We start from the raw sequence: 140,783 nt of genomic DNA, 5'->3' as shown, positions 1-140,783 counted from the left end.
CCCAGGGCTGTGAGAGCTGGGAGACGGCAGTTCCCAGGCTGCTGCCCACATGCCCAGCGGTTTCCTTCTGAGGCCAGCTCGCAGGGCTGAGCCTCCAGCCCCAAGGGCCACGGCCGACCCGCCTGCACCGAGCCTCGTCCTCCTCGGAGCCCACAGGCAGGGCAGCAGGGCCGGGATCTGGAGCCCCGGCTGCACAGCGGCTGGGCTGGGAGGACCATCCGGGGGAGGCCGGGAGGCCACGGGCTCCACACAGACCCCGGCAGCCCACATGGTAGCGCCTGCGGCAGGAGTGGGGGGACCCGTACAGACGGGGAGACAATCAGATACAGTGCCTTGTCACGCCACCAGCGGCTGGCCCCATCAAGTCTGGGAACAGGGAGCTGAGCAAGAAAGAAGCCGCAGACTGTTCCCGCGTCGGTGAGGCCATTCCTGTAAAAGTGAAAAATCCACAGGGGACTGTATGGACGAAAGCAAGTCTTTTGGACTGCGGTTTGCTACCACGGTTTTTAAAGCTTGGGAGAGTGTCGTGGCTGCAAAGCGTGGCAGGGCCCCGCTCCGCCACCAGGAGCCACAAGCCTCCATCACCCGCGTCTTCTCCCCTGACCTGTGGGCCAGAGTCCAACGTCCAAGTGCCGGCGGTGGGGGAGGACAAGGCCTCCCGCAGAGAGTAAATGACGGGGTGATTCCACGTGAATAAAGCATTCGCTCCGGGAGTCTGGACAGATTCAGACCCAGGAGCGGGGTCCCCATGCGGTCCACACTCCCTGGAGCTGCCTCGGAGGGGACACAGCCCAGCTGGCTGGAAGAGCCACAATGCAACGGGGACACTCAGCCGTCAGAACCAAGGAGCCGAGAAGCAACGGGGCGAGGGAGCCCAGGAGTGGGGCCACCTGAGAAGTTAGAGGGAAAGGAGACATCTGCGGGGCACCTGCTGGCCCTGCCGCCCTGACGCAGGAGCACAGCCCCCCACAGGAGCGGTGCGCTCTCCGCGAGTCCGAAGACCCCACGCTCACCTGCTTCCGTGTCGCCACGAGGCTCGTGCAAGACAAGGTCCTCATTGCCAATACGGTGACTGATTTTTGTACTTTGTGGAAGTATTTCTGTCCCTGGGATGCTGCGGATTTTGTGTTTCAGAATTGAGAATGTGGACGGCGGGGCCGGTGGGGAGGGGTGTTTGGAGGCCTTTAACAGACCAGGAAAAATTTCATGATGTCCTGTGTTGGAGCGTGTAATGTCGTTACCGATGCTTTCTTTCTCTCTTCCTTCTTTTCTTTCTTTCTTTCCTTTTTTTTTTTTTCTGTTTACAGTGACTATTTCAGAGTTTGAAACACACATTTTATTTTGAAGATTTTATAAAAATAAGATTGTCTAATTTAGAAGGTAGAATTTTCGGATGAAGTGAGAGTACATCATGCTCGAGGTCCTCGCTGAGGCAGTAAGTTGGGGCAGAGTTGGGGGGTCAGGAAGCAAGAACAACGAAGTGCTTATTGTCTTACACACAAAATTTTAAATGACCTACAGGGAACCGAGTGGAAGAAGCAGGGATTTGGGCGAGCAGATACGGATCCAGCAGATCATAACCGCTAGAAACAGTTAGAAAATGTCATGTAAAATTGTCCCAACAATAACTATGAAAAAACTTAAGAAATGAGATCAGTAAAGACAGCCCATCCTCAGCCTGGTGGAACTTGAAAAGTGAATCCTAAAATTCTTCTAAAAGAGAAAATAGATAAAATTCACCGAGACAATTCTGCAGGAGAGGAGCCTGACAGGACGCCGTCCTCACGTCCGCTTGCCGGTGAAGACAGTCAGTGTGGCCCTGGCCCCACTGGACACAACCTGACTGTGGGAATTCTGGTCCAGAAACGGAGGAAAGAATGGTTATTCTGTAAATGGTGTGAGACAGCTGTCTCCACGAGGAATGAGGATCCTCCTCAGGTCAACAATCCCATATTCTTTAAAATATTTTTTTATTGGGGCGCCTGGGTGGCTCAGTGGGTGAAGCCTCTGCCTCTGGCTCAGGTCATGATCTCGGGGTCCTGGGATCGAGCCCCACATTGGGCTCTCTGCTCAGCGGGGAGCCTGCTTCTCCCTCTCTCTCTGCCTACTGTGATCTCTGTCAAATAAATAAATAAAATCTAAATAAATAAATAAATAAAACAACTCAGTGTGTCTTGGGGTCACAAAGGATATTAGTGAATGGTTTCCATAATGAAAAATACAAACGGTTAATAAAAATGCCCCCCCCCTTAGTCGGGATCAGGGAAATCTAAATTAAACAGTGAGATAGCATGTAAGGAAATCACACGGGCATCGATACTGAAGATTAATAACATCCAGTGAATGGAAAGGAAGATTTTTTTTTTTAATATTTTACTTATTTGACAGAGAGAGAGACACAGCAAGAGAGGGAAACACAAGCAGGGGGAGTGGGAGAGGGAGAAGCAGGCTTCCCGCTGAGCAGGGATCCCGACGCGGGGCTCCATCCCATGACCCGGGGACCATGACCTGAGCCGAAGACAGACACTTAACAACTGAGCCCCCCAGGTGCCCCTGGGAAGACCTATTTTTTCTAATTTTTATTTTAGAGAGAGAGAGTACGAATGTGAGCAGGGGAGGGTCAGAGCGAGGAGGTGTGTCTCCAGTGGCGCCTGCACCTTCTTCACCCCGGGCTTCCTGCCCACACACCCCAATGGGACCGTGGTGGCCGGTGGGCCCCTGTGCTCCTGCTCAAAGTTCACTGGACAGACCCCTGGGGGGACATGACCTCTGTCCAAAATAACAGTGCAAAATTCACCTGCCGCAGAAAAAAGAGCCAGCAGTTTACAGGAGAAATACTTCTATAAGCGAAGGGCTGGACCGGGTGGGAGGGAATAATCCGGGGAACCACGTTCAAGTTAGAAAGTCTCTAACATACCTGGAGAGAGTAAGATTCTTCACCACGAAATACAACCTGGCGAAACAGGGAGCTGATGTTGAACAGGGACAGAGTTTTGGTTCTGCCAGAGGCAGGTGTTTCGTGGGTAGACGGTGGGGGTGTTGGGGCGTGTGATCGCACGTACTGCCCAGCACACGCGAAAATGGCTAGGACGCCGTTACATTACCACATTTTGCTAAAACTGGAAAAGTAAAACCAAGGCTCTTTGAGAAACGAAAAACCAAGGACAAAGAACAGCTCTGTCCCTCTGTCCTCATTCAGCACCAGCTCTCCGTTTCGCCAGGATGAGTTTTGTGGTGAAGGATCTTAACCCCTCCAAGGATGTTAGAAATTTTCTAACTTGTATGTGGTTCTCCAGGTTAACTAATCTGGGTATTTCCCACCAAATAACTACAAATTCACTATCACCTCGAAAAAAAAATCGAGGGGCCCTGGCTGGCTGATCTTGGAGTCAAGAGTCTGGGCCCCACGTCAGGTGTAGCGATTACTTAAAAATAAAATCTTTACAAAGAAAATCTAGGTGCTTCTCTCTGTTCAATTACAAATTCAACTGAGTAATATTTTTAAATATTTAATTTATTTATTTGACAGAGAGATCACAAGCAGGCAGAGGCCAGGACAGAGAGCCCAACGCGGGGCTCAATCCCAGGACCCTGGGATCATGACCTGCGCCGATGGCAGAGGCTTTAACCCACTGAGCCACCCAGGCACCCCCTCAACTGAGTAATATAAAAGAGCAAATTGGCTGTAATAAACAATTCATGAGTCGGACAGCAAGTGGGGGGAGCTCTGCGGGGCTGCAGAGGAGAAAAGAGCTTTGCAGGCAGAGAGGGCCTGTGAAGGGGGAAACCGTTAGCAAAGAGTGCGTTGTTGGAGGTGAGCCACCCTCCGGTCTGCCGACTTCAGGAGGCTCGCGCGGACAGGTCCCATTTCCAGGCTGAAAGTGCCTCCCGGTCAGATACTAAGTCCTGGCTTGCTGATGGGAGACCCTTGGCATAAAGGACTCCAATCTGAGCCTGCAGTTTTCTTAACAACTGTAGGGTTTGGTTTTGTTTTTTCGGCGGGGGCGGGGGGGGGTGGGGGGGGCATTTAACCAACCTGGTATTTGTAGTTCTGTTTCCCCAGTGAACAAAGGCTGTGGTTTTAAGGCCTCTCCTGCCTCCCCTGCTATGTCACCTTTCTCTCGGTTTTCCTTGACAGTTGGGCCCTGGCCTCTAAGCTCCAGGCCGAGAAGAAATCATACTCTATTAAGATGATCTAAAACATTAGTTTATGATTGTATAGTTTTCTACTCCAGCTTTTACAGAGAACTTTTAAATCCATAATGCACAGTGTGTTGGTGTCACCAGCTAGACCTCAGGACCTGACCTCTGCTGCTCCCCCAGCTTGTGCTATCTCTCTCTCTCTCTCAAATAAATAAGTAAAATATTTTTAAAAATGAATACATACGTACTCATCCTAATCCTAAGTCGAAGGGACCCATCCAGCCTTGCTCAGGGGTTGTGGCTTCGGAGGTGATTCCCCGGGACCCCTTATTTGCAGCAAACAGTGTCCTCTGCGCGACCGCTCACTTGCCGTAGTTTCCCTCCGGGACTCGGCAAGGAGTGGACTCATGTGGCATCGGTGACACGGGATTGTAGGAACGTGCGGATTCCCCTTTCCGATAAATTGTACTTGACATCCAGGAGCGTTTAGCTGTAGCGATCACGTGTTCCCTCCACGGGGACCCTCGAGCCTACCTTCGTGCTTTCCTTCAAAAGCAAAGCCAACCGGGTAGCGAGACCAGCAGCTCTTGTGGGGAGGGGTGAGTCAGAGTGGTGGGTGAGCAGGAGCCACGAATCTTTTGGGAAAATGACCCGCGGGCCCTTCCTGTTTTCCGGGCACGTTCAGGGGCTCTGCCCTGCACAGCCCATGTGCTGTCTCTGTACTTGTGGGGGAAAGCCAAGTTAGGTACCTGCTTCTCTATGGCCCACTGCCTGCCTGACTGACGTGTTTCCTTAATGGTGTGACGTTTCCGATGGCAAAGTGTACAAGTGATAGCTGATGTGGGAACAAAGGCAAAAAAAAAATAATTAAATGTTCTTACGACCTACAGCGCACTGGCAAGTCCTCAAAACAGGCAGAGTGATGTTCCTCCAGGGACGCAGCTTCATCAATGTTGACACTTTGCGAAGGGCAACAGGCAATCCTAGCCTGTCCCCCACCCCAGGATCCTCTAAGTGTACTTTAACATATAAAAATTTCCTTGGAAATTTCCTTTATCTCAAAATCCCCCAAGATACTTGATGGCAATCACCGCCGCCAAGCATACGGCCCACCAGTAGTCATCTGAAGGGTCTCATGACTAAGGTTTCCCTAGATGGTGATAAATGACCTTTTCCCCACAGCAGCCAGCCCCCTCAAGGTCCTGGAAACCTCCTTCCAAATTCCTTAGAGACTCCTGCTCTGCCTAACCCACTCCCAGCTTGAAAGTATAAAATGGCCCCTCCTCACAACCCCAGTGCTGCCCTTTCGGCCCACAGGTCCTGTCCTCCTATTTCAATAAAACCGCCTTTTCACACCAAACATGCCTCAAGAATTCTTTCTTGACCATTTGCCCAGAACCCCAACATTTCTATAGCAGTAGTGATGGATTTCTACCTGATTTGTGTGTGTTTGTGAATCAGTCTGGCTCCTATTTCCTTGTCTCTTTGCAGAAAATACTGTTAAATCTAACCAAGTAAGTAAAAGGGAAGCCGATGAGCATCCTAGGTCTTAACCAAGAAAGTAGGCCGTGCTGGAGGGAGGCCACGGGCGAGCTCCAGGAACATCCCCCCAACACCAAAGGCCAATGGAGGGCCCGGCAAGGCCACTCAGCTGGAGAAAGAAGCGAGGCCTTCCCGCTGACCACCGTTGGCCTCCGGAGGGCGGCCTGCCCCGCACTTCGGTCTCCTGTGCTCCTTGAGCAAAAAAAAGGAAGCAATCTGGGCGTACAGCCCCCACCTCCCACCAAACACAGAACCCAGCCGCTCTCCCCAGGGTCGTTCTGGTACAGTCTGGCCATCTCAGGAACAAAACAAGAAGAACCGCTGAGGCTCCTTCTCTTTCTCAAGCTGAAGGAAACCGGCAGTTACCACTCGGGGGAGGAGCTCTTTGTTCAAGGCCATCCTGCTGGAGACTTTGGGCCCAGCTGCGGGCAGCTGGGGCACTGGGGCGGGTAGTGACGCCAGGCGGGGGCCGGAGGATGGAGCCCCCCACACCGGGGGCGCAGTCCAGGTTTGGGCAGCAGGCCCGGAGGGCGGTCGGACGCGGCGGGAGGAGGAGTGCGATCCCCTGCGGGGCGGGGGATCTGGCCGCACCGACTCCGCAGGATTCTTGGCTACGAGGGTCACCGGGTCCGGGCGCCTGTCCTGTTCGGGCAAGCGGAGCCTTTGTGAAGCAGCGGGTTTGAACGCGGGCAGCCGGTGCGCGCGTGTCCACGCGCGTGCAAGTGCGAGAGGCCGGAGCCCGCCCCGCGCGCTCCGGCGGGCGCCCCGGTCTCTCCGTCCCCGCGTGCAGACGCGGCTCTTCGCAAGCGCTGCTCGCCCCGCTGCGGGCACAGGCCGGCCGGAGAGACCCGGAGCGAGACAGGAGTGGGGGCGGTGGCCGCACACCCTGGTCCCCCGGAGATGCCGGTGCCGCGCAGGGTCCGGGAAGTCTGCACGCTGAGCCCCTAGGGCGGCGCTCGGCCCTCGGCCCTCGAGCGCGTCCGGAGCCCCTGCTCGGGGCCGGGCCGCGGTCCCTGGGGGAGCGGGCAGCTGCGAGGGGCGAGGGGCCGAGGGGCCGAGGGGGCAGGGCAAAGGGAAAGCGGGGGGCGAGGGGGAGGAGGAAGCGTCGGAGATGCTCCGCGCCTCGCCGCCCTCCCTCCTTCCAGACCGCGGGACGAGTCCGCTCGTGTCTCCCGCGTAGCTCCCCACGCCTGGCCCCGCGTGGCCGCCGGCCGCCCAGTCCCGGGAGTTGGGTCGGTGACTGAGCAAGGGCTTCCTGCTGTCGGCCTGTGCACGGAGGCACCGCTGTGGCCCGCGAGCTTCCGGCCGCCTCCTTTCTGCGGCTGCTGTCCCGTCGTCACCCCGGGGTCCCAGGACACGGCTGCCGATGCCTCAGTGTAAGGTGTCAGCTCTGGGGGCAGGGGAGATGCTTCCCGGTACCCCCACCTCCGGGGGGCCCTCCCGCTGGGCCCGCAGGTCACCCCCACGGGAGCCAGACCCACGGGAGAAAAATCGCACAGGCCTCCGGGATCGCGCCTGCAGACGCGGACACTCCAGTGGGTGCCCACCGCAGGGCTGGGGTGGGGCGTGCGCCTCCTAACACCTTCCCCTGCTGGGAAGACAGGAGGCTCAGGAACAGGTGTCCTGGCCTCCCCCGGGTGCTGTTTGGGGCTTTTGTCATGTAGACTCTCTTCCTGCTGTCTCCGGAGACACCTTCACACAGGGGGATTTGCCTCCTGCTTTTAGGCGGACGGGGAGGGCAGAGAGCTTTGATTCTCAGTGGTCTTTAGCTCAAAAAATCCTGATAGCAGAGTGGCCTCTTTCAGGGTGGCTCTGATTCCCTACAACCCTTAACAGTCCGGAATTTTGAATTTTGAATGGTTGAATGGCAGGACCGTCGTGGTAAGGGGTCTGTGTGGCGAGGGGATGGCAGAGTTTCAGATCCCGGCTCTGTCGCTCCAGGCCGAGGAGCTGTGCACAAATTCGGAAATCTCTCCAATCACTCTCCAAGCAGAGCCAAGAATTATGCCGGAGTTAGCAGGGGTGAGATCCTCAGCACTGATGTGGGACACAGAGGCAGAAGAAGAATTATTAAATTTCCTTACCTACTGACAAGCCCTTAAAACAGGCAGAGCGACCTCCACCTTAAGGCTTTGCTAAGGGCAAAGGACAATCCTAGCCTGACCGACCCCCTACCCTGACAGGTCTGACCAGGATCCTTTAAGTCTACTTGAACAATTCCTTCAGGAAACTTTATCTCTAAACCTCCAAGATAGTGTTGAGAATCATTCCCAAGCACAGGACCTACTGATCTACATCTAAAGGGTCTCAGGAGAAGATTTTTATTACTGGTAATAAATCACCTTTCTCCCAACAATAGCTAGCCCCTCAAGCTTCCAAAGTTTATCTTAGAGACTTACGCCATCCCTAATGCCCTCCCTAACTTCCAAGTATGTAACAGACCACTCCCACCCCTACTCTGCCTTTAAAAACTCTGACTGTAATCCGGTTCAGGGTCCAAGTCCCTATTCCACTGTGTCGGGTATACTTGGGCCCGAGCCTGAGCTTGTCGAATAAACCCTCGTGTGATTGCCTCGGTGTTGGCTCCTGGGTGGTCTCTCAGACACGAAAACTAGGGCACAACAAGCACATCGCCACACACAGTAAGCACTCCATAAATGCCATGTCTGTCACTCAGCTACAATGGGACTTCAGCAATAATCCGCAGCCACAGGAACCCCGTGAACTTTGGGGTGAGTGTCTTTCTTTAGTGGACTCTATGTGGGTGAGGAAGCTTCAACCCCGCAGACAGAAGCAACCAACTTTGGTTCGTCCGGAACAGAAAGCCGAGGGCAGGGAAAGCGTCACACAAGTAGAAGTGGGAAGGAAGGGGAGAGAAAAGAACTTTGAAAAAATGATGATACAACTTGTTTCATTTGTCCAGTGCCGATTAGGTTGATGCTCTCCGGAGAGCACACGATGGCCTCTCTCAGGGGCGCCCCATAAATGTCCATCTGGCCATTGGGGTTCTGAGCACCTGGAGAACTAGAACCACGTGGAACACACAGCCCTGCGCTTTGGTGGCCCTGCCGCCCGCGGGGACGCCTGCCCTAGGGGCTCGCCCATCCCTCGAAGTGAGGGCTGGTGGGAGAGAGGTTTCAGAAGAAGCCAGTGTTCCAGAGAATGGAACGTTCCTCCGGGCTAAGACGACCGTCCAGTGGGGAAGCTGTGCTGGGCAGTTTGTGGACATCTCTGTGTCTAACTCTTAATTTTGTTGTGAATCTACAACTGCTCTGAAGCAAACCAAGTCTGCCCCTACAGGGTGCGCGGGACACGCAGAAGGACGCACGTGACAGCAGAGAGAGCGGCTCACGGTCCTCGCGCAACTGCTTCTTTCTCCAGCAGTGTTCAGTCAGGCGGCGTTTTGACAGACGCTGGTGCTGGCACCGAAAAGATGCGCTCAGGTTGGAACCTTCTTCTTTGAAAGGCCGGGAGGGACTGTGTCTCTATGGCAAGACGGGTCACCTGAACCTACGGTCATCGCCTCATAGAATATGTGAATCAGGCCATCCTACTGTGTGCCTTAAACGTGTGCAGCGAGGTATGTCAATGATTTCTCAATAAAACTAGAAAAACAGATAAGTGAAATAAAAGGAAGCGCCGTGGGGCACCTGGGTGGCTCAGTGGGTTAAGGCCTCTGCTTTCAGCTCAGGTCATGATCTCAGCGTCCTGGGATCGAGCCCCGCACTGGGCTCTCTGCTCGGCAGGGAGCCTGCTTCCTCCTCTCTCTCTGCCTGCCTCTCTGCCTACTTGTGATCTCTGTCTATCAAATGAATAAATAAAATCTTTAAAAAAAAAAAAAAAAAAAAAAGGAAGAGCCGTGAGTTGCAGGAGGGAGGAACAGCGGGCGCGGACGCTTTCTTATGCAGCTCCCCTGACAGAACAGGACGAGCAGAAGGCGGCGTTTCGGAGAAAATCCAACAAGAAGGGAAGACAAGGATGTGGCGAACCATGGCCCCCTGCGTGCCGGGTGCGTGACACCTGCGGGGCCACCCTCGCTCTCCATCACACGTCGGAGCTGCGGGTTTTATCGCCCTCCACGGGGCTGGGTGTCGGGCCGGGGTGGTGGGGAGCACGCGGGCACCCCCCGTGAGGACACGCAACTGTGGTCAGTGATGACCCAGACTCAGGGAGGGGGGGCAGAGAAGACAAGAACGCTGAATCCCTCCCGGGGGTTTCCCGCTCCCGTGGGTAGGTTGCTCCAGATTTCCCTGCGGCAGAGCACAGACCTGCTGTTAGGGCACGGCTGAAGGAGGTGGTGGTTCCACTTAGCTTGGGTGAAGAGACATTTCTTAAGGATGAGACCACTGTCCACGGCAGCACTAGGGGATTCTTTCTTTCTTTCTTTCTTTTTTTAAAGGTTTTATTTATCTATTTGTCAGAGAGACAGTGAAAGAGCAGCAGGCAGAGGGAGAGCAGGGAGCTGGTCGCAGGACTCGATCCCAGCACTCTGGGATCACCACCTGAGCCACAGGCAGACACTAAGGGACTGAGCCACCCAGGCGTCCCCAGGGGCTTCATTCTTACCAGTTCTTCCATTAGATACGGGAACATGGTATTTGCCCCGGTGAGAAGACCAAGAGCCTAACCACTGCCACTGACCATGACCTCCCTCCCCGCCTCCGAAGGACGATGCCAGCCTCTTTTTTTTTTTTTTTAAAGATTTTATTCATTTATTTGACAGAGAGAGAGAGATCACAAGTAGGCAGAGAGGCAGGCAGAGAGAGGAGGAAGCAGGCTCCCCGCTGAGCAGAGAGCCTGATGCGGGGCTCGATCCCAGGACCCTGAGATCATGACCTGAGCCGAAGGTAGAGGCTTAACACACTGAGCCACCCAGGCGCCCCTGATGCCAGCCTCTTGCTCAGACTGTCCACCACCGCCAAGAAAGGCCTCCGGACCACTGGGAGCCGTGGGAAACCTCCCCATCCACAGTGCCACCACGGCCGTGCTGACAGCGCTCTGGGTGACGTGCACAAATCCCGCGTTGGGAGTCCAGCCGCCGGAGCCTGCCGTCCTTTTCCACACGCTCTCACCGGGATGCCAGGCGGGCCAGGCAGGGTGCCGGCTGCCGGGAGCCCCCTCCTGTGCCGCCTGCCAAACCTTAGGATGGAGGCCAAGCTCTTCCCTCCGGGATGGCACGCGGTCCTCCCAGCCGGGCGTGGCTGCCCTGTGGGAGGTGCCCGCGTGGCGGCACCTGCAGGACGGCCGGGCCGGCCAGTGCACCAGCTCCGCTGCTCGGAGTCCCCCGGCTGGCGGGCGGGTACACACCCCACAGAAGAGGCTTCACGGTCCTGAGAAATACGGGAAGAGACAGCCTCCTTCCCCTTTTCTTTCAGAACGTCCCTGTCTATCCTTCTTAAATGTACAAAAGTCTTTCATGGCCAAAGGAGCCCTGAGAGGGGACGGGCTGGACAAGTCACCTGACTCCAGACGGCAAATCTACCCGAAGCGTGGCGTGTCTGCAGTTTCCTTCTGACTCTGCGGCTCTGTTCCTGGCCGCCTGATGGTCCTCACGTCTGGCTTTAATGCTTATCTGTGACAACATTGTAGCAACATTGCTTTCTTTCTCTTCTACTATCACAGAGCGATTTTCTGGGGCACAAGAGGATCTTGTTTGCAGCTGTGTCTCCCCACCCCTGGCCCCAGACAAACCCAGCCCGGATGCCTCGGAGCACCTGCAGACTCTGACCCCGCCCCCCTCCCTCCTCCCCAGGCACCACCCCAGGCTCCAGTGGGAGCCCAGGCCAGTCACCAGCAATCGGAATTTCTGGGGTAGGGCTGGGAAATCAACATGTTTTGTTTTGTTTTGTTTATAACTTCCCAGGAGGTTCCAGTGTGTAGGCACTGCTGAGATTTCCACCCTGGGAGACAAACAAACCCAACTCTAGCAGGAATTGGAGGCTGCAGCCCTAAAGGAGCCGGGTCTCTAGACTGCCTGTAGACTGTCTCTATTCCCTGTTGGGAATAATAAGTTTCCATTAATTTAATTTCACTTAGGTTAGCTCACCATGAAAACCCAATACAGCTCTTCTAGGGAAGCATGAGGGGTAAAGGAAGCTGCCTGGGACCTTCTCAGGGTGTCTGGCTGGGTGTGAAAAGTACGCGGGCAAAGACAGGTGACACAGATGGGCAGGGGACAAGCAGACAAATGGGTTTACGGTAAGTTTTACAGGACACGGGAGCCTGCATGAGAAAATGAAGACCCAGGGGAACAGCTAAGCACGAGTGTTTTTGTGCGAGGTTTGATGAAGAGTGTGGGCAGGTGTGGGCACCAGCCCAGGATGGCGGTGTGAGGGCAGGGCATAGACCACGGCAAAGTCAAGGGCTGTCCCTTCAGAGTCCTCTTAGCGTCCTTCCTCCGGGTGCAAGGAGAGCACCACTTGTGTGAGGGGCTTTGCCCGGCTTCAGGGGAGGGGGTCAGAGAACTCTTCCAGCACCTGCCATTTCTCAGACCCCTTCTGCTTAAAACATGGAGTATGCCAAGGTGCCGCGACGCGTCCAATGCCAGGAGAAGGAATCATTAGCCTGAGCTTTATAATGAAAAGTCTAACCGTGAGTTAGGTTTTCTCCTAACCTCTCACAGCTTAGAAAATCCAATCCAACCTGCTTAAGACCATGATCCTGTTAAAGAAAAAATTATTCTGACACTTGTTGAAACAGGGGATGTCCAGCCACCTTCATGGTCATGTTGGGCCAGTTTAGCCAGAATCCCCCTTGATCGGTTGGTTTTTTGTTTTTTTTTTTTTAAAGATTTTATTTATTTATTTGTCAGAGAGAGAGCGAGTGAGAGCGAGCACAGGCAGACAGAGTGGAAGGCAGAGTCAGAGGGAGAAGCAGGCTCCCTGCGGAGCAAGGAGCCCGATGTGGGACTCGATCCCAGGACGCTGGGATCATGACCTGAGCCGAAGGCAGCTGCTTAACCCACTGAGTCACCCAGACGTCCCGATCGGTTGGTTTTAATATCCCAAATGTTCGGGGTGCTGAGTGGCTCAGTTGTTAAGCATCTGCCCTTGGCTCAGGTCATGATTCCAGTGTCCTGGGATGGAGTCCCGCATCGGGTTCACTGCTCAGCGGGAAGCCTGCTTCTCCCTCTCCCACTCCCCCTGCTTGTGTTCCCTCTCTCGCTTTGTCTCTCTCTGTCAAATAAATAAATAAAATCTTAAGAAAAAAAAAAAGCACAAGATTTTAAAACATTATGTAACTGTTGCTATGATTAGATTGTCAACTCTTTGTGGGAAAGAGACCCTTGTATAGTGTCAACACCCCGCATGGTTCCTGGCCCCCAAGTAGTTCCTTAAATTTAATTTAACTAAACATGAAGACATACATTTCTTTGAAATAAAATAAAAGCCCCCCCCCCCCCCCCCAAAAAAGAGAGAGAAAAGCAAAAGAAAAGAGAATGAAGAAAATTTAGACTATAGCTGGTTGATTACAAGGCAAAACTAAACTCAGGGGACTCCCCACGGAGTCACCCCTCGGGTCCCAAGGCCCTCGACAGCCGGCCTTCTTCTCTGCAACTTTCAGAGTCTTGTCATGTCTGTTTCATGTTCAGCATCCAGTGGTCTGGGTTGTATTTAGCAGGAGAGACATGAATCCCATCGTGGAGTGGATCATTGGAATAGCCATGTAACTACTAAGAAATGGAGGCCATAATTTAAAACTCTCAAAAAAGAAATATTTAGGGCCAGATAGTTCCATTGGAGACTTCTACCAAATGTTCAGAGAATGAACTCCAATTGTGCATAATTATCCCAGAAACTAGCAGAGGTGGGAATACCTCTTAAATCATATTATGAAGTTAGTATTACCTTGTTACTAAAACCAGACAAAGAAAACACAAACGAACAAACAAACAAAAAAACCGCAGACTAATATCCCCCATGAGTAGAGTGCCAAAAATCCTTAAAATATTAGTAAATAAAAGTCTACAGTGTATTTAAAATTGCACACCACGACCTGTAGAGTTGGCTCTAGGAATGCAAGACTGGTTCGACATCTGGAAAGCAATCAGTGTAATCCACTAAACTAATGGCATAAAGAGGAAAACAATCATGTGATCATGTCAAACAATGCAGAAAAGGCTTCTGACCAAATTCAACGCCCGTTAGTGACAGATCTGCCCGAGGGAGTGTGGGATGGAGCATCTCTGCAGTTCCTCAGTGTTGCTCCGGGACCGGGCAGCTTCGTACACAAATGCTCTGTGCAGCATCTTTCATAATAGTCTCTCAAACAGAATAACCCAAATGTCCATCCACTGATGAGCGAGCAGACAGAATGTGATCTGCCCGCTGAACGGTTCTTCTGTCCGAAGGGAGGAAGCACCTGCTACCACATGGAGCCTTACAAACACATTGAGTGAAAGGAGCCAGATGCAGAACACCACACCCTGCAGGATTCTGTTAATGCACAATGTCCAGAACAGGTAAAAACACAGAGGAAGGAAGTCCATCAGTGGTTGCAACGCACTGGGGGAGGAGGGAGCAGGGAAACACCGCTAACGCTGTAAATATGTTAAAGTGATTGTAGTGTTGGTTGCACAACTCTGTGAATACAGCAGGACTATTTATTTATTTATTTATTTTTAAAAGTTTTATTTATTTATTTGACAGACAGAGATCACAAGTAGGCAGAGAGGCAGGCAGAGAGAGAGGAGGAAGCAGGCTCCCCACCGAGCAGAAAGCCCGATGCGGGCCTCGATCCCACCACCCTGGGATCATGACCTGAGCCGAAGGCAGAGGCTTTAACCCACTGAGCCACCCAGGCGCCCCAGCAGGACTATTTAATTGCACAGTTTAAATGGGTAAACTGGGGGCACCTGGGTGGCTTGGTAGGTTGGGGCACTGCCTTCAGCCCAGGTCATGATCCTAGGGTCCTGCATGGGGCTCCCTGCTTGGGGTGGGGGGGAGCCTGCTTCTCTCTCTGCCTCTGGCTGCCACTCTGCCTGCTTGTGCGCGTGCTCTCTCTCTGACAAATAAATAAATGGAATCCTTAAAATCATAAAACAAAATAAATGGGTAACTGTATGCTATGGGAATTATATATCAATACATTTTTTAAAAAAGATTTTATTTATTTATTTGACAGACAGAGATCACAAGTAGGCAGAGAGGCAGGCAGAGTGAGGTGGGGGGGAAGCAGGCTCCCTGCTGAGCAGAGAGCCCGACTTGGGGCTCGATCCCAGGACCCTGAGATCATGACATGAGCCAAAGGCAGAGGCTCAACCTACTGAGCCACCCAGGTGCCCCTCGATACAGTTTTTGAAATCCTGCCTTATTCCATGTTCAAAAGGCCAGACCTAAATTAAAAATATAGTGCGACCTTTTTAGAAAAGTTTTCACCCAAGTTTATTTAAACATAGCCAAGTTCTATGAAGACAAAGAAGAGGAGCGCCCCATCCAAACTGTTCCAGGCTTATCTGCATCACACGCGCTCACAGTTCTAGGGGACTCATGCTTGGGTAAATGTGGTTTCCTACCTCTGAGGCTCATCATGTCTCTCAACTCGGGAGACATTCAGGTGCCCAAGGATACCGACTGTCAACGTTTCATGCGTGCAAGCCAGCTTTGTGCCTTTTTTATTTTTAAGCTTTTTATTTATTTATTTGACAGACAGTGATCACAGGTAGGCAGAGAGGCAGGCAGAGAGAGAGGGGGAAGCAGGCTCCCTGCTGAGCAGAGAGCCCGATGCGGGGCTCCATCCCAGGACCCCAGGATCATGACCTGAGCCGAAGGCAGAGGCTTAACCTACTGAGCCACCCAGGCACCCCACATAGCTGCATTTCGTTGTTTTTAGGCATTATTCACGTCTTTTTAAGCACGATATCCTTGGCTGTAACAGTGCCCACACAGTCAGTAGGGTAGCCGGGAAGTATCTGTTGACCGAACAAGGGCAGAGGGCAGTGAGGGAAGTCTGATAGCAGTAAACTGCAGACTCTGGTATTTCTATTCCTTTGGCATAAAAGATTAGCAAAAAAAAAAAAAAAAGGCAGCCTCTTCTCAGGATTTCCGTGCCCGGGGGTAACACTGTTTGCAGCTTCTTTAGGACCACGACCACCGCACGTAGGACATGAATGGATGAATGATTAAAATGGATCCACAGCGGCTTCCCCAACTTCATGCACTCACCTTGTTTTGATATTATGTTGAACTTACCGATAAGATGCTTCGCAAGATCTTATCTGCATAAAAAACCCGCCTGCCGCTGGGACGCTGGGACGCGTTCTGGTGAATCTTCTACCCTACCTTATCTCTTTGTTTGCTTGACAACGGGGGATGAGAAGCCAGATGATTTTCCATTCTTTTTTCTTCTTTTTCTTTTTTTATAGTTTTATTTATTTGAGAGAGAGAGAGAGAGAACAAGGAGCGAAGCAGCAGTGGAGGGGGAGGGAGAAGCAGGCTTCTTGTGGAGCAGAGAACCCAATGAGGGGCCTGATCCTGGGACCCTGAGATTGTGACCTGAGCTGAAGGCAGATGCTCCACCAACTGAACTACCCAGGCTCCCCAGTTTTCAGTTTCTTACCACAAATGAGCTGCCCTCTCATTCAATTAAAATGCTATCTGAGTGACTAACACATTTTCTGCTCCCAAGTGGGAAGGCGGCTGTGTGGCGGCCGGCACTGTCCGCTGTGATGAAATGAAGACATGCCTGCAGCCCAGGAGGGGCTCACTCTAGGAGTCAACTGTGGAGGCCAAGAAGAACAAGGCTGTACCCACCTCGAGTCTAGCCCTGACAGAAGTACAGCCCTCTTGGCAAAGCAAAAGCTGGCGCCTGGCACCCCCTCTCCACCCGCGCGCCCTCCCCTCATTCCTCAGCCACCCCTGGCTGCCCTAAAAGAAAAACAAATGGTTAACTTGCAGAGCTCACAGTCCCGCAAGACAGGAGTCGCCCTTGGTTTACAAATGTCCTAGTGATTTACAACAAAGAAGCTATCTTTTCAATCAGAGACAAATGACTCAGTTCCTTAAACCCTACGGTCGCCCACCCCACCATAAAACTGAAGGAGGCTGAGGCAGAAGGAAATGTAAGTAAAGTTAAATTTCTTCTAAACCTAAATCTCACTAACAAGGACACTGGATAGGAGAAATGTGAAACTTTATCTCTAAACCTCCAAGAGAGTGTCAGCGATCATTCCCAAGCATATGACCCACTGATATACATCCAAAGGGTCTCACAAGAAGATTTTTATTATTGGTAAGGAATAACCTTTTCCCCAGACAACAGCTAGCCCCTCAGGGTCCTGGAGACCTCGCTTCCAACATTCCTTAGAGACTCACATCATCCATAACCCCCTTTGTCCTCACCCACTGCTGAGTCCACCCCTAATCTGCCTTTAAAAACTCTGACTGTAATCTGGCTCGGGGTCCAAGTCCCTACTCCGCTGCGTGGGTATACTTGGGCCCAAGCTTAAGCTTGTCAAATAAACCTCGCTGTGTGACTTGCATTATCGAGAGTGTTCTCTGTCTAATTGAGGGGTGGTCAACTCCGTACCCTAACAAAACAAGCTTTACTGGGGTGCCCGGCTGGCTCAGTCAGTGGAGCAGGTGACTCTTGATCTCAGGGTTGTGAGTTTGAGCCCCACACTGGGTGCAGAGATGACTTAAAATTTAAAAACCTTAAAAAAAAAAAAAGCTTTACTAGCAAGAATCGTTTTACATGAAACCAAAATAAGACCAACAAAGAGCAGGAACTTTTGCCAAAGGGGATAAAATAATACGGGATCAACATTAATGAGAATTTTGCAGAGATTGTTCTAGACCAAAAGCAAGCTAAACAGCACAGCATTTGTTCAGGCCATGGACAGGGCTGTTATTTAACTCAAATCCCACTGGCTTTTATTTAAACTCGACTATGGATTTTATGCTCTTAAGTTTGTTTCCTGGAGCAGCACACAGCTGGTGTATGAAGTACCAGGAGAGAGGTTTAAAGAAACAGATCACAGACAGCTCCAGGACTCTGTGTGCATAGACCTGACCAGGTTCTGCAAAGTGTGAGCACCTGCGGGGGTGAGGGCCAGAGAGAGATCGGCCGTGTGGCCCAATCTCCAGGGCTGACTCACTTTCCACCAGCTGGCCTGGAGAGAACCCCAGAAACCACATCTTGAGAAAGGTACTCAAAAGGGTTTTTTGTCTTGGTGGGAGTGAGTGGCTCCAGAGTAAACCAAGTCTCAAAAGGATTAAACCCTCTCCACCACCTTCAGGGTGTGCCCCAGAAAAGGCTAAGAATATCCAAAGGGATTTTATTTATTTATTTATTTATTTATTTTTTTTTAAAGATTTTATTTATTTATTTGACAGAGAGAGATCACAAGTAGGCAGAGAGGCAGGCAGACAGAGAGAGAGGAGGAAACAGGTTCCCTGCTGAGCAGAGAGCCCGATGCGGGACTTGATCCCAGGACCCTGAGATCATGACCTGAGCCGAAGGCAGCGGCTTAACCCACTGAGCCACCCAGGCGCCCCTCCAAAGGGATTTTAAAAAAATCCTGCACCCAAGGACATATTTACCACAACTGTCGAGCAATAAAATATCACATGTGCAGAGAGGCTGGAAACTGTAACTCACAAATAGTAGGAAAGTCCATCCGTAGAGACGGGTGCAGAAGGACCCCAGTTCCCCAGTTCCCCAGGGAACACAACGTTACAGCAGCCTTGACCACCACACTCCAGAGGTGCAGGAAGGCCCGCCAGAGATCTAGAAAAAGGGACCCAAACAGAAGGACCTTCAAGAAATGAAAACACGACATCTAGCATGAAAACGGCACTGGATGGGATTCACGGCACCGTAGACAACGTGGGAGAATGTCGAGGACAGAGCAAAACTGTCCAAACTGTGACCATAGCACCGAGCTGCGGGTCACGAAAGCTGCCCAGTAATGTGGCGATGTGAGCCCGGCATGACAGGGCGGGGTGGGGGTACTGGGCGAATCCTATAATCCAAAATCCTTGTTTTGTTCAAACAAGAACAAAAACCCAAACTCAACAACCCCCAGCAGAAGGAGCATGGAGAAAATGGCTCCCCGCCGTCTTGTAGTCACATTGCTTCAAGCGAGGGATGAGGGAAAATCTCCCAGCGTTGGGAAAACACCGATGCATGGGAGGCAGGCAGGTCAACATGGTGGGGTGCCCGGGGTAGGTGGGGAGGGGACCCTGGTCCTGGAGGGCCTGCGCGTTTTCCCCTGGGCCACCGAGGTGCATCTGAACCCCTGTGGCACCTTCTGGGCTCCCTGCACGGGCCTCTCTCCAGACTGGGAAGGTGCACCTGCTCGGAAGGTGGCAGGGAAGGGGGCGGGGGCCGGGGAGGCAAGACCTTCCCCTGCGCCAGGCTCCAGGCCCCGGTCTGTGAAACAGCCTGACGGCGGCTGGGACACAGAACAGAAGACATACTGATTTGTTAGATTTTAATATTGCGTGAACGGGTGTCGCGGGGCAAAAGTGAGTGTCCCAAAGGCAGTGGGATGCGAGAGCTTCTATTCATCCTGATAGGGGCAGGGGAGGGGGCTTCTTGGGGGAAGGAAGGATGACAGGACTCTCGGAAGAAAGGCTTAGAAACAAAACAAAACAAAACAACCACCGCCAGGACGGAGTCCCTAAACCGCGGCTTAACACCCGACCAGCTGCAGGTTCCAGCTCGCCTTGGAAACGCAGTCTTGACTAGCCAGGCAGGAACACTCTTCTGGGCAGCAGTGAGGAGACCCTCTCCCGGGGCACATGCCACCCCCGGGGGGGGGGGTTCTGCCCTGTAAGACCCCTGCCCTTCCCCTGCAGGGAAGGTACCTCCTCCGAACAGCCCTTTCTCCCTTTTGCTAATAGCTCTGCCCCCTTCCAGCTATAGAAAGCTGGCATTCCCAGAGCTCCTGGGAGACCCCCACCTGCTGTGTGGGCTTCCTCCCTGGTCAGCCCGGAGCTGGAGGGAAAGCCAAGTAGATCTACAAACTTACCAGGCTGCATTTTTGTTCTTCATAAACAGTTTGGGACAAAGTCTGGGTGTGGTTGATGGTGGCTTCTAGTCTCCTCTGCTCTGATAAGAGCCGGTCTTCCCCTGTGCACGGAGCCCTGGAGGCAGACTCCTGCTGAACTGCTCTGAGGCCTCATCACGATTCGAAGAGGGGACTTCAGAGAAAGCTTCTCCCTGCGTTCGCTCTTTTCAAGAGCCTTGACTCAAAACAATATACGAAAGAGGCATATTTCTGGGTGGCGTGTCCGGAACTCCTTCAAGAGACCGTAGAGGGGCACCTGGGTGGCTCAGTGGGTTAAGTCTCTGCCTTCGGCTCAGGTCAGATCTCAGGGTCCTGGGATCGAGCCCCGCATCGGGCTCTCTGCTCAGCGGAAAGCCTGCTTCCCTCTCTCTCTGTCTGCCTCTCTGACTACTTGTGGTCTCTGTCTGTCAAATAAATAAAGAAAACCTTGGGACACCCGGGTGGCTCAGTGGCTTAAGCTGTTGCCTTGAGCTTGGGTCATGATCTCAGGGTCCTGGTGATGAGGGAGCAGGAGGCTGGCTGAGGACAAAGCAAAAGCTGGCGCCTTGCACCCCCTCTTCACCCGCTCCCCTCCATAAGTGCAGCATCCCTCAGGCAGCCCTGACTGCCATGAACAATAAGCAAATAGTTAACTTGCAGAGCTCACAATCCTGCTAGACAGGAGTCTCCCTTGGCTTACAAATGTCCTAAATCTCACTAACAAAGACGATTGATAGCAGGATTGTGACACCCCACCAAAAAGTCTCCCAACGATCTTAATGTTAATGGCCGGTCTAAAGACAACACTGATCCAGCAGCAAGGGCAAGGCCTCCGGCAGGCCTGGGACATCCTGGCACCTTGTAGGCCCTCTTTAGCATATGAAAACTCCACTGAAAGCTCCCTTCCCCTCACCTTCCCCCAACCGCAGGGTACAGAACCTGCCACCCCTCACAACCCGGGGCAGCAGCTCTTCCTGCCCACGGGTCCTGTCCCCGTGCTTTAATAAACCACCATTTTGCACCAAAGATGTCTCAAGAATTCTTTCTTGGTCATCGGCTCCGGACCTCAACCCACCAAACCTCACCTAGGTTCTAGAACTTCATCACTGGGATCGAGTCCCGCATCGGGCTCTCTGCTCAGCGGGGAGCCTGCTTCCCTCTCTCTCTCTCTCTCTGCCTGCCTCTCCATCTACTTGTGATCTTTCTCTGTCAAATAAAGAAATTAAATCTTTAAAAAATAAATAAATAAATAAATAAATAAATAAATAAAACCTTAAAAAAAAAATTGACCGTAGAACTTGTGGGTGCAGAGTGAGGGCCTCAGGAAGTACAAAACCCAAGAAATGTCATTTAAATATCTTACAGGCACAAAAGGCAAAAATGCCAAATGCAGAAAAGTTCAGCCACTGTCTTCAGGGCAGGCTGGAGAGCAGTATTGATACCGCCTGACCTGAGTCCTGCGGACGTGGGCTGGGTGGCCCTTTGGCCAGAAACGTTTCCCCCATTTTGAGGAGGGCACAACGGGTTTCTGGAGCTGAGGATCAGCACCGCTCGGGAAGCGTGTTCTGGCCTCGCTCCGCGGTCTGCTGGGCAAGCGCGCTTTACTCCAGGGAGATTTCAACGTGGGTGCGCGCCCGAGGGCCCAACGTGAACCCAGTGTTACTATTCTTGTGCATACCTGGTATTTTAAGTATTTTTAAAAAGCTTAAGGACTTGGGGCGCCTGGGTGGCTCAGTGGGTTAAAGCCTCTGCCTTCGGCTCAGGTCATGATCCCAGTGTCCTGGAATCGAGCCCCGCATCGGGCTCTCTGCTCATCAGGGAGCCTGCTTCCCTCTCTCTCTGCCTGCCTCTCTCCCTACTTGTGATCTGTCAAATAAATAAATAAATAAATTAAAAAAAAAAAAAAGCTTAAGGACTTGGGGCACAACAGTCTCATGATTTCAATTAAAAACATGTAAGTAACTGAATGGACTTTTTTTTTTTTTTAATTTTAAAAGGAAATCTTTCTCTTCATAAACATTATCAGTCCACTTGGAAGCGCCTGCAGTGTATGAATCTGTGACAGTTGCTAACCACTCGGGAACGTTTTTGTTCCTTCATTACCCAACGGAAGCTCTTACAGAGGAAATCTAGTATTTTGCGAAATGCTTGAGGGAACTTGTCTCAAAGCCCCTCCTTAAAACGGAGGCAAATGTTTGTTAGACACAGGGAGTAGTAAGAATTATAAGTTTAAGTTGGAGAACTAGGTTTTGACTTTTTTTTTTTAGAGAATTTTTTTTTTTAAAAGATTTTATTTATTTATTTGACAGAGAGAGATCACAAGCAGGCAGAGAGGCAGGCAGAGAGAGAGAGGAGGAAGCAGGCTCCCTGCTGAGCAGAGAGCCTGATGCGGGACTCGATCCCAGGACCCTGAGATCATGACCCGAGCTGAAGGCAGCGGCTTAACCCACTGAGCCACCCAGGCGCCCCTGACTTTTTTTTTTTAAAGATTTTATTTATTTATTTGACAGAGATCACAAGTAGGCAGAGAGGCAGACAGAGAGAGAGGGGGGAAGCAGGCTCCCTGCTGAGCAGAGAGCCCGATGTGGGGCTCGATCCCAGGACCCTGGGATCATGACCTGAGCCAAAGGCAGACGCTTAACTGACTGAGCCTGCCAGGCGCCCCGTCTTTCACGTACTGATGTGCAGCAGTGTGTACAGACACTCCCGTGAAGCACGTTTGCACGTGGGCATGCGTGGGGCTTTTAGCGGCCCGATCACACGTTTGAAATTCACCTGTTCCGAGCATGCGAACGCCCTCTGCCTCAATGGAGGAGTGTCAGAAGAGCTGAAGAGAACAAAATTCTTGCCTTTTGGTGGGCAAAGTAGGCTTCGGAGGTCTCAGGATAGAGGGTGTAGTTTGAGACAGAAAAGGAAGCCTAAGAGCCAGGTTTGAGGCTCAAACTCCAGTTCCTAAGGACACTCAGATTTACCAATGTTGGGGCAGAAAATGAGGTCAGCCCTGCCCTCCCCAGATCAAGAAGCTCTCCTCCTCCCAGGCCCAGAGTCTGCTGATGCAGGAAAGGGCCCATGAGGACTTGGCACAGATTACGGCACAGGAGCCCTGTGGCCCCAGGCTGTCTAGGTCCGTCCTTGTTCTGGCCACGGGCTGCACGACTGGGGTGAACCTGGACCTGTGTCGTCCGCCGGAATGCAGGGCCTCACCTCCGCGTATGCCAGACTTCGCTCAGCCTGAGTCACCCTCACCGCAGGAAGAGGCGTGGCAAGGACCAGGATCACCCTTGGTGGGCACTAACCTCACACACCCAAACTGAAGTCGGTAGCTGGGCTGGCAGGCCATTGTGAAAGTCACCTGTCACTCAGGGCCATTGTTTGCAAGCACTGGGGCTTCACATAGTTACTCTCTCCCATTGTATGTTAATTATTCCCATTTTTCAAATCAAAGAAAGCTTTGGAGGAGAATAGGGCCTGGGGAAGAGGGTGCTGGGCTCTGTTTCTGAACACTCAAACACACACACACAAGCTGGTGACCCTCAGGAAAGCGTGTTTTGGATTTCTAGGGTAGTCATCTCAGAATGATACAGACTAATATTTAAACACCATAGAGGATGAATGTAAACGGTTTTGGGTATTTGATGATGAAAGCCACATTAAAAACATGGGGGAAATGTTTATAGACAAAGTCAAAATTAATCTTTTCTAGTGCTTAAAGTTATATCGTATCATTCTAACATCCTAAAGAACCCAAAAAAGAAAAGTTTCTGACTGTGAGAGGAAAAAAAACATTATTTCATTATAGGGAAGGTCTTTCCAAACATGGTAAAAAATATGAAGAGGCAACGTAACAGCACCAAATCCGCTTATATACAGTTTTTAAACCTTTGCAGGAAAAACAAAACAAAACGAAAAACAAAACCACCAGAAATGAAATAAGAAACCCAACGAAAAATCAGGTAAAACTTTTGCCAGCATGTGATTAAGGACTAATATTCTTCCATGTGCAAAGAGTTCCTATAAACAAAGGAGAAAAACAAAACAAAAACCCAAGTAGAAGGGTAGACCGAGGACACAGACAATTCACGAGACCACGGCCATCAGTGACGTTTTTCTGTCTTACTCCTTTATGTAGCAGCTTGTGTTGAGAGAGAATTCACAGGGCAGGCAGCTCACCTATTTAAAGTGTCCAGCTCGACGGCATTTGGTACGTTCACAAAGCTGTGTACCCGTCACCACAACCGTCCTGGAGCGCTTTCCCCGACCCCTGTCTCCAGTCCTGGGTAGCCGCTCATCCTTCTGTCTCCATGGATTTGCCTATTCTGGGCATTTGTTTAAATAGAAATATACCCTCTGTGGCCCTTTGGACAGCTGATGACATTTTTTTCCATGTCTTTTCCAGGGCTTACTGGCCACCTGCTTCTCATTTTGGGAGAACTAGCTATTCTGACCCATGGCCCCTTCTTAATTGTTTGTTGTTTTATTATCGTTCTTTTTTTTTTTTTTTTTTTTACGATTTTATTTATTTGTCAGAGAAAGAGAGGGAGAGAGAGCGAGCACAGGCAGACAGAATGGCAGGCAGAGGCAGAGGGAGAAGCAGGCTCCCTGCCGAGCAAGGAGCCCGATGTGGGACTCGATCCCAGGACCCTGGGATCATGACCTGAGCCGAAGGCAGCCGCTTAACCCACTGAGCCACCCAGGCGCCCCTTATTATTGTTCTTTATGTTGTTCGGTACACAAGTCCTTTTTCAAAAGGTGATTTTCAGATATTTTCTCCCATTGTGTGGGTTTTCTTTCTTTTTTTTTAAGATTTTTATTTATTTGACAGACAGAGATCACAAGTAGACAGAAAGGCAGGCAGGGAGAGAGAGGGAAGCAGGCTCCCTGCTTGAGCAGAGAGCCCGATGTGGGGCTCAATCCCAGGACCCTGAGATCATGACCTGAGCTGAAGGCAGAGGCTTAACCCACTGAGCCACCCAGGCGCCCAGCACTCTATAGTTCTTACATTTAGGTCTTTGACACGTTTGAGTCAATAGTTAACACACCGCGTGCAGTTGGGGAGGTGGTTCCCTCCTCATTTTTTTAGCATGTGAATATACACTCTCCCAGCACCATTTGTTGAGAAGACTGGCATCCCATCACACTGTCTTGGAAAATCAATTGATTTCCCCGTGGAAAATTGATTGATTGTAAATGTGAGTGTTTATTTCTGGGCTGTTTTCGTGCCTCCGCCTGTAGCTCTGATCCCATGGCGGTCCCACCTCTTCGTTATCTCGGGAGGTTCAGCAGTCGAGAAGTGGGATCCCTCATGCTCTACTCTTCTTTTTCAATATTGCTTTGGCTATCCTGGATCCCTTACATTTGTACACAAATTTGAGGATCAGCCTGTCAATTTTTGAAAAAAAAAAAAAAATCAGCTGGGATTTCGAGAGGAATTGCCCTGAACCCCAAGAGCCATCTGGAAGGTACTGTCACCTGTAAGCACGAAGTGTTTTAATCTGTGACTCAGTTCTTTCTTTTCAACACTGTTTGGAGATTTTCAGGGTATGAACTTTGCACTTCTTTTATTAATTAATTTTGTTCCTGTTTTATTCTTTTGAAAACTTTTTTTTTTTAAGATTTATTTATTTATTTGACAGATCACAAGTGGGCAGAGGGGCAGGCAGAGAGAGAGGAGGAAGCAGGCTCCCCGCTGAGCAGAGAGCCCAATGCGGGACTTGAACCCTGGACCCTGAGACCATGACCTGAAAAGGCAGAGGTCACCCACTGAGCCACCCAGGCGCCAGTTTTGTTTTTTAGATCCCACATATAAATGAAATCATACGGCATTTTTCTTTGACTTATTATAATACCCTCTAGGGCCATCCATATTGTAGGAATGGTTTCCTCAATCTCACTTTTAGTTTGTTTATTGCTACTATACTTTAAAACTGTTGTGCCCAAGTTTTTGCGTCCCAGAGACCACCAAGGAGCCAACACCAATGCAATCACACGCGGGTTTTTTTTTTTTTTTTAAGATTTTTTATTTATTTATTTGACAGACAGAGATCACAAGTAGGCAGAGAGGCAGGCAGAGAGAGGGGAGGAAGCAGGCTCCCTGCTGAACAGAGAGCCCGACGCGGGGCTCGATCCCAGGACCCTGGGATCATGACCTGAGCCGAAGGCAGCGGCTTAACTCACTGAGCCACCCAGGCGCCCCCACACGCGGGTTTATTTAACAAGCTTAAGCTTGGGCCTAAGTATACCTGACACAGCGGAGCAGGGACTTGGACCCCGAGGTGACATGTTTAGGCTTGGGCCCAAGTACACCCAACTCAGTGGAGTAGGGACTTGGACCCCGAGCTTAGTTAAGGCAGGGGTATTTATGAGTTCCTGTTATTAAAGCAGGGTGGGGCTTCCTGTTTACTAAAGCAGGGCGGGGGTTCTTAGAACTAAAGTAAAGTAGGGGAAAGTTCTGCCCTTGGGCACAGGGTTCGAGACGGCTGCCAGAGCGAGGATGGCTGTACTTATGCTAAGGCTAAACCTGAGACGGGGTGGCCTTAGTCTTTCTTGGCCTCCACAAAAAACGACAATTGGTTTTTGTATATTGATCTTATATTCTGCAACCTTGCTAGATTCGTTTATGACTTCTAATAGTTTATAGTGGATTCCCTAGGACCAAGTGACCTTTAAACGTATGTAAAGAGACCAGTTTATCTTATGATGAGAGAAATGCAAGTGTAAACTATCATGGGTATGGTTTTGTCACCTAATAAATTGACAGACATCTGAAACTCTATCACTGCATAGGTGTTTTATCTGGTAACACATATACTTCGTTCATAGATCCCACTTCTAGGGGTATAACCTATAGTAGCTGTCTTCCGGTTTGTGCACAGGGTCCCTGGGAGTATTGAAGGAGTATGGGATAGGCAGGCGTGTCATTGTTTCATTTCATTTATGTAAAGGTCAAACACAGGAAAAACTAATCTGTTGAGAGAAATAAACATAATTTTATTATCCTCATAACATTTAATCAAAATTCTTGTTTTTTTTTTTATGATGAGAATTTCCTCCCTCTCAACCTGACCATTGTGCCATCCAACAAAGCAGTAAACCCCCTACCATCAAGGGTCCAGTGTGCTTGGTGTTTGGAAGTTATATCATCCTTTCCATGAGCATTCCATTCAGCCCAAAGCTGTCCCCCAACATCATTACCATAGACTTCTTCATAGTCTCCTGTAGTTTATGATTCTCGAAATTCTCCTCCAGATAGCACCAGATTGATTCAACAGCCGCCCCACAAACTCCACTGAACATCTTTAGCTGTGTCTTCCTGGATGGTGAAACTCCCTTCTGCGTGTACAGGGCTGTCCAGAATTTATTTTGATTCTTGATATAATCTTGTAAGAGTAGGTAATGAGAATTTAAATTGCCCAGTGTCCTGGCAACTGAATCCCCACAAGCAGCACGTCCTGATAAATCCACATGATCCAGTATTCCTGAAACAAGTCATATGTTCATCTATATCCAACAGTTCATCTATATCCAACATCTATATCCTTACTTTCCTTCAGGAGGTATACTGGTAAGGACGGATCTTGCCCTGCCATCTGGATTTTGTAACGGGGTGGCAGACGGGCAACACACACATAAACAAATCAATATTTTATGGGAATGCAAAGGAGAATCAGTGCTCTGAAGAGACACACAGCACGTACGTTGCAGAGACCAGAGAACAATCGACACATGCAGGTGGTCATGGCAGGCTTCTCAGGAGACATTTGAGCACGTTTATTTGCCCGCTGTGCAGAGAATGACCGGGAGGGGCCCAGGAGTGAACCAGGGGAGGAAGCTGCCAGTTGACCAGAGAGCTGAACTCTGCTCCTGCCATTTCTCTTGGAGTCATTCTTTCTGCAAACACTTCCTTCACACCACGTGACAGTCCCTCCATGAAGTCGAAATGTTCTTGTGGCCGTGGATGTAGGCTAATATGGTGCCTGGGCTGTTCGACATTTGTTAAGCCAGGGCTTAACAAATAGAAAGGCTCTCCGGGCTCTCTTTTTTATTTGGCAGGGCGCTGACAGTTTCGATGGCCCAAGAGAAGCCTGGTAGGGGCAGGCGCTCAAATTTGTGATTTTGCTGAAGTTCCAGGAGCAAGTTTTTAAGCCAACAATGCCTGTGGAGAGACAGGATTCCTAAGGGGAATGGTCCTCTGGCCCTTCTTGTCCCTCTGCGAGACTTCCAGGGTGAGGGGATTATGACAGGCTGGCTCCCTCCCCCTTTAGAAGAAGCTTCTGTGTGGGATCTACCTGATGGTAGCCGGTAGCCAGGCCCCTCCCGTCAGAGCGGAAAGAGGGGATTTACACCCTCCAGTTGAGGTGGACCCTGGGGGACCCTGGGTGTGGGGAAAGGGGTCAGCGGCCAGGGTCTAGGCCTGGGACTGCGTGGCCCTCCAGAGCCTGCATTAGCATCTCTGGAGAACCTGCTTTTTTCCCTGAAGGATTACTTCCCCTAGAAGAGTAGCATCTGGACTGAAATTGTGCAGCAAACCTGGGAAGCCATCTGTAGTCCACAAATGGTGTGCAGGATCCTCAGTGAACCCCTTGCTCACTCTGCTCTAGTCCAGGCAGTGGACATACAACAGAGAATGGACAGAAAAGGTCTTGCCAGAGATCAAGTAAGTGACAGGAGGGTGAGAAGAGGCTTGGAGAATCCAGCCTCCAGGGGCCCTGAGCGGGGTATATACCTGGAGAAGTTCCAGGCAGAGGAGACCCCTCCCCCCAATTTCTGGCCCCACTGCCGACCATGCAAGCAAGCTCTGGACACCCTTGCACCAGATGACAGTGTTAGACCTCACGCATCCTTCTGCATAGTGTGTATCAAGATGGCTTTCAGCGGGAGATCTAACCCCAGTGCCCAACAGGACCAGCACAGAATTGATGCCCCTGTCCTGGTAAGGCTGCCGTTCGATCAGGATTCACGTGCTAGGGATGCCTCATTAGCACAGCCAGAAATCTGGAGCCACAGGTGGGAGTGGATGGGCCAGCCTGAGCTCCAATCGTAAGGATCAACATATTAGACAGGAAAGAAGCCCAAGTGTTCTCAGTTCAACGGCTTTTGCTCCCACTGCCCGGGGGGTCCAGGGGTACTGGGCCGACGGGAGGATGATGCAACTAGCCAATAGGGAGAGAGCCTCCCTTTCTACAAAAAGATGGAAAGCTCATCAAACTCATCCACCTAGAGGCTAAACTAATACAAATTATCCTTGTGCACAGTGTATATGATGCATATTGAATACTTTTTGCGGTGTTGAACAACTGGATTATTTTATAATAAATATAATTTGAGGGGCACCTTGGTGGCTCAGTGGGTTAATCCTCTACCTTCAGCTCAGGCCATGATCCCAGTCCTGGGATCAAGCCCTGCACTGGGCTCTCTGCTCAGGTGGAAGCTGGGAGCCTGCACCCCACTCTGCCCACCCCCCCGCGTGCCTCTCTGCCTACTCGTGATCACTGCCAAAGAATAATAAAAAAAAAAATCTTAAAAACCAATACACCAAGGTTTGCTCTTGGTCTAAGCTCACCTCACTCCTGTATCACAGATTTATTAATCTGGGGCAGAAATTTGCTCTCCCCAAATAGGAGCCCAGGGACCCAACATTAAGAGACATAGCCTTAGAGGGGCCTGGGTGGCTCAGTTGATCGAGCATCTGAGTCTTGGTTTTGGCTCAGGTCATTATCTCAGTGTTGTGGGATGGTGCCCTGTGTTGGGCTCTGTTATGTGATGGGTGTGGACCCTGCTTAAGATTCTCTCATTCCCTCTCCCTTTGCCAACACCCCACCCCCCCATGCTCTCTAGATCTTTCTTTCCCAAGTACATAAATAAAATCTTAAAAAGTGAGAGAGAGAGAAAGAGAGAGAGAGACAGACATAGGCCTAGCAGAGGCTGGACTATTAACAATTTATATTTACCAGCAACAAAGCTGCTGCAGGAGAAAAGATACATGTAGGGGTGCCTGTGGGTCAGTGGGTTAAAGCCTCTGCCTTCGGCTCAGGTCATGATCCCAGGGTTCTGGGATCAAGCCCCACATCTGGCTCTGCTTCATGGGGAGCCTGCTTCCTCCTCTCTCTATGCGCCTCTCTGCCTACTACTTGTGATCTCTGTCAAATAAATAAATAAAATCTTAAAAAAAAAGAAAAAGAAAGGATACATGTAGGCTCATCTGACCAGAAGTCAAGTGTGGTTGAGAAACTATAAAAAACAAAACAAACAAAACTGCAACCTTTAAGTTTCTGGAAATGCTTGGTTAGCAAGTTGGCAGGTGGCAGGGACTGCTCCCTGAGCCTCCCATCCTAGAGATTCTTGACCTAACTGTGGCTCCACTTTTCCAACTCATTGTTTTGAAAAATTTCAGTTTTCCAGAGAAGTTGAACTGGACAGTGAACACACATACACCCATTATTTAAATGCACCAATTGTTAATGTTTTGTTACATTTGCTTTATCTCTAGATAAAATACATCTGTTTCCGAACCATTTGAAAGTAAGTTGTAGCCACCAGGAATCTCCACTTGAAATAATTCAGAACATATCTCCTAAGAACAGGGCAATGCGACAGACGTCATCACACTAAAACATTTAATAATTCAGCAGCAGTCTGAAATACATTTCATACAAAAAAGTCCTCCAGCTGTCCCCCAAATCTCTTTACAGCTTCTTTCCTGCAAAGTGGTGTAGGATTGAGGGTCATGTGAAGAACTTGGTTGTGGTCTCTTACATCTGGCCCTGATCCCCTAGCTTTTCTGATTGGTTTGATACTGACTTTTTGAAAAGTCCAGTGGAGCTGTTTTGCACAATGTCTCCCAATGGATTTGTCTGATTTTTTCCCCTGTAAATAGATTCATTTAAAAAATCTACAGATTTACATGGCTGATGTACAAGCCTATTTTTGACCTTCAGCATGCTAAAGAGCAAGGCTTCTCTGGGGAGGGTGGGTCAGATACTTCTGGTTGAAGGACTTGGTGGTTGCCGGCTTGGGAGGGAGGCCTTTTCCGACATGGGGTTGGCTCACCTCCCTGCCCGTGCATTGTGGACCGCTCCCAGTGGTCATCAGCAGAGGCAAAATTTAAACCCGGGCTTCTCCAGGAGGACGGGGATGGGAAAACGCAATTGGCTTTCTCTGGAGACCATTTTGACCGTCATAATGTCGGAGAAGGTGCGTGCTACCGGCATCAAGTGGGTACAGGCCAAGGATGCTGCCAAACGCCCCCTCAACAAAGAATTACTCAGCCTCAAATATCCACAGTGGCAAGGTGAAGGCACGGAAGGGACAGCACTGACCCGCTGCCCCCTTGACACCGGCCTGCTCCCCCCGCTCCCGATCTGCTCCATTACCGTCCACGCCAAACCGAAGCAACGACTTCGCAGCGCTCAGTGCTTCTTCACTGCTGACCACAGGGCCACACTCCTCTGTGTGTCTAAACGGGCTCTCCAGGTGGCCTGTTGGGTCCCCGCGCACGCCTCGTGTGCCACCCGAGACGAGCTTTGATTGCCACAGCAGGCACGCACAGCCCTATCTGGGAGAATCGGAAAAGGTGCCAGGCAGATCCCGCGGAGCTTGCTAACCACCGGCTGTGCGCCAGGCCAGCGCCCAGAGCGCTCTCCAAGCCCCGCCATCCGACCTGACAACGCCGGGTGAGGCGCTTTCCCACGACACGGCCGCGCGACGGCCCTCGAGGAACCACAGCGGTCCCGCGCCCTGCGGGAGGACACCGGGCTGCTGGGGCCGGGAGGAAAGCTCCTGGCCCCGGGGTGCGGGCGGCGCGCGCAGCGCTCCCGGCTGCGGCGCGGGGCTTAGAGTCAACCTTAAGGTCCCGCACTGAACTCCGCGGGAGTCCAATGTCCTCGCCGCGTCCTCTCCCCCTTCCTCCCGCGCACAGCCCACGCGCACTCAAGGGGCATCTTGGGCGCAGCGAGTCCACGGGTTCACGAGTGGCCGTGGGAAGGCCTGGCTCCCCATCTCGAAGGAGAGCTGCTCCACCCTCCCCGCGGGCGGTGCGGGCCGCGCTCTCAAGGTCACACGTGGGTGGGTGGGCGAGGCCCGGGTCCGCGCGGACGGGGCGAGGGGCGGCGGCGGCGCAGGGCGGCGGCGGGAAGCGGGCCAGCGCGGGAGACCGGCGCGTGCGCTGCGGCGAGGCCCCCACGGCCGTCCCCGGCCTCAGCCGCCCCGGCGGCGCGCGCGGCAGGCCGTGTCGCGGCGTCGGTGCCAGGACCAGGGCCGCGCCGCCCGCGGAAGCCCTCCCGCCACGCGGAAACGAAACTTCCCAGGATGCGTGACTTCCGGCGCAGGCCGCGGCGCCCGACCCCGGGGCTCCGCGCCCCGAACATCGCCCCCTCCCGGAGCGCACCTGGGGCCCGGCCCCGCCCCGCCACCGCCCCGGGCCCCGCCGCCGCCCCGGGCCCCGCCCCGCCCCGCGGCCCCCGGCGCCGGCAGGTGAGACGCGCGCCCGGCCTCGCCCCTCGGCCCCGCCCCGGCCGCCCACGCCGCCACCTGGCCAGAGCGGCGCCAGGTCGGCCCAGCTCGGTCCCGCGCGCCCAGGCGCCAGGTGAGCGGCGCCAGGCCCCAGCGCCCCGCGGGCCCAGCCCTGCTCCCTTCCTCCGCGCCGCCAGGTGAGAGCGGCACTAAGCCCGCCCTGCTCTGTTCACCGCCAGCCCCGCCGCCAGGTGAGCAGCTCCAAGCCCGGCCCCGCCGCCAGGCCCCGTCCCGCGCCGTCCCCCCCATCCCCTCGGCCGCCAGGTGAGTGGCGCCATTGCCCGCTCTGCCGCCCACCGAGCCCCGCCCCGCCGCAGACCCCGGTCCGGCTCCCTCTCGCCCCGCCCTCCCTGCCGCCAGGTGCGCGGCTCCAGGCCCCGCCCGCCGCCCTCCAGGCCCCGCCCAGACGCCGGGGCCCGGCCGCGCCCCGCCCCGCCCCACCTGCCTCGTCGCCGGGTGAGTAGCGCCCAGCCCGGCTCCCGGGACTCCTCCCACTGCCACGCCAGGCCCCGCCCCGCTTCCAGGTGAGCGTCGCCGGATCCAGTCCGGGCTCCCGGCCGAGCCCCGCTGCCCCCCAGACCCCGCCCGGCCTCCAGGCCCCACCCGCTGCTATGGCGCCTGCGCAATGCGGCCCGTCAGGCCGGGGCCGGGCGGCGCGGCCGGCGCAGTCGGCAGGCGCAGTGCGCGTGCGCCGTGCGGCCGGGGGCGGGCGGCGGCGGCCGCGGAGCGGAGCGGGGGCGGGGCGGCGCCGTCTGGCTCGGTCGGGCCGGGGCGGGAGTGTGGCGCGGGACGGCGGGGCCCGCAGGCTGCGGACGGCGGCCCGGGCGGCCGGCAGGTAAGACCCGCGCGTGGCCGGGGAGCGGGCGCCGCTCGGGAGGAAGGGGGCGCGGGCGGGGCGCGCTGCGGGCGGCGGCGCCCGGGGAGTGGCGGGCGGGCCGCGGCGCATTGTCCGGGCGCGGGCGGCGCCTGCACAGCGCCCCCTGCCGGCCGGGCCGCGGGGCGGGGGGCCTCGGGCTCGGGCCGCGCGCCTTTGTTCGCCGCCCCCGCCAACATGGCGGCCGCCCGGCCCGCCCGGCCGCGGGCCCCGCGCGCTTTGTTCCGCAGGCCCGGGCGCCGGCGGGCGGGGGGCGGCGGGGGCGGGGCGCGGCGGCGTTGCATAACCCGCCGGGCGGGGCGGGGGACGGGACCCCCGGCGGGGCGGGGCGGGGGAGGCGCGGGGCGGGGCCGCGGGGCCGTCCTGCTCTCCTCCCTGCGGGCTCGGGTGGTCTCCCGCCCCGGCCGGGGTCTCCCCCTCGCGCCCCCTCGTCCCGGTGACCTTGAGCGCGCTGCGCCCCGGGCGCCGGGATGAGCCGCAGGGCGCGGAAGCTTGCGCAGTGCCCGGGCTGGGCTGGCGCGCCTGCCCGGCCCTGGTTTGGGGGCGCGCGGTGGAAAGGGCCGGGAGGGGGGCGCCCCGCGCGTCGGTGCGGCGGCTGGTCCTGGCGCGTGTGCCGGCGGGTTCGTCTCCGGACGGGGTTCCCGTGCCCGTCGGGGCTGTGTTGGCGAGTCCATCAGGAGGCCGGCAGGACAGCCTCAGCCGAGCGACGTGCGTGGACCGCGGACCGCAGGCCTGCCCAGATGCCAGCACCTGTAACTTTCTTGTGTTGGAATTTTCTGGAAGGAGCTCTGCAGTCTGGGAGGGCGATGGAGGGGGCAGTCCCGGCCTTCTGCGCCGCTTTTGTTAGGAAAGCCTGCCCTTGGGTGTTCCCCGGGCGGGCCGAGTGCGTGAAGGCCCTTCGGAGGTGGCGGCATTTCACAAGGGGTCGGGGAGGGTGCTTCCCTCAGCCCGGGTGGGTGGGCAGCACCCCCAAGTCACGGCCGCCGGGCATTTGCAGAACATTCATTCTTCGCCTTGATGACAGCAAGTGAAGGTCGCACAGTTTGGGTCAGAATTACAGAAAGTGGGTATTAGAAATAAAAGGATTTTATCTTCATCTTGAGTAGCGAAGCGATGTCGAGATGCTGCGAAATGGGCAAAGCAAGAAAAGGCCTTTCTTCTTATGCTTCATGTTTAGCATAGAAATTTTTTAAAAAGACTTCGGCGGGTCCCAGGAATTTTGCTAGCACTGCCCTGCCAGTACCTTCCGTTCCCAGGTCAGGATACAGTAGCGGTATTTACTTAGTTGCTTAAGGTGGTGTGTTATGTGTGTACGCCTTGGTGTGACGGGGCGGGAAGGAGAGCGCGAGCCGGGGAGCAGCAGGCTGGGGCAGAGGGAAACAGGTTCTCGGCTGAGCAAGGAGCCTGTGTTCGGGCTCCATGTCAGGACCCTGAGACCGAGCCGTGAGCTGAAGGCAGACGCCTAGCCATCTGAGCTGCCCAGTGCCCTCCAAGGTAGTGTCGGTGGTGCGCGTTCGGAGATGCTGCAGGAAGAACAAAGGGTTCCTTGGTCCCCTCAGTTTGGGAAACCGTGCTGCTTTCTGTCCTCCCTTAGGGTCAGAGTTAACAGCATCAAATACTGTAGTGCTGTTTCCATCGTTGGCTGCAGACCTCGTTTTGTTTTGTCTTCCTTCAGCACCCGTGGAATCCAGGTCACAATGAAACATTGGTGGTTGCTCTCCTCAGAGTGCATCCTAGGTAGTTTACATACCTGTACCTTCACTGGGGACCGGCAGGTTGGTGTGGTTTGTGAGTGCGTGTGCATCTCGTGGACAGTATCTCGGATCTGGCTCTTCGTCTTAAGATAGGAGAATCATTAATTTGACGTTGTAAGTGCGGAGATTTAATCACAGTGTTTCATTTCCCCCGACTTCACCTGATTGCGCACACACTCATAGCTTGACTTGCTGCACTTCTTAATTTTTAGCATTTTTTCCTGGTACATTAAAAATATGTGGCAAAGATACTATATCTGAAGGATTAATCATATGGGTTATTTATAGATTAAAAACAATGCTGTTGAGTATATCTTTTAGTTTAGTTAGCAGAGTCTTTATTGCTGAGAAAGAGCAGTCAATACATATCTACATAAATACTTACTTATATTTACTGATGCCTTAATTAAATGTTTTCTTTGCTGTTCCTTGAATGAGAAGAACTTGGAGGAGGGAATCAATTATTTTGCCCAAGTATTTTGTTCGATTTGGCAGACATGGTGTTGTGAAAAGGCTGTAGACTCTGGAGTTGGCCTTGGAGATACCATGGCCTTCAGCTCTGGAGAGTCTGGGTGGAAATCCAGCCCCACAGGTGACTGGTCTGAAGCCACACAGATGATCCCGCCTACCTCGTGAACTTGCCATTTCTTAGCTGTGAACTGGGAGGAGACGCGCCCCACAAGGCTGTTGCAAGAATTAAGTGGATTTGTAGGGTTCTCAGGGCAGTCCTGAAATGCAGTCACCACTGCCAGTCATTGTTGATTTCCTTCCCTTCCTGCTTTTGAACTTTGCTGTAGTTACTAGCATGGTGTCGTTAATGTTGAGGTGAACGGTTTACTTGGTTATGCGCCAGTATTCAATGTAATTTTAATTCTTTGTTGGGTGGTTATGGGCTTAAAATTGCCATAAGTTCTTACTAAAATGCATCATGTGTGGGCATAATACATAAAGATGTGCCTTTGTAGACCTACCGTCTGGTAGAGAAGATCAGCATGTACACCATGAGGGAGTTTGATGCTGAGGGCATCTGGAAGAGAAGGCAGTGCTCCAGCAGGGTCAAGAGTGTAGAGCAGGAGAGCAAAGAAGTCCAGGTGGAGGGACAGCAGCAGCAGAGGCACGTGGAGGGTATTTGAGACCATCCTGGATTTGAATCCCAACCAAAGATTGACCTGTGTTAGCATTTACTTGTGTGAGTGTGTTTGTCTGTTGAACAGGTCGAGAACATCTACTTCATCAAGTGTCAGCCTCTAGGGCTCTGTAGTGGGTGCACCTTGGGCACCGATGATGGTGATGATGACGTTACCACTGCTGACATCACCTGTAGTTCACATGGCCGGTGTTTGTGGCATGAAGTCAGGAGCAGCTTTTACATCATTCTGCATACCCCGTCAAGGCTGCTGGTGTGGGCAAAGCCTTTGGAAGGCATTACCAGCATGAAAGGTGGCCCTGGAGGAATGTACTGGCGCAGGATCTCTAGTCCAGCCTGTGGGAGGTGGTGGATGAAGCCATTTGGGATGAAGGAAATTGGTCTGGAGTCACTAGAATGTTAAATGTGTTGAGTTTTGGGGGCAGAAGGGGTGGAGGGAGAAGGGTCCATTCAACGTGGATGATGTTTTAGCCAGTATTGACAGTGTAATTAAAGAGACTAGTAAAGCATTTTTTATACCATTGTAGATATTTTTAGACTGTAGTACCCTCTTTTTTTAAAAAAAAGGCAGGGACTCTGGCTGGCTCAGTTGGAAGAGCATGTGACTCTTTATTTATTTATTAATTTATTATTTTTAAACATTTAATTTAATTTAAATTTTGTGTGTCTGTGTGTGTGTGTTCCAAAATTCATTTATGCACCACACCCAGTGCTCCATGCAATACGTGCCCTCCACAGTACCCACCACCAGGCTCACCTAGCCCCCTACCCCCTCCCTTCCAAAATCCTCAGTTTGTTTCTCAGAGTCCACAGTCTCTCATGGTTCGTCTCCCCCTCTGATTTCCCCCAACTCACTTCTCCTCTCCATCTCCCAATGTCCCCTGTGCTACTCCTTAGAACATGTGACTTTTGATCCTTAGGGTCATGAGTTCAAGCCCCATATTGGATTTAGAAATGACTTAAATAAAAATAAACAAGGTGGAACAACTTTTTTTTTTTTAACTTAGATTATATTTGTTTATAATAAGTTCAGTTTGTTTATAGTTACATCCTTATAGCGTAGGTGTAATTTTTGGACCTGTTTGTGTTTAAATGAGCTCTGTAGTCCTAGATACATGAATCTATGTTTATAGATTTATATGTGAATGTATGTTTATATATTAGCTAGTTATATATCTTAATCTTAATTAGCTAGTTATATATCAATATTAATTAAATATTAATTAATTGCTTAATATAATAATATTAATTAATCTTACTTGATATTAATAGGTCCTGACAAGTGATCAGAATGTCCTTTTTCTTGTGTACAGGGTTGGGTTGTTGTTAGTATCTTTTTGCTTTTATCTCTTTTGAAACCACTGTGGACCCATGGATTTTTGTGTATTCAGTGTGTTTTAATCAAGTAGTCCTCATTTTCCCCACTTGGGCGTGGTGCAGTTCCTTTAAGCCGAATCTCTGGGGGCACCTGGGTGGCTCAGTGGGTTAAGCCGAATCTCTGTCCTTGGATGCCACCCCATTCATCTTTGAACCGTTTGTTGCTTTCTGATACTAGATGTCTAAGACTTTGTGCTTTCCTGATCAGCTAGTTCTTTCTGCTCCTTCTATTGGGGTTGGAACTTAGATACCAAAATCTGGTGCAGTGGGTCTGTATTGCTACTGGGATGTCTCTACTCTCATTGGACAGGTTGGGAAATACATAAAATTTGATTTTATATTGATATTTTCTGTTTAAATGTAACATTTAACATTGCAGGGTTTTTTTTTGTTTTGTTTTGTTTTTTTTTAAAGATTTTATTTATTTAACAGACAGAGATCACAGGTAGGCAGAGAGGCAGGCAGAGAGAGAGGAGGAAGCAGGTCCCTGCGGAGCAGAGAGCCCGATGTAGGGCTCTATCCCAGGACCCTGGGATCACGACCTGAGCCGAAGGCAGAGGCTTTAACCCACTGAGCCACCCAGGCGCCCCCATTGCAGGGTTTTTACTTTATCATTTTTTCTGTAACGTCGAAGATTTGCATTCTTTGCAACTTTGCTTTCATTGTTCTGCTGTATATAAATGATGTTTGAAAACACCAATAACAAAGTGTTGTTTGTATTTCATTACAGTTCTTCTGTTCTTAAAAGTTCTTAAACTGCGTCCACGTATGGATGCACAGTTGATGTTCTGAATTATAAAATGACTTAAAAATACTTTTTTTCGGATTATGTTACCAGTTTAATTGCTAGTTTGGCTTATTTGTATGAAATCTTTATTTATTTTAAAAAAGATTTTATTTGTTTATTTGACACAGACAGAGACCCCAAGCAGGCAGAGAGGCAGGCAGAGAGAGAGGAGGAGGCAGGCTCCCTGCTGAGCAGAGAGCCCGATGCGGGACTCGATCCCAGCACCCTTGGATCATGACCTGAGCCGAAGGCAGACTCTTTAACCCACTGAGCCATCCAGGCATCCCAAAATCTTTAGGTTTTAAGTGTTTCATTAATTTTTGTTTAATGTACTTTAAAAAATGTTAGTATGTAAAATGTGTGTGTAGTTCAAAGGCAAAGCTGTGGTAGAAGGGTATGCTCCTAGTTCTCCCACTGCTGTCCCTGCACCGTTCCCGTCGTGCCCCCTTTCTTTTTTTTTTTTTTTAAAGATTTTATTTATTTATTTGACAGAGAGAAATCACAAGTAGATGGAGAGGCAGGTAGAGAGAGAGAGACAGGGAAGCAGGCTCCCTGCTGAGCAGAGAGCCCAATGTGGGACTCGATCCCAGGACCCTGAGATCATGACCTGAGCCGAAGGCAGTGGCTTAACCCACTGAGCCACCCAGGCGCCCCTCGTGCCCCCTTTCTATTTCTGGTTTATTCGCCCAGTGTTTAATTTTTGCAAATAGAATCCCGGACTCCTATTTTTATTTCCTTTCGTTTTTAAACAGACGGTAGAGCTCAACACTGTTCTTTATTTTTAATTAATATATTGTGGAGATTGCTTTGTATAAGCTCTTTTCTATTTTTTTGTGCTTGTAGTTTCCCGAATGATGAACGTGGATTGTTGATATTCTGTTGCTTTTATAAATGTTGCTGCAGGGAATAACCTTATGGATATGTTTTTGTATTTGTGCACATTTAGCTTTAAGATAGTGAGATTGTTGGGTAAAAGATAGATGTGTTTGAAATTTGTTTAGTGTCAAAAAATTAGAGTTTAAAAAGTTGGATCTGATTATGTCACCCTTTTACTTAAAGCTCTCAATGGCTTTAAGTACTGAACTTGGTGCCATGATCTCAGGGGTGCACCCGATGTTTATTCTTCGGCACCTCAGCCGCGTCTGACGGCACATCTCCCCTGGCTTTCCGTGCTCCAGCCGTGCGCGTCAGTCTTCTGTGCCTGGCATCTTCTCCACAGAAGGCACTGGTTCTTTTTCCTTTGCCTGGAATTTTTTTTTTTTTTTTTTTTTTGGTCCTGTTGTAGTTCTTCCTTGTCGTTTTTTAGAGTTTGTATCAAGCACCACCTTTTTCATGAGATTCTTCTTGCGTGAGCTTGCAGATTTTCATGAGAAAGGCAAAAAAGTCTAAAGAACTCTGTGTGTCTATCACACGTTACAACAGCCGTCAGTTTTCTGAAGTTCTGGAGTTGTGTTCCTGCCTCTCCTGTAGTCAGGCTCGCTTGTTAGAGACAGTGCTGTCCTTATCGCTACTTACAAAACTACAGTGTAAATTAATGTGACGTAGTGAGTTTTTATTTTCTCTAGGAAGTTGAGCTTTATGAAAGCAGAGACTATTCCTGGTTTTGCCTCTAATTACTTTTCTAGTTCTCAGCTCAGTGCCGTGGTAGTTGAGTGCTCAAACCTCCTGGGCAGTTGTCTAAGGAAAGATGTTGTGTAGTTCTGTCTGGTCTGCTAGATGAGACAAGATGGAAGTTTTGTCTGTTGTGATGCCTCTGACTTTGGTCTTGGACTGCACACATAGCCCAGGAGGTGGGACTCTCAGGGAACCTGGGTAAAAGATGTGCCACCATAGCAGCCTTGCCAGGCCAGCCCTATCTGGTCTCAGTGAGGGGAACCAGCAGGCGGGTGGAAGAAGGCTCCAGACGTGCTGTGGTGTGCGCTGCACCCTCCGCCCACTGTATCAGCAGCTCTCTTGGGGCCCAAACCAGAAACAGGAAAGGAAGTTCTGAGGAATGTGGCTCAGTCTAGCCAAGTTAAAACATAACGGAGCAAAATGATGATCTCAGGCTTTTAAATTCCATCTCAGGTTCCATGTAAGAGACCTTAAAGTTTCTGTGAAGGCCCTAAAAAATGCAAATTGAATTCCAAATTCCTAAACCAGAGCATTGATAAGAAGTGGAATCCTAAAAATTGGATTAAGAAATGTGGGGTCAGAGTCTGATTAAGCTGGAGACCTACTGAATTCTACTGTGCTACTTTTGGCAGTAGAAGCAGCTTTTCCAACCCTTGTGTGGGGAACTTCATCTCCCTTTGCCTGGCAAACCTGTAATTGCCTGCCCTCCCCCAAGGATCGACCCAGCAGGCCCCAAAGTGGGAGGTATAGAGTGTGACTCAGGAGGAGATCCAAAAGATTGTCTGGTTTGCCCTTATATAGGTAGGACCTGGGGAGGATTTGTGGGAACGGATCTTAAGGGTGGAAGGGACAAGGTGGGCAGGCGGAATCTGTTGCTCAGGGCTTACCAGCAGGCATTCTGGGATAGTTTTGTAGCTCGAGGGATTAGAGTGCTGGTTGATTGCCTGAAACAAATCAAAAGGCGGTCTGTCGGAGCCAAGCTGGAATGCCAGGACGGTGTCGGTATACCAGGAGGAAGAAGGCATCTAAAGGCTCAGGGAGATTGGTGTGTGGGAGCAGCCTTGTTGTGAAAGATCTACTGCACACCCACCCTGGGAGGATTGAGATGCCTTATACTGCGGTTTGCAAGGGGAGCCCCAGTACCCTACAGAGCTCCGGTCACTTTTCTCAGTGGGAACTGCAAGATTCATAAATGTGGTGGTGATAGTTGGATCCTGGAGGGGCATGTCTGTGGAATGGCCTTGTTTTATTGTATTTTATGTATTTTTATTTTACTTTATTTTATTTGAGAGAGCGTGTGAGTAGGGTGAGGGGCAGAGGGAGAAGCAGACTTCCCTGCTGAGCAGGATCATGACCTGAGCTGAAGGCAGATGTCTAACCACCCAGATGTCCCATATTTATTATTTTTTTAAAGATCTGTTTATTTTTATAGACAGAGCAAGTGAGCAAGCTGGAGGAGAGGGAGAGAGAATTTCCAGCAGACCCTCCTCCCCCTGGTTATGGGGCTCCATCCTGTGACTCTGAGACCATGACCTGAGTTGAAATCAAGAGTTGGAAGCTCAATCGACTGAGCCACCCCTGTGCCCTGGAATGGTTTTGGTTTAATTTAGAATTAATGTTTGGGTTGCACCTACCAGTAATTTCTTTGGCTTATTCTGGTATTTAATCTTAAGAAGTTTTTTTTAAATTGACTCAGTAAAAGACAGAAGTGATACTATGTGCTTCCACTTATAATTACTTTTCATAATTTTTAAAAGATTATTTGCTTATTTGTCACAGAGAGCACAAGCAGGGGGAGCAGCAGGCAGATCAGGCCTAGGGGGAAGCAGGCTCCCTGGTGAGCAAGGAGCCCCATGTGGGACTCGATGCCAGAACCCTGAGATCATGACCTGAGCTGAAGGCAGATGTTTAACTGACTGAGCCACCCAAGTGTCCCACTTTTCATAATTTCTAAGGTATTAGTCTAATACGATAGGATTAACCTAAGGTATACACAGTTTTTCAATAAATTATGTCATTGGTGGGACTGTAATTTGATAGAACCTTGTTGACACTTTTCAAAAAAAAAAGATTTTATTTTAGAGAGAGTGGGGGAGGGGCAGAGGGAGAAAATTTCAAGCAGACTGCCTGCTGAGTACAGAGCTTGATACAGGGGTTGATCCCAGGATCCTGAGATTATGATCTGAGCAGAAACCAAGAGATCAATGCTTAATTGACTGAGCCACTCAAGCGCCCCTATATTTAGATGTTTCTAAATGTCTATACTGTTGTGCTTTGCTGTTCCACTGATAGGAATTAGTTGTACAGGTGCATTTGCTGTGAGGACGCAAATCTGTATGTGTAAGATATTTCATGATTGTAATTGTGATATGACTAATTTGAAACACCTGTCCAATGTTGGGGCTAGGGCAAAATAAGTGAATTTTATATCCATACACTGGACTGTCCTGTTACTATTACAAATAAGAGGAAAATTTTACCTAGTAAGAAGGAAGTTACAGAACTGTGTTTGCATTGCTTGTATATGTGTGTTTTAAGATGTGTGTATGTCTTTGTGTCTGTGCTTTTAAGTATTTGCATAATAGTTTGTTCGATTCACAGCAATCTTATAATTGGTTAATTCTGGGGGTGGGCCGGTGGGGGAAGGCAAGAGGAGGGTTCTGGCTAACACAGTAACAGTTTGGCTCTAAATGGCATACTCTGAGTTACAGTAGCAGATTTACCTTCCCTTTGAGAACTGTTGACTTCACAGTCTTGCTTTTTCTTTCCAGTGTGTGTGTGTGTGTGTGTGTGTGAGATGCATAGAAGTAGTGGTACATTCACCGCGTGTGACACGCTAACTGGGACTAGTCAGGAATTTCATGTATGTGGTCACTAGAGTTGCAGTTTCATGCACGTGTTGTACTATTCATGGGGCTTCATTCTCAATAAACATTGGAATGTTTCCAGCTTAAGATTGTTAGTTCAGGGGCGCCTGGGTGGCTCAGTGGGTTGGGCCGCTGCCTTCGGCTCAGGTCATGATCTCAGGGTCCTGGGATCGAGGCCCTCGTCGGGCTCTCTGCTCAGCAGGGAGCCTGCTTCCTCCTCTCTCTCTCTGCCTGCCTCTCCATCTACTTGTGATTTCTCTCTGTCAAATAAATAAATAAAATCTTTAAAAAAAAAAAAGATTGTTAGTTCAGGTTTGTTTGTTTGCTTATTTATTTATTTGTTTATTTAAAAGATCTTATTTGAGGGAGGGAGAGCTAGAGCACAAGCAGAGGGGGAAGGGACAGAGGGAGAGGGAGAAGCAGACTCCCCACTGAGCACCCTGGTCACGGCTTGACTCCAGAACCCAGGGATCATGTCCTGAACTGATGGCAAATGCTGAACTGATTGAGCCACGCAGGTGTCCCAAGTTGGGATCAGATTTGGATGTAGCGGCGGGAATCCATGTGTGGGTGTTGCCGTCACCTTGGGGGTCTGCTGCGTGTGGAGGAGGAGGGATGAAGAGTGTTTGGGAGGCAGTCTGAGGACCGCAGTGCAGGTCTAAGAAAGTTAAGCAAGGCCAGTGAGGAGTCTTCAGCCAGAGTTGGGAGTCATAAGGGTCCCTTGTCCTTCAAGAGTAAGCCTGCTTTAGTATTCTGCTTGTGGCTGGTCATTGGCTAGAAGCAGCCTGTGGGAAGTGGGGTGCTGGTGTGGAGCGTGTTGGTGGGTTCAGAGTGGAGCAGCTCCCCATGGTAGGAGATCAAGAGGCTCATTTTCATGGCTGTCACAGGGCTCACCTGAGTGGACTTGCTGTGAACTTTTGGGTATGCGTTTCTTGCATACTTTTGTGTTCGGTACACTTAGGAGTAGAATTGCTGAGTCATGGAGTAGGTCTATGTTCAGTATTAGTAGATAATGCCAGACTTTTCCAAAGGGGATGTATCAGTTTCTTTTTTTTTTTAATTTTTATTTAAAATTTTTTTTTAATGATTTTATTTATTTATTTGAGAGAGAGAATGCGAGCGAGCATGAGAGGAGCGAGGTCAGCGGGGGAACAGACTCCCCGCCGAGCAGGGAGTCCGATGTGGGACTCGATCCCTGGACTCCAGGATCATGACCTGAGCCGAAGGCAGTCGCCCAACCAACTGAGCCACCCAGGCGCCCCAGATAGACCAGTTTCTATTCTTACACAGTGAATGAATGTATCCTGGTGGCTCTACATCCTCGCCAATATTTGGTATTGTTGGTCTTCGTAATTGTAGTCGTTAGTGGTTGTGTGGTTGTATCTGGTTCCTGCTTCCTCAGTTAGATGGGCCATGTATTTATCTTGGTCCGTGAAATGTGAGCAGAAGAGACTCTTGGAATCAACTTGAAGAGCAGTGGTGAGACGTGCCACATCCCCTTCCTCCTGCCAGTGATGTTTCCAGATGCAGCTTCCTGTAGTGCTGGTCGTTGTGTGTCCACAGTGAGCAGAAACCAGAGGCCGGTACAGGAGGGGTGCGGCGGAGAGAAGAGGAGGGTGGGGGGTGGGGGGTCGGAATTCTTTTGGGTTAAGTTTTCTTAATTTAACCAAAGGATACTTAACATAACCTGACAGATAAATCTTTTTTTTTTAAGACTTTATTTTTTTTTAAAGACTTTATTTATTTGACAGACCGAGATCACAAATAGGCGGGGGGTGGGTGGGGGGGGGTAGGGAGCAGGCTCCCCGCTGAGCAGAGAGCCTGACGCGGGGCTCCATCCCTGGACCCTGAGATCATGACCTGAGCCGAAGGCAGAGGCTTAACCCACTGAGCCACCCAGGTGCCCATTTTAAGAGCAGTTTTCACAGCAAAATTGAGCAGAAAATAGAGTTCGCCTGTATCTCCCTATTCCCTGACCACGTAGGCCTGCCCAGCCTCCCCCACTGTCAACATCCTGCACCAGATTGTACATTTGTTACAATCACTGAACCTTTGTTGACACATCATCACCATTCTAAGTCCGTAGTTTTATGTTAGTATTTACTGTTGATGGTGTATATTCTATGAGTTTTGATAAATATGTGGTATGTATCCACGGTTATAGTTGTCATACACAGTGGTCTCACTGTTCTTAGAATCCTTTCTGTTCTGCATATATATATAAAGATTTAATTTATTTATGGGGCGTAGAGCATGTGAGTGTGGTGAAGGGGAGAGGGAGAAACAGATGCCCTGCTGAGAAGGGAGCCTGATGTGAGGCTCGATCCTGGGACTCTGGGATCATGACATGAGCTGAAGGCAGACAGTTAACCCACTGAGCCACGCAAACCCACTGAGCCACGCAGGCGCTTCTCTTTGTATCTTAATTCTGTTGTGGTCAGAACACCATTTAAAAGCTTATGAAATTTTTGAAGCTTGCTTTATAGCCCAGCATGTGATCAATTGTTGTAAATACCCAGTGTGTGCTAGGAAAGAATGTGCTTCTTTTTCTTTTTTTATTTTTTTTTTTTTAAAGATTTTATTTATTTATTTGACAGAGAGAAATCACAAGTAGATGGAGAGGCAGGCAGAGAGAGAGAGGGAGGAGGAAGCAGGCTCCCCGCTGAGCAGAGAGCCTGATTCAGGACTTGATCCCAGGACCCTGAGATCATGACCTGAGCCGAAGGCAGCGGCCTAACCCACTGAGCCACCCAGGCGCCCAAGAATGTGCTTCTCAGTTTGTTGGATGCAGTGCCTATATGTTAGTTCAACTTGGTTAGTCATGTTGAATTTAACATACTCACTAGCTTTTCCTTTTAGTCTACTGGTTGTATGGCTTAGCAACAGAAATGTATTAATATTGCGATCTTGCATTTATCTGTTCCTCCTTAGTGTGGTAGTTTTTGCTTTATGTATTTTGAGGATATATTGTTAGGTGCATACATATTTAGAATTGTAGGTCTTCCTCATCAGTTGAGGTTTATTTTTTTATTTTTTAATTTTTTTTAAAAGATTTTATTTATTTATTTGACAGACAGAGATCACAAGTAGGCAGAGAGGCAGGCAGAGAGAGAGAGAGAGAGGGAAGCAGGCTTCCTGCGGAGCAGAGAGCCCGATGCGGGGCTCGATCCCAGGACCCTGAGATCATGACCCGAGCCGAAGGCAGCAGCCCAAACCACTGAGCCACCCAGGCGCCCCGAGGTTTTTTTTTTTTTTTAAAGATTTTATTTATTTATTTGAGAGAGAGAGAGAGAGAATGAGAGAGGTCAGCAGGAGAAGCAGACTCCCTGCGGAGCAGGAAGCCTGATGTGGGACTCAATCCCAGGACTCCAGGTCATGACCCGAGCCGAAGGCAGTTGCTTAACCAACTGAGCCACCCAGGCACCCATCACTTGAGTTTTTAAAACACTATTAAGTGTCCCTTTTTAAGGCAAAAATATTGTTAGGATAGAGTTTATTTAGCTGAATATTAGTGTAGTTGCACTATCTTTTCTCTGGTTAATATGTGTAAGGTATGCCTTTTTTTGCCCTTTATTTTCATACTTTCTGTGTACTTGTATTTTGAATGAGTCTGTTGTCAATAATGTATAGTTGGAATTTAAACAATCTAGCCTGACAATATTTCTTACATTTGGAACCTTTGGTCTGTTGACACTTAACCAAATCAATGACATAGTTGGGTTTAAATTTTATCTTAAGTATTTTCTCTTTATTATACTTGCTTAATGTACTTTTTTCTCTCCTTTTTTGTTTTTCTTTGGGTTCTCTCTTTTTTTTTTTGTTAACCTGGAAGGTTTTTATTTTTTAAAAAGATTTTATTTATTTATTTGACCGAGAGAGATCACAAGTAGGCAGAGAGAGAGAGGAGGAAGCAGACTCCCTGCTGAGCAGAGAGCCCAATGCAGGACTCTATCCCAGGACCCTGAGATCATGACCTGAGCCGAAGGCAGCGGCTTAACCCACTGAGCCACCCAGGCGCCCTAACCTGGAAGTTTTTAAAAACATCTGCTCTTTGATTTCTCAAAATGTAGTATTTTGTTATTTCCCTCTCTTCCTTAAACTCCATTTATCTCATTTTTACTTATATGCCACTGTTGGGTGCCTTTAATTCTGTATCTGTTTTATCTTAAGACATTATTAATTTGTATAATCCATAACCATTTAGATTTATCCTTTTCATTGTTTTTCATTCATTGCTATAATTCTAGTCCTCCATCTTTGAACATTGTCCTCCCTGGAGAACACTGTTTTATTTTTCTCATCCATTGTTACGACTGCTAAAAGTGAATTCTTTGATTATGTTAGCTAAAAATTTCACAAATTGATTTTTTTCCCAAGGCATAATTTTGATGTGTATTGAATTGTCTAACTTGTTGGTTTTCTTCTAAGGTGTGCAAAGAAGTTCCTGAATTACATGTTGGGTTTCTGTTCTCTTTATGAGAAGGAAGCTGTCACTCCTGTCTATTTTTTTTTTTTTTAAAGATGTTATTTTTGTATTTGATGGAGAGCAAGAGCACATGCAGGGGGAGCAGGCAGAGAGAGAGGGAGAGAAGCAGGCTCCCAGCTAAGCAAGGAGCCTGATGTGGGGCTCAAACTCCAGATCCTGGGATCATGACCTGAACTGAAGGCAGATATTTAACTGACTGAGCCACTCAGGCGCCTGGGTTTTCTTTTTTTTTAATTTAATTTTTATTTTTTATTATTCAGTTAGCCACTTAGTATATGATTAGTTTTGATGTAGTGTTTAGTGATTTGTTAGTTGTGTATAACACCCAGTACCCCTCACAACACGTGCCCTCCTTAATAGCCAGCACCCTGTTAGCCCATCCCCCACCCCTCCCTCTGAAGCCTTCAGTTTGTTTCCCGGGGTCCATAGTCTCTCATGGTTCATCTCCCCCTCTGATTTCTCCGCCTTTTATGGTCTTTCTTTTTTGTGTGTGTATGTCTTTGGTTTTCAGCAGTTTTACTATGATGTGTCTAGGTATATATTTTTATGTATATTTTGTTCTTGCAGGTGTAATAAAGTCTGTACTGAAGTTCTTTTCAGTCTTTTGAAAAGTTTGTAGGCACCATCTTTTATAGTGTAGGCACTACAAAAAAAGTTTGTAGGCACTTGCCTAATACCTCCTTTTCAGAGTCCATTTAAAGCATATTAGACTTCCCAGTTTCTTACCCTCTTCATGCTTTGTTCTGAGTATTTTCTTCTAATTTCTCTTTGTTCACTAATTTTTAACAAGGTTAGCCTACTGTTAATGTCATCCATTAAATTTATTGTGCCTTTTTTTTTTTTTTTTACTTCTGGAAAACCGTGTTCTTTGATATTGTGAAAGATTCAAAATAGCCAGAGTAAAATCAATGAATAATGGAAGTAATAATTAGTAAAAGTTTGTTGTGCACCCTCCAGACATATGTTTGCAAACCAGGAGCACTGAAATCAGAACATGGAATGAGGGTTAGGGGTATATTCTTATAAAGAAGCTTATATTATGGGCATCTGGGTGGCTTAGTGGGTTAAGGCCTCTGCCTTTGGCTCAGGTCATGATCTCAGGGTCCTGGGATTGAGTCCCGCATCGGGCTCTCTGTTCAGCAGGGAGCCTGCTTCCCTTCCTCTCTGCCTGCCTCTCTGCCTACTTGTGATCTCTGCCTGTCAAATAAATAAATAAAATCTTTAAAAAAAAAAAAAAAGTCTCTTTAGGCTAAAAAGCCTAGCCAAGGACTTGTCTAATTGTTTTCTGTTATAGGGAGAACCGTTTTTTCTTTTCTTTTTTTTAAAGATTTTATTTGAGAGAGAAGAGAGTGCACGAGCTGGGGGAAGAGGAGAGGGAGAAGCAGTGTCCCTGGTCCAGCATGGAGCCTGATACAGCACTGGATCCCAGGACCCTGAGATCCTGACCTGAGCTGAAGGCAGATGCTTAACCCACTGAGCCACCTGTGCAACCCGGAAGAATACATTCTTATTGAACTTATGCAAAAGTATATACATTGACAACTTTGTTATAAAAATGTTACTAAAATGCTGTTAGTCATAGATAGCTTAAAGGAGAGGAGAAAAAGGAGTCCTTTAAATCAGGAAAACGAAGCATTAAACAGCCAGCAATGTTTTAAATGAAGTCATAAAAATCATGATCATCTTTATCAGCTTATTCAGTCTTCTGTAATTAATTCTTTGTCTTTTGTTAGCAGTTTTATGAATTCACCAGTTTCTGCATCAGAGTTTTGGAAATTCTTACCCCAGTTCAGTTTTACAATTTTAAGAGTTTCAGAGATCTTTATTCTAGAGTACTTGTCTCCAGGACTTCTCCGGGAATGTCCTTGAAGATGAAGCATTTTTGCAGGCATAGTTTTGTAAAGGCATCAGAGTAAAACGATAATTGTGACAAAAGACTTAAAATTTGGTGATGTTTGGGCGCCTGGGTGACTCAGTGGGATAAGCCACTGCCTTCGGCTCAGGTCGTGATCTCGGGATCCTGGGATCAAGTCCTGCATTGGGCTCTCTGCTCAGCAGGAAGCCTGCTTGCCTCTCTCTCTCTGCCTGCCTCTTTGTCTACTTGTGATTTCTCTGTGTCAAATAAATAAATAAAATCTTTAAAAAAAAATTTGGTGATGGTTAAAGGTCAGATGAGACATTAGTATAATGTATTTGGCAGGAGGGTTTGGTTATTTTTGTATTACGCAGTATTGTAAGACAGTAGCTGGAATTACGACTTAAAGCATATGCCAGAACATTTCAGATTCTTAAGATTTTCATATAATTTCTGTCACACTTACAGTATTTTATGGAAGTACAGTGTAAAGAAAGGCTGGTATTCTTATTTGGTAAGGCTTACCACATCTGTTTTATTGCATTTCACTTTATTGTGCTTTATGGATTCGATATTGTTTTTGTTCTTTTTTTTTTTTTTTACAGATTGAAGGTTTGACAATCCTTTGTTGAGTCTGTTGGCGCCATTTTCTTTTTATTTGTTTAAAAGATTTTATTTTTAAAAATATTTTCTGGAGTCCCTGGGTGGCTCAGTGGGTTAGGCCGCTGCCTTCGGCTCAGGTCATGATCTCAGGGTCCTGGGATCCAGCCCCACATCGGGCTCTCTGCTCAGCGGGGAGCCTGCTTCCTCCTCTCTTTCTCTCTGCCTGCCTCTCTGCCTGCTTGGTCTCTCTCTGTCAAATAAATAAATAAAATCTTTAAAGGAAAAATAAAAAGTATTTTCTGTACCCATTGTGAGGCCCGAGCCCACAACCCCAGGTCTGGCGTTGCATGTTCTTATTGAGACAGCTCGGTGCCCTGGTGCCATTTTTTAAGCAGTATTTCCTTACTTTGTGTCTCTGTGTCACATTTTGATAATCCTCACAATAGTTCATACGTCTTCACTAATGTGGTACTTGCTGTGGTGATCTTTGACCATTGATCTTTGATTTTGCTCTTGTAATTGTTTTGGGGCACTACAGACCATGACCAAATAAGGCAGTCAGCTTCATCGATAAAATGTTTTGTATGTTCTGACTGTTCCACTGTCTGGCTATTCCCCCATCTCTTGCCATCCCCTGAGACACAACAATATTGAAAATAGGCTAACTAATCACCCTGTAGTAATCTCTGCATGTTCAGCTGGAAGGAAGAGCCACATGGCTCTCAGCTTTCAATCTGAAGCTAGAAATGATTGAGCTTAGTGAGGAAGGCGTGTTAAAAGCTGAAATGGGCTGAGATTGAGGCCTCTTGCACCAGTTAACCAAGCTGTGACTGCAGAGAAAGTTTCTCAAGGAAATTCCGAGTGCTGCTCCAGGGAGCACACGGCGATGGGGAAGTGAAGCAGCTTGACCGCTGATGTGGAGCAAGTTGGGTTTGGATAGATGGTCAGAGCCGCTGCAGCACTCCGTGCAGCCAGAGTGTCACCCAGAGACAGGCCCTGACTCTTCAGTTCTGAGAAGGCTGGACGGGGAAAGGAAGCTGCAGAAGAGAAGTTTGACGCTGGCAGAGGTGGGTTCATGCGGCTCAGGAAAGAAGCTGTTGCTCGGACATGGGAGGGCAAGGCAACGCAGGAGGAGGTAGCGACGCAGCTGCTGCAGCAGGTGACCCTGAAGGTCTGGCTGAGAGAACCAGTGCCGGCGCCTCCATTCAACAGCATTTTTAGTGTAACGAACCAGCCTGGAAGTAGGTGTTATCTAGGACTTCTCGCTTACAGGAGAGAAGTCTGGTGCATGGCTTCGAAGCTTCAGAGGACACTGACTGTCTTGCTAGGGGCTAGTGCGGCTGCTGAAGCTGGTGGTCATTCACCATTCTGAAAATCTTAGGGGTCTTACGTAGTATGCTAAATCTACTCTTTTTGTGCTCTAGAAATGGAACAACAAAGCTTGGAGATAGCACGTCTGTGTACAGCATGGTCTGTGGAGTATATTAAGTCTACTGTTAAGACCTACTGTCAGGGGAAAAAGTCTCCTTTCAAAAAACAAATGACTGCTTGTTGACTGCGCACCAGGTCACCCACAAGTTCTGATGGAGATGTGCAGTGAGATCACTGTCTTCATGCTGGTAACACAGCATCCGTCCTGCAGCCCATGGATTAAGGAGTCATTTTGACTTTGAAGTGTTACTGAAGAAATACCTTTTGTAAGGTTATAGCTGCCATAGGTAGTGATGCCCCTGATGGGTCTGGGCAAAGTCAGTTGAAAACTTCTGGAAAGGATTCATTCTTCTTGATGCCGTAAACTACATTTGTGATTCATGGCCACAATGTCGGCGTCAACAGGAATTTGGAAGAAGTTGATTCCAGCCCTCATGGGTGGCTTTGAGGGATTCAAGACTGCGGTGGAGGAAGTCACTGCAGATGTGGGGGAACAGCAGGAGAAGCGGGATCGGAAAGTGCGGCCTGAAGACGGGACTGAACTGTTAGAATCCCGTGATCAACCTTGAACAGACGAGGACTTGCTTCTTACTGATGAACAAAGAAAGGTGGTTTCTTGAGATGGAATCTACACCCGGTGAAGATGCCGTGAAGACTGTGGAAATGACAGCAGAGGATTTAGAATATCACATGAACGTAGCTGTAACGCAGCAGCAGGGTTGGAGAGGATGGACTCCAGTTTTGAAGTTCTGTGAGTAAAATGCTACTATACAGCATCACATGCTACAGAGAAATTTTTCCCGAAAGATGAATCAATCCATGTGACAGACTCGATGGTCATCTTATTTTCAGAAATGATGACAGTCACCCAGCCTTCAGCCACCAACACTCTGATGGATTAATAGCCATCAACACTGAGGCAAGATCCTCCACCAGCAAAAGATTACATTGTTAATGTCTTTTTTTTTTAAAGATTTTATTTATTTATTTGACAGAGAAATCACAAGTAGATGGAGAGGCAGGCAGAGAGAGAGAGAGGGAAGCAGGCTCCCTGCCGAGCAGAGAGCCCGATGCGGGACTCAATCCCAGGACCCTGAGATCATGACCTGAGCCGAAGGCAGCGGCCCAACCCACTGAGCCACCCAGGCACCCCTCTTTTTTTTTTTTAAAGAAAGGAAAAAAAAAAACGTCTGGGTGGCTCAGTCGGGTAAGCATCTGTGTTTGGCTCAGTCATGGTCCCAGGGTTCTCCCTCTACCTCTGCCTGCCATTGCCCCCTTTAAAAAAAGAAGTCAAAAGCTTTAGAACGTTTGATCAGATAGGACTGTAGTTTTTTTGTGAAGCGATACTTTGTTATCTGTTCAACCAAAGTGAAAAGATTTCTGTGGTAAGAACATGTAAAAAAAACCTGCACAAAATTTAGCTCTTTCAGTAGAGAAGACTGACTTTACTAAGAAGTCAAAGACCTGTTAAAGACAATGTGGGACACAGGAAATTATTCTTGTAAGTTACTATATTAAAGGTGTAGAAAAATCTTTGTTTATAATTTCTTATTAAGAACAGACAGGTAATTTGAAAAGAAGCTTATCCATTTAACAGAAAGCCAAATTCTAATCTTGTACCAGGGTACTTTTGAAATTAAAATTATTTTTTTTTCTTTTAACTTAAATAAGTTCATCCTGATCTTAGCTTGACCACACACAAAACATCTTTTTTTTTTTTTTTTTTTAAGATTTTATTTATTTATTTGACAGAGATCACAAGTAGTCGGAGAGGCAGGCAGAGAGAGAGGAAGGGAAGCAGGCTCCCTGCTGAGCAGAGAGCCCGATGCGGGGCTCGATCCCAGGACCCTGAGATCATGACCTGGCAGCGGCTTAACCCACTGAGCCATCCGGGCACCCACAAAATATCTTTTTTAAGATTCCTTTTTCCAGGGGCGCCCGGGTGGCTCAGTGGGTTAAAGCCTCTGCCTTTGGCTCAGGTCATGATCCCAGAGTCCTGGAATCGGGCCCCGCATCGGGCTCTCTGCTCAACGGGAGTCTGCTTCCTCCTCTCTCTCTCTGCCTGCCTCTCTGCCTGCTTGTGATCTTTGTCTGTCAAATAAATAAATAAAAGATTCCTTTTTCCACAAACCTTCTACAACTTTTTCTATACCTATTTAGTTCTTTTTTTCCTTTTTTCCTTATTTATTCTAGGATAATTATTTTACTTAAGGATGAAATTATTTCTTTCCTTCAACAGAAATGCATCTCCATTCCTCACATCTCTTTTTTAACAGAAACTGTACCTCCTGCTTCTTGTATATGTTTTCTTTCATCATTATTTCTAGTAGTACATATTTGTGTAAAACAAAATACTTTTTGTTGGTTTGCTGGCAGGATGGCAGAGTAGGAGGGCCTTAAGCTCCCTTGTCCCATGGATACAACTAGATAACACTAAAGCCTGAGTAACTGAGAAAATGGCCTGAAGACTGGCAGAACAAACTCCACAACTAAAGGTTGTGCAAATGCCCCCATCAGAGAGGCAGGAAGGGTGAAGATGTGGTCTGTGGCCGTTGGAGGTGGGGGGGAGCGTGGTAGGAGAAGGCAGTAAACAGACTTTCATACCAAGGACACTAGAAATACAGGGAGGATGAATCCTTGTAATGTTTGCCTTTGAAAGCAGGAGAGCCTGAATTTGTGAGTTTTTGTAATCAGCAGGACTTAAGGCCTGGAATCTTAAAAATCCGCAGGCTCAGCTTAGAACCCGGGAAAGGACATGAGTAACTTGCACCCCCGCCCTTAAAGAGCTGGCATGACCCGCGGCAGCTGATTGGATGCAGCAGAGAACCAGCAGTTTCAAGAACACTGGTGGCAGCTGGGAGAGTGAGTTGCTCATCTTGAAGTATGGCTCACTGAGACTGATCTTAGGGAGGGGAACCTACCCCCACCCCAGAACAAAGGAGCTGGCATCATTCCTCTGCTTCTGCCAGCATGATAAAAAGGCAACCTTTGGGAACCAGTGTGGCGCTGACACTCCTAGCTAACTTGCTTACACCTGCACTCCATACCCTCCTCTGGAACCTGCCCTCCCACCCCACTTTGGTGGCTCTGCCCTTCCCAGTCGTGCTCCCTTCAGTCAGACAGACCCTGCCGACACCATATCTCCTGACCCGCACATTGTGCAGGATGTCGGTTTGGGTGCAGATGTCACCACCACACTCATGTTAAAATGCACCCCACTCTGCTGGAGACCAAACACTGCAAAAAATAGGCAGAGAGTGCCACTGCAGATGACTGGACTGAGGGAATAAAGCTCCCGAGACCTAATAGCAGAGCACACACAACACACATAGGAGACACTCCTTGAAGTGCCAGGACCTGAGGAATGGGACACTGGACTGCAGGCCTCTATGGACTTCTTCACGAGGCTTTTATCAAAAAGAGAAGTAAGTGACTTTCTTAAGACACAGAAATAGACATAGAAGATCAGGCAAAATGAGATCGAGAAACTCCTCTCAGATGAAGGAACAGGATCGAACCACAGCAAGAGACCCAAGTGAAGTGGGTAGAAGTAATACACTTGGTAGGGAGTTTACAGGAATGATCATATAGTCGCCAGACTTGAGAAAAGAGTGGAGGACATCAGTGATACTTTTGACACATAGAAAAAGAATAGTCAGATCAAGAACGAAATAAATGAAATTAAAAATACATCTGGTGGGGACGCCTGGGTGGCTCAGTTGGTTAAGCAGCTGCCTTCGGCTCAGGTCATGATCCCAGCGTCCTGGGATCGAGTCCCACATCGGGCTCCTTGCTCCACGGGGAGCCTGCTTCTCCCTCTGACTCTGCCTTCCACTCTGTCTGCCTGTGCTCGCTTTCGCTCGTGCTCTATCTCTGACAAATAAATAAATAAAATCTTTAAAAAAAAAAAATACATCTGGTGGAATAAATAGGCTAGGTGAAGGGGAGGAAGAAATTAATGACCTGGAAGACCGAGTAAAGGAAACTAGCCACGCTGAGCAAAGGAGAGCAGAGGAAGTTACGCGGATTGAGGATAGTCTTTGGGAACTTTGTGACTGCATCAGGGTAATGACATTTGCATTTTGGGGTCACATAAGAAATAGGTAAGGGGGCAGAAAATATATTTGAAGAAATAATAGCCAATAACTTAGTGAATCTGGGGAAGGAAACTATCTAGATGCAGGAGGTACAGAGATCCCCTGGAGAACTGAAAGCGAGGAAGTGCACCCCAAGACGCATAGTGGCAAAACGTAGCAATAAAGAAAAACATTTAAAAGCGGTAGAAGGTGATAGCTATGTACAAGGAAACTGCATAAGGCATAAAGTAGATTTTTCAGCAGAAAATTTTTGCAAGTGGGACTCCCGGGTGGCTCAGTTGTTTAGCATCTGCCTTTGGCTCAGGTCATGATCCCGGGTTCCTGGGATCGAGTCCCGCATTGGGCTCTCTGGCAGGAAGCCTGCTTTTCCCTCTCCCATTCCCTCTGCTTGTGTTTTCTTTCTTGCTGTGTCTTTGTCAAATAAATAAATAAAATCTTAAAATAGTTTGCAAGCTAGAAGGGAACTGGCCTGTTATAGTCAAGTGCTGAAAGAGAAACATTTGCAGCCAGGATTGTTCTATCCAGCAAGACTGTCATCCAGAGTAGGAGAGGGAGTTTCTCAGACAAAAACTGAAGGAGTTCATGACCACTGAGCCAGCCCTGCAAGACATAACCAGAGGGGGGCGCCTGGGTGGCTCAGTGGGTTAAGCCGCTGCCTTCGGCTTAGGTCATGATCTCAGGGTCCTGGGATCGAGTCCCGCATCCGGCTCTCTGCTCGGCGGGGAGCCTGCTTCCTCCTCCCTCTCTGCCTGCCTCTCTGTCTACTGTGATCTCTCTCTGTCAAATAAATAAAATCTTAAAAAAAAAAAAAAAAGACATAACCAGAGGGGACTGAGTGGAAAGGAGAGATGAGGGAGACTATGAAAAGAAGAAAAAACCAAAAGCAGTAAAAATGAGTATTTTTATAAAAATAAAAAGATCTGTAAAATAAAAAGGATGTAAAATATGACACTGTATATTTAAAATGGTGGGACAGGAGTCAAGAATGGGTTTAAACTTACGTGACCATCAAATTAATATAGACTGCTATATGTAGATGTGACTTAGAAATGTAGTGGTAACCACAGATCTAAAACCTATCTAAAACATAGATAAGTGAAGATTAAAGAGATAAGAATCCAAGTGTAGGGGCGCCTGGGTGGCTCAGTGGGTTAAAGCCTCTGCCTTCGGCTCGGGTCATGGTCTCAGGGTCCTGGGATCGAGCCCCGCATCGGGCTCTCTGCTCAGCCGGGAGCCTGCTTCCTCCTCTCTCTCTCTCTGCCTGCCTCTCTGCCTCCTTGTGATCTCTCTGTCAAATAAATAAATAAAATATTAAAAAAAAAAAAAAAGAATCCAAGTGTATTACTAAAGAAAGCCAGCAGTCCATGAGAGCAAGAGAAGAAAAGATGAGAGAAAATCTACAGAAGGAACCACAAAGTAAGTTAAAGAAGTCGAAAAATACATATCATTAGTGAATGTAAGTGTAAGTGGACTAAATGTTTAATCAAAAGACACAGGGTGACAGAGTAGAATAAAAAAAGAATAAACCCATCTACGCATGCTGCCTACAAGAGACTTGTTTCAGACCGAAGGACACCTGCAGATTGAAAGTGAGAGGATGGAGGAACATTTCTCATGCAGGTAGATGTAAAAAAAAAAAAAGCCAGGTAGCATTACTGGTATCTGACCAAATAAACTTTATTTTTTTTTAAAGATTTTATTTATTTATTTATTTGACAGGCAGAGATTACAAGTAGGCTGAGATCAGGCAGGCAGAGAGAGAGGAGGAAGTAGGCTCCCCGCTGAGCAGAGCCCAATGTGGGACTCCATCCCAGGACCCTGAGATCATGACCTGAGCCGAAGGCAGAGGCTTTAACCCACTGAGCCACCCAGGCGCCCCTGACCAAATAAACTTTAAAATAAAGACTGTAATAAGAGATAAAGAGGGACCCTACACAGTAATAAAGAGGACAACTCAGCAAGAGGCTATAACAACTGTAAATATTTATGCACCCAACATGAAAGCACCAAAATAAATAAAAGTTAATAACATGTAAAGTAACTAATTGATAGTAATACAATAATAGTAGGGGACTTTAGCACCCTGCTTACATTAATGGACAGATCATTCCAAATAAAACAGTAGCTTTGAATGACACACTGGACCAGATGAATTTTGTAGACATATTTAGAACATTCCATCCAAAGAAAGCAGAATACACTTTGTCTTCAAGTGCAACATGGAATGTTCTTTAGAATAGATGGCACACTCTGCCACAAAACAAGTCTCAAATTCAAATTGAAGTCATACCATGCATCTTTTCTGACCACAATGCTATGAAACTAGAACTAATCACCCACAAGAAAAAATATGGAAAGAACACAATTACATCGAGGTCAGACAACCTGCTACTAAACAATGGGTCAACCAAGAAATCAAAAAGAACAAATTACATGGAAAGAAATGAATGTGTAAAGACAGTGTTCCAAAATCTTTGGGATGTAGCAAAAGTGGTTCTAAGAGGGAAGTTTATAACAATACAGGCCTACCTCAAGAAGCAAGAAGAATCTCAAACAATCTAACCTTATACATAAAGGGACTAGAAAAAGAACAAAACCCAAATCTAGCAAGTGGAAGGAAAAAAGGATTCAAGCAGAAATAAATGATAAATAGAAACTAAAAAAAACCAGTAGGACAGGTCTGTGAAACCAGCGGCTGGTTCTTTGGAATAGTCAGCAAAATTGATAAACCTAGCAAGGTTCATTAAAAAAAGAAGAGTCGGATGCCTGGGTGGCTCAGTTGGTTGAGCGACTGCGTTCGTCTCAGGTCATGATCTTGGAGTCCCAGGATTGAGTCCCGTATCAGGCTCCCAGCTCCATGGGGAGTCACCTTCTCCCCTCTCATGCTCTCTCTCACTCTCTCTCTTTCTCAAATGAATAAAGAAAATCTTAAAAAAAGAAAAAAAAGCCAGACCCAACTAAAAATCCCTAGTGGAGAGGAGATGTAGCAGTCAACACCACAAAAATACAAATAGTTGTAACAATATTATGAAAAATCAAATACCAACAAATTGGACAGCTTAGAAGAGATGAGTAGAAATTCCTAGAAACCTGTAACTTAAGAAAATTGAAATAGGAAGAAACTGAAAATTTGAACAGACTGATTACCAGCAAGGAGATCGAGTCGGTAATAAAAAATCTCCCAACAGACAAAAGTCTAGGACAAGAGAGTTTCACAGGTCAGTTCTACCAAACTTGTAAAGAAGAATTAATACCTATTCTCAAACTATTAAAAAAAAAAAAAAAGAAAACCTCCAAATTTTATGTAGCCACTATCACCCTGATAGTAGAACTGGTTAAAGACAAGGGGGGGGGGACCTACATGAATGTAGTCTCTCATGAATAAAGATGCAGAAATTCTCAAATAAACAGTAGCAAACTGGGCGCCTGGATGGCTCAGTTGATTAAGTGTCTGCTCAGGTCATGAGGCTGGGATCCTGGGATTGAGTCCCACCTTGGGCTCCCTGGTCCGTGAAGAATTTGCTTCTCCCTCTGCCCTGCCCCCCTGCTCATGCTCACCCTTTCTTTCCTCCCTCTCTGGCAAAAATAAATCTAAAAAAAAAAAAACCAAACAAACCCGAAAGACAAACAACAAAACTTGTATCCCAGCAATATGTTAAAGAATTATTCCCCATAATCAAGTGAGATTTATTCCTGGGTTGCAAGGGTGGTTTATTATGCACAAAGCAGTCATTGTGATATATCACATTGGTAAGAGAGAATAAAAACATTTTCAATAGATGCAGAAAAAGCATTTGACAAAGTACAACATCCATTCATGATAAAATTCCTCAACAAAGCAGAGCAGGGAACATACCTCAACAAAATAAAGGCCTGTATGAGAAAAGCCCTTATTGAACATCGTACTTAATGGGGAAAAACTGAGAGCCTTTCCCCTAAGGTCAGGGAAAAGACAAGGATGTCTCCTCTCAACACTGTATTCGCCATAGTACTGGATGTACTAACCATAACAGTTTTATACAGAGAAAGAAAAGGTTGGAGAGGAAGAAGTAAAACTCTCACTATTTGTAGGTGACTGTAAATATCTATCTATGTGATTGTCTATGTATGACACTGTATAAAGGAAACTGTGAGACTCCACTGAAAATACTGGAACTGATAAATGAGTTCAGTGAAGTCACAGGATATAAAATCAATGTACAGAAAGCTGTTGTATTTCTGTACAACAATAGTGAAGCAGAGGAAAGTGAAATTAAGAAAACAATCCCATTTATATTTGCATCAAAACCAATAAAATGGGAATAGACTTGATCTAAGAAGTGAAAGATCTTTACTCAAAAAAGTATAAAACTTTGGTGAAAGAAATGAAAGTTGACACCAAAAAGAAACGGAAAGTGTTCATCCTTACTCATGAATTGGAAGAACAAGTATTTTGAAAATGTCTATAGTACCCAAAGGATTCTGTCAGTTCAGTGTATTCTCTATCAAAATACCAACAACGTTTTTCACAGAACTAGAGCTTACAATCCTAAAATTTGTGTGGAACCACAGACGACCTCAAATAGCCAAAGCAATCTTGAAAAAGAGAAATCTGGAACTCTATAATTCCAGATTTCAAGTTATGTTACAAAGTGATAGTAATTAAAGTCGTAGGATACCGATAGAAAAGTAGATGCATAGATCAATGGAATAGAACAGAAAACCCAGAAATCTACGATTATATGGTCAAGTAATTTTTTTAAAAGGTTTTATTTATTTGACAGAGGGAGAGATCACAAGTAGGCAGAGAGGCAGGTGGGGTGGGGGGGGTGGGAAGCAGGCTCCCCGCTGAGCAGAGAGCCTGATGTGGGACTCATCCCAGGACTCCAGGATCATGACCTGGGCTGAAGGCAGAGGCCTAACCCTGGTCAATTACATTTTGACATAAGAGGAATGAATATACAGTGGGAAGAAGTCTTCTCAACAAATGATGTTTGGTCAAGTGGACAGCAACATAGAAAAGAATAAAACGAGATCACTTTCTTTCACCATATAGATAAACTCAGAATGGATGAGAGACCCGAAGGTGAGATCTGAAACCACAAAAATCTTTGAAGAGAATGTAGGCAGTGATCTCTGTGACATCAGCCTTAGCCCTTTTCTGGATGAGTCTCTGGAGGCAATGGAAACAAAAGAGAAGTAAACTCCATCAACGTAAGGAGCTTCTGCACAGTAAAGGAGACCGTCAAGAAGACCGCAGCCTACGGAGTGGGAGAAGATGTTTGCAAATGACACATCTAGTAAAGGGTTAGTATCTAAAATACGTAAAGCACTGATAGAAAGTAACCAAAGTAACAAATAATCCAATTAAAAATTGGTCAGAAGACAAGAACCACATTTCCCCTAAGAAGACATCTGTGTGTTCTACAGACATGAAAAGATGCCCAGTATCACTCCTCATCAAGGACATGCAGTCAGAACTACAATGAAGTGTCTCCTCACACCAGTCAGAATGATTAAAATAAGAAACACAGGCAACAGGAAGTGTTGGTGAGGATGTGAAGAAAGGGGCATCCTCTCTCACTGTTGGTGGGAGTGCAAGCTGGTTCAGCTACTCTAGAGAACAGCATGGAGGTTCCTCAAAAACAGAACTGTCTTACGCTCCAGCCAGTAGCACTATGGGGTATTTACCTGAAGAATACAGAAGTACTAATCCAAAGGGGGCCATGCACCGCAGTGTTTACGGCAGCATTATCAGCAGTAGCCAGCTGATGGCAGCAGCCCAAGCGTTTATCAGTAGGTGCATGAAAAAGGAGGTGTGGTGTATACAGACTGTGGAATGTCAGTCATTCATAAAAGAATGAAATCTTCCCATTGCAGTGATGTGGATAGAGCTAGAGGGTATTATGCTAAGTGAAATTAGTTAGAGAAAGATAAACACCATACAAATTCACTAATATGTAGAAGTTAAACGAGCAAAGGGGAAAAAGACACGTAAACGCACAGGCAAACCGAGAAACAGACTCTCAGCACAGAGAACACAGTGCTGGTCACCAGAGGGGCGGGCGCAGGCAGATGGGGGAGCAGGTAAAGAGGTTAAGGAATGAAAATCACAAAGATAAGTAAACAGATAAATACTTTCTGCTGACAGTTGCAACCTTATCCGTTGAGATGCTCACAATTTATGAAACTTAAGACTCTACCTAGAAAATAAATCGGCAAGGCAGTTGTTAGAGAGTAATCACGGGTTCCCTGTTCGAGGATAGCAGTAGTGTTTGTGCATTACACGGAATGAGTGTACATTCCTGGTACATAGTTTACATGAGCCAAGTGCCTTTTGGCGAGGACAGTAGGAGAAGGTCTGGAGGCTTCTGACTTGGCTCTGCTGGAGTGGGCGTGATAGGACAGGTGGGAACAGGACAGGTGAGGACTGTCTCCCTCAGCAGAGGGAGAACCAAGATGAGGAAGGCGGGTCAGCAGCCTCTAAACTGACAGCCGAGCCGTGACTACCAGTGAGCTGCCCTGGCACTCCCAGCCGTGCAAAGTTCCGGCTTTGCCGGAACTAATTGGCCCCTAAACAAGGACTGTGGACTGCACGGGCCCCCTCATGGGCAGGCGTTTTTCAGTAAATAATACAGGACAATACTATAAAAATATATTTTCTTAAGGGCTTTTCGCCCTGGCCTACTTGATTGTGAGAATATAGCATATGATACCTGTAACATACAGAATGTATTAACCAACTCTTTTCATGATAGGCAGGGCTTCCAGTCAACAGTAGCAATTACTGGTTAAGGTGTTGGGGAGTCACAAGTTCTATGTGGATTTCTTGACAGTGCTGGCAGTCCCAGCCCCAGTGTTGTTCAAGACTGAATTGTAGTTACAAGAAATAGGAGTTCTTTTAAGTACAGATTGTTGCCTGCCTGCAAAACGGAAAACAATGTGAGAACCTGTGAGCCTGTTGGAGAGTGCGCCCGGAGTGGCCTGGGGCTGTCGCTGTGTGTGTGCAGGACGGACAGAGAGCTGGTTTTGTATTGGTGTTTCCAACTGGCTCCTAGACCTTTTGTTGCTCAGTATACTCTGGTATCAAAGCAGTGGCTTTCAAACATGTGGGATCATTCCACAGCAAAAAATACAATGTATATTTTGGCCCAGCACATACTACAAATATTTATATAACCTTGTAAGTAACTAAAATAAAAGCCTAATCAACTGACATGTATTTCCTGTTTTCAGTGTATGCTGTGCATGCACTCTTGGCATTTTTGAAATTCTTTTATTTCTCCATAGATAAATGCATAATAAATTCTTTGTAAGTAATGGACACATTGAATATAGGTATTATCCATTTATGTATATAGGTAGCTACAAATAATGAGAGTATTTCCTGTTTACTTTTTAAAAGATCTTAGAGCGTGTGTGAGTGTGGGGAGGGCAGAGGGGAGGAGAGATGGAGGGAGAAAGAGTCTCAAGCCGACTCGGCGGTGAGTGTGGAACCCGACCCGGGGCTTGATCCCAGGACCTTGAGTTCATGACCTGAGCTGAAACCAAGAGTTGGGTGGTCAACTGACTGAGCCACCCAGGTGCACCTATATTTCCTATTTAAATAAGTGTTTATCACAACTCACTAGGGGTCTGTAAACACAGCTTGAGAAGAGTGAAGTAGTTTGCAGTGGTAGGGAGCTCTAGGGAGCCCGGCTGCCTCGGGCCTTGTCTGCGCATGGTTGTGTGGAGTTAATTTGTGCCGCTGCTCTAGTGTTCTCATGCTTTCTCTGGTGCACTTTTCACTCCCCTTTTCCAGCTTTTAACAGATCTTAACTTTGCTTTTCAGGGAAAACCCGCCGGCGTTGTGAGCAGTCTGTCATATGTTAGCATCCTCTAGTAGATTAGCAGACTGATACGTTTGTTCTAAAATTCCTAGTGTAGGGGCGCGCCTGGGTGGCTCAGTCGGTTAAAGCTTCTGCCTTTGGCTCGGGTCATGGTCCCAGGGTCCTGGGTTCGAGTCCCGCATCAGGCTCTCTGCTCAGCAGGGAGCCTGCTTCCTCCTCTCTCTCTGCCTGCCTCTCTGCCTACTTGTGATCTCTCTCTGTCAAATAAATAAATAAAATCTTTAAAAAAATAAAATTCCTAGTGTATTCTGCTTCATATAAAATTTTTTTGGGGGGGTTTGGATGGCACAGTTGGTTAAACATCTCCCTTCAGCTCAGGTTGTGATCTCAGGTTTCTTGGGATCAAGCCCCACATGAGGCTCCCTGCTCAGCGGGGGACCTGCTTCTCCCTCTGCCCCTCCCCCTGTTTGGGCATTCTCTCTCTCTTTCAATATCAAATAAATAAATTTAAAAAATTTCAGTCTGACATAAAACACATTTATTAACAGTCAAATATTTTTTCCCTGTAAAAATTAAAAAGTCAGGAATTAAATAAGCAGGCTTAGCCTTTAATGTTTATCTAATGTGGAAATGATTTAAATAGTCAGTGAACATCGGTTAGTTTAACAGTAGAAACTTTGTTCTTATTTATATTTATTTAAATGGCCTATTTCTAACAAGGAGGCTTGGATCAGACATTAAATAATTAACCATCATCTTAACTGTTCTCTTGTTGATACATTCTATAACCTAGAGACACTATGAGCTTACTCCATCTGTAAACCTGCGTAGGAGAGTTTCCTGTTTACATCATGTTCATTATTGGGAACTCTGAAGACATGCCTGTTTTTGTTAGACCAAGAAACTTAAACTAGCTTTTATTAGAGATTTTCCCAGATTAAATGAACTTGAAGAATGTTTGGATTAGTACAGTGTTTCAGAGAGTGTACTTAATTTATATAAATGTCTGATTTTCTTTAAGCCAGTTGAATAGAGCCTTTAAAATTAATTCTGGCAATAGTGGTCAGAGGAGGTAATCACATCTGCAGCACGGACGTAGGCATCACAGACCTGAAGATAGACACGGAGATCTTACAGCTTCTGTTTCAAAAAATTTTAGTCATGTCTCAGATACAAAACTCAAGAGTAGTTGGCTCCTAATAGGGTTCTTGGCACATGGAGTACGTTAAGGTTTCTTTCTCAGGTGGTCCAAAGATTTTACTGAAAATTTTTTAATTTGCATTCTGTAAGGATCCTTTTAGAGCTGTTTTTGAAGTCATTTTTGTGTTTTGGAAGCTTCTGCACTCCATTGTGGTCTCTGAGAGGTTGGGGATCCTCTTCTCCAGGTGCCCCTTATCGTGGGCTGAGCTAAAGAAAGCTCCCCCCCCCCCCCCCACAACGGCCATTACAGTTTCTGGTTATCCAGAAGTTGACCTCTTCTTGGAGAAAGGCACAAGAGCCTGGTCCCAGGACCTCTTCGCCTTTGGATTCCCTGAAACACCTTAACTCTGAGGGCCTTAGTTTCTAACAGCTGTTCCAAATCACTGGGAACCCTGTGTCTCCCCCTTTGAACAGGATGGGTGACTTACCAGAAGTTTCAACAAAGGGAAACTAGAGAGCAAAGCAGGGACAGAAAGCCAGTGTGCACAAGAAGGTTGGAGGGCTCAGAACCCAGAGAGACTTACCTTAAAATTTCAGGTTTGGGGAGAAAGCTCAGTGGGAGAGCTCAGTGGGCTCTGAGGGCACCAGCACCTGTTTTCTCTGGCCCCAGAGTCACTGGAGTCTTGTTTGCATTCCACTGTTGCTTGACACTGTGAAGTGTCAAAGGCTCAAAATAGCCAAAGTAAGACCAGTGGGTCAGTGAAGTAACAGTCTGCAAAAGTTTATCGCGCGCACACTCGGAAACCAGTTTGCAAACTGGGAGCGCTCGACTCAGCATGGAGAGAGAGGCTCAGCGGTGCAGGGTCATAAAGCAGCTCCTCTGGGAGACGTCGGTGACTGTGTCATCTTCCCAGGTTTGGTCGTGGTGCTAGTGTTCTTACGTGGGATTGGGAGCTGGTCAGTGGTTGCCTCACACCAGCCTTGGGAAGCAGCCCAGCTTCTGCTTGCATTTCCAGAGGCACAAGGGAGGGCCGACCCAGGTTAAGTCGGTCTCAGACAATGAGCTGAATGAGTTTTGCCTGCATGACTGAACTGGTTCTGTCTGCTCAGGGAAGCATCAAGGCTTTTTGTCGACCTTGATTTTAACGAAAGTTTCTACCAGTTTCTCCAGTAGGTCTTATCCTTTGGAGTATGACGCTCACAGCGGTTTTATTTTTCGTTTACTAATTTATATTTCTATATATTTCTTCCCCCAGCATACATTAGAGTATGGTTTTGCAACTGCAAATACCTAGCAACTCTGGCCTGCTTTTTCCATTCTTACTTGTTGTTTCTGTGAATTTTTGTCTCTGTAGGCCAGTTTGTGTGTGTGCACATGTGTGCTCATGCGGTAGATTACGTTTTTAAAATTGTTTGAAATAATGCAGAGTCTGGGATGGTATTCCTGGGGAGCATTTATGCTTGCTTGGGCCAGGCGTCTGAGGGAGCGGGCAGCTCCGAGTTAGGGATACAGCAGCCTGGGTTCACAGCCCTCTCCTTGCTCTGATGCTCCCCGAGAGCCCTGGGGCTCTGGTCCTCAGCTCCTAGCAGAGCCGTCAGCCTTTCAGCCACCCCTTGCTCTCCGTGACGTGGGGTTTACCTCCCTGAATCCTGCCCCTGTGAGTGCTCCCATTATGTCCTTCGATGCCTTCTAAGTGTGTGTGTTCAAGATCTTGTCATGGAAGTTTTCATTCATGTACGGAACTTAAGAAAATGGTTAAGAGAACCCCCTATCTTTCTGACATCCTTCTGGGGATGTCTTCCTGGCTCCTCCTGTGTGTGCTGTACCTGACCTGGAGGTAGCCATTTCTGTAAGAAATCTTTTTTTTTTCCTTAAATTTTATTTTATTTTTAAAGATTTTATTTATTTGTCAGAGAGAGAGTGTGCACAAGCAGGCAGAGGAAGAAGCAGGCCCCCCGCCAAGCAAGGAGCCTGATGTGGGACTTGATCCCAGGATCCTGGGGTTGTGACCTGAGCCGAAGGCAGGCATTTAACAGACTGAGCCACCCAGGCGTCCCATTTCTGTAAGAAATCTTGGTTTCTGATAGTTCTTGTTTTTTTTTTTTTTTTTTTTTTAAAGATTTTATTTATTTATTTGACAGAGATCACAAGTAGGCAGAGAGAGGGGGAAGGAGGCTCCCCGCTGAGCAGAGAGCCCGATGCGGGGCTCAGTTCCAGGACTCTGGGATCATGACCTGAGCCAAAGGCAGAGGCTTTAACCCACTGAGCCACCCAGGCGCCCCTGGGGTATTCTTTTAGATTTCATTTTGATTTTCTGGCTTTCAGGAGGCTGTTCTCAGTGATGATGAGTCCCTCCTTCCCAGGAGGTGTGTGTTCTTTACATGGTGACTGCAGGTGGCCTGGAAAGGTTTCAGAGTTGCTTGTGGCCAGTGGTTATGGTCCTCTCGGCAGTCTGCTGAACCCTGTGGACGCCTTCTTGTAGTGTTTCTGAATACAGTACATAAAGTAGAAGGGATCAGGGTAGAAATCAGTTATATTTAATGGTTGTAAAACAAACTAAATTTAATGGTACATTGGCTTCTTTATTAGTATGTTAAATGCAACTTGATATTAATATAAGTATCATTTAAATTTTATATTTTAAGATACTTAAATGATGGCTTTTTAAATTTTTAAAGATTTTATTTATTTATTTGACAGAGATCACAAGTAGGCAGTGAGGCAGGCAGAGAGAGGGGGGGGAAGCAGGCTCCCTGCTGAGCAGAGAGCCCGATTTGGGACTCGATCCCAGGACCCCGAGATCATGACCTGAGCTGAAGGCAGAGGCTTTAGCCCTCTGAGCCACCCAGGCGCCCCTTGCTTTTTAATTAAAATTTTTTTTTTTTATTTTTTAATTTTTAAAAATATTTAATTTTTTTATTTTTTTATTTGACAGAGCACAAGCAGGGGGAGTGGCAGGCAGAGGGAGAAGCAGGCTCCCCACTGAGCAGGGAGCCTGATTCGGGGCTTGACTTGAGCCAAAGGCAGACGTTTAACTGACTGAACCACCCAGGTGCCCCATTTACTGGTTTTTTTTTTTTTTTTTTTTAATCCATTTAAAAAAGTCACATCTTAGAAAACAAGTCACAGACCTTTGAGCACCTACAGTAAACCTGTGTTGTCAACAGGTCCAGTCTTGCCTTTTCTCCTCCCTCTGCTCTTTTTTACCCCAGGCTTTTTTTAAAAATGAGATTTTATTTATTCATTTTAGAGAGAGAGTGTGTGTGCACACGCACAGGTGAGTGGGGGCATTGGGTGGGGGAATATAAGAGAATCCCAGGCAGGCTCCAAACCCAGCTCAGAGCCAGACACGACCCAGAGATGGTGACCTAAGCTGAACCCGAGTCAGACAGCTCAACCCACTGAACTGCCCAGGCGCCCCTTCCTGAGACATTTTACCTTTTGTTTTTTGTTTCGTTTCATTTAATTTCATATTATTATTATTATTATTTTTAAGATTTTATTTGTTTATTTAACAGACAGAGATCACAAGTAGGCAGAGAGGCAGGCAGAGAGAGAGGAGGAAGCAGGCCCCCCGCTGAGCAGAGAGCCCGATGCGGGGCTCGATCCCAGGACCCCGAGACCATGACCCGAGCCTGAGACCGACCCGAGCCAAAGGTAGAGGCTTAACCCACTAAGCCACCCAGGGGCCCCTCCCCCTGAGACTTTATTCATTATCTATTTATTTATTTATTTCCCCCCTGATTTTTTTTTTTTTTTTTAATTTATTTGACAGATCACAAGCAGGCAGAGAGACAGGCAGAGAGAGAGGAGGAAGCAGGCTCCCTGCTGAGCAGAGAGTCTGATGTGGGTCTCGATCCCAGGACCCTGAGATCATGACCTGAGCTGAAGGCAGAGGCCTCAACCACTGAGCCACCCAGGCGCCCCCCTGAGACTTTTTAAGTGAAATTTTCTATGCACAGAAAATGTGGAGCTAGCTTTCTATCGTCTGCCCTCCCCTGAGAGCCATTCACTAATACTTCGCTGCACTGACAGTTTTTTGTTGGGCCATTTGAAAGCTTGCCGTAAAATGCAGGGAGTATGACGCTTTTTACAGTAGGGATATTTTTCCTTATAACTATAATATTTCCCTATATAATATAATAGAATATTTCCTTACAACTCTAATATCTAGTATTTAGGTCCTGTTCAGAGTTTCGCTGGGTACTGGTTTCCTGTGTTCGTGGCCATACGCGCTCCTCCCACCTGTGCCGGGTCCTCTGTGACAACAGCCTTCAGACCGCTCTGGGCAGCCCGGCTTCAGCTCGTGCTGCATGTGTTTTGGCCGTTAGTGCTCTCCTCTACTTTCTGGTGACCGTCCGGGGGCCCAGACCTCTTGGGACTTGCCATCTTTGCTTGAACAGTTTTGGAGCTTTATTTCCTTTTTATAAATAGCACTGTGTGATGATGACAGCTGGCTGCAGATACTTTGATATGTAATTCTATTTTGTGTTTTTTACTTCTTTTATATCGGAAACGGGGAAGCACTCATTTTTTATGCTTTCTTGACATAGGATATAGCGGCATTGAGTTCCGTGGCGCTCTCTTCCTTTACGGACACAATCTCCGAGTTTGCGGTTAGCGTAGGACATTGTCTCAGTGCTCCTTGCCGTCTGCCTGTGCTGTGCGGGCTGCTGTAGCTTTCGTGCTGCGGTGTGGTCCCTGTATGTGCCTCCTGGTGGCCGTGAGGCCTGGAGCAGCCGCATGGGGTGCAGCGTGTGACGCACAGCGTGTGCTTTCGGACAGTGCTTTTGTGTGACACTGTTTGTGAGAATCTTGTCCCCTTTAAGATTATTATGGAGGAGGGCGCCTGGGTGGCTCAGTGGGTTAAGCTGCTGCCTTCAGCTCAAGTCATGATCTCAGGGTCCTGGGATCAAGGCTCTCTGCTTGGCAGGGAGTCTGCTTCTCCTTCTCTCTCTCTCTCTCTCTCTGCCTGCCTCTCTGCCTACTTGTGATCTCTCTCTGTCAAATAAATAAATAAAATCTTTAAAAAAAAAAAAGATTATTATGGAGGAGAATATCAAGTTGGAATACTGAATTAATGGCACATTTTAAAGATCGTGTCGCGGAATTGCAAGCCTGGACAGCCGGCGGTGTTCACTGCACACGGATTCAGCAAAGGAAAATCCAGGATCTTTTCTTCCCCAACTTTTTATTGTGAAAAACTTCGAATTGAAACAAGAGTTCCAAGGGTAACATGAGCACGCCCTCACTTAGATTTAAGAATTAGTAGCTCGCAGTTTTCGTGTGTGTATTTCATTTTCTTTCCGGAACCATTTGAGATTTACTTGCGGGCCTTCTGGCAGTCTGCCTCTAGAAGTGTCCGTGTTTCCTGAGAAGGACCGTATTTGGGTGTACCGCCCCGGCTTCACAAGTGTGTGTGAGGGGCCAGTGGGAAGACCACAGTGTTTGAATTTCTCCGCTCGTCTTGAGGGTCGTGTAGCTTCCCCCCAGCACAGCGCACTCGGGGCTCCTGTAGTCTCCGGCCAGAGCCGTACATGGATGTCCGCAGAGTGGGGCCTGTTAGCCTTGTGGACACTTGCGTGTGGCTCCCCTGTCACCTGTGCTCACTGAAAACTGGGGATGAGGTCCAGAGGCCTGATGGCAGCGTTTCTGGCAATGCTGTGTGAGCAATGGCGCCCCGGGGGGCTGGCACGTGTGGCCCTTTTCACCTTGTGGCCACATCCGTTGGCCTCTCCAAACCTAGGACTGCCTTTTTATGGCCCATGACAGCATTTTCTATACTACTTGAAAAAAGCTTTTGTATTTCCCTATTCTCCTAGGAATAAGATTTTACAATGTCAGCATTTAAAATTTAAAAAAAAAAATTATCTTTGCTTTGTCTTGTTGACAGAAAGCCACTTAATAGAGTAACTTAAAGGTATGTTTAAAAAGTTTTTTTTTTTTCCTTTTTTGGAACAAATTAAGTTTTTCTCTTTCCTGTGGAAAGAGTGAGATTTGTTCTGGGAAGTTTCCAGAGCATTCCATGGCAGCTGCGGGAAGAGCAACGCCAGGCGCCCGTCAGCACCGAGGCGTCCCCTCTTTGGACTCTCAGGATCAGGGTGCGATTAGGCAGTTGGGAGTATCAGCTGCATCTGGAACAGCGAGTTTCTGGATTATTCCGAAGATGGGGCCGCCTTCCCACACCGCAGCTCTTCCTTCTGTGTGGGCCTGGCGCTGTGTCCAAGTAGAGCAGGTGTGACCCGTTTGTCCGAGTGACCGAGCGACCCGCCCTGACGTGTGCAGCGGGAAGCAGCGCCTGGAGGCCGCGTTCTTGGTGTTTAGTTCGGGAGGCCGTTACTCTGGCTCTCGTGCAGAGTAACCTGTCCCTCAGTCTTCAGGGTCGCTCTGTGCGGAGCAGCAGGACCGCGGGGTGTTCTCGCGTCGAGCGCTGCTGGGAACGCGCGGGCCGGGGCGCGCGGGGAGCGTGGAGGGCGCTGTCCGCCCGGCGACGAGCGTGGGCCGGCCTCTCGTGTGCGGGGCTGTCCCCTGGGCCTGCCCGACGGTGGACCGCTGGGCGTGCTCGCTCGAGGCGGGCTCTGAACAGCTTGACCCTGCCTCATGGCGAAAGCTGTGGACCGAGGCAGGGAGCTGGGTCAGGGTTTTGCCATGAAGGTGACAGGACAACAGGAAGGGTAAGGAAATGGAGAACAGCAAAGGAGTAGCTGTTGTGTTGATGTCCGAGGAGTCAGAGCAGCTAGGAGGGCAGTTGGTCCTCGAGGAGGGCCACGGACCGTGGCACAGTGGTGCGGCCACAGAGGGAGGTAGCGGTCGCAGCAGGAAAGTGTGGGTGGCAGTGGCCGTGTGAGGGAAGCGGGACTTGGAACGAGGAGTCCGGGGGTGTGGTAGTCCTCGGTGCTGAGACGGTGCGGACTGTGACCCTGGAGGTCCGTGGTGGGGTGGGGAGCAGGTGGCTGGAAAGGCGGGCGCTGGAGACCTGAGGGCCGACTTGCAGGGGCCTTGTAGCCAAGAACGGGGAGAATGGTGGTGCCGAGGAGGAGCGCGGCCACGGGGTCCTCAGGCGGCTGGAGGCCACGATGTCAGGCCGTGCTGTGGCTGCGTGGCTGTGTGGGCGGCAGGGTGTGGAGCTGTATGTCGTGGGGGGACCCTGGTGGCGTTCTGCTTTCTGGAAGGCAGGACCCTGCAAGGAAGGGAGTCCCGTGGATGGGTTGCTGGGGGCGCTGGCGCTGAGCAGGAGCCAGGAGCGCCGCTCATGTGGCTGTCGTGGACGTGGGAGGTGGGTGGCGGCCACGTGTCAGCCTTGTCGTGGGCTCCTCGGGCCTCGGGCGGGGATGCCGCAGAGCGCTGGGACCTCGCGGGGGAAGAGCTGTGTCCAGAAGACGCGCTGCTCCTGGCTGAGGTCTGTACTGCCCCTCCTTTCTGAGCCTCAAATGGGGGGTCTACTCACTGAACACATGAACTCTAAGATGTGGTCATTTTTAAGTCTATCTTCCTTGAATAATAAAAAGTTTTGTATACTTAAGAATTTTTATTGGTTAAATGGATTCTTCTCTCCCCAACAGCTTTTTAATCATTCTGTTTTGTTACATTTTTGTCTCAAGAAAATTAATTCAGCACTGCCTTCACTTCTTAACACCTGTGGTTGCATGAAACCCGAGTATACCCAGCCCAGAGCAGTCCTCGGCTTCCGTGAGATTTGCAGCATTTTCATGTTTTGTGAGACCCTGTCTCCACCTGTGTATTACTGCATGGGCTGAAACTGGAGTCCGGTTTGGCTGAAAGGGTAAACGGCTTCGCTGATCTTTTGCTCAGTTTCTGGAAGCTTGGGAGTGCACAGGGCCCCTCACTCTTACCTGGCGCTGTTCCTTTCTCTTGCTCTGGCTGCTGGCTGCTGACCGATGCCCAGCCGAGGTTCTGACCTGAACTTGGTTCCCATGCTGGTACCCCTCCTCCCCTGTGGGCTGGGCCCCCGTGTCCTGTCGAGGAGATGGGCCATGCAGGGTCTGTCCTCACAGACACCCCGTTGTCCGCCCTTGACTGCTGGCGGCAGCCCCCCCGGGTTGGGTGAAGGAGGCGGATGCAGCGTGGTGTTCTGCGTGGCCTCTGGGAGGCGCTGCTGCCCTTGGCGCCCAGGTCTGAGGAACTACGGCTAGTGGCTTCTGGGCAAAGCACTGTTTAAAATCGTACGTGAGGGTACTTTTGGTCTTGCGATGTTTTAGTAACAAACTGTTACTTCCCTGTCTTACAGAGTCCTTATGAGTCCTACATGTTTCTGCTGAACTTGTAAAAGAGGCACTTGGATGATGGATTAATAGGAACATTGAGATTCTGTGAAAAGTTTGAAATCGGAGAGTATTCAATTTTCACCCTAGTCCAGCAGCTGTGCTGCTCACTTAAATACAGATGAATGAAGACCCCATTCGGGAAGACCCCTGGCCAGCGGTCCAGAGCGGATGCAGGTAGGCCGTGCGGTCCTGGCGCTCTGTAGTGAGTGTGAAACGTTGCTGAAAGCCAGGAGTACCTTCGTGTAGGTTTGCTGTTCTTAAAGCCCTGTGCATTCCCCTACTCCGGACACATACATGGGGGAACAGCTTCCTTTGAAAGGCAGAGACCATGTTCGTATTTTTTCTGGGGCATTTCACCTTCTAACAGGTTGCAGCTGTCCACTAAATTAGCAAGTGAAGTGTAGACACCTGTCCGATGGGACGGTAGGAAAGGAAAGGTGGACCGTTTCTTTTTGACAGAAGTGAAAGTGATTGGACTAGAGCTTGTGAGATTTGGGGTATTTATAGTGATTTTTAAGGAGAAAAGCTTTTCGTATGTGTATTTGAGGGAACCTATTGGAATGAAATGGATAGAAATGAAACATATTTAAGAGAAATTAATTCTTTCTTTTGTGGGATGCGGGCAGTGCAGCTAGAATAGGTTAGTCTTACAGGCGACACTGTGAAACAAGTTAGTGGTATTTTCTTTAGGACTTCAGTTCCTCTCCATTCAGGAATACATTTAAATGTTGAAAAAGTCTGCCATAACATTTTAAGATTCTTCGATAGATGAACCTGAGAGTTATGCTGGTAAAACTAGGAATTCTACCGAAATGGTTGCTGTTTGATTTAGAACTATTTCTTATATTGGTTAAGATAGTGTTTGGAATTGTAGAAGAGCCACAGGGATTAAGATGTTTAAGTACCTCTTATCTCTTTTTTATTTTAGCTCCTCTTTTGTAAAGATAATATTGATTTCACTGCTCAGCCTTTGTCCTTAAGATTACTTTGGGCCAGAGAGGACACTGATGTGTAAGCCGTCTGCGAGTGTTCTGTCAGGTCCTGGCTGTCTCAGCCACGTAGACCACATAGATACGAGCACACCGCACATCTTCTTGAGCCTTGGTTTTTATCACCTAAACGGGTGTGCTGAGGCTATTAGGAATAAATGAGCTTGCAGGTTGGGGTTCAGCTAGGTGCCTGGCACATTATACCTGTTCTACACAAAAGCATTGTTATCATTGATCATACTATTTACAGTAAAAAATTTAATTTTTAAATTCTTATTTATTTATAAAAGATTTTATTTATTTATTTGACAGACAGAGATCACAAGTAGGCAGAGAGGCAGGCAGAGAGAGAGAGGGAAGCAAGCTCTTGATGAGCAGGGAACCCAATATGGAGTCAGATCCCAGGACCCTGGGATCATGACCAGAGCCGAGGGCAGAGGCTTTAACCCACTGAGCCACCCAGGCGCCCCTACAGTAAAATATTTGAAGTTTTATTTTGTTAATTGCAAAAATTGCCGTTTTCTTTCTTTCTTTCTTTCTTTTTTTTTTTTTAAAGAACTTACTGAGAGAGGGAATGAGCGGTGGGGAGGGGCAGAGGAAGAGAGAGAGAAGCAGACTCTCCGCTGAGTGCAGGGCAGGGAGCCTGACATGGGGTTCGAGCCCAGGATCCTGGGATCCAAGGCAGATGCTTCACTGACTGAGCTACCCAGGCGCCCCTGCTGTCAGAATTTTTGGTGATCAGTGAAACCTCCCACGTTTGTCATTTGAAATAGTAACTCATTTTCCAGAGTTCTTTCTATGCACACCATTCCAAATTCAGCATTTTTTTTTTTAAAGATTTTATTTATTTATTTGACAGACAGAGATCACAAGTAGGCAGAGAGGCAGGCAGAGAGAGAGGAGGAAGCAGGCTCTGCTGAGCAGAGAGCCCGACGTGGGGCTCGATCCCAGGACCCTGGGACTATGACCCGGGCTGAAGGCAGAGGCTTAACCTACTGAGCCAGCCAGGCACCCCAGTACTCCTGTTTTCTTGATTGGTCTTGAGTCCTTGTCACCAGGAAGAATGAGCAGATTACACTGATGTGTCCTGAGGTGTGAGTGCCTGAAGGATCTAAACCAAGAGATGCTGTTGCTCTTAAGGCAGAGACTGTTAATCCCAGTCAGTCCTCTGATCTTCCATTTTCTTTTCCTTGACATTTCTTTTTTTTTTCTCCCTAAGGTTTTATTTATTTATTTCTCACACACACACACACACACACACACACACACAGATCACAAGCAGGCAGAGAGGCAGGCGGGGAGGCGGGGAGGCAGGCGGAGGGGAAGGGGAAGCAGGCCCCCTTCCAAGCAGAGAGCCTGATATAGGGCTCGATCCCAGGACCCCGGGATCATGACCTGAGCCGAAGGCAAGAGGCTAAACCCTCTTAGCCACCCAGGCGCCCCTTCCTTGACATTTTGTAGAGCTAAAGACAAGGTGGGTGCTGTGTAAGTTCTCCTCGGCCCTTGTTTGATGCTTGAACATGAGACGGTGGCGTCGCTTGCTTCCCGCTGTTGTGTGATAATAGATCCTATTTTGGAAGGGTTGCTGATCCCCAGATCAGTACTGTTTATAAAATTGTCTTAAGTCATTCTTCCTGTTAACATAGATAAAGGCTCTGTTGCTTTTAAACTCCTCTGCACGGGCCCACTTAACAAATAAAGAAAATTCACCCGAAAGGGTTTCTTTTTCTCCTGCAGTGAGAAGCCTGGGTGGGTTGGTGCAGCTGGGCTCAGCTGTGGTTGGAGAGAAAGCCCAGGGACTTTTCTCCTCCTCTCTGGGCCTCTGGCGAGCTGGACTGACATGACAGCATCCCCGGAGCAAGTGGCCCAGAGCAACAGGCACAACTGTGAGGCTCCCATGGCAGAGCTCCAAGCCTTGGGAGTCACACGGGCCAGCTCCTGCTGTGTTGCCAGTTCAGGTTCAAGGGAGGGAGCGTGTACTGTGCTCGATTGGGAGGAGGGTGAGGAAGTGGAGCCCTGCCTTAAAAGTGCCCCGGTGGTAAACAGATCACTGGGTACTCCCTTGTCCTGGGCTCTGTGTTCGACATAGAGCATGGGTCATCAGTGAGGACTCGGAGATTGAGTGCTTGCATGCTCTTTATATATGGTCCCACGTGTTAGGAATTTCTATTTTAAAATAACTTAAGTTTTTCATCTAATTATGTTGGAATTAAATTGGTCACTAAAATAGTAATTTATATACACCTAATGATGGGTGGCAAGTCCTATTTTGTGGCACAGCATTTTTCTTGTGTTTTTCCCTAGAGTTAGCCTCCGTTTTTACTGGTCTATTCAAGATTGCAGTTTTTCCCCTTTTATGACATACTTGAATGGTACAGATAGGTACAGGGAATAGTAATGATACACACCCATGTGCCTAACACTCAAATTTAGCAACTATTTTTGCTGTGTTTAATTCAGATATTTTTAAAACATTGATTTTATTTTTATCAAATTAATAAAAAAATTGTTGTTGAAAATGTCAAGAGACTTAGAAAGCAGGTACCTTGTCCCTTCTGATGTTTACCTTCACCATTGTAAATAATTTGAGTAGACACATTGCTCTTGGATCTGACCGTGCTGTGTCTTAATTTTTTTTTTTAAAGATTTTATTTATTTATTTGATGGACAGAGATCACAAGTAGGCAGAGAGGCAGGCGGAGAGAGAGGAGGAAGCAGGCTCCCTGCTGAGCAGAGAGCCTGTTGCGGGGCTCGATCCCAGGACCCTGAGATCATGACCTGAGCCGAAGGCAGAGGCTTTAACCCACCCAGGCGCCCCTCTTAATTTTTTTTTTTCTGTTTGCTTAAATTTCTTTGCAGCTTGAAGTCTCTTCAACAATCCCCACAGCGTCACAGAACTGTCAGTGTAATATACCACATAGCCAATGCCACAGAGCCCATCTGTCTGTGGTTCCTTTGGACTCTCGTAGTGCTTTCAGCCCTGTTCTCTGAGCTGCAGCCTATAGCCCCGCGGCTGTGCTGTCCTTGGAACTCCTGCCTCCTCTCTAGCTGGGTTCTTCTTGTTTCTGGTCGCCGTGCCCTCCCTGTTTTCCATGCGTACTCTCACCTTGGAAAAACCTGCACAGCATCAGGAAGCTTCCAGAGCAGTGAGTGAGTCCATGGTTAAAGTGAAAAGCGGAGGGGTGCTTGGGTGGCTCAGTCAGTTAAGCGTCTGCCTTCAGCTCAGGTCATGATCCCGGGGTCCTGGGATGGAGTCCCGCATCAGGTTCCTTGCGTAGTGGGGAGTCTGCTTCTCCCTCTGCCACTGAGCCTCCCCCCCGAGCCTCCGCCCCTGCCACGCATGCTTTCTCTAAAGTAAATAAATACAAATCTTTAAAGTGACAAGTGGAATGTATGGTCAGTCATATTCTCTACTTCTCTGCCCGTTTGAAATTGAGGTCTCTAATACAGTTTTCCTAAAGTGCACCTAAGTGCACCAGTGGTGCCTGGTGGACCAGTATTGAGGCCTCCAAGTGTCTGGGTTAATGGGTATTTTCTCTAGAGATGGGTTTTCAGATTTTCTGAAAATCTGAAGGAGGAGAGTATTAACTCACAAAATTCCCGTTTTCTCCCTTAAAGTTATAGTCCTGTACCTTTATGTCTGTTGAAGCCTCACCAGAGGCCGCTTCTGATCACTGGAAAGTGGGCTTAGCAGATTTGCTCAGCCGTAGGGACAGGGAGCTCCTGAAGAGGCAGAGCTGTTCACAGTGGGAGTTGGTAGGGGTAGGGGCACCGAGTGTGGTGTGGATGACATTGATGAGGATTCCAGGCCTGAGTGAGCCGCTGGAACAGACAGGGTCTTTATCTTTGGAAAATCTGAGCCCACCCAAAATTAACAGCTGGTAGAAGGCATGTCTGGAAGCTGTTGCGGGTTGGGTTCTAGACCACCACGATAACGTGAATATTGCAGTGAAATGAGTCAGAGGAATGTCTTGGTTTCCCAGTGTGTGTTAAGAGTTATGTTTACACTCTGCTGCAGCCTGCCTACTGTGTGCAGTAGATTAAGTCTGTTTGTTTGAATCCATTTTAGAGAGAGAGTGTGCACGAGTGGGAGGAGGGGCAGGGAGGGAGGGAGAAGCTCAGGCCGACTCCCCACGGAGCGTGGAGCCCAGCGCTTGATCCCGCCACCGTGAGGGCATGACCTGTGCCGAAACCAACAGACAGATGCTCAACCAACGCGCCATCCAGGTGCTCCCCTCCTCTTTTTAAAGTAAGCTCCATGCCCAGTGTGGGGCTTGAACTCACAGCCCTGAGACTGAACTACATGATCCACCCACTGGTCCTGTAGCATTACATCTAGTGTACACACCTTAATTAAAAAAAGTTTATTCTAAAAAAAATGCTCACCATCTTCTGAGCTTTCAGTGAGTTGCAAGCACTGATCACAAAACACTGTGATAAATATTGTAATAATGAGAAGTTTGCAATATTGCGAAAATTACCAAAATGTGGCACAGAGACACGAAGTGAGCAAACGCTGTGGGAAAAATGACACTGATAGACTCTCTTGATGCCGGGTTGTCAGAGACCTTCAGTTTGTCAAAAGCGTGGTATTTGCAAAACTGGGCAAAGCGAGGCGCAGTAAAAGGAGGCAGGAGTGTTTTGGAACAGCCGTCTCTGAGTGAGCCGCTGTTCACACAGCTTGAGGGAAGGTAGTTTTTCTTAGCCACCTTGGTTTAGTACAGTTTAAATAACTTTTGTGAGTCATAGAACAGTTTATTTTATAAGTTATGGCTCTATTTTTTTTTTTTTCACATTTCAATCAACAAATAGATGTAGTACCTAGTAAAGGATCTTGCTCTTTTTGCTGTGGAAAGTCTGTGATCCTCAGATGAGTGATGCCACCCATTTTCATTGACAAACTGACGTCAGGGTGCAGTCCATGGGACGGGGTGCATTGGTGACCTCTCCTCGGCAGGCTGTAGGGGGCCTCCTTCCCCGTCTTTGCAGCTGAATGTTATTCATACGTGTGCGGAGCTCAGTTACTCAAACATTAAGGTTGTGTCTGTTCTTCTGTATTAGACATGATGACTGCAGTGAATCCACTTGTCTGTTTGTCCTGCCCGTGTATTGTCATTCGGATGGATTTCTAGGTGACCTGAATCAGATCTTAAATGCGTATGTAATTTTGGGAGATATTCATGGGCTTTGTACTGTTTTAGCCTCTTACCAGCAGGCGGTCTGTGCGTGGGTCTCTCTCCCCTGGTCTTGCCACTGTAGTATGTCATCAGATGAGCCACAAAGGAGTCTCAGTGTAGTTCCATGTGAGGGAGAGTCACATGCTGTAGGCCTCTTTGGCCTTCCTTTTTCTGTTCTTTACTCTCCTGATTTTCTTCTACTTTTAGAAGCTCTGTTAAAGTCAGAGTTACTTTGTCTGTGGTAGGAGTTACTTTTCAAACTTGCCGCTGTGTAGTGCCAGCTTCGGGGAGAGGACTTTCTTTAAGTCCCTGGCCTCTTGTTTGCATCCACGTGGATCTCCGCTCCTGTTGCAGAAGTCATGCTGGACTTCTGTGGTGCCAGCTTATGTCTGTGGCTTCTTGGATCCTGGGTGTTAATCTTTTCCTCACTTGTTTTCTGAAGAATATTCTCCAGTAGCTTCCAGATATTTGTGGGAGATGGAATTTTTGAGCCCATATGTGAATGTAAATGTCTGTATCCTCCGTTGGTAATTTAGCTGGGTATGGAAGTCTGTGTTGAAAGTCCTTTTACCTCCACTTTGCTAGTATTGCTTTCTGGTTGTCCAGCTCAGTGTTGGTGAAAGAATAGGTCGAATACGACTTAAAAAAAAAGGACTTCATTTTTCTTAAAGATTTAAAAAAAATTTTATTTGAGACAGAGAGCGTGCACAAGCAGAGGGAGAGGCAGATTAAGAAGGAGAAGCAGACTCCCCGCTGAGTCGGGAACCCCATGTGTAGCTCAGTGCCAGGACCCTGAGATCATGACCTGAGCCAAAGGCAGATGCTTAACCATCTGAGCCACCCAGGTGCCCCAGGACTTTCTTTTCTTTTTTTTTTTTTTTAAAGATTTATTTATTTGACAGAGAGAAATCACAAGTACACAGAGAGGCAGCCAGAGAGAGAGAGAGAGAGAGAGAGAGGGAATCAGGCTCCCTGCTGAGCAGAGAGCCCGATGCGGGACTCGATCCCAAGACCCTGAGATCATGACCTGAGCCGAAGGCAGCGGCTTAATCCACTGAGCCACCCAGGCGCCCAGGACTTTATTTTCTTAAAGCCGTTTTAAGTTCACAACAAAATTGAGCAGCATGTATGGTTCTCATGTACTCCTGGTGCCCTTACCTCAGCTTTCCACGTAAGTAGTAGCCCCACCAGAGAGTCCATTTGTTATAATAGATGCATCTGCATTGGACACGTCCCACAGTCCATTGTTTATCTTAAGATTCACTCCTGGTATTGTACATTCTCGGGGTTTGACAAACGTATAATCACTCAAATCTACCATTTTGGTATCAGTCAGAGTAGTTTTACTTCCTGAAAGACCACTGTTCTTCAGCTCTTCATTCCTCTCTCCCCCAGCCCCTGGTAGCCACTGACCTTTTACTGTATTCGTTGTTATGCCTTTCTTGGAATGGCAGAGAGTGGAATTTTATGTAGCCTTCTCAGATTGGCTTCCTCACTTGGCAGTATGCACTTGAGTTCTTCTATGCTGTTCCATGACTTGATAGCTTGCTTCTTTCCAGTACTGAGTTATACTCAGTTTGTGGATATACCATTGTTATTTATCCAGTCACCCACTAAAGGGTGTCTTGGTTGCTTCCAGGTTTAGGGAATTATAAATAAAGCTGCTATACACATCCACGGGCAGGTTTTTCTGCGGACTGGTTCCAGCTTCTTTGGGTAAATACCAAAGACTGTAATTGCTAGATCATATGGTAAGAGTATGGTTTGTAAGGAACCACCAGACTGTCTTCTAAAACAGCTGCACCAGTGCTCATTCCCTCCAGCCATGAAAGAGAGTTCCTGTTGCTATATATCCTCTGCTGTGTTTGGTGTTGCCAGTGTTCTCGATTTTGGCTATTCTCTTAGATGTGGAGTGGTATCTCCTTGTTTTTAGTTTGCATTTTCCTGATGACATTATGATGTGTAGAGCATCTTTTCATACATGTTTTTTGCCATTTTGTGTTAAGCTCTTTGGCCCATGTTGAATCAGGTGGTTTTCTGGTTGAATTTTAAGAGTTCTTTTTATGTTTTGGATTAACAGTCCTTCATCAGGTATGTTTTCCAGGTATTTTCTTCTTCTGGTTGTCTTCCCTTTTTAAAAAATTTTATTTTAGAATTAAAAACCCCTATGACTAGGGCTGACTTTCAGTAGACAACAGTAAGGGAGCTGCTCTGCTACGTATGAAACCCTGACCTAGAAGCAGGTTGTCTGTGAATGGTTTTGCACCAGGTTCCCCACTAATGTGTGTTGCGTGACTGGCGAGGGAATGGCCCCTTTCCAGCCGCGCCTGTTTCCCTGGGGATGACAGGCCCTCTGCACAGGATCCTGGTCCCTAAATGCAGTGGGCTGCTGGTGGGACAGTGGGGTCTGGCTATCTGAGGCCAGCCAGGGCTCCTCAGTGCTTCCCTGTCGTTCCGATGGGCAGGATTCTGACTCAGAAGCGTTCAGCCATAATCCCACAGATGATAGTTTTACTCCATTGGCTCCTCAGCCAAGCACATACAGCCAGATTCTCATTTTCTTGATAGTGTCTTTCACAGAGCTGGAGTTTTTAAATTTAATGAAATCCAGCTTATCAGTTCACTTCTTTCATAGATTGTGCCATTGTATTATCTTAAAAAGTCATCAACATAACCAAGGTCATTTGTTTTTTTCCCTATGTTAACTTCTCTATAGAGAAGTTTTATAGTTTTGCACTCTGCATTTAGGTCCTATGATCCATCCAGTTAATTTTTTTTTTTTTTTTTTAAAGATTTTATTTATTTATTTGACAGAGAACACAAGTAGGCAGAGAGGCAGAGAGAGAGAGAAGCAGGCTCTGCACTGAGCAGAGAGCCAGATGCGGGGCTCGATCCCAGGATCCTGGGATCATGACCTGGGCCAAAGGCAGAGGCCTTAACACGCTGAGCCACCCAGGCGCCCCATCATCCAGTTAATTTTTGTGAAGGATGTAAGGTCTCTGTCTATATTTATTTTTTTGCAGGGGAATGTGTAGTCATTCCAGCATTATTTATCAAAAAGACTTTATCTTTTCTCCCAATTTATTGCCTTTGCTCCTTTGTCAAAGATCAGTTGACCATGTGTGGGTCTTTTCTGGGGTTCTCCATTTGATCTGCTTGTCCATTCTTTAGCCAGTACCATGCTGTCTTGATTAGTGTAGTTTCATAGTATGTCTTAAAGTTCGATAGTGTCAGTTATCCAACTTCGTTCTCCTTCGATATTGCGTTGACTTTTGTGGATCTTTGGCTTCTCCCTATAAACTTTAGAACTGGTTTGTTGATATCCACAAAATAGGATTTGGATTGGGATTGCATTGAATCTGTAGATCCAGTTGGGAAGAACTGACCCCCCCCCTTTTTTCTTTTTAAGATTTTTATGTATTTATTTGAGAAAGAATGAGTGAGGGTGAAAGAGAGAGAACGACGGGAGGAGGGGCAGAGGCAGAGGCAGAGGGAGAGGGAGAAGCAGGCTGTGGGCTGAGCAGGGAGCCCCATGTGGGGTTTGATCCCGGGGCTCTGAGATCATGACCTGAGCTGAAGGCAGATGCTTAACTGACTAAGCCACTCAGCAAAATCTGGGAAGAATTGACATCTTGACAATACTGAGTCTGTCTGTGAATGTGGAATCTCTCTCCATTTAGGTAGTTGTTCTTTGATTTCTTCCATCAGTTTTCCTCATACCTGTCGTATATATGGGGTCTGTAGTGATGTCTCCTCTTTGATTTCTCAGGTTACTGATTTGTGTCTTTTTTCTTGTTAGTTATCTTTGTTAGAGATTTATCAATTTTGATTTTTTCAAAGAATGAGGTTTTGATTTCATTGATTTTTGTCTATTTTCTTTTTAAAATATTACTGATTTCTGTTAGAATTTTTAATAACATCTTTTTTTTTTTTTTCTTAAAGATCTTATTTGTTTATTTGATGGAGAGAGCTCAAGCAGGGAGAGCAGCAGGCAAAGGGAGAGGGAGTGAGAGAAGCAAATTTCCTGCTGAGCAGGGTGCCCAATGTGTGGCTCAGTCCCAGGACCCTGAGTTCATAACCTGGGCCAGAGGCAGACACTTCACTGACTGAGCCCCAGGCGCCCTAATCCTTATAACATCTTTTGCTTACTTTGCATTTAATATGGTTTCCTCTTTTAATTTCCTAAGATAGAAGCTTAGATTTTTTATTTTAGATCTTTCCTCTTTTCCAATGCATGAATTCAGTGGTATAAATTTCTTTCTACGTGTTGCTTTCCCTGCATCCCACAAATTTTGTAGATTGTATTTCCATTTTTATTTACTTCAAAACATTTTTTAATTTGTCTTGCAATTTCTTCTTTGAACTATGTATTTAGAAGTGTGTTGTTTAATCGCTGAGTATTTGGGGATTTTCCAGCTTTTTTTCTGTTATTGATGTTAGTTTGATTTTATTGTGGTTTGAGAGCTGTTGCAGAATTTCTGTTCTTTTAAATGTATTAAGGTGTATTTTATGGTCTAGAATGTTGTTGGATAAAGTGGTCTGTTGATGTCAGTTACATCCATTTGATTAGTGGTGGTTTTGGGTTTGACTGTGTCTTTACTGATTTTCTGCCTTCTGGGTGTGTCCATTTCTGATAGAGGGTTATTGAAGTATCCAACTGTGATAATGGATTTATCAGTTTCTCTTGGTAGTTCTAACAGTTTTGCCTTCCTTAGTTTGATGTTTTGTTGTGAGACACACATATTAAGGATTGTTATGGCTAAAGATTTATCTTTATCATAATATATATATTTTTTCCCTGGTGTCTTCCCTGCTCTGGAATCTCTCTGAAATTAGTATAGGTACTCTCATTTCTTTAAATCCGTGTTAGCATGGTATATCTTTTTCCTTCTGTCTACTTTTTAATCTAAATAGATCTTTACGGTGGATTTCTTTAGGACAATATGGTCTTGTTTTTTGTGCCACTGTGACAGTCTTGATGTTTTAATTGGTGTATTTATTTTTTTTTTTTTTAAAGATTTTTTTTATTTTTATTTATTTGACAGAACACAAGTAGGCAGAGAGGCAGGCAGAGAGAGAGGAGGAAGCAGGCTCCCTGCTGAGCAGAGAGCCCGATGCGGGACTCGATCCCAGGACCCTGAGATCATGACCTGAGCCGAAGGCAGCGGCTTAACCCACTGAGCCACCCAGGCGCCCCTTAATTGGTGTATTTAGACCATTGATATTAAGGTGATGATTGGATTAATACTGGCTGTATTTATTACTGTTCTCTCTTCATTGCCATTGGTCTTTTGCTGTTTTAAGAGACTGCCCTAGAGTTGGCAGGATACACATTCATAACTAATCCAGTTCACTTATAAGTAAGCTATAATCATCTGATATGTTGTTGCTAGTATTCTGAACAAATGTTACCAGTTCTGTTAAGAATAATAAAAATAGAAGTTTTTGTTTTATCTTCACTGATTCTATCTCTAATGATCTTTCTGTAGATTTGAGTTTCTCAGCTGTATTTTTCTTTTCTCTGAAGCATTTCTTTTCCCATTTCTTACAGTGCAGGTCTCCTGGTAGCAAATTCTCTTACCTTTTGCTTTTTTGAGCAAGTCTTCTCCTTCACTCTTGAAGGGTAACAATATTAAATTCTAGGTTTTTAATTTTTTCCCCAACACTTCATCTCCATCTTCTCTCTGCATGCTTGATTTCTGAGGAGACGTTGGGTGTAATTCCTGCCCTGTTCCTTTGTACGTAAGGTGTTTTTCCTCTGGCTCTTGTCAGGAGTTTTTCTTTGTCCTTGTATGTGGTTTTGGGGGTCTTTATCCTGCTTGGCATTCTCTGAACTTCCGGATCTCTGGTTTAGTGTTCGACCTTAATTCGGGGAGATCATCAGTCACTATCGCTTCTGATGCTTCTCTGTTCCTTTGTCTCCTCCTTCCCGGCGTTCCCAGTGCACATGGTACGTCTTTGTAGTTGTCCCATGGTCCTTGGGTATTTTGATTTGTTTTTTCCTGTTTTTGTCTTTTTTCTCTTTGCTTTTCAGGTTTGGAGGTTTCTGTTCGCATGTCCTGAAGCTCGGCAAGTCTTCTCAGCAGCCCCTGGTGACTGCTGGATTCACGTCGGCCGGTTTCCTCCTGTCTCTCTGTTCTTGCCCCGTGCTTTCTTCCTTTTCCCCCTGCCACTTTTCCCGGCCTTTTGTGGTTTTTAATCAAGCACTTGCCATGATTCTGCTTTCTCCGGCAAGAGTCCCCCAGACACATTCTTCAGTTCTGTTACGGTGTTTGAGCTCTGCCATGTCTTTTAATTTTTCTCTCTGTTCACATTACTCATCTTTTCTCCCATGTTGAATACTTTTTTTTTGGGTAGAGCCCCTAGCTCCTTACTGACAGTTACTCAGAACTCTCCGTCTCATGGGCCCCCCAACCCTGTCTTAAGCGGAGTCTGGGCCGGGTGCTCGCTGTCTCTTCACACCGCGTTGTTTGCTGTCCGGCGTGCGGTGCCGTGTGGCTGCGACGCGGGCCGTGTCGGGGCACCTGGAGCGTGGGCTCTCGCGTGTCTGTGCCGCGGGCCACCTCCTCCCGCAGGGCGACCGGACGGCGGCTGCGCTTGGGATTCCCCTTCCCTCAGGCCCGCTGGGCTCTGAGCCAGGCCCGAGGTGGAGCTCTTGAGGGCCGGCCTTGCTGCGAACTGAGCGCTTCGCTGGATTTCTAAACGGGGACTTTCCCCCTCCCCCTGCTGGAGGCAGGAGGGGGTTTTTCTCTCTGCCCGGAGAGCCCGGCAGCGCTCCTGGACGTGAGACGGGCCAGCGCGTTGATGCCCTGCGCCCCCTCGGCACGATTGGTGGCCGGAGGCTTCGTCCCAGCCTTCTCCACCGCGAGGCCCCGGCCGCTGGGCAGTTGCTGCTCGGCCTTTCCTGCTGAGCTGGCATGGTCTGCGCCCGCGGGTGGCCCCAGGCTCGGGGCAGCGGTTTGCTGGGACTTGGCGCCTCTGACCAGCCGAAGGAGACTGGTTGACTCTTTGCCAGGAAAGCTTCTGTTCGTTGGGGTACAGCACAGAAATAGCTCCTTCTCCCCTTCGTGGCGTCAGTTTTCAGGAGCTCTTTGCCTTCCGTCTTGGTAGCCTCTTGTTCCCGTGGTGACCGTGATTCCCTCAGTTTCCATGAGGACACGCGCGCTTTCCCTTCATCCGTGTGGCCCGGGGATCATTTCATAAACGGCTGCTTGTCCAACAGCACGCCTGCCGTGGAGGCGTTTCCTGAGTGGTGACTCGCAGATGGTTTCTGCCAGGGTCCCCTCCAGCTGGGACGAGAGCTCCATGAGGACGCATGGGGACTTGCGGGCCGGGGCAGCCCAGATGCTGAGTCCGCTGTCCTGGCCCGGCGTCCTCGCGTGGGAGGGGAGGGCGCGCCGACGTCTGGGGCTGGCCCGGCTACGCTGAGCGAGTCCTTCCTGTCTTTGTGCACGTCTCTCCTCATCTTCTGCCCCAAGCCGTGCCGTGTTCCACAGCGCTCCGGGGGACTCTGCCCTCTTTCCAGGCTGTGTCCTCCTGTCATCCCTGAGCTGGCTGCGTGTGGAAGGAGGGCAGCCCTGCGCCATCCCCTGGGAACAGGGACAGATCGTCCTGCAGAGACCAGTCGGCCATCTCTACCCCTGTTGACTTAACTTGACAGTTGTGAGTGGGATACTGGGAAGGAAATGTGTGTTTAAATCACACACTTCCATGTAAGGCCAAGGAGAGAGAACTTGGTGGATAACCTGCCGGCCTCCAGCCTGGGGAACCACCATGCTGAGCCTGTGGTCAGAGAGTCTTTGTTTTCTGTTTATTTTTGTTGCTCAGCGTGAATTTTGATCACTGTCGTAAGTACCGTGTTTGCTGCACTCCACGGATTGTGTTTCCATTTGTTTTTCAAGATCAAGTTTCATGGTGGTTTTGTCTTTGAACTGTGGACTTCTGGAAGATTGTCATTTAATTTTCAAAAACACAGGCATTTCCAGATACTATTTATTTCTCGTTTAATTCTCATGTGGCCAAAGCACAAACTTCTTATGATTCCATGTTGTTTTAAGTGCATGGAGGGTTTGTGTTACAAGGAGCAGATGGTGTGTGGGTGAACGTCTCATGTGAACTTGGGAAAAAGTGCGTGTTGGTGGTCTGTGGAGTTCGGGTCTTTCGTGTCTCCGCCGGTTTTCTGCCCGTGCTTTACGTCCGTTACGGACGGAGGAGCTCAGATGGGTGCATGTTTTTGTGGGTGACTCTGTCCTGCCGGCCCGTCCGGTTTTGCTTGTGTCCTTCACTGTTCTGGGACAAGGTCCACACACGTTCGGGCTGGGGTGAAATGTAAGGGCTTTTTGGTTCTTTGGCTCTTACCATCTTGAATGTCATCTTGATCCTCAGTGACTTTGTCTCGCAGTTAACTCGGGTGGTGTTAGCCACGGAGCCGTCCTCTCCGTTTCGTCTCTCAGTTGGTGCGCGTGGCGTCTGTGCTCGCCGTGGTTCTCCATTCCGTTGGCCTGGGAGCTGCCGGGGCTGCACGTGTGCCGCGTCCACAGGTTCACCCCACTGTCTTCTGCCTGGCTCTGCTGTTCTGACAATGAATCTGGAGTCAGCATTGCCTTTATTTCTCTACGTTTAATGTGTGTTGCATTGTCAGGAGCTTCTAAAAATCTCTTATTACTGGTTGCTGGTTTTCAGAGACGGGATGGGGACGTGCTCCGGCGTGGTTGTCTTTGGTGCGGGTGAGCTCACCGGCTGTGAGCTTGCGTACTTAGCACATCTGGAGGGCCCACTGCTGTTGCTTCTTCCAGAGTTGTTTCTTCTTTCCCGTGCCGTCCTCTCGGTCGTAGGTGCAGTTTACTGTGCATCCGGCCGCCGAGGCGGCTCCTGTCCCTGCTCTTCCTCATCGTCGTGGAGCTGGTCTGTGGGGTCTGGTCCGTGGTTCACCGTATTCGCTGATTTTCATTTCAGACCCTGTGTTTTCCACTAGTTTCATTCCAGTCCTTTTTTCATTTTTGAGTGTTGTGTGTGTTCCTTTAAATACGTGAGCGTATTTATTACAGCACTTTTAATATCTTCATTGTTACTTTCGTTGTCTGGTGATAACCCACGGGGGTGTGGGGTCCAGTCTGCCGCGCCGCGGTGGGGATGAGCTGTGGTGCGCTGTGACCCTGTCGCAGCCCTCTGAGTTTGTTCCTGTCCCCAGATGCCCGGATGGGCTGTAGCAGCTTTGATTCCTGGGGCTCCTTCAGCCTTCCTGCTGAGGAGCCATCTCTGTGGTTTTTACCACATGGGTCCAGAGAGGTGGCTCAGTGGACTTTGAACACCGCTCAGACGCCTTCCTACCCCCAGATATGTCATACTTTATGGCTAAGATTGTCACTTCTTTGGTTTTTGTCCATGTGGTTCTGGGTGGTTTTGTAAGGGTGATCTGGGGAGATGAGCTGTTATCCCTGTCATTTTATCTTCCCAGAACTCCTTTTATCTCCTTTTTTAGAATTCGATAAACAGATGGCATTCTATATGTTGGCTTGTTTATGGTTTATTTTCATTTCATGCTTTATGCAGTGGTTTTTCAGAAGTTAATTTTTTCCGAGTTCTGAAGTATTTTCTGTCCAGCTTTTATTGACTTATATCCACTTCTCTTTTAGGCCATGCTGGTGTGTCTGCAAGTATGATGAAGAAAAGGACGTCCCACAAGTAAGCACCCCTGAAACTTGCTTTTAGATAGCAGGTTGCCACTGTGGGTCATGTCGGGTCTGAGAAGCAGCGTGATGCCCTCCCGGTTGAGAAGGTCTTGCCTCACTGCGCATTTCCTCCCTTGGCCTTGGCCTGGCCTACGGCTGCCTAGGCCTATCCATCCACCTCTTAAAGCCTCTGGGTCATGATTTCCCCTCCAGCTCCGAGGGGCTGGACTGACAGCAGGAGGTGTCCACTGACGGTGGCAGGTGCGCGGTGAGCCCTCCTGCTCCTCTCCTTGGAAGGCTGTACACCCTTGGCATGCAAGTTCTTTCCTCAGTCTCTGATCTGCTGGACAAGGAGCTCCTTGTGGACAGAGGCCTTTGCTCATGCTTGAGGGTCTGGCTAGCATGTTGAGGGGTGCACTCGCTTACCGCTTTATAACATTTTCAAATAAATGAAAAGCTTGTAATTTAGGGAACACATTCGCATGTTGAAAGAGAATTAAAAAGCCATGTATTTTAAGTGACCAGTATGTTATAAATCCTAAATTCTTTAGGTACCAGAGTAAAGAGGCCACTTTTTCTCCCTTAAATCTTTGTGTATGACACAGTTACATTTAAAAAGAAAATTGGGATACTATTTTAAATGACAATACGGTGCTTATACTGAGTTACATTTAACAGATTTCACAAGTACCCACCAGGTTCTGGTTGCTTCTGTCACACCACGGACATTGCTCTAACGAACCAGTTCTAATTGTTTTGAGTCTTAATTGTAGACTGTTAACTCTGGAAGAGACCCTTTGGCCCCAGCTAGCACATCCTGAGCCTCTCATTATAGCCTTGCTTTCCCCATTATTCACACTGAGAGGCTCGTGAGCACGCGGCCACCACCCTGCGGGGCTGAAGAGCACGAGGCGCCTGTTCCTAATGGTCGGTGGTTGGTGCACACGTGCCTCCTGTTTCAGAGCACATGTGGACGTGTAAATATCTGTCCCGTGTGGTTCAAGAAATGACCTGGAATAGAAAGGTGTGACGTTGCGGTGAATGTATGTGTCCCTGAGGTTTGAGAAAGCATTTCCCAGATTCCGTGGATTTGCCCCTTACCTTCATGTTTCGGCCACGTCCCGGGATGTGGGGATTCATGTTACTGTCTCCCCTCGTTACCCTACCATAGCATTACCGTGAGTGGTAAACCAGTGCCGTGGTCTGAGCGAAAGGTAACCAGACAGATACAAGCCTTAACTAGTAGGTAATGCTAGAAACGTAGCTGTGTGGGAGAGAGGCAAGGGACATGTCAACTTGGCAAGACCGGAGCAGTTCATGCCGATCAGTTAAAGATAAAAGGCTTTAAGGATGTAATGTGCATTCAGTTTTAGCCATTTTACACATTGCTGGGTAGGACTAGAAGGTTTAGTTAGGATTTTGGGCCTTGTTGGGTTTGTGCAAGGATTTCACGAGCCTCACCTGAAGCACGGTGGTCATCCGTTAACTCCTGCTTCTGAGGTGCTGGTTGTTTCTCCCCCCAGAGCACAGGGAATAAACACCTGCTTTTAAACTGGGCTGTTGGTATTCGTACCAGCGGAAGGCGTCTGACCCCTGTGCGCTCCTGTGTGCGGAGCTTGACCTGGTGCTCGTTCCATTGAGAGAGCGGAGGGCCGCGCCCCAGGTACTCTGCAGCCAGCGTGAGCCGGAAGGAAAGGGAAGGCTGCTCCCGTCGGCCCGTGTCGTCGCACCTCTGCACACATCTGAAGGCGTTCGGACGCAAACACCGAGGACGCGCAGGTCTGCACAAGGCACTACGAATGGCCGTTGCTTGCCGCCTCTGGCGGGGCCTCTGCCCGGGAGCTGGCGCGAAGCAGGAAGCTGGCGGCTCAGCTGGGCGCCTCGGCACGTTCCTCCCATCTGCCTGGCCCCGTGCTTACCCGGCCCAAGAACGCTGACGTGGACCAGGACGGGCCCTCGCCACAAGTGCCATGTTTATGGAAAGCACACGGAGAAGAAGGCCTGGAGCCAAGCCTTCCTCCACTGGGGCCTCTGGCAAGCGAGGCAGGCATGCAGGACTGACCCATGCCTCAATCCAGGGGGGCTGAACAGGAACCCCACGTGTGGACGCCTCTGTCTGCTGGAGGGAGTCCCAGGGACACTCAGGAAACACGTGCCGGCGGGGACTCAGGTCTACTGTGTTGGAGCACCGTGGCACCCAGAAATCGTGTAGCGGTGGCTTGTTTCTGCTTCCAGTAAACAGAAAAAGCTTCCATGCCTCCTGGCAGCTGGGCCCCTCATTGCATTTTGGGAACAAGTTGGTGACAGGCGTCTCCTGGTTTCGTAGGAGGTGATTTGGGAAATGCGTCGCAGCGAACAGCCTGGGCCGGAACTGCACGGGTCCACACACACCTGCATTTATTTCTGTAAACATGGGACCATGCCGTGTGTGTGTTGTCTTCCTTAGGACTGTGTTCGTAACACTGTTCTCCAGGCTGCTGGATGGTAAGAACTCTGTGTGGAGTAGAGGCTAGCTGACTGTTCTGGGTATCAGTAAGGCTTCCAGCCAAGCTGTTAAATTTGAGGGAGTCAGAAGTTACACCCAGATTTTCACCCAGACTACATGGGGTTCAGTGCTCCAGTCCCGCTTTGTTCAAGGGTCAGTGGTGGAATTTGAAGGGAAGGTACGGTTGGGCGGCCTCTGAGGTCAGTTCACCTGTCGTAGTTCTGTTTCCAGTTTCCAGGTGGGAATCTGCTGCTTTCTTTCCCTAGTTGGCATCGTGGAATGTATTTCTGCTTCCTGGTTTTGGTGTATTGCCCCTGACATGCATTTAGAGAATGGGCCGGGGCTTTCATGCACCGAGTATAGAGATTTCTGGAGAGCACTTTTCTGCCTAAGACGTTAGTCACTGACAGTGACGAGGGTGGAGAGAAACCCCCTCCACCTCATCCTCAAGTCCCTGGGTGGCAGCCCTGTCGAGGAACCCCGAGTCCTTTAACGCACAGAGGCCTCACGGCGCCCACACCGTGCCTGCGCAGGGAGCGTGTTCGCGGCCCGTCTGCAGAGTGGTGGTGTCCGTGGGGAGCACGCGGCCTGGTTGAGCATGGAGCCTGGTGCTGCCTGACTTCAGCCCATCAAAACCGAGACGATGTCTTCCTCAGCTTGTGAGGAGCTGCTCTCCACACCAGGGAAGTGGGCAGCGTTTGCAGGGCCCTCGGCTCTGGGAGGCTTCTGTGGACAGCTGTTGGCGTGTAGACGGAGTAGCCCGAGAACCCAGTGCGATTTGGGTGGAAGTCAGACGCTCGCGCTGTTTCTCTCTCCTGTTGAGCCGGCAGTGGCGGTTCTGCTGTAGAATTTGTGTTAAGCAGCACATCCCAGAAAAGCAGCTTTTTCTTCTCCTTGCTGGTGGGCATCTTGTGAAAAGACAGTCACTTTGGTTTAATCAGTATTTTATGCTGAAATGTGCTGGAACACAGAGTAAGGGAACTGGCTTTCTAGGACGGTACTAAATGGAGTACGGGAAGAGGGGCAGGAGTTGATGATACAACAATGTACGTGGCGTGAGACAGGCACTTGCTGGTTCACCGCAGACTTGTGGTGGTTGGAATTTGAGTAAGTGTGGCCTCTTTAACTGCTGGCTACCAAAGTAAGATCTTCCAGTCCTGGGGGCCAGTTAGGGGGTGGGTCTCGGGCACTTAGGGAGTCTGGTTAAATGGTGGACGATCTTCCAACACAGAATTTCCTTTGTGGATGGCAGAGCGAATAGTGTGGTCGGGTCAGAACTTACTCGAAGCGTTGAAAGTGTCGAGCAAGGTACAGAAATGCCCCCTGCATTTGCAGTTTACCTTGTTGGGAATGTGGACGCGCAGACATGAGTGTTGGTTCTGAATTGTGCTCTCCAGCTGCGGTGCCTGGGGTAGAGAGCCTGGGAGCCTCTTAGGTTAGAAGGTTTGGGATTGTGGACTCGGGTCTCTGGGGCCTGCGTGGGCTTCCGCACATGCTCTGGGTTGCCGTCCGCCTGCCTGCGGCTCCTCTCAGCCTCATCGGGGAGCTTCGCGGGTCCTTCGGCAGCAGTGAGAGTGGTTGCTGAGGGGCCCGCCCCCACCCACTGTCCCTGCAGACTGATAGGGGCTCCCAGTGGCCCCAGAACCCAGTCCTTTCAGAGGTGGCTTCTGGAGAGAAGGAGCGAGCAGTGTGATCCTAGGGGTTCACCTCGCTTCTGTGCTTTACCTGTGAATCATTTGGGTGGTGACTCGGGGCACCCTTGTCCTTCACTTGGCGGCGGCTCCAACCACCTCCCCAGAGCGAAGTGTCTGGGCGTCTGTCGGCAGCCACCCTGTGTGTCGGCCTGGCAAGTGGTTACGAGAACATACAGGAAATTGAGAGCGGTTAAAAACATGGGCGTCCGGGGAGGACCTGAGTCAGCATCACCACATTCAGGGAGCCCTCATTTTAAAATTAGAGAAGCTGTTTCCATTGTGTGTGGCATCCGGGTGCTGTTCTTTGAACCACCACAGATGACCCAAGGGCGTGTCTGCTGCCGCCTTCCCCAGGAACCGGACACCTTGCTCTTCATTTGCTTTCATATGTACTGTTTTGGCATGTGAAAATCAGCTTTACTTTTTATTAGGGTTTCTGTTGATTTTTATCTAAAGTAGCAATTAGCAATTAAAATTTAAAAAAAAATTTTTTTAAGAATTTATTTATTTGACAGAGAGAGCGTCAGGAGAGCGGCAGCAGAGGGGGTGGGAGAAGCGGGCTCCCCACCAAGCAGGGAGCCTAATACGGGGCTCGGTCCCAGGACTCCGGGATGGCGACCCACGTGGAAGGCAGCCGCTTAACCGACTGAGCCACCCAGTCACCCTGCAATTAAAATAAAATCTAAGAGCTTGTTTAGGATATAATTTTTAACCTTTCTGGTTATGAGCAATTTAAAATGTCCACAAAAATAGAGTAACAGTAAGTCCTGAGCCCTGTCAGCCAGCTTCAGTGACCATCAGCGTTTTGCCTGATGATAGACTCTGAGATGATGCCCGAGCGGACCACTCGTTACCCAGGGGAGTTCCCAGCCTCGACGCCCAGTCGATGCTGGGTGGAAGAACTTAAATCAGCTTACAAACAACATATATTTGTGCACGCTTACTATGAAATAACACGTGATATTTCAACACGTGTACGGACATTTTAGAGCACTCTTCTGTAAGCCCTGGCTGCAAGAGCCTCGGGCAGAGTCCTGTCCTCATAGTTGGGGAGCTTGAGTTCCACTTGAAACACAAGCGTGTCACATGAAGTGCTTGTGTTTGCCTTTCGTGCTGACGTGGCGAAAATGATCTCTGTCACCTCTGTCTCTTGGACCCGACTGCCAATGAGTCGCCGTCTTCCTTTAGCGCCAGGGACATGGTGCTCCACAAGTAGCATTACCCCTGACTAAAGTGCAGGCGCAGGAGTGAAGTTCGGAAGTGGTAACCCGGAGATGTGTGAATCTGTTTTTGTGTCCAGCTTCTTGCAGAAGGAAGATACGCATTGCGTTAACTTAAAAATTGTGCTTCGCATGCTCATAAAAAGAACTGCTTTTAAGTCATCGTAGGAAAATTTGAAAGCACAGGTTAACCCACAGGAAGACAACCTTAGTATTTCTAGTGCCGCTCAAGGACTACTCACAGCTGCTGGTACTGTACCAGATGTTTGAGAAGCCCTTTTTCTCCCTGTCTGGGGGTATTTATATGTGCACAAGTTTTTCATGTCCTATTTTGTACATTTCTCCTGGATCGAATAGCTGTGTGGTACGCGCGTCTGCATCTGGGGGGCGGGGGGGTATGCAGTGATACGTGCTTTATCTCCCATCACGGACTCGGCTCAGAGCGCGGCGGCTGGGCCTCTGCACCACTTCAGATAAATTCCCAGCCCTGGACTCACTGGGACGGGGGATTGCCGAGTTTTGCCTAAGGAGGGTTGTATCCCTACCAGAAGCAGAGAGAGGATTGTACGTCCCCATAATTTGCATTAAAATAACTTCCCAAAATTGGCAGTTTTTGTTGTTACTGGTTCATCCTACCTCATCCTATTGGCAGGCCAGAACTTTAGAAATTCCTGGGAGACCTAAAGCATGTTGGAACAGATTTATGTAAAAACTAAGCCGAGCTGAGGAACTCTGCCACTTCGAGGAGAAAAGGAAGCTGTGTGAACAGTGACTGCCTGGATAGGCTCTGGAATCTGCGCCGGTCGGACACCACCAGGGCTGGCTGCAGCCGAAGAGGAGAGACCGCCTGCCTGGACGCTTGCCTGTCCTGGCTGCCCTCCTGAGGTCTTCGCTCACTTACCTCCTGGCCTCCCCGCAGCCCCCGCCCGATGCCCGGGCTCGCCTGGACCTGAGGAGGTGCTCCCAGCCACTGACGCCGTGACCCCGGCTTGCATGGAGCACGGGAGCCCCGGGAACCAGCAGGCACCTGAGGAGCGCTGACAGTAGGAGAGAGCGTCGCACAGCATGGGAGAGCTAAGCGGGGGGCCACACGGCACCCCCAGCACGGACAAGGCCGACCCGCAGAGTCCGTAGAGGAATCCGGCAAGGACATGAACGTTACCCCTGATGTTGAAAGACTTGGTGATTGACGAGACGCTGTTCAAGAGAAGATCAAGCCATTAGTATCTAGAAATTAAAGATGCTCTGTAAGATATTCAGTAGATAGGCTGACATTCAAGCCCGTCTATTTTACCTGCTTTTACCTGATTCAGGAACACTTGGTCTGAGGCTTTCTGGAAGGTGAGCAGCATTGGGGAAGGTGGATTGTGGAGGACGGACCTGGAGACCCCGTGCCTCTGCTGCGGAAGGGAGGAGATCCAGAGACCGTTCTGCACAGCCCTCTCCAGACGGACCACGTGCTAGTTGAGGGGTGATGAAAAACACAAGTCACACGTTCTGATGACATTTCTGATTGCAGGAGCAAAGGAAATTCTAAAAGCAACTCAGAAAAACCAGTCAGAACGCAGAAGGATCTGTTGGCATCTGGTTTCTGTAATTTGGGAGATGGGAGACAGTGACACAGGCTCTGAGGGGAGAGAACAGTCTTGAACCTGATGCGCGGACTGAGGCGGTTCGTGGGCCCCGGGACTGCGTGTGGAGGCGCACGGCAGTGTGTCCGTGACGCTGAACCCATCGGAGGCATCCGAGTCCTCGCCCGGTGTGTTCGGAAAGAGATAACATCCAGAGATGGGAATGTTACAAGAAGTAGCAAAAATCCTTCTTTTCTTGTTTGTTTCTAAGTAAGGTAATGTTTTTGCAAAGTTACTCAGATGAGAATGAAAACAAAATTTGGAACAGCAGCCCACATTTGAGCAGTGTCAGGAGGGGTCACTATGTGCCAGGGTGTTTTTGTTTTGTTTTAGAAATTTTCCTTCTTTTACTATGAATTTTTTGCTTGTTTTTGGTCCTGTTAGAGCTAGGAGAGGGAAAATTGAGGTTTTGGTTAATTGTAGATTTTAGTAGAAGAACGTTAGCTATAAATGCAGCAGCTTACAGGTTAGAGGTAGGGTTGTAAGAGCAGCGCTAAGCCAGGCGTGGGGCACAAAAGCCTCCGTCCTCCCAGCCGCACAGACCGAGAGAGACACGGGGTGGGTGGGCGGAGACATACGCCGCACAGACACACAGAAGGAGATGCTGGACCTGCCCTGGTGTCCCGCGCGTGGCAGCAGGACGTGCTACTTCCGGTTCCCTTAATGAAGGCAGAGGGAAGGACCACTGTGTTCTAGGGTAAAGGGTGCGTGAGCCACTTTGGAGAGTGCTACTGGCACCTCTGAGTCTCCTGCTGGACACAGCCATGACGAGGGCCTCCTGTGCAGAAACATGGCCATGCATGGTGCCATGCTTCCTCTTCCAGAACCGCCACGGGCCACAGCACAGCGCTGCTCGTGCGTGTACAAGGGACGCAGAGCTGAGCTGGAACACTGCTGCTCTGCGTCTCCAGCTGCCCCTTTGTGCCCTTAAACTGGCCAAGTTAGGGTGGTTTTGTTGAGAATCACAGTAATAGAAGATGTCCTGCTTCGGAATCTTGGATAGAAGCTTTTCTGGCTGTGGTCTTACTCTCCAAGGAGACAGAACCAGTGGTTATTATGCATGTGAGTGGGTGTGTAGGTGTGCATGCACACGTGTGGACGGAGATTGGAGCCCAGGGACAAGGGAAGATTGCACTTTCATATAAGAGCACTTTTTTAAGTCCTTCAGTTGATTGGATGAGGCCCACCCATGTGTGGGGCCATCTGCTGGTTCCCGTGTCTTGTAGAAGAGTGCCCTCACAGAGTTCGCTTGGGGCCATGATTGGCCACATACCTGAGTACTGTGGCCTGGCCATGGTGACAGCCACGGTGACACTGTGCACCTGCAGCGTCAGTCCGTCATTTTGGTAGTGACGGTGGAGTGTTTGTGTGAGCCACTGGAATGCTGCACAGGACTGCATTCCTTCCTTGCTGGGGTTTGGGAGCCCGCCTCTGCCCTCTGTGCAGAGAGCCTGACCCCGTCCACACTGTGCAGCACTCGGACTTCTGCCCTAATGTCCCAAGAAGTAGGAGAAGGATCGATGGAGGAGAACACCGTGCTGGCAGCATTCCAGCCGTTTCCCCACACTGCGCACTTCGCGGTCATCGGGGCTGAGCGGTGCTCGTAGCTGCAGGGCACAGACTCAGTGGTGCGTGGTCCTGGCCTTTCCCTCTACACCGAGCTGCACGCTGCAGTGTCTGGGGAGGGCCTGGGGCTCCTTGCCCTGAGCAGCTCTGAGTCTGGGCCTCACTCTCCTCCCCCCACCGAATAAGGGGCCGCCGGTCTCAGATGCGCTCTGTCCCGCTCTGCCGTGCCTTGTGTCCTCTCCCCACAGGGTAGCTCTGACGCTTGCCCTGCAGACCGCAGCTGCATGCCCCTCTTCCCTTTTCCTCACATTTGTGTGCAGTTGGAGGTGCTCCCAGCCTGCAGTTGGCCTCTGCAGAAACTCCCGTGACTTCTCAGGAGGCCCCAACCAGGACATTTCTTCCTGGGCCTCGGACGGCAGCGGAGACCCCTCAGCTCACATTTCCCTGCTGAGAACCTGAACCCCACTGCACTCTGTTGTCTGGTGGCCCCAGCGTCACCGTCATGTTCCGTTTTCCTTACATGAGATGTGTCCTTCGCTTGGATGCCCACGAGATCCTCCGTTTCTGAAGTTCGTTTGTTTCACTGGAATGTTAGTGTCTGTGGTTGAAGGTCCACTTTCCCAAGGTGGCCTGTGCACATGTCTGTCTTCTGTTCCGGGGAAGTTTTCTTCAGTTGTGTTGGTGTCCTCCTGTATTACAGAAGCTGGAATTCACGTCTGTCCCTGTCTCTTCGTGACTGTTTGGCCCCTGCTGTCCCCTTGTCCTCTGTCCCAGGCGTGCCCTAGGGTGTCTGGTAGCTGGGTTCCTCCAGTTTACTTCTCATTTCTGGGCTCTTCTGTCTCTCCTTCCTCGTCCTGGCCTCTGTTGTGTGCCTGATAGTGGGCGTGTTGTCTTGGGCCGTGCTTCCCTTTCAGTCCCGTTGTGAGGCACCTGTTTGTGAGGAGGCCTGGGGTTCTCCCAACGGCGGTCCTCCCCACCGAGCTCTGAGACCTGTGTGTGTGAGGCCTCTGGGGGGTGTCCCCATCGTCACTTCTGAGGCCCAGCTCCTTTGTCTCCTGCAGCGCCTGCCCCTGGAAAGGATTGTGTGCCCTGTCTTGCTGGGAGGCAGGTTTGCTGGGTGCCTCTGAGTCTTGGTGAGGGCGTGGGGAAGGCAGACCCACGATTTCAGCTATCCTCATAGCACTGCACGAAACCTTGGGACCCTCCTCCAGCCCGACGTGACACGATGTCCTCCTGGGCCATGCCCCCTTCTTGCTGAGGTGAAGGTCTGCAGCCACCTATTTGACCTCGTCGGGCAGCCGTGGTTTGCTGGAGCCTCTGTCTCACAGAACCAGTGGGTTTACCGGATTGACTACTTGAAATACATCCCTCTGTATACCTCATAGCCTACAATAAATTGTTTTTTGTCTCAGAGTTTGTGTGTACTCCAGTCGCTCATCACTTGCGCTCGCGGTGAGGCAGCCGAGAGCTTTCTGCCGCCGGAAGCTCTCCTGGCAGCACGGGCGGGGCCTGGCCCTCAGCTCGTATTCATGCCAGCCCAGGCCTTATGTGCGGACTCCCAGGGACCAGGATTCCTTCCCTGATCACGAGACCCACGTGTACTGCTTGTAAATAAACATCGGGTGTAGATTTTTCAGTTGTTAAATGATCTGGGAAGAACGTGGTTTGGTGTTGCTGCAATAATTTTTACATTACGTTAAGTATTTGTCACAAATGCAAATGTGTAAGATTCTGTTTTCTAGAGAGTACTGACGGTACGACATGGGGGTGCCAGCCGGCCTGGACTCCGGCCGGGGGTGGGGGAGGAGGAGAAGCGCCATGTCTAGTGGCTTCTCACTCACTGATTAAGGTGGTGGGGGCTCGTGGTGTGGGATCCTGAGTGGGCGAGATTGAACGGTTTGCCCATTTCCGTTAGACGAGCAACGGGCTCACGCGCATGTGTGGTACTTCCCGTGCGCAGCCCTTCTCTTTCTCTGGTAACTGGGATCACTGTGAGCTCACCCATTAGAGGGGACGGGAATGCTGAGAACGCAGTGCTCGTGCTCAGTATGAGGGCCAAGCTTGCCTAAGGCAGCAGTGCTCTTCGGCCCGGCGCAGTGCGTGTAGGGGGAGCCCTGTGGCCAGCACTCCGTGTGCACACACGGTGACCCCGAGGGCCCAGCTTGAGGCGCTTGGACCGGGAGAGTGGCACCCCTAGCTAGTGCGGGCCTGGGAGGACCCATAGGAGAGCATGCTGGTTAGCGGTAGCGTTGGATCGAGGGGTGGGTGCTTCTGAGATGATCCCTTACGTGTATATATGTGTGAATGCAGAAAACATCGGAGCAGTGTGGGGCCGAGCAAACCTGTGTCCCAGCCCCGGCGGAACATCGTGGGCTGCAGGATTCAGCATGGGTGGAAGGAGGGGAACGGCCCTGTCACCCAGTGGAAAGGAACCGTGCTGGACCAGGTGCCTGTAAACCCTTCTTTGTATCTTATAAAATACGATGGATTTGACTGTGTTTATGGACTAGAACTTAATAAAGATGAAAGAGTTTCTGCGCTCGAAGTCCTCCCTGATAGAGTTGGTAAGTTCTCTTTACTATTTGTGCGTTGTATGCTTTAAAAATGATGATCGAAATGGATGCTTTTTGATGATTCTTTTGCATTACTGGTGTTTTTATTCTTACTGGAGTGCACGCACTCCCGATACATAGTTCAGTCTCTCAAACCACAGTTTGAGGGACTGTGAAGGACATAACGATGTATGAAGTTGTTGCTGAAGAAACTGACGATCTGATGATTTCTAACATGGTTATTTCCCACATTTTGCTCACTGTTCACGTGGACTCTGATGGGTAAGAATATTTTCTTATTAGCTCAAATGTGCTGTGTACTTACTCTGATTGTAGTAGCTTATGCCTTTATTGTAGAATCCTTATGTGAAGTGATCTCAGCATGTGTATTACTACGTAAGTGATACTGTACTGTCAGCCCGAATTCGGGCCGCCAGAACCCGTGGGCTTGCTCACACAGTCTTTAGAGTTTGCACAGTGACAGGGAAGTGAGCACAGCCTTTCTTTTTTTAAGTGTTATACAGCGTGCTTCCCTTTCATAACCTAGTTCCTTAAGGCACAAGTTGTCAATTAATAACAGTAATGACTGATTTTACCTTTAAGAATAAAGTAAAATGTTGCTGTTGTGGTCAGTGGGATGCAGCACCTTCTTCCGTGTGTTCACTCGGAGATGTTTGCAGACGGCCGTGCTCCTCGTGCGTGAGCGCGGGTTTATGCTCTGGGGATGGGCTTCAGAGGCCTCCGGGTTAACAGACGGAGTCCTGGCAGAGGTGGACTTGGCGGGTGGAAGCGTGGGGTCGGACAGTCGGTGCCCTTTGTTTCTGCTGCTGTGCTCTTGGGACCGGGCGCCTCCCCCCACGCTGATGCTCGGCCAGAGCAGCAGGTCCTTTGTTGGGGTTCCCTGTGGGTAGCGGGGCTGTGTCCGTCCTCGTTTCTCTCAGAAAGCTTGCTTTCCCTCTGTTCTACCCGTTCCTGGAAGGCAGCGAGCTCATCGGGCGGCGCGCCGTCTCGGCCAGCTGTCGCAGCACACCTGTCCTTTGGGCCACCGCACGCCTCCCTTCCTCCCGAGACACAGCCTCGGTTTCTTCCTGGTCTTGACGCCTGCTCGTTTCCAGCGTGAGAGACTCCCGTGGAGGCGTCTGAGCCTGAAGGTCTTAAAAACATCTAAACGCTCATCTCCATTGTTCGTAGGAAGTGATTGTCATGTGTTCTTCTGACCCAGAGGTTGGGTCCGCATCTCCCCTGGGGCGAGACTGTCTGCTCCCGTGAGATTTACTGCATTTTGCTGCGCGGCCTGTGCCCATTCTCCTGAGTTCTTCTGCCATCGTAGGGCAGGAAAAGACCTTTTATTTTGGTTTGACCAAAATACCCTGAAATCTGTCAGTATCTCTGCTGATGGGCTGTTCAGAGTTGTCCAGTGTTTTTCTAGAAGTTCCCAGCAGGAGGCGGGTTGCTTTTGTAAACAGCAGAGCATTTTAAAAAGGAAATCCAAGGGCCCCCTGCAGACCAGCAGTGTGTCGCACCCGGACTTCACGTCATAGCTAATTGTGGTGCTCCCTGCGACCCCGCAGTCTGGGAGTCGCGTGGCCTTCACCCCGTCCCGCGCAGGAAGGCGGCGGCGCGCGGTGCGTCACTCGGCACACGCGGTGTCTTCTCTGTGGGATCGCATGTCGGTAAAGGATCCCCTCCAAGACTGACCGACTGTTTATTTTGGTGGAAAGAAAAATGGGACCTGAAATGTCCTGCCTTGAGGGTTCCGCAGTGTCGGTGATTCCGCTGGCGCTGCTGCGGAGCGCGTCTCCACATCCCTGCATCTTGTCAGGCTGCAGCTCTGTCCCCGGCCCCCGCCCCGCCCCGCCCGCCCTCCGCTTCCGCCACGTCGGCCCCCTTCAGACCCCGTCAGCAGGACTGAGACTGTTTGTCTTTCTGTGGCCGGCCGCTTCCTCAGCACGGCGTGCTGGGGGCTCGCCCCGTCTAGCCGGTGGCCGCGTCTCCTTCCCTCCGAGGCCGCGCGACACTGCGCTGCACGCGTGCGCCCCTTCCAGGCCCCCTGCACCGCGGTCGGCCCTGGCCGCGCCTGCCGCTGGGCCGCTGCGGGGTCAGGTCCCTCTCCCGCCGCTGCTGTCCTTTCCCCGGAGACTCGTCCCGGCAGTGGCGTTCCGGGTTTGACTGAGGAGACGGAGGAGTCGGCGCTCGGTTCTCCACGCGTTGGCGGCGTTTGGTTTCCCGCCGCGGGCTCGGGCTCGGGTTCGTCTGCCGTCGCGCCGGCCCGTGTCCCTCGCTCTGGCTTTGGGTTTGCGCCCCCGACTTGGAGCGCTGCCGGCGTCTGCTGTCTGTGCAGAAGTGCCCGCGCGGGCCTGGCCGGGCTCGGAGCCGGGCCGCGCCGTTGGCTTCGCTGCGGAGTTGCCCGCGTTCTCTGCGCGCGTGGGAGAGCCGGAGGGGACGTGCCCGGGGGACGGGTCCGCGGGGACGGGTCGCAGGGTCCGTGCTGCGCGTCAGCGTCTGAGCTGCCGCTTGTGTGTCCCGTAGCGTCCCACAGGAGCGTCTCCTTTTCCTGAAAACACCGACCGGGAGACGCGCCTTGGCAGCAGCAGGGGCTTGTAGGCTGGATCTTGGGCGTGTGCCAGGAGCGCGCGACAGGTCGCCGGGGACGCAGGCGGGGAACCGGGCGTCTCCCGGGAAGCCGCACCGCAGAGGCTGACAGTCGCAGAGCCCCACCGCCCCCGTGCTGCGTGTTGGCGAGGAAGGGTCTTTTTCGTGAGAGATGCGGTGTGTAGCGCTGTCGTTTGTGACCTCTGACACGGCAGTCTCGTAGTTGTCCGCGGGAAGAAGGGCACTTTCCGATCCTCAGGAATGGGTCAGCATCGTGGACGGGAGTCCAGAGATGGGCAAGCTTGAGAACTTCGAAACCAGTGGGCCTTACTCCAGTGTGCGGGGGGTTTATGTAGTCTAGAATGGTCGCGTGTGGAAGCAGAGCCACCGGATGTGTTTCGATGTCTTTCTGATCAAATTGGGTAACGGTGTCTTGAGAAAGAAATGGTAATGTGTATGCCTTTGAATTGTACTTTAACAGAGATAGATGCACTTGGGAATGAGTAAAACAGAACTGCTGATTGTTTTTCAAGACAGTTGTCTAAAACGTGAGGACCAGAGAAACCTTAAAATCGTTAGGATTCTCCGTAATTTCCCAGTGTTGCTAGAGGAAGGTGGTGAGTTTCCGCCTGCCTCCTAAAGCCCGCAGAGCAGGGCTGAGGGTTAGTCTGTAGGCAGGTGTGGACGCCCTGGGATCTCAGGCTCGGGAGACAGACGGGAAGGGTCCTCCTTCCATCACGGTGTCAGCACGTGGTGGCGGATGTCACTGGGGGACGCAGTGGGAGCAGGCGACAGGGGCTCCTGGTCCCGCAGACGGGGGAGCCCGGTGGGGAGAGGGAGAGGCCCGTGGGGGCAGGGACAGACAAGGAGGGGGTGGCAGGCCCAGGGAAGCAGTTGGTTCTTCACATGACGCAGCGGAAGCGCTGGGCGTTTCGTCCGGGGCTCCGGCTCCGTGACCACCACTGTCGAAAACACAGTGGAAGCGAGGCTGACCTCTCGGGCCTGGCACGAGTGCATTTCTTAGTTTTCAGCCCTGGCCCGTGATGACGTAGGTGTTCGTAGAGGGAAGGTGAGTGAGGCTGCGCGGGACGCCCCTGTTCAGCGTTTCTGCCCTCGGGCTGTCCTTCCCGCAGCATGGAAAGTGACTGTTAGTACCAGAGAGCACGCTGTGCCTCCAGCAAACCGGGGAATCTCCAATTTAGACACAGTACCACGGGCAGGAGTTGAGCAAAGCGCACAGAAGAATGGCAGGTTCTCGTGGGATCCTGTAGTCTGGGGCCCGCGGGGTTTGGCATCGTGTGGCCCCTGAGGCCTGCCGGGGGCCCCGGAGCCGCTGGTGTGGTCAGTCCTTCCAGCCTCCCCCTCGCGTGAGCTCAGCCTTCGAGGCGTGTGTCTCTTAAAACCCCGTGCGAGCCGTTGTTTGCTTCTCGTCCCCAGCGACCTCCCGGATCAGCGACGCGCACCTGGCCGACACGATGATCGGCAAGGCGGTGGAGCACATGTTTGAGACGGAGGACGGCTCCAAGGACGAGTGGAGGGGGATGGTCCTGGCACGCGCCCCCATCATGAACACGTGGTTCTACATCACCTACGAGAAGGACCCCGTCTTGTACATGTACCAGCTTTTAGATGATTATAAAGAAGGCGACCTTCGCATTATGCCTGATTCTAGTAAGTGCGTCGACAGCCTTTGTTCTGTTGATTCCAGAGGAACTTGACGGTTAGAACGAGATGTTTGATGAGCCGTTTTGTAGTTGCATCTTCTTTATTTGGATTACTGCGGTTGAGTGATCATTCTTTTCACCATGCACCAAGCATGCCTTGTGAAACTTCGCACCATTTGCCAAGGGTACGTGTTTTCCGTGCAGTTGCACTGTTTCAGGCTGCGGATTTGCACGTGGACGAGAATGGTGGGCCCGTGTATGTGGTGTCCTTACTCAGCTCAGGGTTTTCAAGGCTCGTCATGTTGTGACGAGTGTCCGTGCTTCATCTCTTTACACGCCACATACAGCGGCCCTGCGCGCACGCGTGTCATCCGTCGCGGGGGAGCGTGTGGCGTGTCCACCTCTTGCCGATGGGGAAGGATGCTGCGGCCAGCCCTTGGGTTGCGGGTGTCTGAGCACATGTTTTCAGTTCTCTTGGGTGCATACCGAGGAGTGGGATTGATGGTTCTGTGGTCACTGTTGAATCACCTGGGCACCCGTTGCACCCTTCTCCGCGCACATCAGCTGCGTGTGAGGGCTCTGATGCACACACAGCCTGATAACTGATGTTTTCACTGTGTCCTTGTGGTTGCGACATGCTGCCTTGTCATGGTCTTGGTTTACATTTCCCTGAGCACTCAAGATGTCAGGCATCCTTTTGTGTGTGATTGGCCGTTTCTGTGTCTTTTTTTCTTTCTTTCTTTTTTTAGATTTTATTTATCTATTTGAGAAGGAGAGAGAGAACACAGAGGGAGAAGCAGGCTCCCCACTGAGCAGGGAGCCTGACGTGGGGCTCAACCCCAGGACCCTGAGATCACAATCCGAGCCAAAGGCAGATGCTTCACCGACTGAGCCACCCAGACAGTGTCCCCGTTTTTTGGTGTTTTTTTCGGAGAGAAGTCTGTTGGTGTCCTCTGCCTGTTTCCCAGTTGGGCCCCTGTTCTGTTGCGGCGTCAGAGTCTGGATCTTGATGGGGGTCTCTGGACCCATGTAGGATTTGCAGGCACTTTGTTTTATTCTGTGGGTTTCTGTTCGCTTTCTTGGTGCTTGTTGAAGCACAGAAGTTTTTAATTGTGATGAAGTCCAGTGTTTTCTTTCGGAGCTCATGCTTCTGGTAAATCATGACGATTTACCCTTTTGGTTTCTTTGGCAAGTTCTACAGGTCTTGCTCTTACATTTAGATCTTCAGTACATGTTGAGTTCATTTTTATGATGTGGTGGAAGGGCACCCCTTCGTTCTTGTGCATGTTGCCTGAGCACCATGTTGTGGAAAGACTTTTCTTCCCTGCCGGCTGGTTTCGGTGCCAGCGGTGAAAGGGAGCTGGCTGCAGATGGACGGCTGTGCTCCTGTCTGCTGGGGCACGTGCCATTCTCAGTCATGTGGCTCTCAAGTAAGTTTTGACATTGAGAGGTGCCGAGTCCTACTTTTTCTCTCTCAGAATTGTTTTGACTCTTCTGGGTCCCTGACAGTGTTCTGAGTTTTGGAATCCGTTTGTCAGTTTCTGCAAGGAAGTCAGCTGGGATTCTGATGGAGATTGTCTTGAATCTCTGATCGCCTTGACGCTGTGAAGCCTTCTGACCCAGGAGCCCGGGATAGTTTCCCATTTATTGAGAACTAAAGATCTTCATCAGTAGTCTCTTGTAGTTTGCAGAGTATTAGTTTTACACTTTGTTAAGTTTATTCCTAAATACTTTGCTCTTTTTTTTTTTTTTTTTTTAAGATTTTATTTATTGATTTGTCAGATCGAGAGAGAGAGGGAGAGCAAACACAAGCAGGCAGAGCTGCAGGCAGAGGCAGAGAGAGAAGCAGGCTGAACAAGGATCCCAGGACCCTGGGATCATGACCTGAGCTGAAGGCAGTGGCTTAACCGACTGAGCCACCCACACATCCCTACTTTGCTCTTTTTGATGTGGTTGTGAGTGGAATTATTTTCCTAGTTTCATTTTGGGGTAAACCTGTTCTTTTTCAAACTACTCCATTGCTTTCCTCCAGCACAGGGTTCCCTGGGCCTGTACAGGTTCTTCTGTCGACAAGTCCGTGAACCTGCTTGCCAGGTGCTCTTCAGCCCTGACTCTCCACCTTCTTTGTCCTTGGCTCTGTATACTTTCATTCTAAATCTGTACAGGGATGATTTATGGGCAGGAATTTAATTATCAGGAGTGTTGTTCGTATGAAGTTGATCTTTAGCTTTTTTTTTTTTTTAAGATTTTACTTATTTGACAGAGAGAGATCACAAGTAGGCAGAGAGGCAGGCAGAGAGAGAGAGGAGGAAGCAGGCTCCCCGCTGAGCAGAGAGCCCGATGCGGGGCTCGATCCCAGGACCCTGAGATCATGACCTGAGCCGAAGGCAGAGGCTTTAACCCATTGAGCCACCCAGGTGCCCCTGATTTTTAACTTTTTTGTAGAGAAAGAGCCACAGTAAGAACTGTTGCTTTGCTGCGTGAAAGCGTAGGGGCATTTGGGCCATCTGGGCTGTCCGCAGAGTCTCCCAGTGCCCCCTTGGCCCCCTTTAGCCCCTCCTTAGCCCCTGCTCGGGCTCCGCTTGGCCCCCCTTGGCCTCCCATTACCCCTTCCTCAGCCGCTCAGCCTCCTCCCCTGCTTGCCAGCTGGTTTTGCGAGTGTGAAAGTGCAGCTGCCACCAGTGATGTCCTGGAGCCGGGCGCTTGCAGCGGCCTTCGTGTGAGGCTCTGGCATCTTGGCTCAGTCGCCAGAGAGGCCCGGCTGTCGTGGCTTTGGAATGCTCTGTAAGCGTGCAGCACCCCGAGGGCGTGGGGGGCTGGCGCCGCTGCTGAGGAAAGAGCAGTTTTGAAGAGAGGACTGGAGCTTTGGGTTCGGCATCACTTTCCTGCTCAGAGGAACTGATGACCGCTGGACGCGGGCTTGTGGCTGGCATCGTGCGTGATGTCAGCACCAGCGGTCAGACTAGCCTGGTAGGGCTGTGTCCGCAGTTGAAGGACAGACGTGCTCGGGACTGCAGCCGGCTGTGTGTGAGGCTGGGGTGGGGGCGATGTGCCAGCAGCGAGAGCACAGGCAGCCTGGGGTAAGCGTGGGGTGCAGCACCCCCCGAGGGCATCTGGAAGCCCTCTCTTGCTCCTTGCAAAATGGCTCGCCCCACGCAGGACCTGCAGGGGTTTCTGGAGAGAGGGTGGTAGCCTCCCGGCTCCATCCCCTGCCCTTTGGGTCTTTGCTGCTGGAGGTTTGCTCTGGTTTCTGTGCTCTGAGAACACCGCATAGCCCTGCTGGCTCAGGGCAGGATTCCCAGCACACGGGCTTTGCTGTGGACCAGTGCTGTCCTGGAGGTCCCGTCCTGATTAGTCTGGGCAGGGGTTCGCTCAGCACCTATCTCCAGAGCCTGGGAAATCTTACCCGAGAGCTCGGGTAGGAAGACCAGCAATGAGATGCAGCGAACCTGGGGAGGAAGAAGCTTTGAGGAGTCCCAGTTCATTTCAGCAGCAGAGTGTTGACGAGAGTGGCATACGCTCCGTGTCCTAGGAGGTGTTGTGTGTCTTGAAGGCCTGTTTCAGGGTCACTGTGGCTTTTGAGAAGTTCTGTGCATCCAGGCTTTTCTCCGGCCGTTCCTTGCCTCACCCCCTCAGCCAGTCTCAGCTGTAATTAAATAGAAGCCACAGGGATTTCTGATTATGATTTTTCAAAATTCTTGACACGTCTACATCCTGAGGGGGTGGAGAACAGCACACTGTTTTTGTAAATAAAGTTTTATTGGCACACTTTTCGGTTCTGTGCCCCTCGCAGCTACTCTCACAGGACCCACAGGGCCGAGCAGTTGGTGGGTGCAGAGACCTATGTCCTCAAACCTCTGGCCCTTGAAGAAGTGGGCCGACTCTTGCTCTAGATAATTAGGATGAATCCGGATGTTACGTTTTAAACACTGTTATTGAAATAGATACGTGAGTTGGTACTTACGTAAAAATTGACTTTGAATTCTTTCTTCCGCCATCTTCCACGCAGACGATTCTCCTCCAGCAGAACGGGAGCCGGGAGAAGTTGTGGACAGCCTGGTGGGCAAGCAGGTAGAGTACGCCAAAGAGGACGGCTCCAAGAGGACTGGCATGGTCATTCACCAGGTGGAGGCCAAACCGTCGGTCTACTTCATCAAGTTCGATGACGATTTCCATATTTACGTCTACGATTTGGTGAAAACATCCTAGATGTCATCATGGACTTGGCCAAATTTGTGGAACTATTAAATGTATAATTTGTAGACATAAAGACTTGATTGCTTTCCAGTTTAATGAAAGCTTAAATGTCCCTGCGAACCCACAATCTCTGCCAGCAGAACCGGTTTGTTCTGAATAGTACAGATTGATGTGAACACAGAGCATTTTGTGTAAGAACTCCTTCCTCTTACGAGAAGTCTGCGTGTCTGGAGGGGAGTTACAGGCAAGTTTGGTGAAGTTAAGATAGCACCGCGGTCGTGTAAACTGGACTGGACCGCCCCACCCCCCAGCACCGTACTTCTTCCCACCTGCTGCCACGCTGCAAGCATGGTCTGGCGCTGTCGGTACTGCCTTCTTCGTCGAGACGTGTATGGACCTCTCTCTCCCTGTCCGCATCCGTGTGTGTCCATACGCGCCACACACACACACACACACACACACACACACCCACACCCACATGCTTCCTTGGCAGTCCTTTCCTTGTGGATTGGGGCGGGGGTTCAGTAATATTCTCCAGTTTAACAGGAGTGCTTGTCCTCAGTCAGTCTGATTTCGTATATTACTGCTGTTTACTTAAAAGTAAATGTGGGCACAGGAGACACAGACGTTCAGCGTGTTTTGGAAGTCAGAAGTTCAGACACCTTTTTCAGTCTGGAGGCTTTAAACCATGAGTCCGAATAGGAATCATTTGTGAACAGTTGCTGGACCCACATTAGAATTTAACAAAACAGAAAGCTGGGTAAAAAGCTGCCTTTAATTTCTAAGCTTTGTAGAATTTTGTTTACATTTTTTATCATAAATACTTTTTTTGTTTTAAAGCAAAGCCCAGGTACTTGGTCCACACGGTGTGATGCCGTGGTGCTTTGTACGGCACAACCTGGTCTGTTAGTCTGTACGATCAGCAGTCTGGATTCTAGTACGTGATTTGAGAGGCAACAGCGCGCCAGTGGTTTGTGTGCATGTGGTAAGTTCCTGGCGGAACCTAGTGCTTTGATCCGAGACATACAAGTTGGAGAGTGGTGTTGTGGCCTTCTGACAAGTTCTCTGGGACACTTTTATTTTTATTACTGTTCTTACTGATACGTGGTTGTGGTCAGAAGGCTTCCCCCAGCTTTTCCCCACAGAGAGTATGTAGACATGTCATGGCCTGGGTCCCCGACACTTTCTGTGGTGCTGAGCGCGCTTGGCTCCCGGTGTTCTGCTGACGGGGACTCTCCTGTCATCGTGCTAGCCTGTGGGTGTGACTGTGGCCCTCAGCCTCACAGCCCTTTCGTGGCTTGTTCCTGCAAGGTGGTTTTGACCGAAGTAGAATCACAGAAGTGGTTGGGTGGCAGCGACATGGTCATCATCTGTCACGTTGTTTCAGATGAGCCCTGCCAGTTTGAAAGCCAGGAGAGAGGCCGCACGGAATGCAGTGTCTTGTGGAGGTTGGAGAGCTTACCTGAGGGTCGGGCAGAAGGCTGAATGCACGTGTTGCCAGCTGACTACCAGCAGTCCGTGCGGCCTCTGTCACGGCTGTTCTCAGTACTGGAGGTTCTGTTGTTGGTGGCCTTACTGTGCGCGGTCCGCGCGGTGCCTGCTTTGCCTTTGGAAGGCTGTGCGTTGTCATGCTGTTGGACAGTGACCCCCGCGCTCTAGAATGCAGTGCCTCCCCTCGGGCCGCGGAGGGGAGCTTGTCTGCCTCTGCGCCTCTCCCTGCGGTGCCTGCCTGGTCTCACACTTCTCTGGCTTCAGCAGGGGTCGTGCTGCACGACTGTCCATCACCTCTTTCCCAGTGGCTCTGGTCAGGAGTCCCTGCATGCCAGTCTCCAGGCTGAGTCTGCTCCCCGAGCACAGGTAGACACGTGTGCCCCGAGAGTAGGGCGTCCGGTGTGTGCACTGTACGAACATGGTACAGTGACTTTGGACTGAAAACCAGTGTTCTTTGGAGTATCCTGAGGGCTGGGTCAGTGGCAACCTTCCCAGCGTCACTTGACAACTCACATCATGGTTTTCCTGCGAGTACCTTTAGCACCTTCGATACTACATGGTCTGCCACTCTCCCGATGAACGTGACACATGATGATCACCGTTAGTTTCATCATTTCCATTTGCTGCCTTGAGGGCGGAAGGAAGGGGAAGGGGTTTTCTGTTGTTTTCCTGCCCCCCCCCCCCAAATTCTCTTTTCTTTTGGTGGCTTAACCCACACTTGCGCGGTGACTGATTCCACTCCCTCGCCCGGTACTTCAGGCTTCGTTCTAGGCTCACGTTTCAGATCTGCATGCATTGCTTGCCTTTTCCTGGTATCAGAATGTTGGTTCCTGGTTGTAGGAGCCTGACATGAGTTTCCAAAATTATCATGGGACTTGTGACCGCACAAGCCCGGAACCTGTATAAAATGTCCCGGCCTTCCTCACTGACCTGCTATCGTGTTCCCGTGTCGTGTGCGTGTGACGTCCGGCTGCCACGTGAAGCTTCCGAGGAGAACCTTAAACGCAGACCATCCTTTTTTGCATGCTCTATTCTAAGTAGAATGTTCAATGTAACTAACTGAACTTGCATGTGGAAGATATTTAGGTTTTTTGTTTTCTATCTTTGTTTTGATTTTGTTTTCTGTTTTCTGTATATTTGCTTCCTGTGCCGTTGTAGTGGTCGTAGGATGAGAATGCACTGGCGAGCCAGCGCCAGCAGAAGGTGATTTCCCAGCTCTGTCTGTCGTGCAGCATTTGAAGGGACTGTGCATTCTCGAAGCGCCCAGTCACCTCTCAGCCAGAGTTCATTCCTATTCTTGTTTTACGTGCCAAACCCCGCAGTGCATTGGGCTCGAATCTCTGAACCCTGTGGACCCATTAGAAGACTGTTCGGATTGTCACAAATTGTAGTGCCTGAAAACATGTGCAAGCAGATTGTCTTAAAAAAAGAAAAAAAGAAAAAAGAAAGTTCTCCAAAGACAAAACAGGAACAATTATTATAACAAAATAATTATGGTTGAAATGTCTGTGGTTCCTTGGAAATGCTGCGCTTTTTGTATTTCCACCATTAGTGCGGTGTGAGCGGATGTGCATAGTTCAGAGGTCCTCGTGTTCGCACCTGATAATTAGGTAAATGACCTCATCTTTCAGGCTTGAATTCATTTTTAATTTTATTTTATACGATGTGTAGACAGTTCCCTGTTCTCTGCATTTAGAAGTATAAACAATATAAATCTGTTAATTCTGTAAGTAATTTTTATAATTATGATGTAACTCTATCCTATCCTTAAAACATTTAAAATAAACCCTTTATGTGCAACTTCTGACTGTAAATTTTGTGCTCATGAGCAAAATGTGATGTGTTAAACCTGCTTCTGGAAACATTTTTAAAGTTTGACTTTAGCATTTTAAGTAACCTTTACTCTCTCTACCGCATGTGAACCATCCGATGTGAGCGGAAGTGGAAGGAGCTCCAGCTTCTTGCGTGTGGTAACACTCGGTTGTCCAAGGGGAGAGGGGCAGTGAGCAGGAGTCAGAATACTCAAGTTTGTGGATTCCTTATAAGGAGAAAATTTATCATAAAATTTTAAACTTTATTATTTTAAATAGAATTAAATAATGTGTATTTTTTATTTTCATATCTACTTTTCCTTTACATACTGTCTAACGCTCTGTACTTGAGTACCGCCAGCGAGCGTGTGGGGGAAGATCTCCATCGCCTGGTGGCGGGACGAGGAAGGTCACACCGTTGACAGGTGCGTGTTCTGTGCTGTGTCTTCGTGGGTAATTTTTTATTTTAACAAGTCAGGTAAAAAGTAGATTCAGGATGTGCCTTTAATTAGATTTGGTTTTTGGTGTTTCCCTGTTGGTCTGGGCCTGTAGATCCCATGGTTAAGGCTGGGGCTGTGTGGAGGCGCAGGCAGGCGTGGGACAGGGGCGCCTGGTCTCGTGCCCTCCAGACAACGCACCAGCCCTTGTGCCTCCACGGGTGCAGCTCTTGAAGCGTGTTCCCTGGAACCGACAGCAGGTTTCGTGGGAGGATTGGCGGGTGACTGGGTCTGTTGGGAGTGGTCCCTGCTTGGAGAATGGTGAGTGGGCCTGCCTGTTTGATCCTCGTTGGCATGGCCACAGTGCTAGTGGTGCGTCGAGGGTGGCAGGTGTCGCGCAGCCCTTGGCTGTCGTCACGTGGACCCCTGGTCGCGGGAGGCGCAGCTTTCATCCGTGGCGCCCCTGAGGGAGGTGTGGGGGCATGTGGGGTCCAGGATGACAGTGGCCTTGGTGCGGTCTGGAGAGCCCACTGCCCAGCGTAACCTTCCATCGCAAGTCGCTGGCAAAATGTGTGTTGTCTTAGCTTCCAGTTACACGGAGGACACGGGCATTTCCGCCCCGGGACTGGGGGAACTGTAAACCTGTCTCCTTAAGCCCCCAGTATACGGTCTCCCTCCTGATGTCTAGCAGCTGGTTCGTCCTCTGCCCTGGGGCTAGAGGCACTTAGGCCGCCGAGCCCCAGAGAACTAGGGGAGTCTTTGCGATTTTTCTGCGGGTGTTCTCAGTTTCTGTCTGTGCCGCAAAGTCCTTCAGCTCCGTGAGCCTGTGGCGGACGACTTTAGGGTTATTGTGTGCACATCGCTCTGCCTAAAAATGACCCTGCATTCTTCCTGCATAGTTCTTTCTTGAGGATGCTGGGCCGGGGGGCATGTTGACCCCAGCCAGCCCAGGCGACTGCGACACTGACATGCGGGCCCTGGCTGGCCTTTCATTTCGGCGCTGGCTGTTGGTGTTGGGTGAGTGGGCTACTGTCTGCTGTGTGGGCGCGTCCCTGCACGTCAAACCGCCACGCTCCGGGCTTGGGTGTTCAGGGAACTACCCAGGACCTTTCCTAGGATTGCGTGCGTGTAACTTCGAGACTCTGACTCGGTGCTGCAGCAGATGCCGCCTGAGCAGGACCGACAGACTGTGGTGCTGACCTAGAGCTGGCGACTTCAGATTGAAATTCCGGAGTCTGTGTGGACTTTGGGGTCCGTTGGCCAAAGTAGCGTTAGAGCTTTACCTTGACTTTGTCCCTCCGGCTGTGTAAGTGCGTGTGGCAGGCAGTGGGGACCTTATTAGCAGAATGTTGCTTGGGCTAAGGTCGGGTGTGTCCTCTCCAGAATGGCCCTGCGGGGAAGCAGTCGGGCGCTGAGAACTGCGTCTGAGGGGACAGAGCCAACAGTCTGCATCATCCTGCAGCTGGAGGGGAGGGTCACGTCCTCACTCGGGGGCCCGGCCCCTGTTACCCGAGGTCCGTCTGCTGGACTCTCATATGTTCACAAAACGGATGTGTCCTCACCAGCCCTCTTTCTGTGTTACTTCGTAATTGCGGTTTTCACCAAGGGTCGTTTTCTGACTGATGAGGCCTGTGGGAAGCCACCGAGGGCGTGTTTGTGCAAGCAGCTCTGCATGCGACACGTGTGAGGTTGCGTTGCAGCAGCAGCAAACACAGGACGGGATGGGGTTGTTCACGCAGCAGCTGCTCTCCCGGTGCTGGAGGCTGGAGGGCGGTGTGCAGACAGGGCAGGGCTGGCGTCCCCCAAGGCCTCTCCCTGCCGTCTAGATGGCTGTGCTCCTTGTGTCCTCACGCGGTTGTCCCGCTGCGTGTAGTTGTGTCCCGATCTCTGCCTCTAAGGATGCAGCTGCATTGGGTGAGGTTCCTTCTGTACAATTTCATTTAACCTTAGTAACCTCCTCAGAGGCCCTTTCTCTGAATGCAGTCCCATTCTGAGGTGGGGGCATAATCTGGGGGACACATGCAGCCCACAGCCCATGTTAAAAGTTAGGAGGGCTTGCTTACTGTTAACTCTGGCAAAGAAATCGTACTGGCCGGGCATTATTTTTGACGGACTATTTTTAAGGTGGTGACAAAGGTGCTGTTCTGGTATGAAAGGGGCGGGTAAAGTTTCATGCACTGGAAAGTGTGAAGTGGCGGAATTCTAGGTGCGGCTGCTGCTTCCCCCGGCGCTCGCGGGCAGATCAGCTTGACCCTGCTCTCGCTGTGCACCGGGAGAGCCCTGCCCGGCTCCTTGCAGTCCCGCCTGTGTCCAGCATGGTGCAGACCTAAGCCTGGCGCAGAGGCCGCACGGCACGATGCGCAGGGCCTGCCTGACAGGGTGGTGTGGTCCTGCGGGTCCCGCTCCCCGTGCCTGACATCAGCTCCCGTGTCCTGCATCCTGGGACATCGGCAGGAAGGTTCTCGTGGGTCCTTCTCCTGAACACTAGGGTCCACATACATCGTTGCCATAAAGATTGTAGAGGTGTTGGCGAGCTGTTGCTCAGTCTGTTTGATCCTGACTGAGGAGAGCGTGACCCAGTCTTCGTGCATAAAGGTGCACACACGAGTCTTTCGTGTGTTTTCACATTGTCACAGGGCCCGGAATGCCATGCTGCCTCATGAGACATGGTGCTGGAGGCCTCCGCATCCGCTGGTGGCCTGATCAGTTGTTAGTTAAAAAGCAGGTTTTAGGTCAGAACCTGCGGCTGCCACACGCGGAGGTGTTCTTCAGAGCACGTACGCTTCCAGTCTGTTTGGTAACTGTGGGTGTACACGAACACTTTCACAAGCTCCCTGGCACCTGGAACAAAACTGGGGATATTTGTTCTTGAAGTTCTCCATCCTTCAGTCGTGAGCTTTTCAGTGGTGCCGTGCAAGATTGCAGATAACACACATGCGTGCGATGTGGCCCCTCCTCAGAGCACTGACCTCCGAGAGGCAGGTCATCCAGGAAACCCTCCTCAGCTTCGTGGTCACCGGTTGGTGTGGTTACACAGTGGCTGTGATCTGGGGACTGCAGGAGCTGTGCTGTGTGGCAGGTAGATTCCGGGGGAGCAGGGTTGCCAGACCCAAGAAAACCAGCGTGGCAGGCTTTGGTGTCCGGTCTCCATTTCTGGAAACGTCTCTGTGTCTGTGCTCGCAGGATTTGCTTTAAACTCTCTAAACTTATAAATTTGTTTTTCTAGAATAACATGTTTCCCGTTTCTTTAAAGCACTTAGGAGAGATAAGTGGCGTTTACGACAGTGGCTTGGTAAGTGGCCATCCGTGGTGTGTATACAGCCGTCATGCTGTTGGTGCTCACCTTTCAGCAGGTGGCCTCACGCCAGTTACGCCTGGGCGCTGGCCGGTGAGCACTGCCACATAGACATTTTACTTCTCTGTGAAACCAGAGAGCCGTGTGCGACGCGGTAGAACGCAGATTGCAGCCTGTCCTCCGTTGGCATCGTTCCCAGTTGTCCAGCCGCCACCGAGCGTCAGGGCCGTGGAGTCCGCGGGGCCGCCGGGCAGAGCATGTGCACCCTGGCGGCTTCGGCATGGATCTTGGAGAGAGCTGTCACCTCATTTCCCGGGAGCAGCAGAAAGGCCCGAAACCCTTGTCCTAGTTAATGTAGGTGTTCTGGAATTGTGTGTCTCGTGTTTTCACGTTCTAGTTGCCACGCAGGCCGTGGGGTGAAGGGCTGGACGTGGCTTCGCCCATCCTGGCAGCAGCTCCTGAATTTCCCTCCATATGGTTACCTCTGCTTCCTTTGGAAAAAAGACCAGCCTTCCCTTTCTCATGGGGATATTGTTCCGTTTGGTGGATTTCAAAAAGTTTAAATGAAAGAAACTTAAAATAGGACTTTAGAAAGCCAAGGCACTTGCGCTTCAATGTTTTCCTTCTACTGTGGAAAGACTGCTGGGTTTTACAAGATTGTTCAAATGCTGATACATCACTGAACTGAAGGTAAATTGGAAATTCTCCAGAATTGATTTGAGAGGCTCTTATAATCAGCTGCTTTAGTTTGAGACCAGTTGTTAATTTTTCTAAGAAAATGAAGTTCCTTTTATAACTAAACACCTGAAAACCCCTTTGTACTTGGTGAAACCTGTAATGTCTGTATAGTGAAATTATGCCTTTAGTTAGGGATCCTTTTTAAGGATCACAGTAACATAATTTTGTGCTTGATTTATTTGTTCTTTATGGTTTTGCAAAACTGTAAGAGTCTTGCCTCATGGATGTTTTCAGATGGTTACGACCTAGGTCACTGGGAAGTATTGTCCAGAGCATACTTCCGAAACCGTTCTGGGTTTGAGTGACCAGAGAAGAAAATCCTCCCGCAGGGACACACATGGAAGTGCTTTGCTGGAAGAAGGACCATCGTCCAAGCAGTGCCTGTGGACCTCGGAAGGATTGCTCAGAGCAGGTGTGTTGGGGGTCCCCGGGGAGCCCATCTTCTGTGCTCCCTGCTCCGGTCGGCTGCCCGCCAGCCTTGAGTGTGTGGGCATTCCTGCAAAGCAGAGTGTTCAGCCAAGAGTCTGGAAGTGCCTGTCCTCCGGCGAGCCTTTCCATGACATGTGACTGGTATCCCAGGCCACCTGAAGGTTGGTGCTGTCTCCTGGGACCACCTCCTTGAAGTCTGTGCTGTGGCCTGGTGGCCAGTGTGAGTGTAGTTCCTGGTGACGGTGGCTGTGTGGTCAGCAGGGGGCACAGAGACAAGCTGGACAATCCTCGGCCCCGGCCCCAGCCGTCTGGCTTCCCCTCAGGCCCCTTGGCGGAGGGAGGACGATGACCGAACTGGTTCCTGTGCCCAGACAGGTCGTGTAGATACTCTCTCCACGACGGCCCTGCTGTGGGCAGTTGGGGCCTATGAGGAAAGGGCGTCACAGACGTACCAAACCCCAGCCCCAGGTGGCCCTGCTGGATTGCCCCCCTCGGGCTGTGGCCATCCGGGCCTGTGGCTGCTGCACACTGGTGTGTGCAGGTGGGACTCGCCGTGGTACCTGGGAGCAGGTCCACCGTGTGACGTGGAGCTTCTTTCTGAGTGGTGCCTGGGGAGCCACTGCGGGTCTCCCTGCCTGACCAGAGCTTGCAGAGCGTGTGGCCGGTGGGCCCCGGGCTTCATGTTGGAGCCGGTGCCTGAGCTGCGCCACGTGTGGCGGCAGCGAGCCCAGGGATGGGACTGTTGCCTTTCACAGGTGGGCCTCAGTCTTCATACCTTCGTCATCGTCATGCTGTCACCACTTAATGTACTTTTTACAAAGGCTGCTGACAATGGTCATCACCAGACCTTCTGGAAAACTCTGTTGCTACCTCTGTCTCTAAAACGTGGCTTTTGTGTGCTTTTCCTTTGGTGTCCAACATGACTCTGTGGCACACGGGTCCGAGAGCCGAGAGAGGAATTCACTGCACACAGGTGCTGCTCGCCATCCCAAGTGGACGTCTTTGGGACTGGCGGTAAGAACGAGATGCCAGTGCACCTTGGACTCGTGTTCCCGAGTGCACTGTGAGGGAGCCTCAGGATGTGGCGAGGTCTCTGCGAGGTGTAGTGGAAATGCGGAGTCTTGGGCTTCCCTGAGTCTGGGGCTCAGGAAACTGCAGTCTAAGAAAACTCCCCAAACCAGAGTAACGTGATAGGCACTCATGTCGGAGACTTGCCGTCTAGGGGCTCGGGGCTCCAGAGAAGTCATGGGTGTTCCTCTTTGTTAGTATTTGCAGAGCTCGACACTGGGATGATGGGAAAATGTTTCGAATGACCCTGTTCCGACTGTTTTAACCCTCCCAGTTATGTTTTGCATTAGTTCAAGAACCTTACTCTTAAAGGATGTTGGAACTCCTGAAATGGAAAGCTGTGTTTGGAGTTCTGTGAATGCTTTCTGTGGTTGCTCAGATTATCGGCATGTTGGCATTCCTGTGTTTCGCCATCTCGAGTCAGGCTGTGGGCTGTCCCCATGACTTCAGCCAGGTGGCCGTGGTCTGCTGCTGGCCTTCATGAATGCCTTCTGGGTGTTTGTAAACTGAATATGACGTCCTAGTAAGCGTTAATCACAACACAGCACAGCAGAATTTATGAGGAGCAGGTGACCATGCTCACAGGGAAACTTACAGCTGTAAATATGGAAAAGATTTCAAATCCATTGTCCTAGATTCTACTTTAAAAACACTGGAGAAAGAGGAGCAAAATAAATCCAAAGCAAACAGAAGGAAAGAATAAAGATTAGTATGGAGATCATTGAAATAGGAAGCAAAGACAATGGAGAGAAATCAGTGAAACCAGTAAGTAGCTGGTTCTTTGAAAGGATGCACAAGTTTGGTGCACTTTTAGCTCCAAGGACAAAAAGAGATGCGAATTGCCATTATCAGGAGTGGAGAGGGGATGTTACCACCAACCTTACAGAAGTCGTTAGGGTTGTAAGGAAATAGGTGCACAGCTTCATGCCAGCACACTTGGCCGCTCAAGGGAAGTGGGAAGATCTTCGGCACAAACAGCTGAGACAGTCAGGAAGGGGAGATTTCAGTGGGCTTAAAACAAGTAACGAAACTGAAACAAAATAAAGCCAAGGGCCAGATAGCTTTGCTGGTGAATGCCCCCAAACGTTTGCAGAAGAAATCATGCCTGTGTTTCACAGCCTCAGAAAAGAGAAGAGGGGGACTGCCTGCCAGCTGTGGGCTCGGAGCCAGACAGAAACGTCACGAGATGCTGTGGACCAGTATCCTTCCCGAGTTCTGAGTAGAGATACAGAATCTTCAACAATCCGTGACCCAGGCACTCCTCCACCATTCTGTGGTTTCTATCCCTGATAAAGTAGCATCACAATACAGCAAGTTAGATGAATTTTCTGGTTTCCCAGTACATACGGAAGTTCTGCCTACACTGTATCGTAGTCTCTTAAGTGTGCAATAGTGATGTGTCTAAAAATACATGTATGTACCTTAATTTAAAAATACAGCTAACAAATGCCAAACATTACCTGAGTTTTAAGGGGGTCCTAATTAACTGATCTCAGATCACCGTAAAAAATAAAATGATAATGAAGAAATTTGAAATACTGCAACATAATGATAATGAAGAAATTTGAAATACTGCAAGAATCACCAGAACGTGATGCCTAGATACGAAGTGAGCAAATGTTGTCGGAGATGCTGATAAACTTGACCAGTGTGGGGTTGCAGAAACCTTTGATTTAAGAGAAAAACCGCTTAATTGTGAGGTGCTGTATAATGATGTGTGTCTGTCTAGGAAGGTTTCAGGCGCATAGCCACATGAGACTTAGTGTCAGAAAAGCAGTGTACATACGCCATCCTGTTACTAGGTGGAAGGGTACAAGGCACTGGTGCGTTCAAAGGTAGGAAACAAGTCACTGGTCAAAATGTGGTACCTCGTTCCAATAAAGTCTCTAGAAACACGGTATAGGAAGACAGTTTCTCAATCTGAAGCAGGGCCTCTGTAAGAAACCCCCAGCTGGGACGCCTGGCTGACTCCGTGGGGAGAGCAGGTGACTCTTGATCTCAGGGTTGTAAGCTGGAGTCCCACGCTGGGTGTATTGATTACTTAAAAATAAAATCTTTTTTTTTTTTTTTTTTTTAAAGAAATCTACAGCTGACGTTGCATTACACAGTGGAAGAATGACTATGTTCTTGTAGGATCAGGAATGTCAAGGGTATCCACTCTCTTCCCTTCTACTCAACATTGTACTAACGCACTCAAATGAGAAAAAAGTATGCATCCAGACAGGAGAGGAAGAAATAAACCCGTCTTTATTTGCAGATGACACGATTCTGTTAAAAATGTCAAGGGATACACACACAAAACTCGAGAACTAACGAATTTGTTAGTTGGCTCCATAGGTCCATATACAGAAGTCAACCCCTTCTCTGCAGACAACACGGTAGTGATCTATCTGAAGTGAAATTAATTCCATCCATAACAGCATCGGGAAGCTCAAACTGCTTGGGAACAAACTGAACAGAAGTGAGGCTGGGGACTGAACACCGCAGCCGTGGCAAATTACACGTTCATGGGTTGGAGGATTCCTCCGTCTGTGGCGATCTCTCCTAGAATCCTGCCTGTTTTGTGGCAGAAATTAGCAGGCTGCTCCTAAAATTTTTACAGACATAGGAAAGGACTCCAAATATAATGATAATAAAAAAATATTTGTGTGTGTGTGTGTGTATAAATAAAATGGCCAAAAGAATGTTGAAAAATGAAAATTGTTAAGTTCTGCTTCCTCATTTCAGAGCTTACTATAAATTTGCAGCAAGATCGTACCAAGATGGTGTGATGCTGGTATCAGGATCCGTCTCAGACACAGTGGAGAATCCTGAAATCGCCTGTACACCCGGTCAGTGGGTTTTTCTCTAAGGCACAAGGGCAGCTCACTGGGGAGAAGGTGGTTCTTTCTGCACATGAGGCTGGAAGAATTTGATGTCGACACGTAAAAGTGTGAATTTAGAGCCTTTACTATATACAAATACTAACTCAGAATGGAGCGTGGATAAACCTGAAGGTAAGAGCCAGCACTGTAACATTCCGAAGAAATCCCAGGTGAGAATCTTCATGGCTCTGGGGTAGCAGTCTCCTGTGGGGGCTCTGAAACCCGGTGTGTAAAAGTTAGGGCCGACTCAGTAGGACTTCTTCAGAGTTCTAATGTGTGCGTCATAAGCTTCTGCCGAGAAAGCGAGGGAAACCACAGACTGAGGGCCACGTTTGCAGGGCACGTTGATGAAGGACTGGTGTCTGGAATCTAGAAGGAACACCAGAAAGAGGACAAACCAAGTGGAAAAGGAAGGAGCTGAGTGGACGCTCTGAGAAGATCTGCGGGAGACTGAATTCAGGAAGGCTGTTCAGTGGGAAGGCAGGCGCACACAGAGCTGCCACTTCTCTCTAGTGTCACTGCCGTCCCACGTGTGACAGGCAGTGACAGAGGCTGGTGAAGACAGGGAGGACGTGTCGCGGTTGCCTGAGAAGTTAATGCAGACTTGGCATCTGATTTTGGGTTCTGGAGGATACTTGTGAGAACTGGAAGCCCTCGTCTGCAGGAACTTGGAAGCCAGTCGGAGTCTTGTCTGTGAGAGCCCCGGAGGGAAGTGTGCCTGGGTGGACAGCATGGCCTGTGCCGGAGGGACTGCAAGACACAGCGTGGGGGGAGCAGATGGAACTAGCACGGTGTGTGATTCCTTTTATAGCTGCCTCATCCTGAGGAGGGTGAAGGACACGGAGAGTGGACTTCGGGCTGTGGGGCTGAGCAGGAAGGCAGGCTACCTGCCAGTGGGCCCGGGAGGTGTCTGCGGTTGCATTGTAGTGTTGGTGGACGGTAGATAAATCTACTGAGTGGACGTTCACTGGAAGGAGGCTGTTCTTGGTGTGCATATCAGCTCTGCCTGCGTGAAGCTGTTGTAAGATGGCCGCGTGAGACCCGAAGTCTGAACCAAGTCAAGGCTGCCTGGGAATTTGTGTGTGTGACACTGATGAAGCTCGTTCCCGTGGAAGTTGGGCCGGGTCAGGGGCATGCTGATGCTGAGTGGCCGGCGTCTGTGCCCAGGATGAAGGCTGGGCAACCGTGTCCGGCCTAAAATCTCGAGAAAGTAAGGTTTTTCCCTTTCAGGATGATGAGTGTGGGAACTGGGGAGTGGGCGAAGGGGTCCTTACGAGTGGATTGTCCTGCTCAAGGCTGGGGGAGGCAGGGAAGGGGAGGGATGTCCCCGTCGCTGGGGGGCCGGGGTCCTTGGGGGAGACGCCTGTGGTGGCCGTGGCAGGTGCACCTGCCCGTGCTGAGCCCGACTTGTCTGCCTGGGGCCCTTGCGGCCGTTAGCAGCACAGTTTGCAGCGGGGGCCCCGGGGGGGCTCGCTGTGGAAGAGGCGGTGGGCGGGCAGGAAGGCAGACCCAGAGCGGGTCTCGCAGCGCCGAGAACGAGGAAACCAACACGGAAGCCGGCGCGTAGCCCTTGGCTCTGCGGGTTTGTCCCGGTTTTGTCCCTTCACTCCCCGGAGCTTGGAACCTGAGGTCGCGCTCAGCGGGAGTGCAGCGGGTCGCCGGGTGGGGCCCCGAACTCGGACCTGTGCGGTGGCGCCGCGCCCTCTCCTGGGCTGCGCGATCGGGCCTCAGGCCGCCGCACCGACGACCGGCTCGCGGCCCGGCACGGTCCCCGTCTGCGGAGCGGAGGGCGCGGCCGAGGAGCGAGGGCTGGACGCGGCCCGACGCGGGGCTCCGCGCTCCACCGGCGGTCGGTCTGGAGGTGCGGCGTCCTGCGGGGAGCGGAGCCCTGTGGGGAGTGGAGCCCTGCGGGGAGCGGAGCCCTGCGGGGAGCGGAGCCGCCCGGCGCGATCTCCGGCCGACTCGGGCGGGGCTGCGTGACCTGCGTGACCGGCGAGGGCGGTGCGGGCCGGCTTCCTGCGAGCCCCGCCGACCCTCTGTCAGCACCGCGCGGAGCGCGCCCTGGAGGCTGAGCCGGGCTCGCGCGCGTTCGTGGTTCCGCGGGCTTCTGGCGAGTTGTGCGGGGCTGTGCGCGGCTGTGCGGGGCTGTGCGGGGCCGTGCGCCGCTGGGCGCGGCTGGGCGCGGCTGTGCGCGGCTGTGCGCGGGGCTGTGCGCGGCTGGGCGGGGCTGTGCGCGGCTGTGCGCGGCTGTGCGGGGCTGTGCGCGGCTGTGCGGGGCTGTGCGGGGCCGTGCGCCGCTGGGCGCGGCTGTGCGCGGCTGTGCGCGGCTGTGCGCGGCTGTGCGCGGGGCTGTGCGCGGCTGTGCGGGGCCGTGCGCGGCTGTGCGGGGCTGTGCGGGGCCGTGCGCCGCTGGGCGCGGCTGGGCGGGGCTGTGCGCGGCTGTGCGCGGGGCTGTGCGCGGCTGGGCGGGGCTGTGCGCGGCTGTGCGCGGCTGTGCGGGGCTGTGCGGGGCCGTGCGCGGCTGTGCGCGGCTGTGCGGGGCTGTGCGGGGCCGTGCGCCGCTAGGCGCGGCTGGGCGGGGCCGTGCGCGGCTGTGCGCGGCTGTGCGCGGCTGTGCGGGGCTGTGCGGGGCCGTGCGCCGCTGGGCGCGGCTGGGCGGGGCCGTGCGCGGCTGTGCGCGGGGCTGTGCGCGGCTGGGCGGGGCTGTGCGGGGCCGTGCGCGGCTGTGCGCGGCTGTGCGCGGCTGGGCGGGGCTGTGCGGGGCCGTGCGCGGCTGGGCGGGGCTGTGCGCGGCTGTGCGCGGCTGGGCTGGGCTGTGCGGGGCCGTGCGCGGCTGGGCGGGGCTGTGCGGGGCCGTGCGCGGCTGGGCGGGGCTGTGCGCGGCTGTGCGCGGCTGTGCGGGGCGCGCTGTGACGAGAAGCAGCCGCGGCGGCGGAGCGGAGGCGCGGGCGGTGTCGGCGGGAGCCCCGCAGAGCGGCTGTGGTAAGTGCGACGCCGCCCGGCGCGGCTGACCCGGACCCCGCGGACACTGGCCGCGCGGGCCGCTCCGAAGAACCGCGGCGGCGGCGACGAGTCGCGGGCGGGCGGCGCGTGGTCAGAGCGTGTGCGCGTGTGCGCGTGGGGCCGGGCGCGGTGGAAGCGGCCGCGGGGAAGCGCAGGGCCCGGCGTGGCATTTCCGCCAGGCGCGCCCACGTCTCCCGGCCCGAGGCGTCCTCCGAGGCCCCGACGGTGTCGCCCGAGAGCCGGGGCCGAGCGTGCGCCGCGGGCCTGGGGGGCGCGATGGCCGCCCGTGGGAACCTCGGAGGGTTGGTGACCTTGGAAAAGAGGCCGCGGGGATCTGCGCCGCGCCTCCCTCCCCGCGGGGACACGGAACGCGGCCGTCGGGGCGTGGGGACAGGGGCCTGGACCCGGGACTGGCGGCCCGCGTGCCTTCCCGGAGAGACGCTGCGGCCCGCAGTGGCCGCCTGTCGGGTCGCCGTTCGCGTCACTCGCGGGTGACCCCGGGGGCCGGCTGAGCGTCCGGCGGGTCAGGCTCCCGTGGGGGATGCCGGGCGGAGCGCTGCTCGGAACCCTCCGATGAGGGGACGTGCCGGGCAGAAGCTGCACTGCCGTGGCCTGTGGCCCGTGGCCGCCTCCGTGGCCGGGGCAGAGGCGGCGCTGGCCGTCGCCTGACGTGGGTGGTCGCCGGTGTCCTCGCTGCTCCGGCCGAGCTTTCCGCCAGCAGCGCAGGGTGAGGAGGTGATGGAAAGCTGGCACCGGCATGGGAATGTCTAGAGCGCCAGCTGTAACAGCTCTGCCCGCATGTGGGGCCCCGGGACCCCCAGAGAGAACAGCCTCACCCCCAAACTTTCCAAGACTGGCTCTGCCCTGGAGAAGTGTTGGTGCGAGCTAGAAAGGGGAGGATGTGGAGCAGGGACTGGAACGTCATGGTCCTGCTGGTTGCTAATGTTCCCAAGAGGACAGAAGGAACCAGGGGCTGGCTGCTCTGAGCAGTTTGTAGAAAAGTGTGTTCAGGTGATGTAGCAGAGTGAGGTGCTCCGAAGCCATGGGCAGCTCTGCGCTGAGGAAATGAGGCTCTGGAGGCAGTCGACACAGTCCCTGTGACAAAATCTCCGACAGATGTGCTGAGAGCAATCGGAAGTCCCAAGAGAGACACCATGAGACACCAAGAGTGGGACACAGGTGTGAGCAGCCACCCCAGGTGCCCAGGGGGAGAGCCAGAGCGAGAAGACAGGTACATGTCCAGGGATGGTTCCGGAAGGTGGGTGCACAGAGCGTGGGTGGGGTGGTCCTCTCGGGATCCGTGGCTGAGAATTCTGTAGGGCTGGTGAGCATAGTCAGACCCAGACCCCATAAACAGATCGAGCAACCAGCGTCCTAATGCAGCTGGGTGAAGACCGAAAGAGCGAGGAAAAGCTGACGGTTCGCCTGCCCAGATTATTCCAGAAGGAGGGAGAAGAGAGGACGTTTACAGAAGAGCAGAAGGAGGAGGACTTCCTGTCACACAGAGGCCCCCTGTTGAAAGCACTGGCTAACCGCTGAGCAGAGCTCATCAGTGAGTGGCAAGCAGAAAGACGGTGGAAATGAGTCTCGATTTGTGGTGATCATCATGCGCGCATGTGGTGGACCTCACCCTTCAGAAGTGGGACGTTCTAAGGCTCGAGCCACAAGTCCAGGTTCCTTCTTGTTTGCAGCACAAACACTCAAAGCACCATCACAAAAAAGGTTAAAAGCAAAGGAATTTAAAATAACAGGATAAAAGAGACCAAAGCTCTCTGGAAATGGACAGTGTAGCTGTGGAAGCATCAGACAGACCGCATTCCTTAAGTTAAAAAGCATCAGTAAGAATAAAAGTCATGCCTTCGTGACTTGGTGACCAAAGAAGAGCAGTATAGAGAATGTCTAATGATGTCACCATGCAGAGACAGCACACACCCTCAAAACACGTAGGAGAGGGGGCACAGGATCTCTTGGAGGCTAACAACAGAAAAATGAGTCATGCTTCGCTGAGAAACTGGGGGCTGTGTCGGACAGGAGTCATAGGGCAGAGAAAATCTGAATAATACGATTAGTGAGCTCAGACCCCTGCACCAGGAGAGTTAGCTGGTGTGTCCTTGTCTGTCGAGCACACACAGTGCTGTTACAAACACCAGCCAGGTGTCAGGCATGGAAACAAGCCCTGGGAAGGCCTTTGGGTCACAGCACACAGACCCCAGCCCCGACCAGAGTGAGACAGAATTAGTAATCAGTGACAGAAGCCTGACACAGCATAAGAAAGTCATCATCCTAATATCAAACATGCAAAAGAAGAATCCATAATAAAAATTACAACGTGTTTTGACTTCAACAAAAAGTGCCCGTCAAAATTTATGGGATGGCCTTAAACCGATCGATTTCAGTGGACATTCATGTAGCCTTAAATCCACCTGTGAAAGAGTAATGATTGAAAACTGATCAATATTCAAGCCAAGAAAATAAACCCAAAGGAAGCAGCTAGAGGAATGTGGGCAGACAGTGAGGAGCAGGTGGAGGAGGGAGTGTGGCCAACATGAGGACGGAGAGAACAGGGCTCATAGAAGAGAAGCCGCAGACAGTTTTTAATTTAAAAGTCCCAATTATAGACAAAGTTGATGTTTTTAAAGTTTACAAGATAATATTATGAACAACAAATTGCTTCTGATGAGGGCTTCTGACGACATGGATGGTTTCCTAGAAAACTAACCTAAACTCACTGAATAAAATCTGAATAAACCTCTAACCACTGAATAAGCATCGCATGGCCAATGATCTGTGTGCAGAAGGGAAGTCACGGTGCTGCTGTTGGACGAGGATGACATGCCCTTTGCGGAGTGGATCCTGCGTAGCTCCTACCACTGTCTCTGAGGACGAGGAGCAGGAGGGGCCCTGTGTCTGTCCCGCAAGTGCAACACAGGATCCCAGGCATCTCTGCTCACGGAGTGAGTGGCTGCCGCCTGATGATTGAAGGAAGGCTTAAGGGAGCCAAAGAAATGATTAAAAAGCACTATGAGGTTTTCATTTGAGTTGGGTGGAAACATCTTCTAAGAAGTAAATGATCTGTAAAGGTCTTATTTCTTGAACGCATAGTTTTGATCCACAGCTGGAAGGGTCCTAAAGACAGAAGAACCTCAAGGGGATCCTAAACTGTATTCAGGTGGGGACGGACTTCTTGTAGCACTATGATTGTTACTTTGAAGCTATTTATAGTGGAGAGTTTATCAGTCGTTTTAAGTCTTATGGAATAAAGCGTAATCAGGCAAAAGGAGACAGAAATAGGTATAAAGTTAGAAATGGTGGTGTGGACTCTGTTTTTCTCTTTTCACAACACACGTATTTCCCAGCTCTGTCCATGCCAGTGTGCGTTGCTCTCCACCAGCGTGGTCCGTAAACATCCCTCAAGCAGGAGCCAGGCTCTTTGGAAAAATGCCTGGTTCTGTATCTCAGGCAAGAAACAGACGGGAGAGGCTACTTGTGCCCAAAAACAAAGACTACAGGGGCACTTTGAAAGGACACGGGAGTGAACTTGAATGGGGTCCCACTGGCGGAAGATGTGGCAATTTGAGCACTAGAGAGATGACTGCAGTAGGCTGGAGCACATCAGATTTATAAAAATCCACAAGTTCATCCTACAACTTGATGAAATTGACCTGTTTTCTTCCAAGGTTGCCAGGCGTCAACTCATGGTAAAAACCGGTGAGGAGAGAGGTGTTCATCCAGACATTTCTGCTTGGGGTACATCTCAAAATCCACTGTAGAGAAAGGGAGTTTTTTTTTTGTTTATTTTTTCTTCAAAGATTTTATTTATTTATTTGACAGAGAGAGTAGTCAGAGAGGCAGGCAGAGAGAGAGGGAAGCAGGCTCCCTGCTGAGCAGACAGCCCGATGTGGGACTCGATCCCAGGACCCTGAGATCATGACCTGAGCTGAAGGCAGCGGCTTAACCCACGGAGCCACCCAGTCGCCCCTTGTTTTGTTTTTTTTAAAGAACAGAAAAATCTGGTTTGTGAACCCAGATCGGGGGTAGAATTAGGAAACTGCCATTTACAATACAACGAAGTCGTGGATGGAGAGGAGAGTCATCAGTGTGCGCTAAGACCGCCTAGGGAAGGTCTGGTGGGGAGCTGTGCACGGGGACGGGGGCGTCCACACCTGGACCACCAGTCGTCCATCGGTATCTGCTGAACTGAGGCAGGAAACCCCATGGCATCAGTTGGACAGTAGTCTCACCAGAAAACATGACCATCTGCCTCAAAGCAACATTTTCTAGGAAACCAGGGACAGAAAACTAAAACTCCCCCCAAGAAAGCATCTGACATGGCTTCAGTAGTTAGACCGCATGGACGACAGCGGCGGGGAGGGCGGGTGGCACTTTTATAGATTGGGACAGAGTTCAGGGGCTGACTGTCCGTACTTAAGGGCAGCTCTTCTGTGGGTCCCGACCTGAGCAGACAGAGTATAAGAAGAGGACGTTTGGGAAATGTGAATGTGGCTTGTCATTTGATGCTGTCAAAGACCGAGTATTTACTGGGTGTGAGAGTGGTGTGGCTGTGAGACACACTGAGGTGTCCCCGCCTGGTTGGACAGGGCTCCTGTTCTTGGAGGAGGAGAGGCGGATGCAGAGCGTCCACAGGGCAGACAAGTATAAGCCCCTTGTCTGGGTCCATGAGGGGAGAACCGTGGGTTTGACGTCAGGGACAGGAAAGGCACCACAGAACCTTCAGGAACCTCTTGTTTCTGGTGATACGAGGTCCGGTCCAGGGGTTCCCCTGTTCTGTTCTAATCGTGGCATCTGGGGAGTGTGTCTGCAAAATCAGCAGGACGGGGCTAGTGACCCCAGAATGAGCCCCCAGCAGTGCCTTCCCCCTTCCAGGAAAGTCTTCAGTCCTGTCGGAAATGAAGTGGGCTGGGCTGCTGGGTGCCTGGGGCTGGGACGGCCCTTCTCCCGCCCCCACTGAAGTTCTTCATGGTGTTCCAGCCAGCCTAGTGGCGGGCCCTCCTCCCAGGACCCCTCACCTGCCAGAGGGCCAGCTTTCCCAGAACCCAAATCAGGGTTCGGGAGCACGTCTGCTGCTTGGTCACTTGTATTGGTGCCACAGCCCCATTTCACAATGCAGTGGCAGCACAAGGACAGTGATTCCTGTGTCTTCACACTTTTTATCCCGATAGGGAAGCCGATCTCCCCGTGCAGATGCGGCTGCAGATGGCGTGTCTTAGAGCAGAGGCTTCGTGTGCATGCATGTGTGTGTGAGTGTGTGTGGTGAGCTTATGTGGGGGCTGGTCTGGAAAGAGACGCGAGAGACCCAGCGGGAGGAGGAAGGTCCTGCCTGCTTTCTGGTGGGAATCCGGGGTTTTCCCATGGCCGGCATTCCTTTGTGTCGTGGATCCTCTCTGGGCTGCTCAGCAGGGTGACCTCTGCAGCCGCCCCAGAGCCCCTGCTGACTGTGGTTAGACGCAGCTTCCAAATGAGCAAGCCTATGACCTGCTCAGCTGGGAGGCTGCAGCCCCAGCCCCCGGCGGTGACCGGCGGTGCCCCCGGCATGATGGGGACACTGCCTCTAGTGGGCACTTGTAGCAGTTGCTGGCTCATCGTGACAAACTGAAGGTGGCTGCACTCGGTTTGTCTCTGGAGAGGAAAAAGGTGCACAGTTTTCCACAGGTGTAGTTGGAATATCCGAGTGGATCTCTGCATCAAGAGGCTTGGACGGAGACCGTGGGGCATCTCCCAACGTCCCGTATGGACATAGCAGGCGGGAGCCCCGGGTAGGGACTTGGGTCTGGCCTGGAGACAACCTGGCTGGCCGCTCTGCTAGGGTAGGACCTTTCTGCGCAAGCTGCCAGCGTCTGTAGTTGTGAGGCCGCCTGCCCTGCACGGGCCTGGGCCTTCCTTGTTCCCAGCAGACCCCGAAGGGCCATGTGCTGGCACGTGACTCCCGAAATCATGGCTGTTCCAGCGGTAACTGCCTTCCTGTCTTGTGTGGCCACTGGGGAGAGGGACGAGGACGCTGGACGGGTTAGGAGGAGCGCCTCACCTCTGCGAGCAGCCCTGAGCCGCAGGTGGTCAGGACCTGAGGCCGGAAGGCCCCTGCAGACCCTGGAGCTGCTTGGTGACCTGGGTGGGGCTGCTGGGGTGTTTGTGTTAAGAGAGCTCGTTGAGCTGCATATTGTTTCTTGGTGGTTTTCAGAATCTCTTACTTTGCGGTAAAAGCTTAGACCCCAGGGTAAGCTACAGAAATCAGCAGGAATGGCATATGCACGGGCACGTCAGCGCCACAGCTCCTGGGTCATGAGATATTTCAGATCAAGATGTTCCATGAAACACACTGGCCTTTGTCTTTGACCTTGTTCATGAAGACTCGGGAACATTTTCCTTAATGGCGGGTGCCCTCTGGCCTCCCGGTGTCATTGTTCTGTGCTGGGGGCTCACTGAGAAGATGAACAGGCCCAGCAACTTCATGGTTTTTCTCATTAGCCAGATGCTCTCCCATGAGGCCTCCAAGTTGGTCTGCGTGTGTGTGGGACTGCGGTCAGTATGGCGCCCGTGAGCTCTCGCTGATGGAATCCCAGTTCCACCACCTCGTCAGGTGTCTTGCCGTCGGGGGCTGGTCTCCCCGTCAGCGCAGCGGGTCCCGTTCTGGAAGCATGCCTCCCAACGGAGTGGCAGAGCTGCTGGAGTACTGTTCTCTGTGCAGCCCTGGGCCTGCCTGCCTCTGCTCACCTGTCACCCCACCTCCTGTCCTGACCTGGAAGGACTCACAGCGACAACAACCAGAGACGTTAAAAAAGCACAAAGGAGGTGTGGGGTCTATCCCTCTAGGTCAGGAGGGCCTGATGTCAAGCATCAGAAACACATGGTTGATCTCCCCCTTCCCCTGCTAAATGTCTGTTAAGGACTAGGTTCTAAACCCTCATCGTGGAGTGAGGCTTCCTGTGATTTCCTGACACAGTTCCCAGGTGGCCTCTGCTGGCTGTGCAGCGTTTCATTGGGAAATGGGGGTGGGAGTGTTGCGTGTCCATGGATCACCCCTGTCCTGTGCCACACGGAGAAGCAGCTTGCCGGTGCCCTGTTAGGTTTTTCTGAAGAACAGTGAGCAAGACTGCCAACTCCTACACTGTTGTCATGAACATTAAGTAAAACAGGCTTTTTCACAGGGAACGCATGTAGGCAAAGAATATGGATGGTGGCCTCAGTGGATGGTTTAGTGCCACTGGCTTGATTCAGGTTGTCCCAGCTTTATTCCATTGCTTCCTGTGCCCCATCAGAGCGAATGTCCACACACATTCCATCGTAGTGGTCTCAAGAAAATAGTTTAGACCTGCAAGCTATCTGAAAGGATCTTGGGTCTCCTAGTATCCTGCAAAACATACTCTGAACACTGCTAAATTCAGGTTTATTTTTCTTGTAAGCTATCTGTAAGCCTTCTGGTTATGGTAATGCTGGTTTGGGTTCAGTGGCTCATAGTGTCAGAGGATGAGGCAGGTGTCTCTGAAATTCTCTTGGCCTATTCCTGACAGCCTCAAGGTGGCTGCAGCAGCTCCATGCATCATGTCCTCACTTAGCATTCAGAGTCAGGGAGAGCGGTAGCATCAGGCAGGGGTTCTCATTCCCTTCAGGTCAGGGAAAGGAATACCATTCCAGGAGAGCCTTCCATCTCCCTGGGCAGGCGTGGGGAGGAAGTGTCTGGATTGTCCCGACACCTGGAGGACGGCAGGCAGGAGGAAGAGGTCAGCAACAGGAAGCCTCAGTACCTCCCCAAGCCCAGTATTTTCAGACTTCACAGTCTCTTGTTTTAATAAAATCAAAGCCCACATCTCCGGTTTCCTAGCTGCTTTTTTCAGAGAGGCACTATGTACACTACTTTGTTTCTTCAACATCTCGCGAGTCTTTATCTGCAGGTAAAGCACTTAGCGCGGTACCTGGCACATAGCCCTGAATAAACCAGCCGCCCAGCCCTCCGAGAGCTGGTACAACCCACGTGCTCTTGTCCTCTCTATCCGCCCTCCTGCACGCGGCCGCTGCAGCTGGTGGACATGCTTGCTCTTCCTCTCTCCACCCCACTCGAGCCAACCAACCGCCAACCAACCACCCACCACGTGGGTTCTGGGCCTGCCTTCCTGTGAAGTCTCCCTCCAGTCCTGCTGTTCTAGCAACTGTCCTTCAACACTTCTATTTTGCGTTGAATTGTGTCCCTCCAACAAAGATGTGTTGGCATCCTGACCCCCAGAACCTGAGAATTATTTGGAAATACGGTTGTTGCCGAGTTGGGAGCAAGGCCGTTTCATGGGTGTGGACTCCCGCAATCTGGGGGGCCTCACCTTGAGCTTGGGCCTCAGTGCTCTGCAGTCACCATTTTGAGGTTCTTCATAATTTTATCTTTGAACCTGTCTTGGGTACGTGAAGTCTGACAGGCCCTTGGCTCATGCATGGTCCCACCTCCCAGTTCCTGCTGCCTCCTGGGGATGGGTTCCAGAATGCTCCATCCTCTTGGTGTCCCTAGTGTCTAGCTCCACCTGGCCTCCTGTCCCCACCACCAGGGTGTTCGGTGCAGAGGGTCACCTTGGAATGTGTGAGACTGGCAGTGTCTCGGGGTGGACGCAGTGGTGGGGGAACAGCTGGCAGGGCAGGAACCCAACAGTGGTGGGGCTGCTCATTGGCCAAGTTATCGGGCAGGACCCCCTGGCCAGAGTCAAGGTCGATGTTCACCCTGTGCCCAGCACAACGGGACATTCAGCAGCCAATAAGATGCCATGACAGGCCAAGGCAAGAGAGCCATGGAAAAAGGGAAGAAAGCTTGTGTACGGTAGCACCTTCTCTAGCCCCAAGTTTTCATTTTGTGCAGCCCACAAGCTGCTGTGGCTGGCCCTGCTTGGGAGCCACTGAGAGCCACGGAGAGATGCCCCAAATGTGGAACTGATGCAGCCTGAGGCCATTTCTGGTGGCTTAGAATGGGACAAGCAACCTCAGGAAGACACAGGTCGGGGAGGTGGTCATGCTCCCAGGGGGAGGGCGGTCTAGTCGCCAGACCTCACACCTTGCATGCAGGGTCAGCCAGGCTGCTCCTGCAGAGATGGGGGCAGGTGTGTGAACCGGGATTCCACAGCCCTTGGCATGGGCACCCCCAACCTGGCGCACCCCGCAGCTCACCAGGCATGTTTCTGAGGACAGTTTGGCGGGATGCGGGATATGGGGGCGGGGGGCGTTCAAGAGAAGAAGTGAGACTATACCACGGGCAGCATGGAGCTTTGGTCTCACAGGAAGTTCCTTTCCGTCCTGGCAAACAAGCTGTTTGTTCACCCACTACCTCCACCGCCAGGACCGTCACCCTGTCCTGGGCTTTACTGTTGGCCAGGACGCCCACAGGGCTGCTCTTTGCCCACACATCTTATTTCTCCTTGTTCCGAGGGCCCTGGAGCCTGGGGTCTCTCACACACGGGACCCTTAAACATTTAGGCTAAGGGATGTGTCATGCTGTGCCTTCCCCCAAAGCACTGTGTGTGGGCTGAGCCTTGTCCCCAAATCCACATGCTGAAGCCCTTATGCCTGGTGGGGCTGTCTCTGGAAATAGGGTTTCTAGGAGGTAATTTTGCGTGAACAAGGTCCCGAGCTGGTAGGATGTAGCTTTATTAGAAGAGGAGGAGGGTTCTCTCTGCCAGGTGGTGACACACCAAGAAGGTGGCCGCCCAGAAGCCAGGAGGGGGCTCCCCAGAACTTCGCTCTCAGACTTGCAGCCTCTAGGGCTAGGAGATACAAGTTCTGCTGTCCCTGTCTGTGTAGCTTTGTTCTGGCAGCCGGAGGGGACTGCACACACTGCCGCCTTCTCTCTGTGCTTCAGACCATTGGCGGGGGCAACACAGGTGCTTCTAGAACCATCTGAAGCATCCCTGGGAAGCCCTTGGTGGGGCCAGGGAGCACTTCCTCAGCCCGAAGCCACCGTTTTGACCAAGTCTAAACATGAAGGTGTCCATGGGAAGCCAGGCCCTGGGGGGTGACTTGCCTGTGGCCCCAGTGGGTCACCGAGAAAGCCAGACTTCTCTTCCTCACTTGGGCATCATCTCCCTGCAAGGGGCCAATCACCATTTTGAAAGTGAGTCACGAAGACCTCATGATATCATTCCCTAGGCACAAATGTTTAAATATGGGAAGATAAATAACTCCAGTGTGACTATTGAAAGCCAGGAAATTCAGGGTGTAATATTGCACACCAGGATGTCTAATTTGTTTGCTATGCTGACCAGAGCAGAAAAAGTTTCCATGAGAATATTTGTGCATTCATAAGCAGTGGTAGAAATACACGAGTCATCATGTGTGCATCTTGTAGTGAAAAGAAAAAGTCCGTTTCATGTCAAGTGGGCTGGGGTCCTGTTTTCTTCGTGTGTTCCTCTGCGGTGTAGCATCCAAAGGCACGGTGGAGAAGAGGTGCTCTGGCTGGGCTTCCCACATATGCTCGCTCAGAAAGAGGAAGTGAGACTATACCATGGGTAGCATGGACACATGTCTGTGGTGCGGAGTAGCCTCATTCAGAAGTGTGGGGAGCTTGCATGCTGACCACAGAAGGGCAGAGCCGTGGTCATTCTGGAGTGTCTCCCCCGGGAAGCTTCGATGACGCATGTGCCAGCCAGCCAGTGTCAGTTGGCAATGCCCTGGCTGTGAGCCAACCAAGGTGTTTGGAAAGCAGAGCTGGATACTGGTTAAAGGCTCTGGGCAGATTTTATTTCGTACTGCTGTGGTGGGGAAGGAGCTGAGCTCAACTCTGGACACAGGCAGACTTGGGGTTTACCACCAAGGGAGAGGGTGGGGTCCGTGGATGGAAAACCACTAAGAGGAGACCCCAAGGGCAGGGGACCTTTGGTGAAGGTAAGCCAGGTTGATCAGTTCAAGGTTGCAGGACTGGCTTAACAGGCAGGGGGCAGGGAGGGTCGGGGGAACCACCAGGCAAGAGGAGGACTCAGGAGAGTCTGATCATCAGACGGGAGGACATGCAGAAGAGACTGCTTCAGTCTGGGTGAGGACTGGGTGACAGGGCAGAATAGAGGTCACAGACTGTTCAGAGTGGTGGCAGAGTGCAGGGAGAGGGCGCTGGCGGGTGTGTGGGGGGGTGGAGCGAGCCCAGAAGGCCCTCATGCTGCTGTTCACAAGCAACAGGAGTGGGAGCACTGTCCAACTTGGCCGTGGTTTTCTAGGGTGTAAAGCTGATTAGCAGATGCCCGGAAGGAGGTCCAGTGTGAACTGACCTGAAGCGCCCCAGCTAGGATTAGGGGTGCCTAATCCTGGTTCTGGGATTCCATGTGTGGCTGTTCCTGAGTTAGGTGGTGGAAGGTGTGTAGGAGACTGGGTTCCAGCAGCGGTGGGGTGGGGGTGGGGGGCTGTGCCTCCTCCTGCCTCTCATGGCCCTGTAGCCCCCTCCCACCTTAAGGAGTAGCCAGCGGGATGGGGTCCTAGGCCAGTGACACAGGCTCACGTGGCAGGAAGGGCCCTTGAAGACTGGTGGAGCCCTGGACTGGTGTCCTTTGCTGGCCACAGGACTTCTTGAGGGCAGTCCTCTCCACACATACAGACACATAGAACAGCCACAGGAGGGTCCCCGGGGGAGAAGGGGTGTTCCCCCAGATCGCCCCTCCCTGGGAGAATGCCCAGGCTTCACCACGGTCTCAGGAAGGCTCCCACAGCAGGACGCAGTATTCATACAAATACCTGGAAATTTCCCCCATAGGAGGGTGTCAGTAAAAGGAATGTTCTTTATTTTCACCGTTGAGATAAAAGGAAGAAAGCCCAAACAGGTCCAAATAGTCTCGATGACATTTAGAATTTAGGAGCATTCCATTCTGCCTGAGTTTTGACAAAAGTCAGACCTCCACGTGTAGGGGCCTCCTCAGCCATTTTTCTCTGGGTCGCCTAGAAGTTACCCAGGCGCTGCTTGGAGGGGCATGGGTCGGACAGAACCTCATCGGGCTGGGATCCCGCCCTTATGTGCATGTTTGATGTTCTGTGCATGGTGAAGTTTTTGCATTGATTTTGAAGGTTTTAAAGTACTGTCCTAGAATGTGACTTATCTTGGTCACTGACTTTTTGGGCACTAAACCCCTTAAATCTGCTGCCTGCCAGAATGTCTTCACCCTCCGCTTCACCTGCCGCTTCCCTGCCCTTGCCCAGGCAGGAGCTGAAATTGCTTTGCTCCTGCCTGGGTCCCCAGGGCCCCCAGCGTGCCTGCTACATTAATACTGTCACTTCTTGAGTCAACGGGATGCTTGGGGCAGGAGCACGGGGTGCGGGGTGCGCAAGGCGTGGGGATCGGGGCGCAGAAGGGACAGTGGGGGAGGGGAGCAGAGACGGAGGGCTGGGGCGGTTCGGGGAGGAGCGACTGCGAAGCCGCGTGGAGGCACTGGGTGAGGAGGGACTGGGCGGAGGGCGGGCAGGGATCCCGGGAGGGTGTGGAGGGCGGAGCGCGGGGGCGGGCCAGGCGGCTCCACCTCCTGGAGGCAGGAGCTGCTGCAGACCCCGCGGCTTCTGGGTTGCGGGTGTCTGTGAGTGTCCCTACTTCCCCCAGTGCACACGCCCCCGCCCCAGCGAGAGGCGGAGGCCGAGGCCCGCTGGAAGAGCCGGTGGGGCCCCAGGTCCCCGCACGGCACTGTCCCCCCCCCCCCCCCGGGGGATCTTCCGGCCGCAGGTGTCCGCCCCCACAGGGGTCTGTCCCGCGCAGGTGTCCCTCCTGTGCAAGCGTCCGTCCGGGGCAGGGGGCCGTCCCGCGTGGCAGTTTGTGCGCTCCCGCGGGTGCCCCTCACCGCACCTCGGCCATGGTGGACGTCCTGGGCGGCCGGCGCCTGCGGACCCGCGACGGCGCGTGGGTGGAGGCCGAGGCTGCGCTGCAGAACAAGGTGGTGGCTCTGTACTTCGCCGCGGGCCGGTGCGCGTCCAGCCGCGACTTCGCGCCGCTGCTCCGCCGCTTCTACGCCGAGCTGGTGGCCGAGGCGCGGCCCCCCGCGCCCTTGGAGGTGGTGTTCGTGTCCGCGGACCGCAGCGAGCAGGAGATGCTGGACTTCATGCGCGAGCAGCACGGCGCCTGGCTGGCGCTGCCCTTCTACGACCCCCTCCGGCAGTGAGTGGGTCGGGGCTGGGTCGCCCCCCGGAGCCCCTCCCCTACCGCGTGCAGGCCTCTCCCCTGTCCCGTCCCTAGTGCTCGCCACTCCAGCCACCCAGCGGCTCCAGAGGGGCTGCCACCTCTCCCGGGGCTTGGGGAACCTTGCCTTGTTCCCCTTGCTGGGCCGGGCCGCTGAGGCTGCTGCAGGGGTCGAGACCCCCCTCGGAGGGGCTCGGGACTTGGGGAGGAGTGTGGAAGCAGGAGAGGGAGCCTCAGGAGGCTTAGGTCAGAACTGGGGACACTGTGGGTGCTGCCAGGGTCAGCGGCCCTCAGGGGTGGGGGGGCAGCCGGGTCACCAAGGCTGGAGGAACGCCTTCCCTGCTGGCCTGGGTGCCGTTTGACTGCGATTTCCAAACTGTAGGAAGAACCAAGCCTGGAGTCCAGCAGAGTTCATGACAGAGGCCCAGAAAGTTCACCACGGAGAGGAGGGCAACAGTGGGGGGGTGAGGAGGGGGATGCGCCGGGGGGGGGGGGGGGGGGGGGGGGGGGGGGGAGAGAGATAGGAGAGAGATCGAAGGGGGGGGGAGGTGGGGACGCGGAGGTGCGCGGAGGAGGGAGGAAGGAGGCGGTGGTGAGGAGGCAGAGGCCGGAGGGAGCCCGGAGCGGCCGCAGCAGGGCTGGCAGAGTGCAGTGAGCAGGACACCGATTGTCCCTTGAGGTCTGTGCTGTGGCAACAGCCTCCAGACTGGCGTGTACCCAGCTCCTCGCAACTGTGTTACCCCAGCATCCCTGTAACAGATGTGGACTGAGTTTCTGGGTGTGTTTTCCAGGGTCACGCTTCTTGTCTCTGGGGGGTGTTAGTCAGTGTGGTGTAAACCCCCCCCCCTCCCTTGACACACGGGGTGGGTGATCGTGAGGAGGTGAGTCTCAAGACTTCCAGGTGGACGCCTCGTTCCGGGAAGGTCGATGGTTAGGGCACGTGACAGGGATGTAGCGAGGATGGGTCTCAGGGATTTACCTGGCAGAAGAGGTGTTACCAGGTCTTTTCTCGTGGTAGCTGTGAAATGGCTCTGATCTGCTTAGCACTCCAGTCACTTGCAGCTTTTGAGTGAACACACTCAGTTTGGAAGGTGACACTGTGACCGTGTGGGTAGTCGGGTAGAGCTGGGGGTCTGGGCAGAGTCTGCTTTGGGGTTTCTCGAGTGGTGATGGAGGCAAGGCGTTCACTGCCCAGTGTCACGGTGTTCCTGTGTCTCATTTGTGAGTTTGGAGCTGTGGTGGTGGTTGTGTGCCCCATTTCACAGATGCGCTGCCAAGGCACTGAGGGGGCCTGTGTTCCTCGCTCTGGAACCTGACTTTATGCCCTGGTGCTTCCTTTCCTCTTCCTCTCCCCTCCAAGGGGTTCCAGGGGACCACGAGCCTCAGCCCCTCCCTCTGCTCAGCCTCGCCTGGGGAGGGCTTGGCCGGGTTCCTTCTGGTTCTCCTGGGATGTGGTCACAGCCCCTGAGGTCCGCTGCCTGCAGCCGAGCAGATCGGGGCAGGTGGCCAGCCTGGTCCCCGGAAGAAGCCAGCCTCAGTTTTCCTTTGGTGAGGTTAGCTCCTGGTCCTTCCACTTCCCAGATGGGACCTCATTAGCGCTCCTTGCAGTTTCCGTGGTGGGAAGTGGGCGCTTCCATGGGACTATTTGGAGCTGCACCCCGAGGTCTGCTCATTCCAGCCTGAATACACAGAATCAGATCATAGGCAACATGGAAATAGCTCGCACAGGGACGCCTGCAGGCAGCCTTTGGGGAAGTTTCTGGAGGTGTGTGGAACAAGGCACACTGTGTGGTGCCTGGGGAGGTGAGGCCAGCAAAGGAGTCACCTGGGCCCCACTCAGTTGGTCATGCTTAGGGACCCTGGGCTGTCTTCCCTCATGGCCACCCACTGCGACTGCTGACCTATTGAGTCCGGCATGAGGAGGAGAACTCACACGGGGGTTCCCTGGGCATGGCCAGTGGCCCCTGGCCCCGATGGCTGCTGGGCGACCACAGCCCTCCTTCCTGGGCACATACTTGCTTACTGGTGTCCCCGCAGCTGGTGTAGGGATGACAGTATGTCCCGTCTTCCTGCTCTTTGTTACCAGCCAAGTGCCCGAGCCTCCAGTTCCGAGTCTGCCAGCAGGAATTCCTGTCTTCCACTGTCACGTGCAGAATCCACTCCATGGCCATTTTCATGCAAGTTATGATCGCTCTGGTACTTCAGCAGGCCCCTAGTCCGCGCTGGCTTCGACTGCCCCCACCATGGGCCCGCCAGATGGATGCCTCAGCGTCCAGGCTGACAGGTCTGCGTTGGACGGAGAGACAGTTGGCTGTGGCTTCATTTCTTGGGTAGAGAATGGCCCCATGAGAGCTGTCCCTTTGGTGGGGTCCCGTGGATGCCGCTGCTAAGCTTCTCAACAAGCCCTGTGTTGCAGCTCCCCGGCCTCCTGAGTCAGTACGTCCCTGTCAGGTGCCGGTTCTGCGGAGTCCGGCTTTCTCCTCCTTGCTATTTCCCTCCCTCAGGCCCTGGACCACTGGCGTATTCTCACTCATTCCCTCTGCCTCAGAGTCCACAGCTGATGAACTCTTGCTCTGGAACCTGCCTCCTCTCGTCAAAGGCAGTCTGGTCCCAGCGGGGCTACCCTGGCTCTCTGGGGCTCAGTCCATGTTTAGTCTGCCCCACACTCACTCCTCTTGCCCAGACTGGATGGCTGGTGTTCCAGAATACCCCATACCTTTCCCACCTCCAGAGCTTGTCCAGGTGCTGAAGCCCCCCTTCCCCGCTGGCAGCCCCTCCACATACCCTGGGGACGCTGCCCCCTGTGCGGAGTGCCTCTGAAGTCTCTAAGCTTGGGGAAGACCCTGTTCAGGGCTTGCTGCCTGTGGGCTGTGTCTCAGTGGGCGGCTGCAGCAACTGGAGAGATTTGCTGGGGAGGGGGGGAAGAGGCTGGAACTGGGGTTGCTATGGCAACCCGGAAGGGGTCTTGCCAGGGAGGAGGAGGTGCTGTGTTTGGGGAACGGAGGGATCCGGGACTGCAACAGCGCCCGGTGCCCAGGGCCGGGGGGAGCTCGGATGCCCCCAGACAGTCACAGTGCTCCGAGTTCTCACACCGGCAACGTGCGCGCGCGGCTACGGGGCTCTCCGTTCCAAGCCACAGCCTGTTCGCTGGGGACACAGTGGAGATGCTTACGAGCCTCTCCAGGTGGCTCCAAGGTTACAGTTGTCCCCAGGTGGAGGCTGCCAGGGCGGGGATTTGAGGGCCCAGAAGGCTGACTCTGAAGATATTCTGGAGCAAATGTCTATTCCAGACTCCACCTCACTCCCCTAAGCCTGGCTTGCTTTGTGCCCCCACCAGTGGTGTCAGAGCCGGTTTTATGTTGCGAGGGATGCGAGCACAGCAACAGCTCAGATCTTAAACAGCGAAGGTTGTTGATCAGCTTAACTTCAACACCCCGTAGCCAGGAGCCAGTGTCGAAGGGGTAGGGAGGCCGGTGAGGGCCGTTTCTTCGCGTTTCTGCCGTGTGTGCTCCGTGCTCATGCTGCCCCCTGTGGCCACCGGGCACATCCAGTCCCTTCTCGAGGGATCAGAAGAGCTGCTGCATCTCTGGCTGCACACCCTCACACCTTCTCTTCCCTGGCACACACGAAAGTGCTCTGCGGAGGCTCATGGGTTCTAAGTCTGCTGGGTACCCATCCCGGGCCTGGTTAGCCGAGCCATTAGACAGTAGCCTAGCTGGAACTGGCGGGGGTTCCCCATCAATAACAGCTAGTGTTTTTTGAGCATTTATGTGCCGATCCCTTAGTGGTGCTGTACGTCTGTTTATCATCTCACCCTCCCAACAACCCAGGCAGAAGGGTTCCGTTTTTCCCATGGTGTAGGTGAGGACTCTGGGGTGCAGGGACGCCGGCTAGCTGGCCCCTGTGCCTCAGCTAGTTCGTGCCAGAAAGTGCAGGGCTGCAGAGGGCGGGCAGCAAGCCCCAGGCTCGACCACCCAGACTGTCAAGGGCATGTTCTCAGCTTCCCTCCTTGGGCTGCCTGGATGGTGGGGGCAGGGTGGGCTAGGGGATGCAGGAGACTGGCAGGCCTGAACCCCTGCGGGATCGTGGGCTCCACCCCCACCAGCAGGGGCAGGAGACTCTCCCTGCTGAGGTAGCTGCTGCTGGTCGGGTGACCCCATGCCCAGAGCCCCACCTGGCCGGCTTGTGGGTGCAGAGTCAGGAGTGTGTGTGGGCTCCGCCAGGAGAGGCCCTCATCACCCTCTAGGGCGCCCCAGGGACCCATAGCCTTGGGGGTAAGCCCCATCGGGACCATAGTGAGACGGTGGGCACGCTGCCCACAGCAGAGGCCCAGACAGAACCTATCAGCCCCGGCTGTGGGACGGAGCCTCTCGTGGGCCACTGCTGTTTGCTGCAGCCATTACACCAAGGGCTACCGGGAGGTTCCTCTTTTCTTCATGTTTGTTTTATGCTTTGGGGGAAAGCTAATTTGTTAGGCAATTCAAATTTCTGGGGTTGTACAGGATTCTGAAAACACTGGGGGGGGGGACGTCTCCCCCCCTTACCTGGGTGACACCTTGCACTACTCCCCCCGCCACTGCCCCAAGTTGCCAGAACTGCAGGCTGGTGAGCGAGGCCCGGGCTTGTCCCCCGGTTGCTGTCTCTCCACATCTGCGTCTTGCGGTTGTTAGGCCCGGTGTCCCGGTTGCTGTCTCTCCACATCTGCGTCTTGCGGTTGTTAGGCCCGGTGTCCCGGTTGCTGTCTCTCCACATCTGCGTCTTGCGGTTGTTCGGCC

General features: G+C 50.8%; 3 protein-coding genes across 8 annotated transcripts in view; 2 read left to right on the top strand and 1 right to left on the bottom strand.

The window, feature by feature from the left end:
* Positions 1–32,242: 32,242 nt before the first annotated feature.
* SPIN1 (spindlin 1) lies at positions 32,243–111,037 on the top strand. 6 transcript variants are annotated; one of them, XM_045083029.1, is made up of 7 exons: positions 32,243–32,373; positions 71,625–71,806; positions 72,272–72,482; positions 88,110–88,158; positions 99,052–99,305; positions 103,323–103,556; positions 107,559–111,037. In XM_045083029.1, exons 3-7 carry the CDS (start codon positions 72,431–72,433, stop codon positions 107,756–107,758), a joined length of 789 nt encoding a protein of 262 aa, XP_044938964.1. In that variant the 5' UTR covers positions 32,243–32,373; positions 71,625–71,806; positions 72,272–72,430; the 3' UTR covers positions 107,759–111,037. The 6 variants fall into 6 exon arrangements, with proteins under 6 accessions (XP_044938964.1, XP_044938966.1, XP_044938965.1 ...); XM_045083032.1 differs by lacking the exon at positions 32,243–32,373 and adding an exon at positions 32,938–33,017 and having other exon boundaries at positions 99,052–99,187; XM_045083027.1 differs by lacking the exon at positions 32,243–32,373 and adding an exon at positions 32,939–33,017.
* A 10,132-nt stretch (positions 111,038–121,169) lies between these two features.
* LOC123392890 (basic proline-rich protein-like) lies at positions 121,170–123,641 on the bottom strand. Its single transcript, XM_045083040.1, has one exon. It carries the CDS (start codon positions 123,639–123,641, stop codon positions 121,170–121,172), a length of 2,472 nt encoding a protein of 823 aa, XP_044938975.1.
* An 11,414-nt stretch (positions 123,642–135,055) lies between these two features.
* The window catches only part of NXNL2 (nucleoredoxin like 2), an 8,696-nt gene continuing 2,968 nt past the window's right edge, over positions 135,056–140,783 (top strand). Inside the window, exon 1 of the mRNA XM_004778811.3 lies at positions 135,056–135,987. Coding sequence (XP_004778868.1) covers positions 135,686–135,987 — 302 coding nt within the window. The 5' untranslated portion in view covers positions 135,056–135,685. The remainder of the gene's footprint in view (positions 135,988–140,783) is intronic.

Source organism: Mustela putorius, unplaced genomic scaffold (assembly GCF_011764305.1).
Source record: "Mustela putorius furo isolate JIRA1106 unplaced genomic scaffold, ASM1176430v1.1 tig00000680_pilon_pilon_pilon, whole genome shotgun sequence".
NCBI lineage: Eukaryota > Metazoa > Chordata > Mammalia > Carnivora > Mustelidae > Mustela > Mustela putorius.
Note: the sequence above shows the minus strand (reverse complement) of the source record. Positions and strands in the feature narration are given on the sequence as shown.

Excerpts from the sequence above, each read along its gene's own strand:
- SPIN1 (XM_045083029.1), top strand. The coding sequence starts at position 72,431 with ATGAAGACCCCATTCGGGAAGACCCCTGGCCAGCGGTCCAGAGCGGAT. Across the intron at positions 88,159-99,051 it reads AAGAAAAGGACGTCCCACAA|AAAACATCGGAGCAGTGTGG; the intron begins GTAAGCACCCCT and ends GTGTGAATGCAG. Across the intron at positions 103,557-107,558 it reads TCGCATTATGCCTGATTCTA|ACGATTCTCCTCCAGCAGAA; the intron begins GTAAGTGCGTCG and ends TCTTCCACGCAG.
- LOC123392890 (XM_045083040.1), bottom strand. The coding sequence starts at position 123,641 with ATGCCGGTGCCAGCTTTCCATCACCTCCTCACCCTGCGCTGCTGGCGG.